The following is a 118,020-nucleotide window of genomic DNA, read 5'->3' as shown; positions in this document are numbered from 1 at the left end:
ATCAGGTCAAAATGTCATATTCCAAATTGTAATGCCTAATACACCCTGACCATAATTGGAAGGTTGTGACTTGAATGTCCCAGCACCAGCCTGAATAAATTTGTGTGCAAATTGGGGTTTGAATGCTGTTGCCCCAATTGAAATGAGGAAAAGTTGCACTTTTCCAGTAGTGCTCTGCCTTAAGTGACTTAATCAATTCATTTTGAAACCCTTGAAGCTGTTCAAGGTCCAGAATATTAATTAATTTACATTTCTGTGGAGCATGGCAAGTAGGAATACTGCACCTGATTTCAGAAATACAACTGTTTCCAGCCTAGATTGTTAGACCTCATTGTTTGCCTTCACCTCATTGGCACACTTGTTTAATTAATAAGGCTTACATTATCAAATTGTACTGTGCATTACCATAGTGAAGAACTATCTTAATTTGTATGTATTGAAATTATTTGTGGATTTTTGGTTATGTTAAAGTCTTAAAGGTGGCAAATATGGTTATGTAGCTTTAAGAAAACAAGGAGTGAACTGAAGTTATAGCTCTGACATGTTAGGTTCCAAATCTAGCTTAACAGTAAAACTACAAAGCTGAATATCTAGAACAATGATCTGAGGATGAAGCTTATGGGATATGAACTAAGGTTAGATTGTTGTGGGAAAGGGTGCGCTCTTGTTGGTCAAGGATTGCACATATTGGGTTAAAGTTGTTAGTTGTGTTGATCCAGGTGCATATACTTGGGATAAATGTCTAAAGCTATTTGCAAAATGAGTATAAAAGTGTTCCTTCACTTCATTTGCCAAGTGTTAACATTTGTCACAGGACAATTGCTAGGGGGTATTTATCAGGAGAGAATTTTGAGTAGGGCACATGGTAGGACGTGTGCAGGACTTGCCAGTTGACACATTTAGTATGGGCTGCGAGGTTGCTCAAAGAACCCGGTATTGGAGGTAAATGGATCCAGTATAGACAGATTTTCCAGAGCTGAAGTAATTGCCTTTGTTGCTAAGTGTGCTTTTACTTAATTGCTCTGTTTAATAACCTTTGCTCTAGAGTCGCCAGGTATCTTTCTGATACCATCACAAGGTTCAAAGCCAAGTACTGATCAATAACCCAATACACCAGTTAGTAAGTTTCAAATCAAAACACATTTTTTTTTTTCCTCTCTAAATTTAGAGTGCCCAATTCATTTTTTTCCAATTAAGGGGCAATTCAGTGTGACCAATCCACCTACCCTGCACATCTTTGGGTTGTGGGGGCGAAACCCACGCAAACACAGGGAGAATGTGCAAACTCCACACGGACAGTGACCCAGAGCTGGGATCGAACCAGGGACCTTGGCGCCGTGAGGCAAGAGTGCTATCCACTGAGCCACAGTGCTGCCCAAAACACTTATTATACACACAGTCAATCACTACTCATGCATAAAACTCTAGTTGTAGTGATAGTCTAGTAAGTAAAGGCCTATACTTGGCTTTCAAATGGCCCACCAGGTCAGAGGAACAATGGCCGTTGTCCGGTTCTGAGTCTGCAGGCTTAAAGCTGGTATGGAATAGTAGCTAGGAGCGTCTATCTCGTAGCGTGCGTTGACTGGAGACTTACTTGGTTGGTGTAGCTGCTAGGCAGGTCTCTCCTTGCTGAGAGTCACGGTCAAGAGTTCTTTGAGAACTGCCAAGAGAGCGAACTGAACTTGGGGACTCTAGTCCCCAGGGGTTTCGTGCCCTTTTGGGTGGACCCTGGACTTGGTCCCAATTAATTGGACCATGTCCCAATCGTTTCTATCGATTTCTCCAATACTGGAGCTGTTCCCTGATTGTTGGGCGGGCCCTATGTGTCCATTGGCCTGCCTTTGTCCTGGCTCGCGCTGGGGAGTCTGGTTTGGTCCCGATTGATTCAATGTTTCTAATTGTTCCTGGGGATTGCTCATTAGTATGTAGATGGCTATTGATTTCGGTACTGTCTGGGTTCTGCAAATCTTAATACACAGGAAACCTTGCACCTGCTTGTTTTCTTGTAGCTGGCCAGTTTTCCCTGTATTCTTTGCGGGTATCCATTTTGGAATCGGGAAGTGGCCACCCCAGGTGGCTACACCTTGAGAGTAAATTGAAAATGTATAAGCAATTAGATGTCAGTTTAAGTCTACCTTGAACAAATTGGTAGTCAAGTGCAGCCTGTTATTTTGAGAAAGCTGCAGTTGTTTCCACTAGAAGTAGAGGACACTCAGCAAGCAGCTGTGAAGTCTGCAGCTTCAGCAGTTAAGGTGAGCTGTAGCTTGGAAGTCTGAAAGCCCCAAAGATACTTTTATACAAGTTAGAGTTAAGTTGCCTAAGCTAAAATCTTGGAGGTCGTGAGTCAAGTCACAAAGTTCAAGGAATTTTTACCCATACTTACTATGAAGTATTGAAAATACTTACAAAGATGCAGTAGCTGGCAACATGCATAGTTCCATAGAGGAACACCCCCATAGTCCCTTGATCCATGGAAGACAACAACATTTGTTTCACTTGTGTATCATGCAATTTTCTGAGTTGTTAAATGTTAAGTATCAATCTGAGTGAGACAGACACTGACCCAATGGCTGTCTAGGAGAGCAATGACCTCGATCTCCAGGCAAGGCCCGAGGGCAGGTGGGCAATCAATCAAAAGGAACAGGATACCAGGCCAGAAATTTATTTTGGGTGGCACAGTGGCTAGCAGTGCCATGGACCCAAGACCAATTTGAACATTGGGTGACTGGAGTTCGCACGTTCTCCCAGTGTTGCGTTGGTTTCTTCCACAATGCAACAGTGTGCTGATTAGGAGGATTGGCTATGCTGAAAAATTGCCTTAGTGTCCAGAGATGCAAGTTAAGTGGGGTTATGGATGGGGTGGAGGACTGGCCTAGGTAAAGTGCTCCTTCGGAGAGCTGGCGCAGACTCGATAGGCCGAACGGCGGCCACCTGCACTGTAGGGATTCTATGAATCTTCATTGTCCCATAAACCTGTTTAGTTTGCATTCTAAATTGATCCTTCAGCAAGGGTTTTACTCTGAGGCTTGCTATGGAATCCAAATTCCTACACCATCCTTTCCTGCTTTGTGTGGGGAGAAACGGGGAGGTGCGTTGGTAAAGAGGAAGAGTACAGAATAAAGTGGGTGTGATGTTCAGCATTTTTTTGGACAGCAGGTTGTGTGTGAATCGTGCTTGTAAAGGGATGAGTGGAACCTCAACTTTGCTTGGATAAATGTTCCCACCCTCAGGAGAACAAATGGCTGGAGGTTAAGGCATCTCGCTGAGAACCAAAGGAGCAGGACTGTACTGAAAGTATTAATTTACCTAAAATTCTGGAATAATCCTTGAATGCAAAACCTTCAAAGGTAACACAGCCAACATACCAGATGTAAATTAGGTTATTCAAATGATTTGCATCCTGGAGGGAATTGAATTCCACAATCTGGAGAGAGTTCAGTGAAGATACATGTGTTGAAATGCTAATTTTTGGGCAATCTTTATATTGACAAAACAGTCAATCCTTTTGGGAGGGGACATTCCCTACACTTGTCTCTTCATGAACATCCGCATGGTGAGATGATGCAAGAACGTCTATGACCTGTCTCATGTTTGTCATTGTCAAGGTAACAGAGCATACCTGATCCGTGTAAGGTGTTTACTGAGAGGACGATTCGTCTTGCATATTAAGATAGCTCCTGTTTGTCTGCATAGAGATTTTTTTTGTTTTGCTTTATGAAGTTAATAACCTGCAATTCAGACCAGCGAGGGTTGGCCACCAACATGTTTATGGCCCTGCCACAATGAGGGATGTAATTGGTTATCAACTTGCTTTCTTATTTGGTGTGCATATAACTTAATCAGGAGCCATGCCTTGTTTGTTCAATTAATTAATCATGTGTGTACTCTTCACATTGGTGTATCCTGCCTACTTTCATTTACTCTTGACTGAATTCAGTTGGGCTCAATGGAGAGAAAAGGGTTGAAAGGAAAAATGCTCATCTTGGGGATCATTTTAAGGAAGTAATTACTTCACAACACATCTGCTTAGTAACCTTTCACAACTATTTGTGGACAAATGGTTTTCATTTAATATTCAAGCATTCAGCTTTACTTAGTAAAACCCCACTAATATTTTGGTTTTTCCAAATCATTTGGTAGTACAGAACTTGAGTATTGCTAAACAAATCTGAAGCTTTTCATTTTGCGCTTGGGGCAAAGTTCAAAGTGAGCAACAGTTTACACTACATGAGAAAAGGGAAAGGATTGGTTAGGAAGTCAACTCTGGGTCGATGCATTGCCATGGAGAATGCACCAGGGAGCAGTTGTTCCCCCATGCAATGGCTTAACATGTTCTTTCTGCTTGCAGAAGACAGCCTTGCGTATGAATATATGCAGCCTCGAGCAAGAGTAAGTGAGCCACATTTCCAGCCAAATTATCCTCTTAAATTGTGTAGTTCTTGACACAGTTCGGATTGTTCAGCAAATACTGTCCAAACACTGAATCTCATATGTTCTGAGTTTTGCAAGCATAGGCTTGTTGAGTACGGTCAGTACCCAGCCCATCACAACTGCCAAAGGGACATCATGTTTGTTGCAATTCATCACTTGGGGCAAATGTCCTACGTACCTAGCATCACACTGGTACTGATATTCATTTACCGCATTACTCATTTGTTTAAAAAAAATAAATTTAGAGTACCTAATTTTTTCCAATTATGGGGCCTCACAGCGCCAAGGTCCCAGGTTCGATCCTGGCTCTGTCACTGTCCGTGTGGAGTTTGCATATTCTCTGTATTTGTGTGGGTTTCGCCCCACAACCCAAAGATGTGCAGGCCAGATGGATTGGCCATGCTAAATTGCCCCTTAATTGGAAAAAATTGATTGGGTACTCTAAATTTATTTTTTTTAAATCTTTGGATTGTGGGGGTGAGACCCATGCAGATACGGAGTGAAGGTGCAAACTCCACATGGACAGTAACCCGGGGCTAGGATGGAACCCGGCTCCTTGGTGCCATGAGGCAGCAGTGCTAATCGCTGCACCACCATACCGCCCCCGCATTACTCATGTAGGTAGAACGTCTTTTGGTTTGATGGCAACGTCCTGTTAATGGAAAATTTCATAGATGTGATTTTGCAATTATTTTAGATTTGTGAATACCTTTGCCCTTGCAACAATATAGTAAGTTGCCATTTTCTTGGGATAATTACTGACCTGGTGATGTGTGACCTAGAAGCAATACCTATAAGAAGGTGGTTAAGAAAGAAGCTGTATGCCTTGGAAAACTGCAGGCACGAAGAGTTCCAGGCAGAGGAGCTGAAGGGCGAAGGCAATCGGTGCACAGATGCAATCCCAAACAGAAAACAGTGACAGCAAGTTGAAAGTAGCAAATTTTTGTTAGGAGAAGCAAATCATTAGTGTCAACCAAGTCTCCAATGAGAGCTATTTGACTTGAGGGGAGTGCAGCCACTGAACCACAATTGCCACTAACAGATATGTAGCCATAAACCAGACAGTAGTGGAAAATAAAGTGGACTGCCAAATTGTGGAAGGGAATTGGAGAGAATAGAATAGAGGTGAATAAGCATTACAAGTAGTACTACACTCGTATGCTTCACCCGACGCCTGTCTATATATTGACATTTGTGTATTTTATGTTTGTCCTATATGTATTTTCATGTATGGAATGATCTGTGAGCTGCACACAAAACAATACTTTTCACTGTACCTCGGTACACTTACAATAAAGCAATCCAATCCAAAATGGTTTAACAAACACGTGGAAAGATAACTAATGTCTTATGACCACTAAACGATGATGGCTAATAAATGAATTCAGTGAATTCTCCTGGATCTACTCTAAATGCGACTATCTTGTACGTCTTACTACCAACTGGCGGATGTCTTGCGTCACATGATCGATCTCTATCACCACCAGCTGATTGAAGGTCACATTTCTAAATATGTACAGAACTGCACAGGCATATCATCACAAGTGAATGCGAAATAAAGGCTAGGATTCCTAAAATATCTAGAGAGCTTGTTGCTGAAGGAGTATGTTAGGAGACTTGGAAAGTGCTTCACTGTTGCTAAATTTGGTTATGAGCAACAAAATAGATCAACTAGTTGAAATGTGGGAGAGTAGATTTCCAATCAGGAAAATTAATCTTTACAAAACACTAGTTAGGCCTTGGTGTAGTATGTTCATCTCTGGGCACCACACTGTTGGAGGGATATTTAGGATTTTTGGTTAGGTATCAGGGATGAGGAATTTCAGTTACATAGACTGGAAAAGCTGGAGTTCTTGGTGAAGAAGAAATTTGATAGCAATATTCAAAGTTATGATAGATTTTGATAGAGTAAATAAGGAGCAATTGTTTTCAGTGTCTGTTGCAATTTGTTTGGCACAAATGTGTCTTTTTCTGAGAGGCAGGATATGATCAGTGTGCCACAGCAATCAGTGCTGTGGTCTCAACTCATTAGAATTTATATAAATGACTTGCATAAAGACTGAAGGAATGGTTGCTACATTTGCTGATGGCATAATGATGGATAGGAAAGCAAAAGTGAAGAGGACTTGGGGAGGCTACAAAGGGACGTGGATAGGTCAATAGAGCGAGCAAAAATCTGGCAAATGGAATAAATATAATGTGGGCAAATATGAAATTGTCCATTTATGGCAAAAAGAAAAAAACTTTTATCTTAATGGTGAGAGATTGCAATGCTTGAGGTGCAGCAGGGTCTGGATGTCCTAGTGCATGAATCAGAAAAGGCTGATATCCAGATACAGCAAGTCATTAGGAAAGCTAATAGAAGGTTATGCATGTGAGGAGAATTGATTACAGAAGTAGGGAGGTTATGCTTCAGTTGTACAGGACATTGGTGAGATCACATCTAGAATCGCGTGTCAAGTATTGGTCTCCTTATTTAAGGAAAGATGTAAGGCAGTTCAAAGAAGCTTTACTCAACTAATAACAGGAATGGTCAGGTAATAATCTTTATTGTCACAAGTAGGCTTACATTAACACTGCAATGAAGTTACCGTGAAAATACCCTAGTTGCCACATTCCAGTGCCTTTCGGGTACACAGGGAGAATTCAGAATGTCCAAATTATCTAACAGCATGACTTTCAGGACTTGTGGGAGGAAACTGGAGCACTCGGAGGAAACCCATGCAGACATGGGTAGAACGCACAGACAGTGACCCTAGCTGGAATAAAACCTGGGACGCTGGCGCTGTGAACCAACAGTGCTAACCACTGTGTTACCGCGCCACCCTTGTCTTATGAGGAAAGGTTGGGGAACTAGGTTTGTATCCACTAAGAGTAAGTGGCAACTTGATCAAAACCTTTAAGATCCTGGGGGGCCTTGGCAGCGTGGATATGGAGAGGATGTTTTGTCTTGGAGAATTTAGAGCTAGGTGTCACTGCTCAAAACTAAGGGGTCACTCATTTAAAACTGGTATTCAGGTGATTTTTTTTTACTCTGAGGGTTGTGAGTCTTTGAAATTCAAAAGGCAATTGAAGCAGAATCTTTGACTATTTTTAAGGCTGAGCTAGATAGATTATTGATTAACAAGGGGGCGAGAGGTCCTCGGGGATAAGCAGGAATGTGGAGTTGAGAGGTTACAGTCAGATTAACCATGATACGGAATGACGGAGCAGGCTCGAGTGCTCCAATTCATATGTTTGTATGTAATTCTTTACCTCGATATTGGACAGGAGAGTTACATTTAGGAGGCTTGAAATCTATTCAGCAGCGTTGCAGAAAACGCTGAACCTCAGCATTGTCAGCAGCTAAATCAGGTCATTCAAGAAGTCAATTCTGGAGTTATTGAAGGTGTGGATTAGGATTTCAGCAATTTAGGATAACAGGAAACAGCACAGGGTCAAACAGAAATTGAACTCAGAAGGGTTATTGGCCTCAAGGTAGCTGACTGGAACTGTATAGAACAGTTAGAGTTTTCTGATATTGAGCCAAAAGGAATTTTAGCTCAGCGAAGATTTTATGTTTAAGACCACATGTGTGGTCCATGAACTGAGGAATTTTAAGGACACAATTCAAGTCAGAATTATTCAGCTGTGGGAGCCTGGACTGTTTCTGCCTTGTCCCGGAGTCCCCAAGACTCTCTTGCCAGGTATAGATCGAGTAAAACTTGAATCAAAAACAGTTGGAGTGAAAACCATCTGAATTTTATGCTTAATTTTTGTCGAAAATTTGAAGTTGGCAGATGGCTATCCTCAGAAGAGAGGTGAGATCTTTATATACAATAAAATGACTGATACAATCTTTTTGCAGGTTGCAAATGGTGGTGTTAATACTGGCTCCAAGGGATAATTAGACCTATCCTTCAATTTAAATGAAAAAAAAATTAGAGTACCCAATTAATTTTTTCCAATTAAGGGGCAATTCAGCGTGGCCAGTCCACCTAGCCTGCACATCTTTGGGTTGTGGGGGTGAAACCCACGCAGACACGGGGAGAATGTGCAAACTCCACACGGACAGTGACCCAGAGCCGGGATCGAACCTGGGACCTCAGCGCTGTGAGGCAGCAGTGCTAACCACTGCACCACCATGCTGCCCTTGTAATAGTCCATAATAGTCTGCAGTGCTGCTGTTGGACAACAGCAACATCTGTAATTAGTTATGCACTAAATAGTCAGAGGAACAATAAAGATTGTTAATCCTGTTTCTGGATGTATTGCTGAATTGTGCCTGTGGTCCTAAAATATCATTATTAGAAATTACTGAGTTTAGTGTGAAACATTAAATCAAATTTTGTAAATATGTGGTTCTTTACAAAAAATAACTGCTAAATGTCACAGAATCATTATTGTTTTTCAATATTCAAGTCTAGAATAGATGTAACATGTTAAAGGATGCTCTTAAAACAATATAACTTACATTAGTAAAGTGCCTTTCGTCTCAGGATGACCCAAAGCACTTTGAGCCAATGAGTATTTTTGAAGAGTAGTCACTGATGTAATGCAGGAATCAAATTGTGCATCGCAAGCTCCCACAAATAGCAATGTGATCATAACCAGATGCTTTGTTTGTTGGATATCAAAGAATTTACAGTGCAGAAGAAGGCCATTCTGCCTATCGAGCCCACCGACCCCTGAAAGAGCACTCTACCTAAGCCCCGACCTCCACCCTATCCTCGTAACCCAGCAAACCCACCTAACATTTGAACACTACAGGGCAATTTAGCATGACCAATCCACCTAACCTGCACATCTTTGGACTGTGGGAGGAAACCGGAGCACCCGCAGGAAACCCGCTCAGACACAGGGAGTGTTAAGTAATGGGTTAAGAGACATTCCAATTAGTTGTCTCATTTATGTTAAGCATCCAATAATTGACACTGATATGTAAAGGGGCTTCAGGTGGCCCTTGTGTCAGGTGATGTGATGTTAGAGTTTTTGCAAAGTCACTTGAAGTAAAGAGCACCCAATTATTTTTTTCCAATTCAGGGGCAATTTAGCATGGCCAATCCACCTACCCTGCATATCTTTGGGATGTGGGGGTGAAACCCACGCAAACACGGGGAGAATGTGCAAACTCCACACGAACAGTGACCCAGGGCCGGGATTCGAACCCAGGTCCTCAGCGCTGGAGGCAGTCATGCTCATCACTGTGCCACCGTGCTGCCCAGTAGTTAGGAATTTAAAAGACGACAATCGGCATCAACCTGCACAGAGTTAGTAAAGCCAAAGGGGAAGAAAGGCAAATGAATTTTATTATTTCGGCAACTGTCACAGTGCCACTTTCAGTGATCTTCTTTGCACCGGATGTTCTTTTACTGAGAAATCAATGTTTCTGGGGGTGACGATGAGCTGACTATATATTTTTAAAATATTTTTATTCTCCTTTTTCACATTTCTTTCACATTTACACCCACCAACAATAAACAATAATCAGCACAATATGTCAATCCCTATAACAATAACAACGATCCCATCTCCTCCCACCCAACCCTCCAACATCAGCCCGCATGTTTACATAAACAAATGACAAAAGGAATCCGGAATTACCCATAGTCACCTTTAATACACACACTCTTCCCCCACCTCCCACCCATTCCTCTCCCACTATGTTCGATGTTATCCAGTTCTTGAAAGTGCATCATGAATAATGCCCATGACTTGTAGAACCCCTCCATCCTTCCCCTCAGTTCAAACTTAACCTTCTCAAGAGTCAAGAATTCCAACAGGTCCCCCCGCCACGCCAGGGCACAAGGTGGAGAGGCCGCTCTCCATCCCAACACGATCTGCCTTCAGGCGATCAATGAGGAGCAGGCTACAACATCTGCCTCCGTACCCGTTTCCAACCCTGGCTGGTCCGACACCCCGAATATGGCCTCCCGAGGACCCGGGTCCAGTTTCACGTGCACCGCCTTGGAAATTACCCTAAAAACCGCCTTCCAGTAATCCTCTAGCTTTGGACAGGACCAAAACATATGAAGGTGATTATCGACCCCCCCACCCCGCAACGCTCACACACATCTTTTACTCCTTCAAAGAATTGGCTCATCCTCGCCCTCGTGAGGTGTGCTCTGTATACCACCTTCAGCTACATCAGCCACAACCTCGCACATGAGGTGGAGGCATTTACTCTCTGGAGCACCTCACACCAGACCCCCTCCTCTATAACCTCTCCCAATTCTTCCTCACACTTTGCTTTGATCCCTTCCAATGGTGCCTTATCCTCGTCCAAAATAGCTCCGTACACCGCTGACGCTGCCCCCTTCTCCAGCCCCCTTGTCGTCAGCACCTCCTCCAGCAATGTGGAGACCCGTTCCTCCGGGAAGCTCTGTATCTCCTTACTGGCAAAATCTCGAGCCTGCATGTATCTAAATATTTCTCCCTGCTCCAACCCATACTTCGCTTCCAGCTCCTTCCAATCCTCAAATCGACCCCTAAGAAACAATCTTTTAGCGGTTTAATTCCCTTCTCTTCCCATTTTCCAGAAGCTTCCATCCCACCTCGTCTGGCTCAAATCTGTGGTTCCCCCGAATCGGCATTTCCCTTGACCTTGCCCCCAACCCGAAGTGTTGGCAAAACTGCCTCCAGATTTTCAATGACGCTATTATTACCGGACTCCCTGAGTATTTCCCTGGGGCCATCGGGAGGGGCCCTGTTGCTAGTGCTTTCAGCCCTGACCCCTGCACAAACTCTCCTCCATTCTGACCCTGGGAATCAACCCCTCTGATCCAGCTCCGCACCTTCTCCACATTCGCCGCCCAGTTGTAGTACATCAGATTTGGAAGACCCAACCCCCTCCTGCCTTCCCTTCTGTAGCAGCACCATTCTCACTCTGGCCACCTTCCCTACCCATATGAACGAGGTAATCCTTCCCTCAATCGCGCTGAAAAAAATCCTTTGGCAAGAAAATCGGTAGGCATTGAAAAATAAACAGAAATTGCGGCATACACATTCATGTTAACCACCTGTACCCGACCCGCCAGTGACAGAGGGAGACCATCCCACCTTGCCAGATCGGCTTTCATTCTCCCCACCAAACTAGAGATGTTGTACCTCGCGAGCCTTCCCACTCCCAGGCAACTTACATCCCCAGATACCTAAGTGAGTCCCTGCCCTACGGAACGGCAGCCCCCCCCCCCCCCCCCCCCCCAACCCTGCCCCCCATCCCCGGCCGAGACATCACAAAATACTCACTCTTGTCTAGGTTCAGCTTGTACCCCGAGAAAGACCCAAATACCCGCAGTAGCTCCAATATTCCCCCTATCGACACACTCGGTTCCGACACATGTAACAGCAAGTCGTCGGCATATAAGGACGCCCTATGCTCTATCCCCCCCCCCGCACTATTCCTTTCCATGCTGCTGAACTTCTTAATACGATGGCCAACGGCTCAATCGCAAGTGCAAACAGCAGGGGGGACATAGGACATCCCTGCCTCATCCCACGGTGGAGAGAAAAGTATCTTGAGCTGATGTTGTTGTGCGGACACTCGCCTTCGGCTCCTTGTATAGTAGCTTTACCCAGTTCACAAATCTTGGTCCAATCCCAAACCGCTCAAGAACTGCCGTCAAATACCCCCATTCTACCCGGTCAAACGCCTTCTCGGCATCCAATGCCACAACCACCTCTGTTTCCTTCCCTTCCACCGGTGCCATAACGACGTTCAAAACCCTCCTAATGTTCGAAAAAAGCTGCCTCCCTCTTACGACCCCTGTCTGATCCTCGCCTATCACCTTCGGGAGGCACTCTACCCGCCAGTACCTTCACCAATACTTTTGCATCCACATTCAGAAGTGATATGGGCCTATACGACCCACACTCCGTCGGACCCTTATCTTTTTTTAGCAACAGTGAAATCGATGCCTGCCCCAAGGTTTCCGGCAGCACCCTCGTCCCTATCACCTCTTCAAACATCCCCGCCATCAGGGGTGCCAGCTTAGCCTTGAATTTTAAAAATAATATTCCACCGGAAACCCGAGCTGACTATATTTTGAGCAGAATGGTACATTTTTAAAACATGAAATTTAAAGTCTGCATACCAGACAATGTTTTCAAACAGTATCGACAACCAATGATTGATCCCATTTCAATTTTTGTGTCTTAATTACCGCCTTATTAACAGGCGATTGCAGTAATAATGACATAGAACATAGAACAGTACAGCACAGAACAGGCCCTTCGGCCCTCAATGTTGTGCCGAGCCATGATCACCCTACTCAAACCCACGCATCCACCCTATACCCGTAACCCAACAACCCCCCCCCTTAACCTTACTTTTATTAGGACACTACGGGCAATTTAGCATGGCCAATCCACCTAACCCGCACATCTTTGGACATTTATAGCATTGCTTCATTGATTTTGGCTCCCATAAAATTCTATTGCCCAAAACTTACTTTATTTTATCCATTTGTTCCTTTGGTTGACCTGTTATTCTGTTAACTTGTCCTGCTTTTTTATTTATGCGTATATAATGTTTCTCCCTCTACTGCCTTCGTGTTTTACTGTTTTTCTGAGCCAACTTCCATCTTTTTTTGGAATTAAACCGATAAAACAAAATGTTATGACTGAACTGGGAAGATCCTCAATAATTTCACCTTTGGCGTCTTTAACTCAAATCACAAGTAAGTGGCTTATTTAACTGAACAAACGGAGGACTATATATAGGACAGGGAACTAATCCAGAACAACAGAAACGAATACTGCAAATTAGAGGAAAGGACTGATCCAGACATGACAGAACTCAACTAATACTCTCTCAGTTGCTCTTGATTAGGTAACAATAAACAAGGCAAATTTCAATGGGCATAGTAATAAATGGTGAATTTAAAAATGCCCCGTTAAGATCAAATTATTTTTTTTATTCTTTAAAAAATTTTTATTCAAGGCATTTTCACATACATAAAAAGAATTAGAAGAACAAATAAAAAAAATAATAAATAACCAACAAGCCCCCCCACCCCCGCTTCGTTGATGACAACCCATCTTTATATCCCGGCTTCCCCATTTTAACCCCCTTGCCTCTAGCACGAGATAATAACAAACATCCATGAATTCGGCTGATGTCATTTTATAGGATAATCCTCAAAACACAATATAGGTTGTTTATGTGTGCATACAAACCAGAGGTTTGTGTTTGTGGCCTGCTCTCTAAGAATGGAGCTGGGATATGAAGGGTGTGTGGATTGGAGGACTGGGGCTGTTGACGCTGGGACTGAATCGGTGGTGTTCTACGACCCTGGAATCAGCGTCGGTCTCCTGCAATTCCGGATCCATTAATGGGCTAGCACCGGAGCCATGGGCAACTAAAGCTCTCCCGATGAAGAGTGGTGCCCCAATTTGCCGGGGTTCGGGATTGGCATTCGAGAGGTTGACAAGCTGCAGCTGCATATAAGCGCTTTACTCCCCACACACACCAGTTAAATGCACTGAATTTTTTGCTTTTAATTAAAAATGTTTTGGAGTGAAAAAAAAAACCCCACATGGCTAAAGTGTATATATTTTTTGAAAAAGTATATTTCATTTTAAAAACTAAGCTTTTTAATCAGCCAGCAGAAATTGCTTCTCTCCAGTTTACATTTCTCTTTCCTTTAATAGCTTAAAAACATTGATCAAATCACCCCTTAACTTTTTTAATTCCAGGAAATACAAGCCCACTTTGTATAATCTCTCTTCTTCATTTAACCCCTGGATCCAGGAATTATTCTTGTAAATCTGTCCTGTATAGCCTCCAAGGCCAATAAATCCTTGCTCAGGAGTGACGCCCAGAACTGCTCACATTACTCTCGGTGTGATCTAACCAGCGCTTTGTATAACTGAAGCATGACGTTTACTCCCTTGTATTCTAATGATCTACATACCTGGGCATGTAAGTTTCTTTGGACTTCCACCCTATTGTCCCACCACCATCCCCTCTTCTTGTACTTTACCCATAGCCCAAATTCTCTTCAGTTGCTTGTCTTATGAAAGCCTTGACTGAACTTAACTCCATCACATTCCCAGTTGGTGCATTTTAGATCCCAGCTACTTCCTCTGGAACAAACGTGTTTCCTCATGTCAACGTAGATTCTTTTCTCATTCACTTTCACACTGTTGCCCTCCGTTTCTCAAGCCCTCTGCCAGTCGAAGCAGTTTCCCCTCAGGATTTTGAAAGACTCGACCAAATCTCCTCGTGACCTTATCTGAATGAAACGACCCCAGCTTCTCTGATCTATCCATGTAATGATGTCCCTCATCTCTGGAATATCCTTCCAGGTCTCTCTGTTCCAGCAGCCTCTTTAGAACTTCACCATTTAGTTCATATTGTCTCCTTATTCTTCCTAACAAATGTTCTTTCGCCCTTCCCTGTGTTAAATTTAATCTGCCATGTGTCTGCCCATTTCACCAACCTGTCTATACTGTTTTGTGAACTGAACAAGCCTGAACAAATCAGTCAAAACTTGAGAACTCGAACGATATCTTGATTCATCTGTATTTTCCACTTAATAGTTCTACATAGTTCACCTACAACTAACCTCATTTAAAATATAGTTTGAATGCAGCATTCCAGTACAAAGCTCAAATCGAGCATTAAAAAACTGGCTAAAGAATTCAATGAAAGGAACGTCAGTTGTCCTAATTATTAGCTCCAAGAATATATAAACAAACCAACGCATTTCGACAATGCCACAACACTGGGGAAATTAAGCTGAAGCTATTTTACAAAATGCTGCGTTCCAATGCAGGTTTCTGCTTGATAGAGGAAGTGAATTCAAGTGGTGAAATCTTCCATTACGTTATTCCAAATTCCTCATTTTAACTTCACAACTCTACTTTTTCATTTTTCAAAATTTTCTTCAAAATAAAATGTATCTTGAAAAAAGTCAATTTGGTTTACAAAATACCATATTCGATTTTGTTTAAATAAATAATTAGACAACAATGTGACAATTCTTGCCAAAATGAAGAAAGTTTAACTTTACGTTTGGACTTGCAGATAAAATGCTTGTTGAACGGACCTTGGAGGGCAGACATTTTGGGTCAGCAGCAGGTCCTGTCCCAACTGGCTACGTGCTGTGCAAATTCAGTCAGAAGTAAAGTGTAGGTGGACTTTGTTGGGTCACTTCATTTCTCCAAACATTTATAGCTACAGCTGCAGCTTTGGCCCTGTGCAGTAAGTGAGCCTAAGGAAGGGAAGTTGCAGTGCAGATTAAATTTGAAGTATGAAGAAATTTAAAAGAGGAAGTATTCTCACAGACTTTAGAAAGTTCCAGCTGAATGGCATTCTTTGCAAGTGTGCTAAGGAATGGGGTGGTGTGGGGGCTTTGTGACAGGCAAGATCAAAAGTGAAAGGTAAACCAATGCAGTGAAACAGAATTTAGGGATAGGCGGTGTTATATTACTTTGTTGCAGCAAAGCGAAAAGGTACGGAAGTACCCACACTCAGGATTCTTGTAAAATACGATGAGGGGTTTATTAAGGGTGTTGCTCATACAATCAAGATGATGATATGCTCAAAGCCTGTGCAAACACTCTGCTGTTGTCACTACACATCATGAGGCACATAACCAGCAAGAATGTATTCCCAGATACATAACACCCCTCCCTCTTCACTTCATTAGTGCAACAATATCAATTAATGTTTATACAACAGCTTTCCTGATACATGCAATTCAATAATAATAATAATCGCTTATTGTCACAAGTAGGCAATTGTCAATGAAATTACTGTGAAACACCCCTAGTCACCACATTCCGGCGCCTGTTCGGGGAGGCCGATACGGGAATTGAACCTGCGCTGCTGGCATTGTTCTGCACTGCAAGCCAGCTATTTCGCCCACTGTGCTAAACCAGCCCCTGTGGTCTCTGTGGTGGACGTCTATTCCTTTTGAAAGAATTCAGCGTTATTGAACTCAGCTACTTGCGACGTCAGAAGTGTTCCCATTCTTTTCTGTCGATGGTACCTCTTGAGTAGTTATTTCAGTATCTGTCACTATAGGCATAAAGGTCCTCAGAACTGAACCTGTCACTGTCTCTGGTCTCCATTCCAAAGTATAGCCCTCCAGGTCTTCGAAAGTTAGAACCTCTTGCGAAGTTTCTGCAAACTCACTTTGGGCAGCAAATAATTGATCAGCATGTCATTGCCAAACTCTTTCATCGTCCATCTGTAGGGTGCATTAGACCTGTCTTTGCTCAGAACATAGCATGTACCAATTTCTCGTTAATGGTGTAGTTCTAACTAATACTCTCCCTCTCTGGTTAAATACTCAGCTTTCAGAGATTTTCTCCCTCCTAACAATTGTACTTGATGTTGTCATTTGACAATCTCTGAAGTATCAGGTGGAGTTAACAAATCAAACTGTGTTCGTAGGTTCCTCTTGAACAACAACATTGCCAGTGAACTTTGCGTGGTAGCACGTACAGTGTTTTGATAAGATGTTAGAAATATGTTTACTCTTCTTGATAATGCTCCCTGGTCCTTCGATAATTTGATAGAATACTTTAATGATTGCACAAAACAAACTGGACCCGGGCCCTTGGGAGGCCATATTCAGGGTGTCGGACCAGCCAGGGTTGGAAAAGGGTGCGGAGGCAGATGTTGTAGCCTTCGCCTCATTGATTGCCCGAAGGCAGATCATGCTGGGATGGAGATCAACCTCTCCGCCCTGGCATGGCGGGGGGACCTGCTGGAATTCTTGACTCGTGAGAAGGTCAAATTTGAACTGAGGGGAAGGATGGAGGGGTTCTACAATTCATGGGCGATATTCATTATATACTTTTGAGAATTGGAGTACATCGAACATTGGGGAGGGGGATTGGGAGGGATGGGGGGGAGGGGGACTGTATGTGTTAATGGTGACTGTGGGTGATTCCTGATTCCTTTTTGTTATTTGTTTATGTTAACATGCGGGCTAATGTTTGGGGGTTGGTGGGAGGATGGGAATGTTGTTATTGATATGGGGATTGACATTACATTCGTTACGGATTATTGTTTATTGTTGGGTGTAAATTTGGGAGAAAATATGAAAAAGGAGGAGAATAAAAATATATTTTTTTTAAATGATTGCACAACACATTTTTTTTTACTAACTTGTGGGATGTGGGATGCGGGCGTCGCTGGCTGGACCAGCATTTATTGCCCATCCCTGAGGACATTTAAGAGTCAACCACATTGCTGTGGGTCTGGAGTCATGTTTAGACCAGACCGGGTAAGGACGGCGGAATTTCTTCCCGAAAGAACATTAGTGAGTCAGATGGTTTTTTATGACAGTTTTTAAAAATACATTTAGAGTACCCAATTCATTTTTTCCAATGAAGGGGCAATTTAGTGTGGCCAATCCACCTACCCTGCACATCTTTGGGTTGTGGGGGCGAAACCCACGTAAACACGGGGAGAATGTGTAAACCCCACACGGACAGTGACTCAGAGCCGGGATCGAACCTGGGACCTCGGTGCCGTGAGGCAGCAGGGCTAACCCACTGCGCCACCGTGCTGCCCTTGTTTTTTATGACAGTTGACAATGGTCATCATTCGACTTTTAGTTCCATATTTTAATTGAATTCAAATTTGACCAATCCATTATTTGCTGGATTATATTGAGCTGACTTGATATGGTGTGTACTGTTCCTTTTCAAGTAGTCCACAAACTCCTTTGAAGTAAACTGCATACCATTATCACTGACAATCTGCTCCGGTGTTCCGAATCTTGTGAATACTTAATCTAGTTTCTCAATAGTCTGCTCAGTCATTGTTGACTTCATTATCACAACTTCTGCCAATTTCAAATGCGCCCCCACAATCACCATGTGACCTTCCAGTAGACTAACGGATGTAATGGTTGTAATAGCGGAGTGTTCCTTAGCTTTGCACAAGATTGGCATTGCCCAAGTTTCTCTTCAATTTGAGCATCTAATCCGGGCCACCAAAATAACTGCGTGCCAATTCCTTCATCCTTACCACACCAGGATGTCCCTCATGCAGTTGATTAAGGACTCTACGCTGTAAGCACAGAGGAATCGCACAGATTCCCCACAATGAGCTTCATTCTGTACTGTTAACTCTAGTCTTTGTGTGATGTAAGGCTTGAGGTCTGGATTTTTCTTTTTTATGAATGTCTGACAGTGTTTCTTTTTGGACCAAGTCCATCACCTTCCCCATTGATGTGCCATCAATGATCACAAGATGAGTGGTGAACGTAACTGAGGCTTTAATACACTAAACAGAAAGCCTCCTGGCCTCTGATCCCGAACTGGGTCAGAGGCGGAGACCAGCCACTTTTATACTGAGCCCGAGGGGAGGCGGAGCCATCGGGCAGTGGTTTACCACATTACGTGTAACACAGTAGCCGTTTACCACCATACACATATTATGTACTACAGTGGTTTACCACATTCACCCACTGTTTAAAAAAAAAGAGTCCAGCGGGGGTGAAGTGGACTTAAAGATCAAGTCTGTCGGGGGCCTTGACCTTCCGCCATGATTGCCTCAGTCCCGGCTGTGGTGTGGACACCGGTGTCAAGATCTTCACGTCCCGGAGCGTGTTGTCCTCTTCTTCACCCAGTAGTTGAGTCGGTGGAGGGGGGGGGAGGGGGGGGGGGGGGGGGGGGGGAGGGTGTGTGGGCGGGGATGGTGGTGACGGCTGCCGGTGGGCTTGTTGGTGCCAGATCTTGAAGTAGTTGGGTAGAGGTGGAGGAAGGCGGTGTAGGGTCGGGGGTGGTGGTGATGGTCGCTGGGGAACCTGCAGATACCACATCCCGGAGGGAGACTGTGCCTTGTCGCCCGTCGTGATGTGCCACGTGGGCATATTGTGGATTGGCATGGAGGAGCAGGACCTTCTCGACAAGGAGATCTGATTTATGACTCCTCGCATGCTTCCGGAGAAGGACGGGCTCTGGGACTGTCAGCCAGGACGGGAGCGAGACCCCGGAGGTGGACTTCCTGGGGAAGGCAAACATACGTTCGTGAGGGGTCTCATTGGTGGCAGTGCACAGGAGCGACCGGATGGAGTGGAGCGCATCGGGGAGGACTTCCTGCCAGCGGGAGACTGGGAGACTTCTAGGCCATAGGGACAGGAGGCTGGCCTTCCAGACCGTTGAGTTCTCCCTCTCCACCTGTCCGTTGCCCCGGGGGTTGTAGCTGGTCGTCCTGCTGGAGGCGATGCCCATGCTAAGCAGGAACTGATGCAACTCGTCGCTCATGAAGGAGGAACCCCGATCGCTATGGATGTAGGTGAGGAACCCAATAAAGTGAAAAGACTGTGCAGGGCCTTGGTGACGGTGGCAGAGGTCATGTCACGGCATGGGATGGCAAAGGGGAATCTTGAATATTTGTCAACAATGTTGAGGAAGTACACGTTATGGTCAGTGGAGGGGAGGGGCTCTTTGAAGTCGATGCTGAGGCGCTCAAAGGAGCGAGAGGCCTTTACCAGATGCGCTCTGTCTGGCCGATAGAAGTGCGGCTTGCACTCCGCGCAGACCTGGCAGTCCCTGGTCACGGTCCTGACCTCCTCGATGGAGTAAGGCAGGTTGCGAGTCTTGATAAAGTGAAAAAAAAACGGGTGACCCTCGGGTGACAGAGGTCATTGTGGGGGGCCCGAAGTCGGTCTACTTGTGCGCTGGCACATGTACCTCTGGATAGGGCATCTGGGGGCTCATTGAGCTTCCCAGGTTGATACAAGATATCGTAGTTGTAGGTGGAGAGCTCGATCCTCCACCTCAGAATCTTGTCATTCTTGACCTTGCCCCGCTGTGTGTTATTGAACATGAAGGCAACTGACCGTTGGTCAGTGAGGAGAGTGAATTACCTGCCAGCCAGATAATGCCTCCAATGTCGCAGAGCTTGGGCTTCCTTTTCGACAGAGGAGTGTTGAATTTCAGAGGCATGGAGGGTACGGGAGAAGAAAGCCACGGGCTGCCCGCCTGGTTCAGGGTAGCGGCCAGAGCAAAGTCCGACGCATTGCTCGCCACCTGGAACGGAATGGACTTGTTCACAGCGTGCATCGCAGCTTTGGCAATATCTGCCTTGATGCGGTTAAAGGCCAGGCAGGCCTCATCCATCAGGGGAAAAATGGTGGATTTGATAAGTGGGCAGGCCTTGTCCGCATAATTGGGGACCCACTGGGCATAGTAGGAGAAGAACCCCAGGCATCTCTTCAGGGCCTTGGGGCAGTGGGGGAGGGGGTGTTCCAGGAGGGGGCGCATGCAGTCAGGGTCGGGCCCTAGGACTCCATGTTCCACGACGTAGCCAAGGATGGCTAGGCGGGTTGTGTGGAAAATGCATTTTTCCTTATTATAGGTGAGGTTCAGGAGTTTAGCAGTGTGGAGGAAGTGCCGGAGGTTTTCGTCATGGTCTTGCTAGTCATGGCCGCAGATGGTGACATTATCTAAGTATGGGACCGTGGCCCGCAGCCTGTGCTGGTCAACCATTCGGTTCATTTCTCGTTGGAAGACCGAGACCCAATTGGTGACGCCGAAGGGGACCCTGAGGAAGTGGTAGAGGCGGCCATCTGCCTCGAAGGCAGTGTATTGGTGGTCCTCCGGGTGGATAGGGAGCTGGTGGTACGTGGACTTCAAGTCAACTGTGGAGAAGACTTGATACTGCGCAATCTGGTTGACCATGTCAGATCTGCGGGGGAGGGGGTACGCATCGAGCTGCGTGTACCGGTTGATGGTCTGACTGTAGTCGATGACCATCTGGTGCTTCTCCCCAGTCTTGACGACCACCACTTGGGCTCTCCAGGGGCTGGTACTAGCCTCAATGATCCCCTCTCGCAGGATTGGCTGGACCCGAGACCTGATAAAGACCCTGTCCTGGGCACTGTATCGTCTGCTCCTAGTAGCGACGGGCTTACAATCCGGGGTGAGATTTGCGAAGAGCGAGGGTGGGGCAACCTTAAGGGTCGAGAGGCTACAGACGGTGAGGGAGGGGGCAGGGGTCCACCGAACTTTAATGTAAGGCTTTGGAGGTGGCACTGGAAGCCGAGCCCCAGTAATAGGGCAGCGCAGAGATGGGAAAGGACGTAGAGTTTGAAGTTAGCGTACGCTACACCTTGTACAGTAAGGGTCGCGACACAGTACCCCCGGATTTCTACTGCATGGGATCCAGAAGCCAGGGCGATTTTCTGGGTCGGGGGTAAAATTGGGAGGGCGCAGCGCCTTACCGTATCTGGGTGTACGAAGCTGTCTGTGCTCCCGGAGTCGAAAAGACAGGGCGTTTTGTGCCCGTTGATTCGGATGGTCATCGTAGACTTCGTGAGGTGATGAGGCTGGGACTGGTTGAGCGTGATGGAGACGAGCTTCGGTAGGCCGGTCGGAGTTAGCGGCGGCTAGCGTATGGTCGGGTGAGCCGAGGTTCCGGGAGGCTGCGGAGTGGTCCCAAGATGGCGGCCCCCATGAGTTGCGCGTGGCGGGAGGCATCGGCGATGGCGTACAAGTTGGCGGCCCCCATGGGTCACGCATGGCGGGTGGAGAACACAATTGCATTAAAGATGGCGGCCCCCATGGGTCGCACGCGGTGGCCAAAATTGAAGATGGCGGCGCCCATGGGTCGCACATGATGGGTGACGCGGCAGCTGGGGGCGGCCCCAACAGGCAGCAGGCAGTGCTGCTAGGCCTAGAAGTTTTAGGGGGAGATCGGGCCTGGCAGGCTTTTGCAAAGTGGCCCTTCCTCCCACACCCGTTACAAGTTGCGTTCCATGTAGGGCAGCATTGTCTGTGGTGATTACCCTGGCCTCAAAAGTAGCACCTCAGGCTTCTGGCGTTGGCATTCAGCTGTGCGTCACAGGCTTGCGTCACACCTGGGACAGATGATGGCGGCGCCAAAGAGGTCCATGAGGGTGCCGCGCAGTCGGAGGTGTAGGCCTCCATGTTCTGGGAGGCCACCTCCAGCGAGTTTGAGAGTTGCACTGTCTCTGGGAGGCCGAGTGTACCCCCTTCTAGTAATCGCTGGCGGATGTAGGTTGATTTCATGCCTGCGACATAAATGTCCCTGATCAGCAGTTCCGTGTGCTGGGTAGCAGATATCGCCTGGCAATCACAATTCCGGCACAGTACCCTCAAAGCACGTGGAAATTCTGCAAATGATTCCCCAGGGCGTTGTCGTCTCATGGCAAGGAAGTGCCTAGCATACACCTCATTAACGGACTTCACATATTGTCCCTTCAGCAGCATTATTGCCTCTGCATACGAGGGGGCGTTCCTGATGAGAAGAAAGACTCTTGGGCTCACCCGTGCGTGGAGGATCTGCTTCTTCTGGAGGTCTGTGAAGTCTTCGGTGAAGGTTCCGAGGTACACTTTGAAGCAGCTTAGCCAGTGCTCGAATATTTCCCTGGTGTCGGCTGCCTCTGGGTTCAGCTCCAGGTGATCAGGCTTGAGTGATGACTTCATCTTAGAAGTTTAGTGTGTTAAATTGATATGCCATCAATAAACGACAAGTGATGAACGTAAATGAGTCTTTAATACATTAAATAGCAAGCCTCCTGGCCTCTGATCCCGAACTGGGTTGGAGGCGGAGACTAGCCACCTTTATACATGAGCCCGAGGGGAAGAGCCACAGGCGGAGCCAGCCGGACAAGCCCAGGCATGTAACAACACAATACAATGCAATACAGTGGTTTACCACAGGTCCCTGGCGCTGTGAAGCAACAGTACTAACCACTGTGCTACCATGCCTTGGATGAAATTCTGGCAAAAATACAAGGACAGTTCAATTTATGAATTTTAGTGATGTGCCGCAGTCTACTCCATTACTGCACTGATGAAAACTGTTTCCAGCATTATTCACTTTACAGTATTTTTTATCACTGAAGTATAGTACTAAAATAAAATCTGTATTTTCTCTTTTGTTCATAACTCACAATAAAAAGAAGCCTACAAAATCCTCAACAATAATTATTGTTTAGCAAAATCAAAGTTTTAGGAATCATGCAAGTCAAGAATGGATGAAAAGAAATGAAAAAAGAATCATGCATGAGATGAAACTATTATACCTTTTACTGACATAATATGGATGAAACAGGCACCCATGAATCACTCTTCCATGGATATGCATGCTGCATGTTTAACCATATTAGGACAAAAGTTGATTTTCAAACATGTATGCATGTGGGAGTGCATTTTAAAGAAAACTAATGAAGTCATGTAGTGCTTTACATCACAGTTTATACTGATGGGGCTCCCCTTATTGCTCAGTAGTAAATGAACAACCAACTGTTCTCATGAGCTGCTCTCTTAAAGCGAAGAGAGCACTAACATACTATTTTACATGTACCTTTCAAGATGGCATGTAAAGGAATCTGACATTAAGCCAGACCTTCATGTAGTGCTGCATCCACAATGTTACTCAATTTCTGCTGAAGTAAATAGGTAAAGTCGCTATAGTCCCAGATAGCCATTGGCTGCTTTCCCCTTTGAGGGAGGAGGAGCTGACAGGTTGTGATTTAACCTGAGGACCACCACACCTCAGACGAGGGGCAAGGTTGGGAAGGTGGGGCTTCATGAATAACCTCAGCCGGTACAGGACTTGAACCCACGCTGTTGGCCTTACCTCTGCATCACGAACTAGCTGTCCAGCCAATTGAGCTAAACCTTATCTCTGGTGTTCAACCATGACACATTTGCCGATTACTAATATGAATTTTACAATCTGTGACAGTCCAAAATTCAAAATCTGTACACAAAGATGGTGAGCTGGACAAATAGTTACAGTGAAATTCTACTGATCTACTTCCACGTTGGCAACAATGACCAATGCCCTCATTGGGATGCCAACAAGTTTGCCAAACGAGCATCATCACCCCCAAACCAGAAAGGAGGGTCAAATAGCGCTGACTGGGAAATTTTGACTCTCAATGCCTGCATGGCGGAGAGCAGGTAACTGAGCAAATTACAAGTCCCCAAGGACAATGCGACTCAGGGAAGGGCTGTGGGATGCGGTGACATGACTAGTCAAGTGCAATGTCAAAAGTTGAGGTAAAGGGTGTCTGATGATATGCATAATGTAATTTTGTACATAATGTTATGCATGACCTCCGACCATTAGGTTGCGTTGAAAACCCATCACGTCACTGTGTGATCGAGGAGTTCGGAGGTGGTTGTGCTGGGAGATAGACACATTTGCAGTAGTTACACGAGAGTTGTTTAGTGTCAGTTGGTTGTTAGTTAATTTATCCTAGTTATCGTACCACGCAGTTTGTTCTATAATAAATTATTTTAGCTACATGTTCTGCAGATTACCATTCACTTCGGCCAGTCTACACAACATGACATGGTACCAGGATGGTTGAGTTAACCAGAACTTGAAGATTCTGTGCAAGAAAATTTGAACCACGAAAGATAACTCCACAGGATAAGAACTGAAGCGAATCTTTGCGACTAACCTTGCAAGCTACTGGCATCTTGTGTTCAATGCACAGTAAAACTTCAAAGCCTAGAATGGAAGGTATCAAGGCTCCTCCACAGCTTCAGTTTGCCGGTAATGTAGATGAAAATTAGAGGGTGTTTAAGCAACAATTTAAACTTTATATTGCAGCCCTTGGTCTGCAGGCACAGCCCGATGAGTGGTGTATCGCATTGCTGCTCACTGTAGCAGGTCCCCAAGCAATTGAGATAGATAGAGAAATACAGCACAGAACAGGCCCTTCGGCCCACGATGTTGTGCCGAACTTTTGTCCTAGGTTAATCATAGAATTTTGGACACTAAGGGCAATTTTTCATGGCCAATCCACCCAACCTGCACATCTTTGGACTGTGGGAGGAAACCGGAGCACCCGGAGGAAACCCACGCACACACGGGGAGGATGTGCAGACTCAACACAGACAGTGACCCAAGTCGAAATCGAACTTGGGACCCTGGAGCTGTGAAGCAATTGTGCTATCCACAATGCTACCGTGCTGTCCGTAAGAAGAAGTTAATCTACACTCCATTATTCTACCCTAATCCATGTACCTATCCAATAGCCGCTTGAAGGTCCCTAACGCTTCCGACTCAACTACTTCCACAGGCAGTGCATTCCATGCCCCCACTACTCTCTGGGTAAAGAACCTACCTCTGGCATCCCCTTTATATCTTCCACCATTTATCTTAAGTTTATGTCCCCTTGTACTGGTGTTTCCACCCAGGGAAAAAGTCTCTGACTGTCTACTCTATCTATTCCCCTGATCATCTTATAAACCTCTATCAAGTCGCCCCTCATCTTTCTCCGTTCTAATGAGAAAGGGCCTAGCACCCTCAACCTTTCCTCATATGACCTACTCTCCATTCCAGGCAAAATCCTGGTAAATCTCCTTTGCACCTTTTCCAAAGCTTCCACATCCTTCCTAAAATGAGGCGACCAGAACTGCACACAGTACTCCAAATGTGGCCTGACCAAGGTTTTGTACAGCTGCATCACACCTCACGGCTCTTAAATTCAATCCCTCTGCTAATGAACGCTAGCACACCATAGGCCTTCTTCACAGCTCTATCCACTTGAGTGGCAACTTTCAAAGATCTATGAACATAGACCCCAAGGTCTCTCTGCTCCTCCACATTGCCATGAACCCTACCATTAATCCTGTATTCCGCATTCATATTTGTCCTTCCAAAATGGACAACCTCACAGTTGTCAGGGTTAAACTCCATCTGCCACTTCTCAGCCCAGCTCTGCATCCTATCTATGTCTCTTTGAAGCCGACAACAGCCCTCCTCACTATCCACAACTCCACCAATCTTCGTATCATCTGCAAATTTACTGACCCACCCTTCAACTCCCTCATCCAAGTCGTGAATGAAAATCACAAACAGCAGAGGACCCAGAACTGATCCCTGCGGTACGCCACTGATAACTGGGCTCCAGGTTGAATATTTGCCATCCACCACCACTCTCTGTCTTCTATTCGTTAGCCAGTTTGTTATCCAACTGGCCAAATTTCCCACTATCCCATGCCTCCTTACTTTCTGCACAGGCCTACAATGGGGAACCTTATCAAATGCCTTACTAAAATCCATGTACACTACATCCACTGCTTTACCTTCATCCACATGCTTGGTCACCTCCTCAAAGAAGTCAATAAGACTTGTAAGGCAAGACCTACCCCTCACAAATCCGTGCTGACTATCCCTAATCAAGCAGTGTCTTTCCAGATGCTCAGAAATCCTATCCCTCAGTACCCTTTCCATTACTTTGCCTACCACCGAAGTAAGACTAACTGGCCTGTAATTCCCAGGGTTATCCCTATTCCCTTTTTTGAACAGGGGCACGACATTCGCCACTCTCCAATCCTCTGGTACCACCTCTATTGACAGCGAGGACGAAAAATCATTGCCAATGGCTCTGCAATTTCATTTCTTGCTTCCCATAGAATCCTTGGATATATCCCGTCAGGCCCGGGGAACTTGTCTATCCTCAAGATTTTCAAAATGCGCAACACATCTTCCTTCCTGACAAGTATCTCCTCGAGCTTATCAGTCTGTTTCACACTGTCCTCTCTAACAATATGGCCCCTCTCGTTTGTAAATACTGAAGAAAAATACTTGTTCAAGACCTCTCCTATCTCTTCAGACTCAATACACAATCTCCCGCTACTGTCCTTGATCGGACCTACCCTCGCTCTAGTCCAGGGGTGGGCAAACTACGGCCCGCGGGCCGCATGCGGCCCGCCAAAGGTATTTCTGCGGCCCACCAAGTCATTAAAAAAAAAATTTAACATTTTTTTTTTTTTTTTTAATTTTTTTTAAGGTTAATGGGGGGGGGGCTGTTGGGTTACTTACTGGTATAGGGTGGATACGTTGACTTGAGTAGGGTGATCATTGCTCGGCACAACATCGAGGGCCGAAGGGCCTGTTCTGTACTGTACTGTTCTATGTTCTATATGATGCGCCCAGAATCATAACCGGGTGAAGTAATTATTTTACTTAATATACTATGCGGCCCTTTGTGAATTGTGAATTTCTGAATGTGGCCCTTGCACGGAAAAGTTTGCCCACCCCTGCTCTAGTCATTCTCATATTTCTCACATATGTGTAAAAGACCTTGGGGTTTTCCTTGATCCTACCTGCCAAAGGTTTTTCATGCCCTCTCTTAGCTCTCCTAATCCCTTTCTTCAGTTCCCTCCTGGCTATCTTGTATCCCTCCAGCGCCCTGTCTGAACCTTGTTTCTTCAGCCTTACATAAGTCTCCTTCTTCCTCTTAACAAGACATTCAACCTCTCTTGTCAACCATGGTTCCCTCATCTCTTCCCTGCCTGACAGGGACATACATATCAAAGACACGCAGTACCTGTTCCTTGAACAAGTTCCACATTTCACTTGTGTCCTTCCCTGACAGCCTATGTTCCCAACTTCTGCACTTCAATTCTTGTCTGACAGCAATTTACCCTTCCCCAATTGTAAACCTTGCCATGTTGCACGCACCTATCCCTCTCCATAGCTAAAGTGAAATTCACAGAATTGTGGTCACTACCTCCAAAATGCTCCCCCCACTAACAAATCTATCACCTGCCCTGGTTCATTACCAAGTACTAAATCCAATATGGCCTCCCCTCTGGTCGGACAATCTACATACTGTGTTAGAAAAGCTTCCTGGACACACTGCACAAACACTACCCCATCCAAACTATTTGATCTAAAGAGTTTCCACTCAATGTTTGGGAAGTTGAAGTCACCCATGACTACTACCCTGTGACTTCTGCACCTTTCCAAAATCTGTTTCCCAATCTGTTCCTCCACATCTCTGCTGCTATTGGGGGGCCTATAGAAAACTCCCAACAAGGTGACTGCTCCTTTCCTATTTCTGACTTCAACCCATATTACCTCAGTAGGCAGATCCCCCTCGAACTGCCTTTCTGCAGCTGTTATACTATCTCTAATTAACAATGCCACCCCCCCCCCCCCCCCACCTCTTTTACCATCCTCCCTAATCTTGTTGAAACATCTATAACCAGGGACCTCCAACAACCATTTCTGCCCCTCTTCTATCCAAGTTTCCGTGATGGCCACCACATCGTAGTCCCAAGTACCGATCCATGCCTTAAGTTCACCCACCTTATTCCTGATGCTTCTTGCATTAAAGTATACACACTTCAACCCATCTCCTTACCTGCAGGTACTCTCCTTTGTCAGTGTTACCTTCCCCACTGCATCACTAAGTGCTTTGGCGTCCTGAATATCGGCTTCCTTAGTTGCTGGACTACAAATCCGGTTCCCATTCCCCTGCCAAATTAGTTTAAACCCTCCCGAAGAGTACTAGAAAACCTCCCCCCCAGGATATTGATGCCCCTCTGGTTCAGATGCAACCCATCCTGCTTGTACAGGTCCCACCTTCCCCAGAATGTGCTCCAATTATCCAAATACCTGAAGCCCTCCCTCCTACACCATTCCTGCAGCCACGTGTTCAACTGCACTCTCTCCCTATTCCTAGCCTTGCTATCACGTGGCACCGGCAACAAACCAGAGATGACAACTCTGTCTGTCCTGGCCTTTAACTTCCAGCCTAATTCCCTAAACTTGTTTATTACCTCCACACCCTTTTTCCTACCTACGTCGTTGGTACCAATGTGCACCACGACTTCTGGCTGCTCACCCTCCCCCTTCAGGATCCTGAAGACACGATCCGAGACATCCCTGGCCCTGGCACCCGGGAGGCAACATACCTTTCGGGAGTCTCGCTCGCGACCACAGAATCTCCTATCTATTCCCCTAACCATTGAATCTCCTATTACTATTGCTTTTCTATGCTCCCCCTTCCCCTCTGAGCCCCAGATCCAGACTCCGTGCCAGAGACCTGGCCGCTGGGGCCTTCCCCCGGTAGGTCATCCCCCCCAACAGCATCTAAAACGGTATACTTGTTTTGAAGGGGAACGGCCACGAGGGATCCCTGCACTGTCTGCCTGTTAGTTTTCTTTCCCCTGACTGTAACCCAGCTACTCTTGTCCAGTACCTTGGGTGTGGCTACCTCCCTGTAACTCTTCTCGATAACCCCCTCTGCCTCCCGGATGATCCGAAGTTCATCCAGCTCCAGCTCCAGTTCCTTAACACGGTCTCTGAGGAGCTGGAGTTGGGTGCACTTCCCGTAGGTATAGTCAGCAGGGACACCAGTGGTATCCCTCACCACCCACATCCTACAGGAGGAGCATGCAACTGCCCTAGCCTCCATCGCCTCTTACTTTACAGAATTAGCTGCCCCGTGGACCAACTGGACCTCCGCCCTCCGACTCTGCTCCCAGTCAGCTGTACTCTAAACTCCTGGCTCCCTTCACGCTCTTTGATAAATATAGGAAATGAAATGTGGCATACTTTTCAATTGAAGATGAGGCTGACGGCAAAAGCTTTGAAGAAATGCTTAAAAGATTTGATCAGCTTTGCTCCCCTAGAAAAAAACAAACTTTTGAGCGCTATAAATTCCGTACCCGCACCCAGAACATGGGAGAGGCATTAGATAGCTTCCTCATTGAATTGTGATTGAAAGCTCAGTTGTGTAACTTCAATGATACGAGACCCGATAGTTTTTGGAATCTCCAATAATAAAGCGTGCAAGCGGCTACTATGGGAAACAGACCTGAAACTTGAAATTGCCGTTCAAATATGTCACGCTAGTGAGCTCGACACGTTGAATTTCTGTAGTTTTGGCAAAGAAGGCAGAAAAGGCGGCAGACACCATGAGTGTGGTGAAGCGGCAGCACGTTGGCACAGTTGTTAACACTGCTGCCTATGGCGCTGAGGATCCCGGTCCTGGGTCACTGTCCGTGTGGAGTTTGCACGTTCTCCCCCTGTCTGCATGGGTTTCACCCCACAACCCAAAGATGTAGGTAGATCAGAGGAGGTGGATTGGCCATGCTAAATTGGCGCTTAATTAGAAAATTAATTGGGTGGACTTCCGGTGGCGGGGATGAGTGAGTAAGCCGTGCATTCGGTGGCTCTCACTCCGGCTGGAGTTGTGGAACTGGTTCCCCGGTTTTGCGGGACTGCGGAGCGCTGGAAAGACGGCCACGGAGGGGCTGAGTAACGGGCAGAGCTGCATGGAACCGCTGGAGAGCAGGAAGCAGCGAAAACGGGAGAGAAAAGGACAAAGGCAAGGTGCAGTGGAAGCTGACCCGGGAGCAAACCGGACCTACGGACCTCGGACCTGGTGATCCAGTTAGCGCTGGAAAATATACTGCAGGTGATTAAGAGCAGTTTTGAAGAGTTGAAGCGGGATAACTTGGACCCACATCAGAAGGCAGTGGATCAATTGAACCAGAGATTGGATGCCCAGGACAAAAAAGTTAAGAAGCTGGGGGAAGCGGGTGGAGGAGCAGGCGGACACGCAGACGGTTGCTGCGCTCAAAGTCGACGGGTTGAAGGAGAGACAGAGGAGACTGCTGAACAGAGTAGAGGGGCTGGAAAATAGAGCCCGCAGACAAAATCTGAAGATCATCGGCCTCCCGGATGGGGCTGAGGGAGCAGATGCCACAGCTTTTGTGGCTGACCTGTTGCTGCAGCTGATGGGGGCTGACGCCTTTCCGCGACCTCCGGAGCTGGAGGGGGCAGATAGAATACAGGCGAGGCAGATGCGTCCGGGGGGTTTCCCCGTCCGATGGTGATCAGGTTCCACAGGTTCACGGATAAGGAGCGGGTGCTGCAGCGGGCAAAGAGCAGCACCTGGAATAACAGTGTTCTTCGCATTTATCAGGACCTAAGCCTGGAGGTGGCCAGGCGTCGAGCAGCCTTTAAACAAGTTAAGGAGGTTTTGTTTAAAAAGCACGTGAAGTTTGGTCTGCTCTTCGCGGCTCGTCTTTGGGTCACGCATCAGGGCCAACACCACTACTTCTCTGATCCTGAAGAAGCGATGGACATCGCGAGGGATCAGGCGCTGGTCCCGCAAAAAGGACCCACGGGCTCAAGCTAGAGTCCAAGAGTTATTGTCTAGGGGGATGCCTACTGTGCCTGGACTGACGGTCGACTGTTTACTGCTTTAAAGGTGCCTTGTGTTGTATTTTTGGCAGATTTTGCCTATGGGGTGTGCGGGGGGGGGGGGGGGGGGGGGGGGGGGGATCCCCCTCTCGCTTTCTTTTACCTTTTGTCGTGTTCTTTTTGTTTGTTGGAACCTTTACTGTAACATATAAAGGTGGCCGGGAAGCAATGGGGATTAAAGTTATTGGTTGTGGGTTTTTCTGTTTGTTTTGGGGTGGGTGTCATACAGGTACTGTGTACTGCGTTGTTACTTTATTAATGCTCAGAAAGGGACGTGTGTTAATACTTATCTGCTTACACAGCTGGAACTGTATTACACCTGGAGCAGCCTCACTTTGCTGTTTGATGTCCCCCATCTCGTTTGATCTTTCCCATTTTAGTGAGACTGCTCCAGTCGGTCAGATCGGGGGGTGGTGTGTTGATGAGTGGGGGGATGAGGTCGGGGAAACAATGGGAGTGAGACAAGTGGGCGCCGGAGGGATGAGTCATCGGGCTAGCAGATTGGCTAGTCAAGGGAGTCACGTGGGGGGTGTGTATGCAGTCTGTAGTTGGCAGGGGTGAGGTTCTTGGGAGATGTTGCTAGGGGGGAAGTTATTCTGCTCACGTGGGGCGGGGGTCTGAAGTAGGTATTGGAGAGGAGGTCGGGGGTGGAAACTGCCAAGAGGCGAACCAAGAGAGGCGTGGCACGTGGGCCGGGGCGGGCCCAAGTAGGGTTATGATTGACCAGCGCGGGGGGGGGGGGGGGGGGGGGGGGGGGGGAGGTGTGCCCCCCAACCAGGCTGATCACCTGGAATATCAGAGGACTAAACGGGCCAGTCAAAACGGCACATGTGTTTGCGCACTTGCAGGGCTCTAAAGGCGGATGTAATTATGCTGCAGGAGACACATTTGAAAGTGTCTGACCAGACTAGGCTAAGGAAGGGCTGGATCAGCCAGGTCTTCCACTCGGGCTTGGACTCTAAGTCCAGGGGGGTAGCAATTATGATCAATAAGCGGGTTCAATTTGAGGCGAAGGGCGTAGTTGTAGATGGTGGGGGCAGATTCCTTATGGTAAGGGGCAAGCTGGAGGGGACGAGAGTGGTGCTGGTGAATCTATATGCTCTGAATTGGGATGACTCTGACTTTATTCAAAGAGTGCTGGGGAAAAACCCAGACCTAGACTCACGTAAGTTGATAATGGGGGGGGGGTCTTCAATACGGTCCACGACCCGGGTCTAGACCGGTCATGTCCCAGAATGGGTAGGCTCCCAGCAATGGCAACGGAGCTGAAAGGGTGCATGGAGCAAATGGGGGCAGTAGATCCATGGAGAGCCAGACAGCCGACGGGAAAGGGATATTCGTTTTACTCACATGTCCACGGAGTATACTCTCGGATTGATTTCTTTATCATGAGCAGGGACTGTGTAAGGGAGGTAGAAAATACGGAATACTCGGCGATCACTATTTCGGACCATGCCCCACATTGGGTGGACCTGCAGGTCTGCGGGGAGAATTATCAACGCCCGCAATGAAGGTTAGACGTAGGATTGCTGTCGGAGGAGGGGATATGTGAGAGATTGCGGAAGTGTATTCAAAATTAACTGCAGATTAACGATACGGGGGAGGTTTCAGCAGCGACCCTGTGGGAGGAGCTGAAGGCAGTAGTGAGGGGGGAGCTGATCTCAATTCGGGCTCACAGGGATAGGGGGGGACAGAGCAGAAATGGATAGATTGGGTAAGGTGATCCACCGGATAGACAAGGAACATGCGGGGTCCCCGGGGGAAGACCTACTCAGGGAGAGACGGAGACTGCAGGCGGAACTGGGAGTGCTATCCACGAGTAGAGCCGTGGAGCAACTTAGGAAGGCGAGGGGAGTGTTGTATGAGCATGGGGAGAAGGCTAGCAGATTGCTAGCGCAGTAACTCAGGAGGAAGGATGCGGCCAGGGAAATAAGTAGGGTGGTGAACGGGCAGGGGAACAGAGTGGAGGACCCGCTAGGACTGAATAAGGTGTTTCAGGACTTTTATAGTAAGCTCTACACTTCAGAACCCCCGGAGGAGCCGGAGGAGATGAAACGGTTCCTGGACGGGCTAACCTTCCCAAAAGTGGGCAGAGGACTACTGGATGGGCTGGGGGCCCACTTTAGAGTGGAGGAGGTACTGGGGGGCCTAAAAGCCATGCAGTCGGGTAAAGCCCCGGGACCGGATGGATACCCGGTAGAGTTCTACAAAATGTTCTCGGAGATTGTGGGGCCGGTGGTTTTTAATGAGATGAGGGACAGAGGGACCCTACCTCCGACGATGTCGCAGGCCACCATCTCGCTGATATTAAAGCGGGACAAGGACCCAGAATCCTACGGGTCATACAGGCCAATCTTCCTGATTAATGTAGACGCCAAGCTCCTGGCCAAGATCCTGGCGATTAGAATTGAGGACTGTGTACCGGAGGTGATTGGGGACGACCAAACAGGGTTTGTTAAGGGCAGACAGCTGACAGCCAACTTGAGAAGATTGCTTAATGTGATTATGATGTCCCCGACGGGCAAGGAGGTGGAGGTAGTGGTGGCAATGGACGCTGAGAAGGCCTTTGACAGGGTGGAGTGGGACTATTTGTGGGTGGTACTCGGACGGTTTGGGTTCGGGGAGGTACTGGTTAATTGGGTCAGACTATTGTACCAGGCCCCAAAACCTAGCCTAAGGACGAACAGGACGACATCAGATTTTTTCAGACTACATCGCGGGACCAGACAGGGATGCCCACTCTCCCCGTTGCTGTTCTCGCTGGCCATAGAACCGTTGGCGATTGCTCTGAGAGCTGCAAAGGGGTGGAAGGGAATGACTAGGTGAAAGGAGTGGAGAACAAGGTCTCTCTCTGTGTGGACGACCTTCTCCTGTACGTGTCGGACCCACTGGCCGGGATGAACAATATACTGGAAACACTGAGAAGGTTTGGCCGGTTCTCAGGGTACAAATTAAATATGACCAAGAGTGAGATGTTTGTGGTGCAGGCAAGGGGTCAGGAGAATAGGCTGAAGGAGCTGCCATTTAGGCTGGATGGGCAAAGTTTCCGATACTTGGGGATACACGTGGCACGAGACTGGGGCAGGTTACACAAGTTAAATTTGACTCGAGTGGCGGAACAAATGAAGAGGGAGTTTCGGAGATGGGATGCACTCCCGCTATCACTTGCGGGGAGGTGTAGATGGTAAAGATGACAATCCTCCCAAGATTTCTGCTCATTTTTCAGTGCCTCCCAATCTTCATCCCGCAGTCCTTCTTCAAAAGGACCTGCAAAATTATTATGCGCTTTATTTGGGCGGTAAAATCCCCGCGGGTGAGGAAGGCGATGCTGGTAAGGAACCGCAGCGAGGGGGGACCAGCGTTGCCGAATCTGATGAACTATTACTGGGCGGCTAACATAGCCATGATAAGGAAATGGATGGTGGGTACGGGGTCTATTTGGGAGCGGGTGGAGGTGGCTTCGTGCAGGGGCACCAGCTTGACAGCCCTGGTCACGGCTCCCCTACCGCTTTTGCCAGCCAGATACTCCACCAGCCCGGTAGTGGGGGCGGCCCTGTGGTTATGGGGCCAGTGGAGGAAGCATGTAGGGGAGGTGGGTGCGTCGGTCTGGGCTCCAATATGTGATAACCATCGATTCGCCCCCGGGAACATGGATGCTGGGTTTCGAACATGGCGGTGGGTGGGTGTGAGGAGGGTGGGCGATATGTTCCTGGAGGGGAGCTTTGCGAGCTTGAGGGCGTTGGAGGAGAAATTTGGGCTGGTAAGGGGAAATGACTTTAGGTACTTACAGGTGCGGGACTTTATACACAGACAGGTCCCATCCTTCCCACGCCTCCCGCCAATAGGGATCCAAGACAGAATAGTCTCGAGAGGAGAAGGAGGAGAGGGTAGAGTCTCAGATATCTACAAAGTGCTCATGAAGGGGGAAGAGTCCCAGACGGAGGAACTGAAGCTCAAATGGGAGGAGGAACTCGGTGGGGAGATGGAGGACGGGGTATGGGCGGAAGCCCTGAGTAGGTTAAATTCAACCGCAACATGTGCCAGGCTCAGCCTGATTCAGTTTAAGGTCGTTCACCGGGCCCACATGATGGTGGCTTGGATGAGCAAATTCTTTGGGGTAGAGGACAAGTGTGCTAGATGCATGGGAGGACCAGCGAACCACGTACACATGTTTTGGGCATGCCCTAAGTTTAGGGGGTACTGGGAGGGATTTGCGGGTGTCATGTCCCGGGTACTGAAAACAAGGGTGGTGATGAGTCCAGGGGTGGCAATTTTCGAGGTTTCGGAAGACCTGGGAGTCCAGGAGGAGAAAGAGGCTGATGTTCTGACCTTTGCTTCCCTGATAGCCCAGCGACGAATACTGCTTGCATGGAGGGACTCAAACCCCCCGAAGACCGAACTATGGCTTTTGGACATGTCGAGTTTCCTGGGTCTGGAAAAAAATCAAGTTCGCCTTGAGGGGATCTGTACTGGGGTTCGCCCGAAGGTGGCAACCATTCATCGACTTCTTTGCGGGAGATTGAATGTCAGCAGGGGAGGGGGGGGAGGGGGGGAGAGGCGGGGAGATTAGAGTAGAGTAGGAGGGATAAATAGGCGGGTAGTGTTTATGGGAGAGGAGTGGTTATGTGCACTATGGTTTGGTTGGTGTTGGTTTTCCTTTGTTGTTTGCATATTTCTGTAATCTGTAACTGTTTACAATGCCAAAAAATACCTCAATAAAATTGTTTGTTAAAACAAAAAGAAAATTAATTGGGTACTCTAAATTTATTTATTAAAAAAAAATTAGTGTGGTGAAGCAGCTAAAAGGAAACGTGCTCCCAGTGCGAGTGGTAATTTCGAGCGGCCGACCGGTGCTACATTTTGTGTCCGCAACGTGGCAAACGGCATATGCCACAGGCAATGCCCTGCTTATGGAAAAACATGTGCCATCTGTAATGGCAGGAATCATTTGGCAGCATAATATCATACAAAAAAAAGGCTGAAAGAAAGAGTATCGGTGCCATTGCTGAGGTGTGCCTAGAGAACACATTCTATGTAGACGTGATAACCAGCAAAGACGAGGAGACTCAAACAGAAGTATATTTGTTCCAATCTGCAGCAATACTGAATTGAAGGCAGATAATTATACAGATAAATGGACGGTGCCATTAAAAATAAATGGCACAGTAATAACGGTCAAGCTTGACACTGGTGCAATGGCCAGCCTCATCAACCTGTCAGATGTAAAACATTCAGCCAAAAATAGTTACCAGGGCGGTACTACGGAGAGATTATAATGGGAACAAAATCTCGTCGTTAGGCGCATGTGAGCTTGATATCGAAGTTAAAATCAAAAGGAACAAACTGAAATTTTCTGTGGTGGTGGCGGACCATGAATCCTTTATTGGAGTTGAGGTGTGTGAGGATTTTCTGCTCATCCGACGAGTTTATAGTGCGGACAGTGCTGCGACAGGATCTCATCACTAGGTGGCATTGTAAACCCATCATGTCACTTTGTGATCTAGGGGTTGGGAGGTGGTCGTGCTGGGAGATAGACGTATTTACAGTAGTTGCATGAGAGTTGTTTAGTGTTAGTTATTTGTTAGTTAATTTATCCTAGTTATCTTACCACGCAGTTTGTTCTACAATAAATTATTTTACAGTACATGTTCTATAGATTATCATTCACTTCAACCAGTCTACAGAACATGACAGGGTGAGAGTAGACGCTGGTTACAGCTGTGACAGAGGGTAAGCGACAGCTCAGCTGAGATTGAGATTTTCTTGTTGCTGGTGTTACCAGTGTCTCTCCCCACCTCCCAACCCCCAATCCGACCACAATTATTGCACAATGGCAGCAGTAAGATTTGATGGGGCAGGATTTGTATTTATGTATCTCTGTTTGTACAGCCAACTAGTAAACCTAGAATCCACTTGCACCTGCTGCTGGATTTCCATGCGGTCACTTCCTTCAAGTATCCCAGAATATGTCCAGCCAGAGTTGGCAACACTCGCCAACAATCGTTGTTCAAATGCCCTGGGGACCTTGCTTGTTGTTTGACCTTTACATTACTGATTCTGCCCTGTATAAAAGTTATGGTCCCTTGTTAGAGCTGATGGCTTCTAGGTATTTTCAAGTTTATAAATACATAATTCATCATGCAACAGTGGTGATCTAATTTGTCTCCTCGCAAGATACCTAGTACCCAAATGTTTGTAAGGGTCAAAATATACCAATATTTCCGTCCTATTAAAGTAGCATGTTGTGTATAATGCAAGTAACTATTTAGGAAGTGTAGGTCTTAATGTGTGTGACAAGAATAATTTAAGTGTTCAGGGATTATTTGCAATGTGAAAGGATCTCCTAGTTCTGCTTTTTTCCCTACTTCCACCTTCATTTCAGTATACTTCCAGATTTGAGGGTGTATCCACAGAAACTGCCAGATTTGCTGCAACCTCAGAGTAGCTGGATGCATAGCACATAGCCACAACAGAGATGACCCCCCACCCCCAGCTCTGGACTCTAATGAGCCAACTCCAGCAACTGATGCAGGCCATTAATGCTTCATTATTACTTTCCCCAGGAGATGCATATATTTTCCCCCAATGCTAGAGCACATCAACTGGGATTGTCTGGAGCAGATTTCTGCCAAGGTTACAATAATGTATGCGATGGGAAACACATATTTCATTAAATATTTGGTAATTTAATTAAATGAGCTGCAACGTCTCGTGATTCCGGCCCTGGCAGAAGCCCCCCGGCCCGCGGCACAACTATCAGCAAACATGGCAATGTACACCTTCCGTACACCCTCTCTCTCCCTCGGCAGCCGCCATGCCGGTTTCACAATTTTTAAAAGCACAAGTGAATCACACCATTGGGAACTTGGCCCATCGGAGGCGGAGAATTGCGGAGGCCCTGGAGAATACCGGGTCAGGCCCGCTAATGATATGAAAAATGAAATGAAATGAAAATCGCTTATTGTCACAAGTAGGCTTCAAATGAAGTTACTGTGAAAAGCCTCTAGTCGCCACATTCCGGCGCCTGTTCGGGGAAGCTGGTACGGGAATTGAACCCACGCTGCTGGAATGCCTTGGTCTGCTTTAAAAGCCATTGAGCCCTGTGCTAAACCAGCCCCTGGTTGCAAATGGTGTCTACTGTAGGTGCATTCCGGAACGCATTGACGCTGCTGTTGAGGTGCTGGAGCATTGCAATTTGGCGTCAAATCGGCACCTGCTACGATTTTGGCATCGGAAACGATTCTCCGCCCAATCGCCTTTCCTGATTTTGGTGTCGGCTAACGGAGAATCCCGCCCACAAGCTTCCATGGAGCTTTCTAAAGACGAGCAGATCATTCTCCTGATGTCCTGACCAACATTCATTCCCCAACCGTAGCAGAACTGTTTATTTGGTCATTCACCTTATTGCTGTTTGTGGCACCTTGCTGCGTGCAAACTGCTTGTGTCTTTGTCGAAGAAATTAATTGGACTTTAAAGCATTTAGGAATATTCTGAGGATGTCAAAACCAAATGTAAAATCAAGCTATTTCCTCCTGAACATAAGTGTCAGGGAGATTTATATGATCTGAAATCAGGTCCGGAACCTTCCCAATGGCAGCCACTAACATTTAGCTCACAGTAAGAAAAGAGTGGGGACTGCTGATGATTGGGCTGAGATGCAGAGAGGCCAATCTGCTAAATACTGGAAGCAAGCTACAACAATGGAAACAGATGGATGTTACTGGGATGATTAAAATGGTCCAGATAAAGAATAACTCAAATCTGTAAATGCCATAATTTCTTGAATCACGCCTGTCGTGTATTACAAGGGTAAACCAAGCATTGGGGTGTATTTCTAGAGTGGTATAATTGAAAAGTAAAGAAACGATGCAAAGTTTGTATCAAATCTTGGTTAGAGTAAACTTGGGACATGGTGTACAGACACAGCTCCAGAGTTTCAGGTTCGATTCCCGGCTTGGGTCACTGTCTGTGCGGAGTCTGCACGTTCTCCCTGTGTCTGTGTGGGTTTCTTCCGAGTGCTCCGGTTTCCTCCCACAAGTCCCGAAAGACGTGCTTGTTAGGTGAATTGGACATTCTAAATTCTCCCTCCGTGTACCTGAACAGGCGCCGGAGTGTGGCAACGAGGGGCTTTTCACAGTAACTTCATTGTAGTGTTAATGTAAGCCTACTTGTGACAATAAAGATTATTATTACAACCCTGGTCGCCATATTATGAAACTGATGTCGGGGCACTGAAAAGGACACAAAACTATTACAAGGATATACCACAGTAAGATGTCTTACAACACCAGGTTGAAGTGAACTCACCTGATGAAGGAGCTAAGCTCTGAAAGCTAGTGATTTCAAGTAAACCTGTTGGACTTTAATCTGGTGTTGTAAGACTTCTTACTGTGCCCATAGCAGTCCAACGGCAGCATCTCCACATCAAGGATATACCAGAACTGCGAGGTTACACCGATCAGAAAAGGCTGATCTAATAGAAGTCTTTAAAATTTATGAAAGGATTGGATAAGTGCAAGCATGGAGAAAATGTTCAACAAAATACTGTGCATGCTGGAATCTGAAACAAACAGAAAATGCTGGGAAAACTCAACAGGTCTGAAATGAAAATGACTTATTGTCACGAGTAGGCTTCAATGAAGTTACTGTGAAAAGCCCCTAGTCGCCACATTCCGGCGTCTGTCTGGGGAGGCTGGTACGGGAATCGAACCGTGCTGCTGGCCTGCTTGGTCTGCTTTAAAAGCCAGCGATTTAGCCCTGTGAGCTGCAGCATCTGTGGAGAGAGAAGAGTTAACATGTCGAGTCCTTTTGGCCAATCTTGATCAGAACTGGAATCAGAACGAGAGAGTATTTCTACTTATGAGAACGATCAACACTGAAGTGCACCAATACAAAATAGTCACCAAAAAAAATCAGACAGGAGATTCAGAAAAGAAAACTCTCCCCCCCACCACCCACCAAGAGATGAGAACATGGAACTTCCTACCACGGGGCGTTTGAGGTGAATAGAATAGGTACCTTTATGGGGAAGCTGGATAGGCTGGAAGTGGGTGAAAGGAACAAAGCTACACTCAGTTTAGATGCGAAAGGATAGAAAGAGGCTAAAGTGAAACATAAATGCCACGCCGGACTATTTGGGCTGAATAGCTTGTTTTGGTCCTGCACATTCAGGATAGCGTACAGAATCAGACAAAAATACAGTCATTAAGTGTTGCCAACTCCTGTTGATTAGCTGCCTCAAAAGATATTAAACTATTTGCAAAACATTGGACTGAATGATAACGCAGTCAACTGTTAAGATTTTATTTTAAATATGCATTATTTAAACATGCACAGCGTCCCCGAGCCCATGACAGTCCAGAAGAATTCTGCACAGTTGATGACTGCACTGAGGAATCAGTAAAGGAAATGGACACCCTTTCATCCACCTACACTGATGACACAGCTTCGTATTTCCTCTCTTTGATCTCTCTCTCTCTCTCTCTCTCGCTCTTCCTGTTCTTTCAGTGGCCGTTTGGGTGTCAATGAATTGCGAGGGCTGAACTTGTGATGCATTTTGAACGAAGTGTAACCACAGGAAGCCCATATGCCACACTTGTAACAGCGGAGGGAGGAGGAAGATGCACACTTTTCAGTGACTCAGTGAGAGAGGGAAAGAGCTGAAAAGAGTGAGTTGCCACAGAGAGAGAGAGAAAGAGTTCGCGCTCCTTCTCCCCTCGAGTCTCACCGAAGATCATGTTCATGTCCAAGGCTGTCAGCCGCCTGAGCCGCAAGCGGCCGCCCTCAGGTAAGGTGCAGGCGCGGCGACACACCGCCTCTCAGCTCAGCTCATCTCCGCTCAACAGTTGGGACTGGGGCCGTTTCTCTCACTGCTGGATCTCCCCTCCTCTCCTACACCCCCCCCCCCCTCACTCCCTCCCCTCTCCCCCCCTCCCCCTCTCCCCCCTCCCCCTCCTCTCCTCTCCCCCCCTCCCCTCTCCCCCCCTCTCACACCCTCCGACCCGAACACCCCTCCCCTCACACCCTCTCCTACCGCTCCTCACCTCCTCTCACCCCCTCCCCTACACCCCCTCCCTCCTCCTCAACCCCCTCCCCTACACCCCCCCCCTCCTCTCACCCCCTCCCCTCCTCAACCCCTCCCCTCCTCACACCCTCCCCCTTACACCGTTCCCGTCCTCTCACCCCCTCCCCTCCTCTCACACCCTCCCCTACACCGTTCCCGTCCTCTCACCCCCTCCCTCCTCTCCCCCCCCTCCCCTCCTCTCACCCCCTCCCCTACCACCGTTCCCGTCCTCTCACCCCTCCCCTCCTCTCACTCACTCCCCTCCTCCCTCCCTTCTCATTCCCTCCCTCCCCTCCTCACCCTCTCATTCCCTCCCTCCCCTCCTCACCCTCTCTTCCCCATCATCTTTCCCTCTCCTCACCCCCTTTCTCCCCCTCCCCTCACCCCCATCTCACCCCTCCCCTCACCCCCCCCATCTCACCATCCCTCCTCACCCTCTCTCCCCCCTCCTCCTCCCGCCCCCTCACCCCCTCTCCTCACTCCCCTCCCACCCTCTCCCCTCCCTCCACCCCACCATACCATCCCCCACGCAAACGTTTTATTTTTGCCGAGTTGCCGCTTTTTGTGGGAATCCTGGGCGGAAAGTTGGGCTAAACGCCGGTCCCGGGCTGTCAGATCCACTTTTGAGCCAAAATGCGGAACTAGAAGCCGGAAAGTGCAAAATAGAAACTCGCCGACTCCTCAAGTTTCTCTCAGTTTTTAACGGTCCCAACTGCTTTTGTTTTAAATTATTCACCCCCCCCCCCCCCCCCTCACCGCTGCCAAAGAGCTGTGGCTGTTTTCTAAATGTTTTTTTTAGTTGGTGTGAGTCCAAGAAAGAGCTTTCTCAAACCAATGAATGAGGAATTGGTTACAGGGGGGAAGGACTTGCTACCGCTTTTCTTACTAATCTTCTTCTCGATCTGAGAGCTCTGAACTTATTTAGAACGACTGGTTTTTTTTCAGAACAAAAATGCAGAGTAAAGGTAGGGGAGGCATGATGTATTTGTATGTGTAGTTATTCTCTACCTACCTGACATTTCTTCTCATCAGATTTAATTTGCCCTGCTTTGGAGGCCACTTGGCTCAAGATAGATTCACAAGACATATAGAACAGCCATTTTGTACATGGCTAATTGGTGAAGTCAAGACATCCGCGACAAGTGTGTTGAAACAGTGTCCATTACAAGATTTGGGTGCTATTTGGGATTCAAACCCCGGCAGGTGGCACGGTAGCACAGTGGTTAGCACTGATGCTTCACAGCGCCAGGGTCCCAAGTTCGAGTCTCAGCTTGGGTCACTGTTTGTACGGAGTCTTCACGTTCTCCCTGTGTCTGCGTGGGTTTCCTCCTGGTGCTCCTGATTCCTCCCACAAGTCCCGAAAGATGTGCTGTTAGGTGAATTGGACATTCTGAATTCTCTCCCTCTGTGTACCCGAACTGATGCCGGAATGTGGTGACTCAGAGCTTTTCACAGTAACTTAATTGCAGTGTTAATGTAAGCCTACTTGTGACAATAAAGATTATTATTAATACCATCTTCATCACACTGGTGATATGGAATAGGGAATTAGTCAGAGCTCCCTTCCCCTTAACCTGGGTTGTTCATCCATTATGATTATGCATCTTCCGAAGACCATCAGTACCCATTCTTCAGTTGGAATGTAATGAATTGAGAAGGTATAGGTCTATGCTTGTTGTACACAGATTCCACACATACCGTTTAACATGCAGGTTCGGTTAATTGTCACATTCCTGCCTCCCATGTGCTACCTGCAATCCTCATGCTTGCAAAAAACATTTCAGCGACAAAATAATATTGTTGTACTCCAGCTGGGCGATATCTTACATTTATTGCTGGTTTTAATTCGATTATCAATTGGGTCTGCCTTATATGCACCTAAAATGTAATATTTCCCTGACTAATCACCAGATGCAGCCCTGTGACATTCAGTGAGATATAATTGATTAGAATCTTCAGCTTTCTCTCTAATTCATGTTGCCAATGGCACAATAAGTACTTTTTTCCAGTTGACCACTGTAATCAGTGAAAAATATTGCAGGTAGTACAGATGGCTATAGCAGCATAAAGGCAGCATGATGTTACTTTTCACTCATGCACACCATGCACTTGAGATTAGAAATGCACTTCATAACCCAGGCGAGTGTGGAATGAAAAGAAAAGTCTCTGAAATTGTTTACCCCTTTGTATTGAACAAATATTTTAGTTCTTTAACCATGGTGCTAAACTACAATTTGTTTCAGCAAGATAAAGTGAAATTTCATACGATTTTAAACACCACAAAAATCACCAAAATAGAAAATTCAAGGGAGGTGTCTGCGGATGCTTTGAGATTATTATTGAGATTGTTGAAAAACAGTAAAATATATGATGGTTTACTGTGGATAGACATAATGTAGTCAACCAATGAATTAGAGCAGGATGTCAGCATAACTTAATTATTACACCCAGTTATTAATAAATTAAGCAATGCAGGCTAAAAGTTGGGAGTAAAACCTTTGCACTACCAATTGGGAGTAAAACCTTTGCACTACCAATTTCCTACTATTCGTAAAATAATTTTGGTTATGATGCTTAGATTCCCAACTCTCTAGTTTCAATGTATTTGAAAGGAAAGTTGTATCTTTGAGAAAAGGAGAACAAGATATCATGGATTCACTATTTTTGAACACTTTGAACACTGACCATGCAGAAACTTACTGAGGTATAATAAGATTTGTAATGCTTATTGATCAGTTCTCAGTACATCCCATGCTTTCGCTGTAAGGTTCTGGTTCAAAAATAGTTTATTTCTAGGTTAACTTAAATTTCTGAATATTGACAGTGTCACAATATTACTGCTACTTTAATGTAGTGGTCTAGGTGTATTTTTGATTTTTAAGGTAGCATTCACAAGAACTTTCTTTGCAAATTTTAAGGTCATTTTTCATTATTGGTACCAGGTGTGTTTAATGGACCAAGTAGAGTAATATTTTAGCAGGTATAATCTGAATTTCAGTATAGAAAGAATAAATGTACCCAAGTAATCCTTAAATTCACTAAACCTACAGGATATAGTGATTAAGATGGTGTACTCTTAAAACTAAATGCTATCAGGACCTTTTCTATTTTACTTTTAAATTATGCATTTACAAATCCAAACTTCTGCTTTGCAAAGCGAATTCCTGTCCATGCAAAAGTCAGGAACTAGCAGCGCATACTGGAGAACATTGCTATTTGTAAAGCCAACATATTTAATCAGTGAAGCAATAATCCCACAAATGGATCAAATCACAAGCAGAATGTTTGGTGTGATGCTTCCATTATTTAGCGTTCTCTTTATTTGTGAGGGTTGAAAGTTTAACTTTAACGCTAAATTATTTTCCATTGTGACTCAGTTGTCATGGTCATATCCTTAATTTTTAAAATAATTACTAATATCATATCAATACTTAGTTGTGACAGCATTAAAGAAACATTTACAAGGGCAGCATGTGGCGCAGTGGTTAGCACTGGGACTGCGGCGCTGAGGACCCGGGTTCGAATCCCGGCCCTGGGTTACTGTCCGTGTGGAATTTGCACATTCTCTCCATGTCTGCGTGGGTTTCACCCCCACAACCCGAAGATGTGCAGGTTAGGTGGATTGGCCACGCTAAAATTGCCCCTAAATTGGAGAATAAATAATTGGGTATTCTAAATTTTTTTTAAAAGAAAGAAATGTTTACAAAATGAAACTGTTACACAATTACAAAAATAAATGTAACTGATGGAAAACATTGGTTGCCGCTTTCCACATTTGTGCCATAAGCATTATTAGATGATTCCAACAATCTAACGTAACCTTATTTAGATAGTGCTCGTTTCCTAATGTATTGTGTCGCTAGCATGTATTTTTTTAAATGTAAATTTTTTTTAGAGTAGCCAATTATTTTTTTCCAATTAAGGGGCAATTTATTGTAGCCAATCTACATAACCTGCACATCTTTGGGCTGTGGGAGGGAAACCCACCGGAAACCCACCCAAACACGGGGAGAATATGCAAACTCCACACTGATAGGGACCCAGGTCCGGGATCGAACCTGGGACCTCGGCGCTGTGAGGCAGCAGTGTTAGCCACTGAACCAGCGTGCTGCCCATGTGTCGCTAGCATTTTAAATGTTCTTTTTCAAAGTATTTTTACAAAAATCGTCTCAAAAATAAACAAAAGAGGAGGAAAGCCAGCTATAGGTATCAAAGTACAAGAGGTATAGCATAAAAACAGCAGTAATTGCAAGAATGGGTACAAATAAGACCAGATGAATTTAGGAGCAAAATCCGCAACATATTCCCTTCATGGATATAGGATCAGTCTGAACCAAAACAGGATAAAGGCAACATCAAAGACCTATATCATACTCATAGCTACAAATCAAAATTAAAGAAGGAAGAAAACAATGTCCTGAGAACCCCAGAACTAAAGGGGAAATCGACGAACATTCCGTGCAGACTAAGCTCTTTATCAGGTTCAGGCCAGAGCAGATAGCCGTAATATAACTACAGGATGTCGAGGATAGGACCACCACCAAAAAGCATAAATTCTAGCTATACAGGCCCCAGTCTTCAACTGGATAACACACAAGCTGTCTGGGCCTGAAAAAGGAAAGGGCGCTAAACAAACAAAAGATTAGCTCTCACTGGATACGATGTCCTCGAACATCACAAAGGTAGAACTAATCCCAACAACCTAAACCCTCCGCCCTCCTTCCACTCCAACTCTGCTCATCTTCCCTCCACCCCCCGCAAGGTGCATTAGGATTGATGAGACCATCAATTCACGCGACACGTGGTTAGAAGCGAACAGTGGTTTTAATCATCTTACAACAGAGCCCGCCTGTAACGAGATGAACTCTAGATGAACTGGCAGGCAGGCTCACAACAGCAACCTTTATACTTCCAGTTAGGAGCAGGAGCCATGGGCGGAGCCAAGGGTGGAGCCCAGTACAAGCTCCTCATCTCCCCCTATGGGTAGAGCCGCGCAACTACACATGGTCTAGTACAAGGTACAGGCTCAACACATGTTGTACAATACAGTGTGGATTATTAGTGTTTATAATTCACCACATTCACCCCCTGTGAAAAAAATCAAGTCCGGCGCGGGCGATGGCTTACAAATTGAGTCTGTCCGGTGGTCGAGTTGTCCGTTGTGATCGGCAGAGCACTGGGGTTGCAGCCTCCTCTGGTGGCTGGACAATCACGGTTGGTTGGGGTACGATGGCGGACTCTGCGGTGTGATTCTGTCCGAGCTTCGTACGCATCTGGTTTGACTGGGGACTGGGGGCGCTGGAAGCTTGTGGGCGCGGGTGCGCGGAACATGTGTAGCGACCCGGTAGGTGCGGGGGCATGGGGCACGACGAGTTGGGTGGGGTGTAGTGTGAGGGGTACCTCGGCGGTGGTAGTGGTGGGATTCGATCCTGCCGGCGCTAGGTCCCGGAGGGATACAGGGTCCTGACGGCCGTCAGGGTACTCTATGAAGGTGTATTGGGGGTTTGCGTGTAATAGAAGCACTTTATCTATGAGTGGGTCAGTTTTGTGTGCCCTGACGTGCTTCCGGAGGAGTACCGGGCCCGGTGTCTTCAACCATACTGGGAGCGAAGCCCCCGTGGTAGTGCCCCTGGAAAAAACAAAGAGCCGCTCGTGAGGGGTCTGGTTGATGGCGGTACATAGGAGGGACCTAATAGTGTGGAGCGCGTCGGGGAGGAATTCCTGCCAATGGGAAACCGGGAGATTCCTGGACCGGAGGGTCAGTAGGACGGTCTTCCAGACCGTTGCATTCTCCCTCTCCACCTGCCCGTTCCCCCTGGGGTTATAGCTGGTAGTCCTGCTCGAGGCGATGCCCTTGTTGAGCAGGTACTGACGCAGCTCGTCGCTCATGAAGGACGAACCCCGGTCGCTGTGTACGTAGCTGGGGAAACAAAACAGGGTGAAGATACTATGCAGGGCCCTAATGACTGTGTGGGAGGTCATATCGGGGCACGGGATAGCAAAAGGGAAGCGGGAGAACTCGGCGATGACATTCAGGAAGTACACATTCCGATTATTCGAGGGAAGTGGCCCTTTGAAATCGATGGCGAGGCATTCAAAGGGCCGTGAAGCCTTGACCAGGTGGGCCCTGTCTATAGAAGTGCACTCCGCACAGATCGGGCAATCCCTGGTGATGGCTTTTACCTCCTTTTACAGTGTCTTACCAGATCTGGGTGTACGAAGCTATCGGTGCTCCCGGAGTCGAAGAGGCACGGTGTACTGTACCCGTTGATTTTAACGGTCATCATGGAGTTGCGGAGGTGTTTCGTACGCGACTGGTCCAATGTGACAGCGCTGAATTGTGGGTAGTCGGCGGCTCGATCAGCTGTGCTGGAGTGGCCCCGTGATGAATGTCCGCTGAGGTCGCAGTCTTCGATCTGGATGGCTGAGTTTGGAGAGGGTGGAGCCCAAGATGGCCGCCCCATGGATAGCACGTGGTAGGGGGTGAGGAAGATGGTGTCCAAGATGGCGGCCCCCATGAGTCGCACGTGGCCGGCCGCGTGGTGGGGGTTCGCCAAGATGGCGGCCCCCATGGTTCGCACGTGGTGGGTGGGGGCGGAGTTGGAGTACAGGCCGCGGCGTTACGGGGCCTGCGGGCCTGTGAATTTAGGGAGCGCGTGCTCTGGGGTGCAGGAGGTTTGAGGCTGGAGCTTTCTTTGCCAGACATACTCTGGCATAGTGTCCTTTGCGACCGCAGCTGCTGCAGGTCGCATTGCAGGCCGGGCAGTGCTGCCGCGGGTGCTGGGGCTGGCCACAAAAGTGGCAGGCTGGAGTAGCATAGTGGCTGGGTGGCTGCGCGGCGCAGGCCTGGGGTAATCGCTGGTCGGGGGCCCATGACGGGGTCGCGGAGTCCGCGGGGAACGAGGTGAGGCTGCGGAACGAGACCTCCATAGTAGTGGCGAGTTCTACAGTGTCTTCTAAGTTTTGGGCCCCCTTCTCAAGCAACCGCTGGCGCACGTAATTGGATCTGAGGCCTGCAACAAATACATCGCAGACAGCGAGTTCCCTATGTTCTGCAGCATTTACAGCTTGGTAATTACAGTCCCGGGATAAGGTTTTTAAGTCTCTGAGGAATTGTTCTAGCGATTCTGTGGGGCGCTGGTGTCGAGTAGTAAAAACGTGGCGTGCGTAGACCTCATTGACGGGCCTCACGTACATTCTGTCGAGTAGGGCCAGGGCCTCTGTATATGAGCAGGTACAATTAAGTTGAGTAGATATACGATGGCTCACCCTTGCGTGCAGTACGCTGAGTTTCTGCTCCTCTGTAGATTCTGTAGTGCTTGCTTGAGCCAGGTAGGCCTTAAAACATCGGAGCCAGTGTGAAAAGATTTCTTTCGCCTCTGCATCCTGTGGGTCGAGTTCCAGTCGATCAGGTTTGAGGGCTGATTCCATGGTCATTCCTTACTGTTTCTTAAGACGATTAAATTGATGAGACTATCAATTCACGCGACACATGGTTAGAAGCGAACAGTGGTTTTAATCGTCTTACAACAGAGACTGCCTGTAACGAGATGAACTCTAGATGAACTGGCAGGCAGGCTCACAACAGCAACCTTTATACTTCCGGTTAGGGGGAGGAGCCATGGGCGGAGCCATGGGCAGAGCCAAGGGTGGAGCCCAGTACAAGCTCCTCATCTCACCCTATGGGTAGAACTACACATGGTCTAGTACAAGGTACAGGCTCAACACATGTACAATACAGTGTGGATTATTAGTGTTTATAATTCACCACAAGGATAAAGATACTTTGCACAAATCATGAATTCAACATTCAGCTTAACATGATATAAACATATTAAAATCAGGATAACTAGAGGAGCAGGACATCACATCAGAATTATTCACTTCCCTCAAAGCAAATAAATTGACAACGTCAACAGACAGCAACAATATATTCAGGGAACGAACTCCAGGATAACAGCTGAGAAGCAAAGCCAGTTATCATAGAACATAGAACAGTACAGCACAGAACAGGCCCTTTGGTCCTCGATGTTGCGCCGAGCATTGTCCAAAACCAAGATCAAGCTATCCAACTCCCTGTCATTCTGGTGTGCTCCATGTGCTTATCCAATAACCGCTTGAAAGTTCCTAAAGTGTCCGACTCCACTATTGCAGCAGGCAGTCCATTCCACACCCTAACCAATCTCTGAGTAAAGAACCTACCTCGGACATCCCTCCTATATCTCCTACCCTGAACCTTATAGTTATGCCCCCTTGTAACAGCTACATCCACCCGAGGAAAGTCTCTGAACGTCCACTCTATCTATCCCCCTCATCATCTTATAAACCTAATATCAGGATAAAGACTTCTCCATTGGCGCACAAAGAAAGCAGAAATCAAAGATAAAGCAGGATCAAAGATGGTGAACACTCTTCAGGATCTTCCAATGATTCCAGTGATTGAAGCACGGAACCCCATTGCTTCCAACTTGCTGTTTCATCGAAACCCACGCGGCCCACAACCCAGGATCCAGCTTGGGGAGGGGGGCTGGTTTTGGGGATGAGATGATCCGGGAGACTCAGTCATCCCCAACCCCTGTCGACCGACATCAGGAAAAAGATAGGACCAGGGATCGCAGTCAATCCAACCCCAGGCCTCGGAGACAGGATTAAATGTGCTTCCATCGATCTACCAAGGACAGTGCTCTCTGTGACAAGAACCTCCTTGTGCGCCACCATAAAAGCACCTCGTAACTCTTGAAATCGGGCTTTGATGATCTTCACCTCAGTGCCGAGACATTCAGACGGATCCACGTCATCGCTAGTAGTCATGGTCCGTCGGCACACACCATACCGTCAGGGCAGAAAGCCATCCAAAAGGCCCCACTCCCACTCTTTCCAGCCTCCACTAATAACGAGGATTTAAACATTTTTCTCAACAAAGTAGTGTGCTGAAATATTGACCAACAAATCTTGGGACATAGTAAAAACTATGCATGCCAAGAAAAGACATAAAAGAAATGTACAAATGGATTTTAAAAGGGTTAAAAGATGAATAAAGCCAGAGCTCGTGAAAATGCAGCCGCTCCCATGCTCACATCACCTGTCCCCCACAAATTCATGATTTGTGCAAAGTATCTTTATCCTAATGCATCTTGCCGGGGGGGGGGGGGGGGGGGGGGGGTGTGGACGATGTGCTGGGTCAGAGTGGAAGGAGGGGGGAGGGTTTAGGTTGTTGGGATTAGTTCTAAACATTTTAATGAAATGCAGCGTGCGTTACTGCCAATGCCACTGATGCATTTTTAAATTTATAACGTGGATTTTTATCAAATTAATTTAATTTTTAAATTGGCCCATTTGCATCTTTGAGTGAAATCCCATTTTGTAATGAAATATCAAATTAGTTATTTCATGCAAAACATACAGAAATTAGACTTGGGAATCCACCATATTGCTTTGTCTTTTCGCAGAATTATCTGTTCCAGCCCTTGTGTTACCATTGGATAACTTTTTGCACTAATAGAGGGTGAATATATCTTCACTAATTTGTCTTTAGAAACATGTTCGCAATTTCACCACAACTGTAGTGACCCTTTAAGAAACTCAGCAGAATAAGGGTCACATGGCTAGGTGACCAATCGGGGCTCACCCCATGGGGCGAGAGTGTCCTTGATAGAGATATTTTGGTAGCTAGCTACAGCCATGCCGCTGCAATTCTTGTTAATAAATACCTTTTATGTTCACTAATGAAGTGTGTGAAAGTGCATTCTTTACATCAAGTGATGAGGATGGGATTATCCTGACACTGCCTCTGGCCCAACACCTGTGAGTACACTGTTTTGATCAAAGTACTGATAAGAAAGTACTCTCCAGAATGCCTCTCTTGGGAGAGCAGACCCATTTCAGATATTGCCAGATGGCCAAGATGCCTGGGTCAGAACCCATGAGGAAGGTGAACGAAATGTAGAAAAATACCTGCACTGACATTGTGGACTAGGTGGTGGTACGAGAGGCTCAGTGCATTGAAAAGGCGGAGAGACAGACACAGACAAAACCTGAATTGGCTGGCAGAGCCAAAAATTTAGAAAGAAAGATATCGAGGGAAAGAAAACAGGAAAATAACCCTGCAGTTCAAAAGGCATGGCTTAGGTTTTAAGAAACAAGGACCTTGTTTAAAGAATTACTTCTCTTCAGAAGATACATGTGCACTGTCACTTCAAAGAAAAATGGCTGATGGGAGTTCCTTGGCAGTAATCCCTGCACTATGAACTTCAATGAAGCAGAGAAGTTCTGAACCTTTTTAAAAAAGTTAACATGTTTTAAAAAATAACAGCCCTGACTGGACCAGGAGAGCACTGGGTCCCAAGTGTGGGAGAAATAAAAAAACCCAGCACCTTCAGAGAAAAAAGGATTGTCCAAACGGCGAGAGAAAAACTCCAGAGATCGCTGAAAGGTTTTTTTTTTAGTAAAAGGAGAAGTTTTAGAAGTTTTAAAAAAAGAGCAGCCAGGTTTGCGCCAAACCTCAAAGTGCAGGAAAAACAGAGAAAGCCGACAGCTGTGTGAGAGAAAAGATTACTACAGTTTTAAAGAGATAATATATTTAAAGTGGCAATTCACTTCAAGTGGCAACCACAAGAAACTAGGAACTATTGAACATAGAGGAATTAAAGCTCTCAAGGAGATATTAAAACAACAAGATGAAATGGCTGACAAACTTGAAAAGCTTCAAAAATTTACAAAACGAAATTGAGAATAGTCTGGAACTGAATTTGGTAAGCAGCATGCCTGCACGGAACAGCTCCATGCAAAACTATATTTGGAACTGCACGTATTGAAAGCCCCCAATAAAAACAACGTTTATGTTTAAACACATAAGCCTCGATCTCAATGAGCCATCACTACTGCAACATAATGAACTCATATTGAGTGTATAATATGAAACTTCAGTTGTGGATCAAGTTGGATCCCTCGAATTATTGTCTCTAAGACTGGACCCTTTTAATTCCAAGTGGATGTGGAGGGACAGATTCGTAAACACATTGAACACCTGAGAAGTAGAGAGACACTCCAGTCAGTGCTGCCATCAAATGGTCCTGTAAGCACCGAAGTACCTGCGCTACCTGTTGTTGACATAATTGATGTCTCTGTGGAAGTAGATAGCGATGAATTGCCTGTGCCAGAACGCATACCAGTTATTGCAGTTCATGTTAACATCGACAATGTAGAAGCATTTCAGACAACAGAATTACGCCGCTCTACAAAGAACAGAAAACACCCTGAAAGATTATTTATAATTGTCCAACTCATGTACATAATGTTTTGTTAGTAATCACGACTGAGTTAATTAGTTATTGAAGGTTGTATATAGGAGTTAAAGGGTGAGGGATGTGGTGATTGTTCCTTTCAGGGCCACACAGGAGAGTAAGATCAAATGGCCTGGGTGACCAATCAGGACTTAGTGGGGAAAATCACCCCATGGTGAGAAAGGCTCCTAGGTAGACACATTTTGGTAGCTGTGCAATTCTTGCTGTGCAATTCTTGTTAGTAAATATTGTAAGTGTTCACTAATACTGTGAAAGTGCATCTTTGCAACTAATGCAAATTAATAAATCTTTCATGAGGAAAGATTTATGAAAATGGATCAACTTTATTATTTGGCATTGTCTTTATGTCTCCATTTCGTCCATTATCTGAGAGCGTGGCATGGTTTGGGCATTGGGCTTTTCTGCAGCTGTTGTCAATGATAAAATATATCAGCTGTTGGAAATCTTGAATATCAGTGTTACTTTCCGGTATGTGGAGCCTGAAGGAGAAAATGTGGCCAAATATATTGAATTGGATAGTTAATAATATAGGTTGACTTGAAAACTGGAATTATGCCGCGTAGAATCCATGGGTGAAATTTAGTGTCCTGTAAGTGGCTGCCTGCTCTCAGGGGCAGGATTTCCACACCCAGGGCCTTGATCTTGGGGAAGGCCTGTCATTACCCAGTTAAGTGCCTGTCTGGCACTTAATTCAGTGGCCTTGCCCAAAGGTGGTGACATTGGCCTGTAGCTGGTGGGTGAAGTTCACGTTACTTTTATTAAATACTATCCTATGTCTCCTATACTGGTCAGTTAACCAAATCCCACCAGCTTTGATAGAATCCAAAAGTTTAGAATGGAAACTAGGACCGTCTTGTTATGTATTTTTCATATTTATTTCACTGATTGCTACACTTCTATTTTCAAATAATTGGTGATTCCTTTTATTCAGTTTTTTTTTAGCAAACATTAAAGCTTTTAAAAATATACTAGGCAGCAGCAATGCAACAAGATATAAATGCAATCAAGGAAGGGACTCATGAAATTGACACGGGTTATTACTGAGTCTATGGGGAGACCTGCAGAAATTGTACTTGGGTGGCAGCAACATGAAGGTTTAGATGAATTACAGTAATAGTTTCATGCAGTAGTACAGTACAACTTCTATGTTTCAAAACAGAATTATGCATTGGTGAGATGTTTGCCATCGGAGTTTATTTCACACACATAATGGGCAGCACGGTAGCATAGTGGTTAGCACAATCGCTTCACAGCTCCAGGGTCCCAGGTTCAATTCCGGCTTGGGTCACTGTCTGTGCGGAGTCTGCACATCCTCCCCGTGTGTGCGTGGGTTTCCTCCGGGTGCTCCGGTTTCCTCCCACATTCCAAAGATGTGCAGGTTAGGTGGATTGGCCATGATAACTTGCCCCTAGTGTCCAAAATTGCCCTTAGTGTTGGGTGGGGTTACTGGGTTATGGGGATAGGGTGGAGGTGTTAACCTTGGGTAGGGTGCTCTTTCCAGGAGCCGGTGCAGACTCGATGGGCCGAATGGCCTCCTTATGCACTGTAAATTCTATCTAATTCTATGTAAAAAAAGCAAGTCCATGAGTATCCACACCCTTTGTTACTATTTGAAGAGATCTCTAATTACATGTTGGGGTGGAAGATACAGTTGGCAAAAAACACTTCACGAAAGACTTAAACTTAAGTAACAAAAACAACTTTACCTCTAAAATGGGGAAGGATAGTGAAAGGAGGAAGGAAAATCCCATCACTTTAGACTTTCGTAATGCCCTTTTAGAAAAGAAAGACATACATTTCAGTGCGCCAAAAGGCTATAGTGTGCCTAAAAACTCTATTGTTTATAAAGATAACTAAAGCCCTTAAAAAGTTTTTACAACATTGGAGACTTTGATTGCAGCCTATTTTGTTTGGTATGTATTTTGTTGCCGTGTATCAAAGTATGATCTCCTTCTCTGATGGCAGAGTGAGTGATGCACTCCTAGGTGTGACAGTGAATGGTATTTATAAAAATGACAGAAATATAGATAGTTAGTTGATTTCAGTTAAAATACTATTGCTACCTTCCTTTGCCTCGGTCTTCCATTCAAAGTATTTTCCAACCCAACAACACTGCCCATTTCATCTGGAATCTTCCAATCCTGACTGAAGCAGAAACGGGTGTCTCCAGGTAAATCCAGTGAGTGGAGTAGATTGAGGGGAAGGAGAGGGCACTATCCTCCCCCCCCCCTCCTCTTTTTAATGGCAGTAGCTGCCATCAAGTGCAGATTAGTGAATGGCTGAGTGGATGATTCAATGAACGGGCTCATCGTGATGCATAGTTGTTACACAGAGCAGGTTTTAAACTGTCAAATATTTCCTGGCTAAGTCCTACATATCTGGTCGAAGATTGCACCCTAAACTCATGGTTGGATGCAATCGCAGGGAGTCCCAGGCAGTAAGGAATCAGCCCATCGGAAATTCAAATTCCCACCTATGTCTAGCATCAGGAATTCTGTGGGATCCTGACATGCATCATCCAATGTATGTCCCACCTCTGATGATCTGGAGACTGGAAGGTTTGGGCCATTTGTTTTAAGAGGGAAGGGAGGAAATGGCAATTTACTTTTACATAGTGTCTTTAACATAGCAAAACAAGTCAAGACATTTCATAGTTAAGGGGCATCAAAGAGCTTGCAGGTCAGCTGTTTTTGAAAGAACACCAGCAACTAATGGCAGCTGTCCCATTCTTCAATTTTGTTATGAAGGTGGATGGCCATCATTAGAGGCAGGTAATGTAGCTGCCACTGCTACTAAAATACTAAGACCATTCAACAGTTGAATAAAAGCAAAATACTGCAGATGCTGGAAATCTGAAATAAACCAGAAAATGCTGGAAACATTCAGCACCTCTGGCAGTATCTGTGGATAGAGAAATAGAATTAACATTTCACTGTAGCATAGTGGTTAGCACAGTTGCTTCACAGCTCCAGTGTCCCAGGTACGATTCCCCGCCGGTTCACTGTCTGTGCGGAGTCTGTACATTCTCCACGTGTCTGCGTGGGTTTCCTCCGGGTGCTCCGGTTTCCTCCCACAGTCCAACGGTGTGCAGGTTAGGTGGATTGGCCATGCTAAATTGCCCTTAGTGTCCAAAAAGGTTAGGTGGGGTTACTGGGTTACGGGATAGGGTGGAAGTGTGGTCTTAAATGGGTGCTCGTTCCAAGAATTGGTGCAGACTCGATGGGCCGAATGGCCTCTTTCGGCACTGTGAATTCTATGAAGAACAAAGGCCAGTGTTCTGATGAATGCAAAAATTAACAAGTGACATATAGTTCTGTAGGGGTTAGAGGTTGTGCTGAGTTAAAAATTGGGGGGGAGGGGCAGGTGAGGGAGGAAAATCAAGATGGAAGAAAGAATTCGCACTCTGAAGTTGTTGAACTCCATGTCGAGTTCAGAAGGCTGTAAAGTGTCTAATCGAATGCCGTGGGGCTCTAGTTTGTGGTGGACTTCACTGGAAACTTGCAGCAGGCCAAGAATAGACTTGTGGGCATGACAGCAAGATTGGCAAGTTGAAATGGCAAGCAACAGGGAGGTCATGCTTGTGGACTGAGTGAAGGTATTCTGCAAAGCGACCGCCCAGTCCATATTTAACTCTAATGTAGAGGAGACCGTATTGGGATCAGCTGGTACACTCGACCAAACTGAAGGACGTGCAAGTGAAATGCTGCTTCACTGGAAAGAAGTGTTTGGAGCATTGGATGGTGAGGAGGGAGGTGGTAACAGGGCAGGTGTTGCACCTTCTGCAATTGCATGGTAAGCTGCCATGGAAAGTGGATGAGGAGCTGGGAATGATAGTGAGTGGACTATGGTGTCAGAGGGAACAGTCCCTGTGGAATGCTGACAGGATGTTGAGGGGAAAATATGTTTTCTGGTAGCATTATGCTAAAGTTGGCAGAAATGGTGGAGGATGGTCCTTTGAATCCAGAGGCTGGTGGGGTGAAAAGGGAGAACAAGGAGGCCCCTATTATGGTTCTGTGGGAAGGGGAAGGTGTGAGGGCTGAGGTGCGGGAGATGAGTCGGTCACGGTTGAGTGACCTGAAAACCACAGTTGGGGGGGGGGGGGGGGGGGGAGAGAGAGAGAGAGAGAGAGAGAGAGAGAAGAGAAACGTCCCTTGGTTCCGGAAAAAGATAGACATGTCAGAAATGCTGGTATCTTGGGAACAGATGTAATGCAGGTGGAGAAACTGGGGAATGGGATGGAGTCCTTACAGGAACTAGGGCATGAGGAGCTGTAGTCGAGGTAGCTGTGGGATTTGGCAGGCTTATAAATAATATTGACAGTTTATCACCTAGCCCTGATTTTCTACTTGCTCCATCCCCTCTTAGTAAAATCCATCATATTTCTCCCTCTTTAGTTCTGAAGAAGAGGCAGGACTCGAAACGCTAACACTGTTTCTCTCTCCACGGATGCTGCCAGACATGCTGAGTTTTTTCAGTATTCTGTTTTTATTTTAGCAGTTGACCCTGTTTAAAGAGAGCATGATTAGCCTTTCCGGATCAAGGACTTCCTATACTCATATCCCAGTGTAGGCGACCAGATTCATTCAGTTGACTTATGCAAAGTTATGTAGTAATGCAGCTACAGTCAGTGTAACAGGGTTGACACAGGGAATGATACCTTTCACCACTTGGGATTTTCACAGTAACTTCATTGCAGTGTTAATGCAATCCTATTTGTGACATTATTGTTTAAGTTACCCGATAATAGTAAATCTGTATGTAAACCAAGATTCTTTTTAAAAAAGTTACTTTGGGGGTGGACTCAATGTCATGAAAAATGCAACAAAATATTTCTGTATGTATTCGGTTTATGTTAATATATTATGCACTACTGTGGCCTTTACCTTAAGCCGGTTAAAACCGTTTATTGAATATTGGCCCGAGAATTTCTTTGTCAATACATCATGTCCTAATATTAGATGTGCAATTTTGTTTCTTGAGGTATCTGTCCTTTGGTTTACTAATTTTAATTTAAAAAAAAACACAGAATAAAATGAGATAAACAGTACAATGTATTTTTATTTCATGCAAATACTGCAGTGTCTATATTATTCATGGTCTGCTGTCGAGGAAAGATAATGAGCTGACAACAGATTCCCACTGATTGAAATAAACATACAGAAGTAAATTTCATATGACTTATATAATCACATGATTTACAAAATAGTCAGTTCAAAATGATTTGAGTGAAAAATAATGTAAACATCTATGAATTTTCCAATGACCACAGTAAAATGTGGAATTACTGAGTAAAGTTTCCATCATCTTTTCTACTACCAATATTAAACAAATTTGTCGGTAGTTCGCTGGAATTTCCTCAGCTGTCTGCCTCTCCTCCAGCAAGATTCTATTTTTCAATTAATGTTGATAGATATGTAGTAGTGCCTCTTATGTCTTCCCTAACATCTTTCAATATTAATGGATGCAAACCATCTGGACCAGAGGTTTTATCCTGTCTAAGTTTGGCAATTATCTGCACAATTCTATTTTAAATGTTATTTTTTGTTCTCTAATTTCATGCCAACCTTGTTAGTCTCCCTGGTAAGTACGGAGGCAAAATAACTGTTCAATATTTCTGTTATTTCACTGTCCTCGCCAGTTACCTTGTGCAACCCTTAAGTGTGTCTATTTTTCCTGTTATTGATGTGACTGTAAAATACTTAATATACCTTGCAAACTTAATTTACCTTGCTAACTTAATTTACCTTGCTAACTTAATTTACCTTGCTAACTTAATTTTGTAGTTCGTCTTTGCTTTCCTAAACTCTTCACAATTAGTGTCGTCATGTAGTAAAATTTGAGAGGTTGGGATATAAAATCCTTTTAATTCAAGTATCTAGATATTGATTTTCAGCTTGTAATAATGGGTCCCAAGTTGTGCCTGGTCACAATTAAATAGCCAGTATTTATGAATGAAGTGGAGTTTAAGCCTGATGTTAAATGGTACGCAGTATGAAAAAAGTTTCTTATCCTTCGAAGCTCAGGATTCCTCAAATACAACCAACACAGGTGATGCCTCGGAAGTAATCTTGAACTGTATTCTCGAAGAATTACACGACGGAAGCAATGCTGAAACTGTGCCAATGAAGACTGATTTTCCAAATTTTATCCCTACTTCCGACTGTTCCCCATCTAATTAGGAAATAGTCTGAGTTAACTATTGTGGTGAATGTAATATATGTTAATATATATGTTAATTCACACTGTTGTAAGCGCAGTAGCGCTGTCCTACCACTAGGGGGAAGTAGCGCTGGGAGCACTTAGGAACTTGTACTGGGCTCCACCCTTGGTTCCGCCCATGACTCCTCCCCCTAGTGCAGCTGTACAAGTACCCGTGTCCAGAGTCAGCCTGGGTCACTACGAGTTCATCAACAGGTAACAGGCTGGCTCTGAAGTAAGTCGATTAAAGCCTAGATTCACATCGGAAACACGTGTCTGGTGAATTGATGGTTCCATCAATTTAATCGACTTAAGAACAGTAAAGATCGATTATGGAATCGGCCCTCAAGCCTGGACGCGTGGAACTCAACCCGCAGGATGCAGAGGCTAAAGAAATCTTCTCCCACTGGATCCGGTGCTTCAATGCCTACCTGGCAGAAGCGAGCACAGCCAAAACTACAGAGGATCAGAAGCTAAGTCTACTGCACGCTAGGGTGAGCCACAGAATCTCAACGCAACTAAACTCGGCCAGTTCATATACTGCGGCGCTAGCAGTTCTCAAAAAAATATATGTAAGGCCCATTAATGAAGTTTACGCTCACCATATATTCACGACTCGCCGTCAGCGGCCTACGGAATCATTCGCCGAATTCCTAAGAGAACTTAACAATTTGTCCAATGACTGTAATTACCAAGCGGTTACCGCGGCTGAACACAGGGAATTGGCGGTACGCGATGTTTTTGTAGCGGGCCTCAGGTCTAACTATGTGCTCCAACGACTGCTGGAAAAGGGGGCCCAGGACGTAGAAACAACTGTGGAAGCTGCGACCACGATGGAGGTCTCCTTCCGCAGCCTTAACTCATTCCCCGCGGACCCCGTGACCCAATCATGGGCCCCCGACCAGCGACTCCCCCAGGCCTGTGCTACACGGCCGCCCAGCCACCATGCTGCCCCAGACAGCCACTATGCCGCCCCAGCCAGCCACTATGCTGCTCCAGCCCGGCATTTCTGCGGCCAGAATCAGCACCCGCGGCAGCACTGCCCGGCCCGCAACGCGACCTGCAGCAGCTGCGGGCGAAAAGGGCATTACGCAAGAGTGTTCCTCGCTAAAAGGGCCCCAGCTTCCAACTCCCCAGCAACTCGCAGTAACCGCTCCCCTCACTCGCAGCCCCGCGGGGCCCTGAAACGCTGTGGCCTATGCCCGACTCCGCCCCCTCCAGCCACGTGCGATCCATGGGGGCCGCCATCTTGGAAAACCTCCACAATGACCTCTGCCACCCGGGGGTCACCCAGCTCGCCCACTACATTAGTGCCCGAAACCTGCCTTTCTCCAACGAGGAGGTAAAAGCGGTCACCAGGGACTGCCTGATCTGTGCGGAGTGCAAACCGCACTTCTATAGACCAGACAGGGCCCTCCTGGTCAAGGCCTCTAGGTCCTTTGAACGCCTCGCGATTGATTTCAAAGGGCCACTCCCCTCAACTAACAAGAACGTTTACTTCTTAAACTTCGTAGACGAGTTCTCCCGCTTTTCTTTTGCTATCCCGTGCCCCGACATGACCTCCCACACAGTCATTAGGGCCCTGCATAGCATCTTCACCCTGTTTGGTTTCCCCAGCTACGTACACAGCGACCGGGGTTCGTCCTTCATGAGCGACGAGCTGCGTCAGTAAGGACATTGCCTCGAGCAGGACTACCAGCTACAACCCCAGGGGGAACGGGCAGGTGGAAAGGGAGAACGCGACGGTCTGGAAGACCGTCCTACTGACCCTCCGGTCTAGAAAGCTCCAAGTCTCCAATTGGCAGGAAGTCCTCCCAGACGCGCTCCACGCTATTAGGTCCCTTTTGTGTACGGTGACCAACCAGACCCCTCACGAGTGGCTCTTCATTTTTTCCAGGGGCACTACCACGGGGGTCTAACTTCCGGCATGGCTGAGGACGTCGGGCCCCGTACTCCTGAGGAAACACGTCAGGGCGCACAAAACCGACCCCCTTGTTGAGAAGGTGCGCCTGCTCCACTCCAACCCCCAGTACACATTCGTCGAGTTCCCTGACGGCCGTCAGGACACTGTATTCCTCCGGGATCTGGCACCCGCTGGATCCAGCCCCCCTACCCCCACAGAAGGATCTCTCACCCTACACCCCATGCTGCCGCCCCCTTGCGCTCCCGAGCCCACGGGCTCGCTCCACCAGTTCCGCGCCCCCGCGCCGGCCAGCCCCCAGCACCCCCAGTCCCCGGTCGAACCAGGAGAGTATGAAGCTTGGATACAACCTTTCCTGGAGTCCCCCATCGTACCCCAGCACACCACACCCATCCAGCCACCGCAAGAGGCTGCAACCCCGGTGCTCTGCAGATCTCAGTGGACAATTCGACCGCCGGGCAGACTGACTTTATAGACTAGACCACCACCCCCGCCGGACTTGATTTTTTTGAAGGGGGTGAATGTGGTGAATGTAATATATGTTAATATATATGTTAATTCACACTGTTGTTGTAAGCGCAGTAGCGCTGTCCTACCACTAGGGGGAGTAGAGCTGGGAGCACTTAGGAACTTGTACTGGGCTCCACCCTTGGTTCCGCCCATGCACGTGAAAGGGCGACATATTCCCAGCCCTGCAGGGACCCTGCATAAAACTAGCAGTTTTGCTGCAGATACGGGCCCCGGCACTTCCGGGTCGGAGGCCGCGCATGTGGACGGCAGCGGCCTCCAGCGGCCGCGCCGTGCTCCATGGCGGGCTCGGACCTCGGACTCCCCCTAATGCAGCTGTATAAGTACCCGTGTCCAGAGTCAGCCTGGGTCACTACGGGTTCATCAACAGGTAACAGGCTGTCAAATGTCACATCCTTGTGGATAGAGCAGTTATACAAAGAATGTTACATACTCTCAGCAATAGTACAAACTATCATCAACAATTTGCATAGACATGCTAACCTATTCCCTTGGATACTAAGACAATTATGAGCAGACGTTAGTAATAATTCCCAGCATAGTTGTTCCATCCTACATATATGGTTAAACGATCAAAAGCAATTAGCAAGTTAAAACCTATATTAAATACATGGTTCTTGTTTAAAGTTAAGGGGCTGGATTCTCCGCACCCCGATGCCGAAATCATGGCCGGCGCCGTGCGGAGAATCCCTTTCCCTGCACGGAATCGGGACTGATTCGCCGATTCTGCTGGCACTCCGAGTCCGCCGCACAGCATATCACCTACCTGCGCCCATTACTGGAGACCTGCTCCGCCATGCCCCCGACCAGCCAAAGTCCCGACGGCGTGGACTATTCATGGTCCTGCCAGTCGGGAAAATAGTGTGGCGGCTGCGGACTCAGGCAGCGGGCAGGCCGATTGGAGGGCAGGGCAGGGTATATGCAGCCGAGCAATGTTTGGGCGGGTGGTTGTCTATTTTTATGGAGCATGGCGCGGCCGCTGGAGGCCGCTGCCGTCCGCATGAGCGGCCTCCGACTCGGAAGTGCCGGGGCCCGTATCTGCAGCAAAACTGCTAGTTTTATGCAGGGTCCCTGCAGGGCTGGGAATATGTGGCCCTTTCACGTCAGTTTTGCTGGCGTGAAAGTCCACAGTTTTTACGATGGCATGCGGACATAGTCCCAAAAACAGAGAATCCAGCCCCTGCCATCTACTAAGTTCAAGTCTTTCACATATTTCTTTAAAGCCGACAAAGAAGCTTCTGAGTAGCATAGAGTAATTAAAACAAATACAATTGCTTGAATTCAGACTATTGGCATTTGTAAAGTCATTTGTTTAATCGGATTCCTTGTTGCCTTACTGCTCACAGTTGCCTTACTGCTCACAGGTTAAATGTCTTAAATGTTAATTGTCTCAATTAGCTGAATTCAAACTGAACCATTTTTAACAATGGCCTAGGTACAATCCTAAAATGTTACTGCAAGCCAACAGAGAACCTCAAGAAATAGTATCAAAATCATGGAATGTTCTCCTTTATTGTCCGTATTATTACTGCATGCCTTTAATTTTTTTTTCTTTTTGCCTATATTTCATCAATTTGCTAGTTATCTTGTTTATTTGGAGAAACATTTCTGAGCTCCATTTTAAATATTTCCCACTGTACCATCTTGTTCAACAATTTATTTCCAGTTTACCTCTCCAGGTTCAATTTGCATACCTTCAACCTACCTATTACTTTGGTCTTTGTGTGACTTGCATCTTTCTCAATCATTATCTGAAACCATTTGTTATGATTGCTATTGCTTAGATGTTCCCCTACACTTATTACTCTCATCTGTTCTGGTTCATTTTTCTTCCTGGAACCAGCAATGTTTCCTCTCTGATTGGGCTTCATGACTATTGGGTAAGGAAGTAGAATGCATAGTAAAAACTTCATTTCCCTTCTGTTTGTCAGGTTACTGCAGGAGTGTTGAAATTTCTCATGATTATTTGATGTCTTTTGCTCATTTCATAGATTTATTGCACCATATTTATTCCACCATTTCCTTTCCAGTATAAGGTTGGGTCGAATACCCTATTGACAGATTCCTTCCCATCTTTGTCTTGGTCGATATGGATAGTGTTTCTATCTTTAGTTATGCCCTTTTTTCTTGTACTTTCATTATGCTATCACTAATTAATACAGCTACACCATTTATTTTCCTCTTGTCCCATCCTTCCTAAATACATTATACGCTGCAATATTTAACTGCTTGTCCTGTACTTTATGTAGCATTTCTACATCATCTGGCTCTTCACTATGAATTATTGCCTCAAGTCCCCTCATTTTGTTTTGCACATTGCTGTACAAGGGCACTTTAGTTTGTTTCTATTCGTTGTTGCTCTCATTTTTCACAATCATTTTATATTTATGTTCTGTATAAAAGTATCTATTTTCTGACCATCTATGTTACTCTTTATTCCTTTCCTTGGTATAACTTTTACTTTCCTCTTCTGTTTCTTTTATCTTCAGATGCAAGTTATTTTTGCTAGATACCTCCACTTGCCTTGGTAGTCCTATCCACAACCTTATTTGTCCTTTCGGCTATCTCATGGTCACAATTTCTTTCAGTTTACCTTTCCGTAGCTCAATTTTAGCTTTTTTGTTTCCAATCCACTGCTTCAGTCTTTATATCATTTTGCTCTCTAATTTCATGCTTTCATATCTTCTTAGTCTCCCTATCAAATTCTGAGCAAAGTAACTATTCATTACCATTTCAATTATTGCCTGTGTTTATCTTGCATATCTGTTAGTGGTCCTGTCCCTCTTCATGTATTATCGATTTATCTGTAGAATACTTAATTTCCTTGTATGTAACTTGCTAAATTAATTTCATAGCCCCTCTTGACTTCCTAATTGTGCTTTGACTTCCTGTTCAGATGCAACCCTTCCTGAGCCAGTATTCAACAGAAAATCAGTTTTTCCTTCTTGATTTCATTTCTCAGGCAAAGTCAAAAATAACTTTTGTGTTTTGGCAAATTCACGAATGCAGATTAGTTACGCAAAATATCCTGATACACTCATAAGTGAATCAGCTTTCTTGAATTCTTTGAGATTCCTTGAAGAATGTGCTTTACACTGTACAAAACTCAAATGATCAACTTCCTATCGTAAAACGAAAATGGCATTCCGTTGCTTTTAAATAACCAGCAACGGAGGTATTTCAAAGTTGGGACAAATAATCTGCCTTTGTCCCAGATTTAAAAAAAATACCCAGTCATCAAACCGGGCTGTAGATGAACAATTGATCAGAATTTAGCAATATTCAGGGACTAGGCTGATGATTCATGGCAGGACATTTACTTTGTAGGCTTGAAATTCTGCTAGCAGACAAAAAACTGGCCATTTTATATCAGTTTACAGTCCGCCAGGCAGTAATATTCAACAGTTTCTGTCTCAAACAGTCAATGTTTCATTTACTTTGGGTGAAATTATCCATCTCGTGACGCCGCAAGCGCGAACCGCGATCGGGAGGAGAATTAGGTATCCTGCCAAAATTGAGATCCGTGCCCGGCGCCAATTCGGGCGCAATGCTCTGGTCCCTCGTTGGTGGGGATAACGAGGTTTGCGCCCGTACCGGTGGCGGCATGCAAAACTGGCATTTGCATACAATTAAATGTAATTGGCAGATTGGACACAGTATGCTCTGCCCTTCTGTGATGCTCCACTCCTCTCTGGCAGAAGTCTCACGTGAATTACTACAGGTATTTACAAACGTGGACTGCGCGCCATGGCTGCTGAAGGAGAACGGAAAGTTACAGAAACACTGAAACACCATTGAAAACTGTTGGGCTATCCTGGATCAACGATATGGCTGGGTTCGTCAAACTGGAGAGGGTCAAGTTTGCCCTAAGGGGGTCAGTGCAAGGGTTCTTCCGGAGGTGGCAGCCGTTTCTAGACTTCCTGGCGGAGCATTAGGGGGTGGTCAACTTCAGCAGCAACCGGGGTGGTGGGGGGGGGGGGGGGGGGGGGGGGGGGGGGTGATGGGTGGGGGGGGGGGTTACTTGTTCGCTATGGGGGACGGGTGTGTGGTTTCATGGTTTCATGCTCATTATTTTTGTTAATTTATTGCTTTTGTATTGGGGGGGTTACTGTTTTTCTTTGTTTTGTTGGTTAAATTTGTTGAAAATCTGAATAAAAATTATTTAAAAAGAAAGAAAACTGTTGGGCTAGCTGGTGGATTGCTGCCTGGGTCAGGGTCAGTAGCGGGTAGTGATGCCAGGTTCGTGGACTTGGGGTGTCCCCCTCGGTATCTGGTAGCCTGGCTCAGACTGTCATTGCTGCAGTCTATCTTTTAAACGCAGCCCTTTGGTGCTACTGGGCACCTGGCTGCTCACACTGCTGAGTGCTGCCTGTGTCTTTTAAATTCTCAGAAGGCTTCTGGTCCTCTGGGAGCCCACCCAGGATACTCTGGACACCCCCACACCCAGCTGTATCATCAATGGCCAAACTCAATCAGGGCCCACCAGGTGTTGGCACTATGCAGAAGCGCTGCCCCATACAGAGGAAGCAGAGGATCAGCAGAGCTCACCCCAATCAGAACACCCCTACACTGCAGCCGACGGAACCCTCCCTGGTTCTCTGCCCCTCTCAGGGCAAAGAACTCATCAGTGACCCGCACCCCTCCGGATCACCAGCTGGCTCCTTCTGGGGAGGCTGGCAGCACTGACTGCCTCTGCCACCACCTCCTTGGCAGTGTTCAGGATGGAAGGCTTGAGTCTGCAGCCCATGCTGGGGAAGTGGGTGTCCCACCACTCCTCACTGACATGGAGCTGTGGGTCCAACTCGGACTCATAGATCATAGAATTTACCATGCAGAAGGAGGCCATTCGGCCCATCGAGTCTGCACCAGCCCTTGGAAAGAGCACCCGACCTAAGCCCTTACCTCCCCACCAACCGTTTTGGACACAAAGGGCAATTTAGCATGGTCAATCCACCTAACCTGCACATCTTTGGACTGTGGGAGGAAACCCGAGCACCCGGAGGAAACCCACGCAGGCACGGGGAGAATGTGCAGACTCCGCACAGACAGTGACCCAAGCTGGGAATCGAACCTGGGACCCTGGAGTGTGAAGCAACTGTGCTAACCACTGTGCTACCGTGTCGCCTGGGGAGTGGGGGAGGGGGGCAGATCTTCTCTGAGCTACCTTGGTGGTTGCAGTGAGTGTGTGGTAAGTGGAGCTCTTAAAAACAGCACCAGCTGCCAGACCCTTTGGCGCTAACTTCGTCCCCAGTAGTTAGAGCGCCCACTGGGCGGAGAATTGCTCAGAATTCGCGGCAGCAGAGTGGACTAGCATGTCATGAATTGCGCCACAAATAGCACCCCCAACAGGAACACGAACTGCATGCAAATCAGTCCTGTCGGCAACACATAGGGTGCAATATAATGGAAAAAAACCCCAGAGACCCATTGTGGGCCGGTTTAGCGTGGTAGGCCGGGAACAACCCGTGCAAACAGGATTCTGTGTATTAGGCCTCAGTGGGGACTTACCTTTGTTTCCTGCACTGAGGAGCTAGGCTCTCTTGATCCCCCAACATGATCCCTGAATCCCCTTTATGACACAACTTACCTCTTGGGAGGGGGAGGGGGGTCCTCCAACCTCCTCACTCTACCTCATAAGGGTAGCACCCCCACGGCCTGATCGCCGGTGCAGGCGAAATGCCAACCTTGTAACTGCCAGCCTACCACCCGAGCAGTGCCCCTGCCAGGCTTGCAGTGCTACCTTAGTGGCACCCAAGAGTTAGTGTCAGAGTGCCTGTGTAGCACCACCAGGGTACCAGGCTGGCAGTGCCAAGGTGCCCAACTGGCATCAGCAATGCCAATGTGCCACCCTGCCCAGAGGCTGACCACCACAGGGCCTCCAATTGCCTGGAGACCCTCTCAAGTGCCGTTCCATCTGGTCCACGTTTGTGGAGACCAGTGCTAAACGTCGCCCGGCTGGGATCTCCCATCCGGATAACAGATGATAGTTTAAGGATGAAAAGGTTTGTGGGGGAGGGGAAGAAGGTGGGAACAGTAGCCAAGGAGAAGGAGCTGTTTGCAATATCAGCTAACATGGGGGATTGTTGCTGGTTAGTAGTTAGAAACATAGAAAGTAGGAGCAGGAGGAGGCCATTCAGCCCATTGAGTCTGCTCTGCCATTCATTATGATCATGGTTGATCATTCAACTTGATGGTACCCTCCCCTCTATCTTTTGATCCCCCTCGCCCCAAGTGCTATGTCTAACAGCTTCTTGAAAACAAGTTTGAAAAGAATATGGTCAAGCAAACAAGAGGTGGACCTCATGAACAAAATTAGCCCAGAGGATACAAGAGGAGATGAGAGAGAGAGATGAGAGAAAAGCTTCAAGTTTGGGCTAAGGCAGAAGAGAGCCTGAGGAGAAGTTTGACTTGGCGGGCTGGTGGAAGGAGCACAGGCAGCTGCACTGATTATCACCAAGATTGAGGCAAACAAGTCCATGAACTCATTGTACTTGTCTGTTGGAGGCGAGGGTATGACGGAAGGATGTTTAAGAGGTGAATTTTTGTGGCAAAGTATAGTACTGGGGAACGTCATGTTTATATAAATGATATAAAAGGCACCAATTATTCATAAGGGGTTGTGTAAACACATTGTGGGTTCATTTATTTTAACCAGGCATGTGAGGACACATATACACATGAATAGAAAGCTTGAAGACTTCAGCAGCTGTGTCTGTGTTCTGCTCACAGGCCAAAATGAAACTGAGGTGGGATCACATGAAACTTTCCTTTTAATGATGGCACGCTGCTATCACCAAGTTTTGTTACAACATCCCCTATGTTTTAAAGATATTTCTGCTCCCTCCCCCCCCCCCCCCAATAAAAACACACTTCCAAAGTGTAACTATTTGCAATACATAAAATGTGTATAGGATTGATGAATCAAAGTCTTTAAAATATAGAGATGATGTGCTGGTACATCAAGAACTTTGTCTGGAGTTATCTTCAATTGATCTGTGGCATTGTCATTCTTCGTTGCATTTTGGATCTTGTCCCAGATGCAATAGGACCGTATGGCAGTTGAGGAACTGGAATGGATTTGATTTGTCTTTGGTTATTCCTTTGTGTGCAATGACTTCATAGGATCTTGGTTCCAAAACACCCTTGTTGACGATGAAGTCAATGCCACGGACATGAGGGGCGGGATTCTCTAATCGCTTCTTGTGGTGGCATGTTGCTACCCTCAAAGGCATATTACAACCGGCAAGGTTTTTATTGTTGCCCTTTGAATGAGAGATTAAACCGAGACCCCGACTTCTTGGTCGGGTATAAGTAAAATATCCCGTGAAAGAGCATGCGACTTCTGCTGTGTCCTAGCCAACATAACCTCAACCTTCAGTCAAGAACAAATAAAACCCTAGATTTATTGAACATGTCATTTATTGTTTGTACAACGTAGCCACACAAAAATGGTCTTCCTCATTAGCTGACATAACAAGTGATTGCACTTGAATTCACTGGCAGTGAAACATTTTGCAACATCCTGAGGGTGCAAATATTATGTGCATTAAGTAATAAATGCTTTTATTTTCTTGAAGCAAAATTGCCCAGGCAATGTTAAATAAATGCCAGCACTGAAGTTTGTGTGCTTGATGCGGCAAAGGCTGTAGCTAATAGTTGTTGATAAAATTTGATATGTGAATGGTACGATCACATCCCTCTGCATCTCCCCAGTCCCGAGCTTCTCACCATTTTAGGAAATACTTAGATCTGTTTTTCTTAAATCCAAGTGGATGACTTCGTAGCTCTCCATGTTGAACTCCACCTCCCGTTTTACCCACTCAACTTAGTCCATTGATGCACATTTGCAACTTCCTGCTTCCATTTAAACATTTATTAGGCCGCCTAACTCCAAATGGGTCATTGTTTTAACAGAGAATCAAATATTTAGGCCTGTGATTTCTTTATGGCAATATCAATTTGTTGCTTTCGTGACTGAGCACAGCAGTAATCAGGAAATGCTGCAAAGAAAAATAGAATCACTGAGGGTTCAAGTAGAGACCTATTCCTTGAATCTATCCATCACAATCCAAAAGTGACAGATAAGAGATGCATTAAAAAAAATTAATTTATGGAATGTAGGCATTGCTGGCTAGGCCAGCATTTATTGCCCATCCCTAGCTGCCCTTTAGATGGTGAAGGTGACCTGCCTTCTTGAACCACTGCAGTCCCTGAGGCATAGGTACAGCCCAGTGCTGTTAGGGAGGGAGTTCCAGGATTTGACCCAGTGACAGTGAAGGAATGGCGTACCCACATTATACTGCAACTGCCATGCATTTGCCCACTAGCTCTACTTGTCCAAATTATACTGAAGCATCTCTGCATCTTCCTCACAACTCATCCTCCCATCCAACTTTGTGTCATCTGAACATTTTGAGATATTACATTCAGTTCCCTCATCTAAAACATTGATATATATTGTGACGAGCTCGGGTCGCAGCACTGATCCTTACGGGTTCTCACTCGTCACTGCCTACCGTTTGGAAAAGGACCTTTTTATTTCTACTCCCTTTCCTGTCTACCAACCAGTTTCCCATCCATCTACATACACTACCCCAATACCACGGGTTTTAATTTTGCACGCTAATCTCTTACGTGGGACTTTGTCAAAAGCCTCATGAAAGTCCAAATAGACAAATCCACTGGCTCCTCCTCATTAAGCCTACTAGCTCCATCCTCAAAGAGTTCCAGTAGATTTGTCAAGCATAATTTTACTTTTGTAAATTAATGCCGATGCTGTCCAATTCTGCCACTGTTTTCCAAGTGCTTTGCTGTTAAATCTTTTCTAATGAACTCTAGAATTTCCCCCTCTACTGATGTCAGGCTGATTGGTCTATAATTCCATTTACTCTCTACTTCCATTTTTAAATAGTGGAGTTACATTATCTACTCTCCAATCTATAGAAACTATTCCATAGTCCATAGAATCTTGGAAGATGACCACCAATGCATCCACTATTTCTAGGGCCACTTCGTAAGCACTCTGAGATGAAAATTATCCGGCCCTGCGGATTTAGCGGCTTTCAATCCTATCAATTTCCCTAACACCATTCTCCTACTAATGCTGATTTATTTCAGATCTTCCATCTCACTAAACCCTGTGTTTTCCAACATTTCTGGTATGTTATCTGTGACCTCCTTTGTGAAGACAGAACCAAAGTATGTATTTAATAGGTCAGCCATTTGTTTGTTCTCATTATAAATTCCCCTGTACCTGACTGTAAGGGACCTATATTTGTCTTCACAATTTTTTTTTTCTTCACATACATATAGAAACCGTTACAGTCTGTTTTTATGTTCCGTGCAAGCTTACTCTCGTACTCTATTTTCTCCTTCTTAATCAACCCATGGTCCTCATTGCTGAATTGTAAATTGCTCCCAATACTCAGATCTGTTATTTTTCCTGGCCAATGTGTATGCCTCTTTCTTGGATCTAATATTATCTCTAATTTCCGTTCCGCCATGGTTTGGCCACTTTTCCGCTCTTACTTTTGCACCAGATAGCAACAAGTAATTGTTGCAGTTCACCCTTGTGCTCTTTGAATGTTTGCCATTGCCTATCCCTTAAAGTAACATTTCCCAATCCATCACAGAATCTTATTAAAGATTCATGAGCTTAGTCTCAGAATCAACTATGTCCCTCTCCATTTTGATTAAGAATTCTATCATTATGGCTGCTCATTCCCAAGGGGCCTTGCAAAACTAGATTGCCGATTTATTCCTTTCTCATTACACAATACCCAGTCTAGGAAGGTCTGTTCTCTAGTTGGTTCCTCATCATATTGGTCCAGAAAACCGCCCCGTATACACTCAAGGAATTCTTACTCTAAGGCATTGTTACTAATTTGATTCTCCCAATCTATATGCAGTTTAAGTCATCCATAATTATAGATGTCCCTTTACTGCATGCACCTCTAATTTCCTGTTTAACGCCATTCCCAACATCACAACTACAGTTTTGGGGTCTATTTACAATCCCCACTAAGCTTTGCCCATACTGATTCCACATCGGAACCAATATTTCTCCTCGCTATTGCACAGAATCCCAGAGAAGTAAGAGGATCCATGGGCATGGGAGAGTTTGTAGATTGAAGAATAGTGCAGCAAGTCCTCAAAGGAGTTTGCAGATGAGGACAAAGAATTGAAATTTGATCCAATGGGGGACAACAAGCGGATATAGAACGATACTTGCAGTGGTGATGTGGGTTGTGAAGTTTAAATGACTTGGAGTCAGAGTGTAGATTAGGAGATTGACATAGTAAACTTTGGTGGAATTAAGTCTGGAGATGACATCGGTGAGGATAAGAGTTGTCAGCAAATTGGGGCTATGTTGTATTCCATAAAGCCAGTTGGGGTGAAGGGTAGAATGGAAACTAATTATCACATTAATTTTTTTTACAGCTGCATACAAGCACCCGTCTTCTAACCAACATCAGTTTTAGTCCATATCTATTTTACAGGGGCTCAAATAAATCCCCAGTTAATGCCTACCGCCTGCGTAAACAGCTAATATACAATCAATAGATTCCCTTCTCTTTAAGACTCAATGTTACTATGCACAAATAAAATTTCAAAAATTAAATCAAACCTCCATAACCTGTACGAAGCTCCCTGTTGAGAGACTCCCCTCCTTTGAAGACCCCAACAATATATTTGCCAGAGAAAAAGCAAATGCCATGTACAATCAAACAGTCGATGCATCCACACATTAAATTTTAGAGATTCCCTTTCCAGCGTTAGATTCAAATCAGCATGGTCAATCCTCAACCTTTTCTAACTTCACTTTTCATGGCATGCACTCTATTCCACAATGAATGGTGTCGATAACATTCAGTAGGTATACAATCTTCAGTACACCCATTGTACAGAATCTCACTTAAAATATTTGACGAATGGAATGCCACACAAACCAGTGTTTCAGTAGCCAGAGTATTTTCAACAGCTTCCCAAAAGAATGGACAACATTTTTTATTTTCACCCATAAGTGTTGTGAAACCAGCTGCGCTAGAATACCCATCAGGAAGATTAGCATCTGAAGCATCACTAAAAATGACCAGATTCACATGTAAATTTAAGACACATTTCTCCAGATTTTATGTTTTGATTGTTTCATTTGCCCTTAAAATGTTTTTTACAGGACATCAAAGCCAGCATCTGATTGAGTTTTAATGTCCAACCAGATCAACTGACCAGTCAAGCTCCACAATTGCTGTCTCTTCTTAAAAATAAGATGACCCTTTTGTTCTAACCTAGTAGCATTAAACAGGATGAGGATGATGTGCTGAATGGGATTGTTGATTAAATATATTCCAGATGTACTCTGCGTAATGTCTAAACCAATATATTTAGAAGCTCTACAGGCCTGACTCCCAATTTTAAATTCTACTCTCATCTTAAAATTTCTCATTTGGTAGCAGCACCCCATAAGAAATTATGAATATGCATCATGAAGACGCCTGAAAGTTTTCTTTTAGGATACAAAGAAGGATCTGCTTTTCGGTCAACACAAGACAGTCCTCACTAGAAAAAACAATACCCTGGAGATACCATTCAAGGCATAGATGCATCTGTTCAGTTCTCCATTTTCCTCCTGCATCAGTGTCACAAAGAAAGAAACATAATGCCAATTAACCGAGACTCTCCTGAATATTGTAGCCATAAGAGTTAAAAGGATTTTCAAGATTACTTTTTCAGCTGTGGAGGAATCCACACTAACATCTGTGTTATCCAGTTGCCCATGAAGACCCCAGCAATTAGTCTGATATTAGCCTTACAAGCTCCATCTGCAAGAATTTTTCAGTACAAATCCACCTGTGACAAAACTAGTTGGTCCTTACCTGGTACCTCACTGAATTCCAAACTTCCTCCAATTATCTAACCCCCTTTTTTTTACCTCTTATTAATTTATCACCACGCCTCTTGGTAGCTACCAAGACTTCACGTTCATGAAGACTTCCCGCTTCTATTTCCGAGTGGAGACTGATCTGTGGCCTTTGTGTCATTGTGTAATCTGTTCAGACTATAGCTTTGACTTGTACTTTTATGTCAGGACCGCTGAGAGAGAGAGATCACCCTCTTGCATTATTGGAAGGTCTTTCTCCGGTACCTGACAATTTTCTTATACAAGAGTCACTTTTGGACCTACCAACAGCACTAGCTCTGTGCTTCAGGCCAGATTCTGGCTACCAAGGTGAGAGCTTGAGTTTGGCAAAAAAGTCACCAAATTGTAGGATTTTCACTCCGGGGTGGTGTTTTTGGTGTGCAGGTGTGCACATGTGTGGGGTTGGATAGTGGTTGTGGTGTAGCATGAAGTTGGGCCATCAACCCCAAGAGCAGATGCTAGGAGATCATGGAAGCAGGCAAGTGCTAAGGCAGGCTGGTTAGAAGGCCTGCCCTGATTCTGTGAGACCTGGTCCTAGATTCTTTAAATAAAAAGCGGATTTTAGGCTTTCCAGCTCTGACCCTTTCATCCATCCATGCCCCCATCCTCCCATGCCAACCCATAGCCCCACCTATCCAATGGCACCCCATGTTCTCACGGCAACACACTGGGGCCGTGGAGAGACATGTGGAGATTAAAATACATAAACTTCAAAAAATATAGCAAATATGGCAAAGAAGCAACAGCAATATGAGGGGAAACTCTTTTCAACATAGTGAATGGTTAGGATCAGGAATTCACTTCTTGTGTGGTGGACGCATATTCAGTTGAGGCCTTCAAAACAATCTTTCTTATTTGAAAAAAGTACAGGGAAAAATGGGGGAGTAGGACTAGGTGAGTTGCTCATGCAGAGAGCCAGCATGGACATGATGGGCTGAATGCCCTCCTTCTGTGGTGTAACCATTCTGATTCCAAAAAGTGGCATCCATGGAGGGGCAGAATGGAGGGTAAGGGCAAGATATTCACGGAAGCAGTGGATAGTGGTTTTGTCGCTCAGCTAGTAATCCAGAGACCCAGAGTTTTCACGAGGCAAAATGGTTCAGACACCTCCAACATCCGGGACCCTGGCACTGTCAGGCATCAGTGCTAACCCACTGGTGCCATCTTGCCGCCCATTTATTTCCTTACTTGATTTCTCATTCAGGATTAAGCAGGCTCTATGCAATATCTGTCTCCTATTTGACCATGAAGTTCAAATCCGATTTCCTAAACACCAACAACATGATCACTGAGGGTAATCATGCCCTGACAATTTACACTTGCTTTTTAACCACCTTTCACAACGGCAACTAGGATTGTAGCTTTCTGTCTGAATTGTTTTCATAGCTTCTCACCTTTAGATAATCATTCTTTGCCATCATGTTACATTTTCAGAATGCCAATTGGTGAAGGATAGAACTGGAGCTAATTACACACATTCCTATTCCATTAAAAAGTTATTGCAACCATAGACTTCCGAACCCAACAGTCACAGCTTTAGTCTGTGTCTATTTTTATAGGGGCTCAAGTGAATCCCCAGTTAATGCCAACCGCCTGCATACAATGAAACACATTTAATATACAGTTAACAGCCAGAAATGTGCGAGCTTGCAAAAGTGGGAATCAGTATTGTTGTTGGTGTTTAGGAAATCGGATTTGAACCTCATGGTCAAATAGGACACAGATATTGCATAGAGCCTGCTTAATCCTGAATGAGAAATCAAGTAAGGAAATAAATGGGTGGCAAGGTGGCACCAGTGGGTTAGCACTGCTGCCTGAAAGTGCCAGGGTCCTGGGTTCATTTCCGACTTCGGGTGATTGTGTGGAGTTTGCACGTTCTCCCCGTGTCTGCGTGGGTTTCGTCCGAGTGCTCCGGTTTCCTCCCACAGTTCAAAGATGTTCATGTTAGGAGGATTGGCCATGCTAAATTGCCCCTAAGTGTCTAAAGGTTAGGTGATGTTATGGGGTTACGGGGCTAGCGTTGGGATTGGGCCTAGGTAGGGTGCACCTTTAGAGGGTCGGTGCAGACTTGATGGGCCGAATGGCTTCCTTCAGCACTGTAGGAATTCTGTAAAATCTGTGTCAAAATCAATAGTTTTGGTACTGGATTATTATATCCATGTCCAAACCTATCTGCAGCTGTCATGCACACACGCAATCCCACTTTCCAGTAGAGGTTACTTGATAATGATCAGTTCTTCGTCCCGCTTCACTAGATTTCTGGTGCGGCATGCTATCGGGATTCTCCATTTCGCTGGCTGGTCAATGGGGTTTCCCATTGCGGAGCAGCATCAGGCCATCGGGAAAACCCCGGGCTGCCGACAAAACGGTGAATCCCGACAGCGGAGAATTCAGCCCCAGAACTATGAAACCTGCCGCAACAGGTTTTATTGGGGCAGCATGGTAGCACATGTGGCTAGCACTGTGGCTTCACAACGCCAGGGTCCCAGGTTCGATTCCCCGCTGGGTCACTGTCTGTGCGGAGTCTGCACGTTCTCCCCGTGTCTGCGTGGGTTTCCTCCGGGTACTCCGGTTTCCTCCCACAGTCCAAAGACGTACAGGTTAGGTGGATTGGCCATGCTAAATTGTCCTTAGTGTCCAAAAAAAGGTGAAGAGGGGTTAGTGGGTTATGGGGATAGGGTGGAAGTGAGGGCTTAAGTGGTTCGGTGCAGACTTGATGGGCCGAATGGCCTCCTTCTGCACTGTATGTTCTATGTTTCTATGTAACTTTTCCTTTCTTAGCACAGGAAATTGTAGTTGTTCCCCCATTCATCAGTTAATTCAGCACTAACTAAGACTGAACTTGAATCCTTCAGGTTTGTGAAGTTCAGTATCATGTAACTGATGCATTTACCCACCTGCTGGACCACCAGAACTCCTGACAACAGCATTCATAGAATCCCTACAGTGCAGAAGGAGGCCATTCAGCACAGCCAGTCCGCACCAATTATTTGAAAGACCATCCTATGCAGGCCTAATCCCTGTTCTGCCCCTGTAACCCCACCCAACCTTTGGACACTTAGGGGCAATTTAGCATGGCCAATCCATCTAACCTGCACATCTTTGGACAGTGGGAGGAAATCAGAGCACCCAGAGGAAACCCACACAGATATGGAGTGTGCAAACTTCACACAAACAGACCCCGAGGTCAGAATCGAACCCTGGTCCCTGGCAATAATCTAACAACACACTACCTGAAGAATTTATTGTAACCTCGATCTCGCTGTTAAACTTTATTTAATGATTTGTGTCACTGATTCTGTATCCAGAAGTATCTAGAAACAAGGGGCTGTTTAGCACACTGGGCTAAATCGCTGGCTTTGAAAGCAGACCGATTCAGCCTCCCCGAACAGGCGCCGGAATGTGGCGACTAGGGGCTTTTCACAGTAACTTTATTGAAGCCTACTCGTGACAATAAGTGATTTTCATTTCATTTCATTTCATCCTGTTTCCTTATTTAGCCTATCAAAGTGCTTCATTTAAAATTTTTTTTTAGAGTATCCAATTCATTTTTTCCAATTAATTTGAAATTTAGCGCAGCCACTCCACCTACCCTTCACATCTTTGGGTTGTGGGGGTGAAACCCATGCAGACAGGGGAGAATGTGCAAACTCCACACGGACAGTGACCCAGAGCGGGGATCAAACCTTGGAGGCAACGGGGCTAACCCACTGTGTCACCCGTGCTGCCCCTCAAAATGCTTCATTATATGTTTTTTCAAAAAAAAATTCTATTAAATCCTAATCCTGCCTGCTCCACTGGAAACTATCTCAGTATCTCAAGTCTCTTCTCACAAGTATAGTTTCTCGAGTATCTTCCAGGCAATACTGTGTTGTACACTTGCTATGGCGTAAGGTGTCCAAACTATATTGTGGTTACACCAATACTGTTAAATTCTGGGCTCCTGCAACTCTTTCACTGCAGCAGGGGAATCCCTGCTGAATTTCACTCCACTCGTGTTCTGATAATGCCTTTGGCTATTAGTCAATGATTTGGGGGTGCAAACCCTCATCCACTGCTATTTAATCTGAGTAACAGTGCGTTGTAAGAGGTACTGGACTCTGGTTGTATGAATATCACAACTGGGCTCTGGGTCTATTTGATAAAAGGGAGCTGGTTTCCAAACTACTGAACATTTAGAGTCGGTCTTTAGCAGGACTCCATTTGAACCTTCTTCCCTCAGGCTTCAGTTACATGTGAGCTGGCATCATCTGACATTACTGATGATTCACTCTAGCTATTCGCATAACAGCTTTTTGCTCTTTGCACCACATTGGGTAAGCAACGGCTCATTCTGCCAGTGCGAATGGATGTTAAAAGCTGCTGTTACACTGGTAATTGGTCAGGTCAGAGTGTGGAGATGGTTAACTGTGTCCTGGCTCCTCCCATTCACTGCTTCTAAATCTGCCTCTCTTTTCCTGGCAGGAGAATTACAGGCTAAATGTTTCAAGAGTTTTCAATTCTGTCAATTCTGGGATAGGGAGCCAGGTTTAGAGGTGTCACCCTGAGGGTTGACTCCAGCACCTCCTAGAATCCGACGTTAACAAGCAGCTGTATAAAAACAGCTACAAATTCCATGTCATCGGATGAACAGTTTCCCCCAATGTCCTGACTAATCCGTTTTCCTTAACCAATCAAACTAGAAACTACTAACTTGGCCATTCACTTCATCTTTGATTGTGGCTCTTGCTACTGCTTTTGCCGCTAAAACAGTAACTAAATAAATTAATTGAATGTGAAGGACTTTGAGATGTATAAATGTAAAGTCAAATGAGGTCCTTCATAAATATTCCCTTTTTTCTTTCACTTAATCTCAACAAAATTAATTTGGGTTGCAAGAAGATTTTTGTGCCCTTGTGATTTAGGGACAAGGGACGCCATTGTCAATGTAGCTAGCTGAATAACACATGAAACTTGAATAATTTTCCAGAATAGCAATAACAACTTAATTGTGTTATCATCCTGGACCAAGTTGGTAGTAAGATCCGGTTAAGGATCAAGGGGCTGGTTTAGCTCACTCAGCTAAATCGTTGGCTTTTCAAGCAGACCAAGCAGGCCAGCAGCACGGTTCGATTCCCGTACCAGCCTCCCCGGACAGGCGCCGGAATGTGGCGACTAGGGGCTTTTCACAGTAACTTCATTGAACCCTACTCGTGACAATAAGCGATTTTCATTTTTTCAATAACATTTTTTTAAAAATAGACAAAGTTTAAGCATCAAGACACTTGAGACAATAATAGGGCTGGTTTAGTTCAGTGGGCTAGACAGCTTGTTTGTGATGCAGAACAAGGCCAGCAGCGTGGGTTCAATTCCCGTACAGCTTACCCGAACAGGCGCCGGAATGTGGTGACTAGGGGCTTTTCACAGTAACTGTATACTTGTGACAATAAACAGTTATTATTATTGTTAATAATAATGGGTGGGACTTACCGATTGTTCATGCCAGCGGGAAATTCCGGTCCTACGCCGGCGCATGGGTTTCCCGGCGACGAGTGCTGTCACCAGGAAATCCCATTGACAATGGAGGGGTCGGTAGATCTCACTGGCTGGCCACCTCCGTCGCCGGAAAACATGCAGCGGGGTGGTCGGTAAATCCCGACAATAGTTTCCACAGGCTTTGAGCAAACAAAAATAAACTTTGCAAAATATGAAAGAAATTTACAATATCTATATGATACTTTGACATGCAGGATTAATCTGAAGTACACGTGAATTAAAAGGCAACTGTGGTTGAACACAGTGCAGTGCACAATAAATTGCAAGTCCGACTAAGACAGATTCCACAGATTTCTCAAAAACCCAGCCAGACAAGTCAGCCAATCTCATTGAAATTCTGTCTCTCTCTCATGAGGGATTCCAGTCTTCACCTTCAAAGATCTTGTCTTGGAATTCTCACCAAAAAGTTGCTCCAACTTGGATGGCATCACTGCAGACATCATTTGGATGACATCTCCTTGCAAGTTTCAACCTTGTGTCCTAAGGTTCTATTCCCCTGGATTGGTGAGAATACACCCATGCACCAACTTGCAAGCATAACAACCTGTATCACAAACCTTCCGTTACCTACTTCGATCATCAAGGCTTCTCCCAAGCCCTCTTTGATCACTAGGGTTTCTCCTAAGCCCTCGCCACTTAACGTCTGCCAACCATAGCCCATTATTTGCTTAGAGCCTCTTTTACTGCTCCTCCTAACTTAACTGGGACCTCTCACTGTCCCCTGTCTGTGACTCCTTCCAATTATGGTACCCCGTTACTGGTCCCATGACTGGGGTTTCACACCATTTTTGTTTTAGCGTCTCATGCAGGTGCCCTGAGAGCACAAAATGCTGTGCAACCTGCTCCTGATCCACGCGTGCTCTCAAGGTTGGTCAGGATTTGGAGTTTCATATCGTCTCCAGTTCAGTTTCTCGTCAAAGGATGTGGACGTTGCTGCCTGGACATCCATTTATTTCCCATCCCAATCTACCCTCCATTATGGAAGGCATTTGAGAGTCAATGGCCGCGATCTTCCCAAAAGGGAATAAAGTTCCCTAGCGAGCGCGTTTAGCCACGTGTCTTGTGGCACTCACAGTGTCGAGAAACACGTGGCTATTCACCGCTACTCATGTGGAAGAAGGCACCTACGGTAAATGGAAAATGAGCGGCTGAGGTCACATATAGCCCCGTTTTTAACTCCGGGGAGCTCCGCGTGCCGGAACTGCCTGTTGTAGCAAGAGATTTGGATGACCACCCCCCAGCCCGAACGCAACATGGGAGGGTCCCCTGGCCCTCCCCAATACCCATAGTGGGCAACCACAGCCCAATCACGTGTGCGCAAAAAATGCCATCTTGGCAGTGCCAGGATGGCACCCAGGTGCCACTGCCAAGGTGCCAGTCTGGTCCTGCCAGGGTACCCAGGTGGCACCAGCAGTGCCAAGGCACCATCCTGCCCATAGGGCATGCAGCTGGGAGCCTCTGATCCCCTTGGAGACCCCCGTTTGTGGGGACAGTAACAAACGGCGCTCGTCCGAGGTCCCCGGGGCAAAGTGATTGAATCCCAAAGCCTCTGTTATCTTGAAAATCTGCACATTAGAGTAAGGCTTACTGCCTCATTCGAATATGCAGATTTGTCAAAACGTGATCCTGCCATTGGCATTGCAACGTCTCGTGAGAGTGCGTTGAATCTTGCGAGGCATTGTGAACCGTGCGGACCCCGGGAGTCTTTCACCGGCCATATTGCGCTGCAGCACGAAGCTTTTCCGGCGCAACAGGGCCAGAAGATCGTGCCCAACCACTTGGATTGGATTTGATTTATTGTCACGTGTACCAAGGTAGAGTGAAAAGTATTGTGCTGCATAAAGTCCAGACAGATCATTCCACACATGATAAAACATAGGACACGCATAAATACGCAATGTAAATACATAGACGCAGACATCGGGTGAAGCATACGGATTGTAGTACTACTCAGTAGAGACGATGTGTGCAGAGATCAGTTCAGTCCGTAAGAGGGTAATTCAGGAGTCTGGTAACAGTTTTTGAACCTGTTAGTGTGTGTTCTCAGGTTTTTGTATCTCCTGCCCGATGGAAGAGGTTGGAAGAGAGAATAACCCAGGTGGGAGGGGTTATGCTGCCCGCTTTCCCAACTTTGTTGTAGATCTGGAGTCACATGTAGGCCAGACCACGTAAGGGTGGCGGATTTCCTTCTCTATAGGACATTAATGAGCCAGGTGGGATTTTATGACACGGTTTCATGATCATCACCAGAAATCCAGATTTTTATGGAATTCAAATGTCACCAACTGCCATGGTGGGTCTTTGGATTACTAGTCCAGTGCCAGTACCACTACGCCACTCACTCCCCTTAGTGGGAGAGTCACCTATGGTAATGCCGTTAAATGTCATGGGGTAAAACAATAGAATCTCTCATGTTGAAAATGGTCATTGCCTGTCACTTGTGTGGCACGAGTGTTTTGTGCCACTTGATAGCCCGAGGCAGGATAGTGCCAAAGTCTTTCTGCATTTGGACGAGGACTGCTTCAGTATCTGAGCAGTTGCAAATGGTGAACATCATGCAATCATTAGTGATAACGTAATAGGCCCAACCATCTTCAGCTGCTTCATCAATGCCCTTCCTTCCACCAAAAGGTCAGAATTAGGATGTAAAACATCCCAATACTGACCTTTTGGTGGAAGGAAGGGCATTGATGAAGCAGCTGAAGATGGTTGGGCCTGTTACATTATCCTGCGGAACTCTTACAGTGATGTCCTTGAACTGAAATGGTGATCTCCAACAAGCACAACCATCTTCCTTTGTGCTAGGTATGGCTCCAAACAGTGGAGGGTCGCCCCCCCCCCCCCCCCCCGATTCCCACTGACCCACTGACCAGTTTTGCTAGGGTTCCTTGATGCCACGCTCGGTCAACTGCTGCCCTGATGTCAAGGGCAGTCAATCTCACCTCACCTTCGGAGTTCATCTCTTTTGTCCATGTCTGAACCAAGGTTGTAATGAGATTAGGAGCTGAGTTATCCTGGCAGAACCCAAGCTGAGCATAAGTGAGGAGGTTATTGCTAAACAAGTGGTGCTTGATATCACTGTTGTTGACCCCTTCCATCACTTGACTGATGATTGAGAGTGGACTGATGGGGAGTGAATTGGCTGGATTGGATTTGTCCTGATTTTTTGTGTACAATTTTACACATTGCCGGGTAGATGCAGAGCTGCAGCTGTACTGGAACAATTTGGCTCGGGGTGTGGGATATTCTGGAGCGCAGGCTTTCAGCAGGAATATAATCAAAGCGTATCACCTTTTCAGTACCCAGTACCTTCAGCTATTTCTTGATATCACGTGGAGTGAATTGAATTGGCCGAAGACTGGCATCTGTGATCCTGCGACCTCCGGCAGAAGCCGAGATGGCTCATCCATTCGGCATTTTTGGCTGAAGGTTGTTGCAGATGCTTCAGCCTTATCTTTTGCACTGATGTTCTGGGGTTTTCCATCATGGAGGATATGGATATTTGTGGAGCCTACTCCTCCAGTGAGTTGTTTAATGGCTTACCAGCATTCACGACTGGAAGTGGCAGGATTGCAGAGCCTCGATTTGATCCGCTGGTTGTGGGATTGTTTAGCCCTGTCTACTGCATGATGCTTACCCTGTTTGGTGCTTCCTTTAGCATGTCCTTCTACACTCTTCATTGAACCAGGGTTGATCCTGGCTTGGTGGTTAATGGTAGAGTGAGGAATATGCTGGGCCATGAGGTTACAGATTGTGGTTGTATACAATTCTGCTGATGCTGATGACCCACAGTGCCTCATAGTTGCCCAGCTTGAGTTGCTAGATGTATTCAAAATCTATCTCATTCAGCATGGTGGAAGTGCCACACAACACGATGGAGGGTGTCTTCAATGTGAAGATGCATCTGTGGCAGGGAGGCTGGTGAGGATGAGTCAAATATGTTTTCCCCTCTTGTTCGTTCCCTCACCACGTGCCATAGACCCAATCTAGCAGTTATGTCCTTTAGAACTTGGCCAGCTTGGTCAGTAGTGGTGTTACCAAGCCATTCATGGTGATGGACATTGAAGTCTCCCACCCAGAGTACATTCTGCACCCTTGCCACCCTCAGTGTTTCGTCCAAATGGTGTTCAACATAAAGGAGTACTGATCCATTATCTGTAGGCGGCAGGGTTGGGGGGGGGGGGGGGGGGGGTTGGGGGCTGTTTTAGTCAGCAGAAGATTTCTTTGCCCATGTTTGACCTGATGCCATGAGACTTCATGGCATCCGGAGTTGATTTTGCGGACTCCCGGGGAAGCTCCCTCATGACTGTATACCTCTGTGCCGCCACCTTTGCTGGGCCTGCTCTGTTGATAGGACAGGAGGTATCCAGGGATGGTGATGGTGGTGTCTGGGACATTATCTGTAAGGTATGATTCTGTGAGTATAACTATGTCAGGATCTTGCTTGACTAATTCTGCAAATTTTGACACAAGTCCCCAAAGTCAGGAGGACTTTACAGAGTCGACAGGGCAGAGTTTGCTGTTGTCGTTGTTTGCTAAAATTGCTTAATTAGTCATTTGTCATTTTTTCATAGTTATATTGGATTGCACAGCTTGGTTAGGACTGATGAAAGCTGATGAAATATGATCTGTAAGGTATAATATTATTTGGATGATTTATATATTTGTAATTGGTGTAGGTATAAACAAGAGCTGTCTAAATGTTGCATAGTGGTGTTAGCTTTGGATGACTGCCAGTTTAACCTGGTAGCTAATGTGACTGAATTTCATCCATTCTGTCCACAGCATTACACTTCCAATGCTGCGCCTTGAATGTTGTTACTCTGCCTGCCATTCACAATTATTGCCATACAATTTGTATTAAAAAAAACTTATCTGCATATATGCAAATGACAAGCATGTGTATAAATGTGAAAACAAAATTAGATAGATTCCTGGCATAGAAAAGCAAATTGTGTAAGTGTGACATTTTGTTCCTGACTTCCCGAGGGGTGAATTTCCATTTTCCAAGAACTGCGAAGGAAAACTTTATTTTAAAGAAAAGCAAATACATTCCTGAAGTTACACAGAAACCTACATAGAAAATAGAAGCAGGAGGAGGCCATTCAGTTGACCTGTAACCTCAGCTAATTTGACCAATTTAAGTTCTGCTAAAATTGACTATGTTACAGAAATATTAATTGTAAAGTACTGTGCCTTTTTTGTTACAGAAATACATGATAATGACGTGCGTGCAAGTTGTAGCCAGCAGAAGGCAACAGGAACCTCAATGTGGGCCATTTCATTAGAAAACCTCCTGGAAGACCCTGAAGGAGTAAAGCATTTTAGGGTTCGTCCGCTAAAGTTTGTTAAATTGATTTGTTAAAGTTACTTTTGTAGGGGGTGGCATGTGGCGCAGTGGTTAGCACTGGGACTGCAGCGCTGAGGACCTGGGTTCAAATCCCGGCCCTGGGTCACCGTCTGTGTGGAGTTTGCACATTTTCCCCATGTCTGCGTGGGTTTCACCCCCACAACCCAAAGATGTGCAGGATGGGTGGATTGGCCACGCTAAATTTCCCCTTAATTGGAAAAAAGAATAATTGGGCACTCTAAATTTTAGAAAAAACTTTTGTGGCTGCAGTGAAATTCTGAGAATTGTTCCATTTGGTGAAGGTTCATAACGGGACCGCCCCCTTGTAAATTGATTTTGTTTCTTCTCTTTCTTCTTTTCTGTTCTCACGTATTCATTTATTCTTCTGTTTTTCTGTCTTTATCTTTTCCTTGTCCTGATTTACATTCAGAGGGGAGTTTCTGAACTGTTCAATCCCAGAATTGTGAATTGAACTGAAAATAATGCCATTATTTCTGCTCATTCACATGTACTTTGTGGAAATCATGGAAAGCTTTAGTAACCCCACTTCAATTTATCTGGAAAAAATGTTTAATTAAACATCAAACATTCATTGGCCGCCAGCGCGATCTCCCAGTTATCCGAAACCTACGGTATTTTGCATGGTTCGCCTGCTCTGCCGCTGGGAGTCGCCTTCGGCGAGACTGGAAGATCCCATTGGTGTGAAGGGCTAGAAAATCGCATCCTCAGAATGGAAACCTGTAATACCATGAAATATTGAGCAAATATTTCATGCTGTTTCTCAACTTTTGTTTTAATTTATTCACTCTTGGGATGCGGGCATCACAAACAGCGGCAGCATTCATTGCCCATCCTTACTTGCTTCGTGCAGCTCCTTGTTACAGTTTCAGAAGGCAGACGAGAGTCAATCTTGTTGGAGTGGGATTGGTGTCACTTAGAATTCAGAACAAGTAAGGATGGTATGTTTCCTTCTCTGAACAACATGAATGAACCAGTTGAGTTATTAAGGATAATCTGGATATTTTCGTGGTCACTTTTAATGATAGCAGTCTTTTTTTTAACTGAATGCAATTTCCCAAACTGCTATGGGGGGGAATTTCAACCAGTGAAATTATTCATCCAGGCATCTGGATTACATAGAATTTACAGTGCAGAAGGAGGCCATTCGGCCCATCGAGTCTGCACCGGCTCTTGGAAAGAGCACCCTACCCAAGGTCAACACCTCCACCCTATCCCCATAACCCAGTAACCCCACCTAACACTAAGGGCAATTTTGGACACTAAGGGCAATTTATCATGGCCAATCCACCTAACCTGTACATCTTTGGACTGTGGGAGGAAACCGGAGCACCCGGAGGAAACCCACGCACACACGGGGAGGATGTGCAGACTCCGCACAGACAGTGACCCAAGCCGGAATCAAACCTGGGACCCTGGAGCTGTGAAGCAATTATGCTATCCAAAATGCTACCGTGCTGCCCAATTGGACAACCGTGGATTGTTGGCCTACTAGTAACTTTTTAAAAAAAATAATTTTTATAGAAATGTTTACAAAATATAAACATCTTGACTCTATTAACAAACAAACGCGGTAACACCCCAAGAACAATACCCCCCCAACTTCAAGAGCAACTTCAAACAAAAGGAAAAAGAAAAAGAAAACAAGATCACCCAAACAACAAAAGGGAAAGAGATAGCACCCGTCACATCCCACATACCCATGTACACAGTTCTCCCTCCCCCCAATCCAAACCTCCCCCCCCCCCCCCCCCCCCCCCCCCCCCCCCCCCCCCCCGGGTTGCTGCTGCTGTCGGCCTATTTCCCTACCGTTCTGCCAGGAAGTCCAAGAAAGGCTGCCACCACGTGATAAACCCTTGTACTGATCCCCTCAGGGCAAATTTCACCCTCTCCAATTTAATGAACCCCGCCATATCCGAGATCCAGGCCTCCATGCTTGGGGGCCTCGCATCCTTCCATTGGAGCAAGATCCTCCCGCCGGGCTACTAGGGACGCAAAGGCCAGAACACCGGCCTCTATCGCCTCCTGCACTCCCGGCTCCACTGCCACCCCAAAAATTGCGAGTCCCCAGCCTGGCTCCCACCACCCTCGACACCGTCCTTGCTACCCCCTTCCAAAACTCCCCCAACGCTGGGCATGCCCAAAACAAATGGGCGTGATTTGCTGGGCTCCCCGAGCACCTAGCACACCTGTCCTCGCCCCCGAAAAACCTACTCATCCTCGTCCCAGTCATGTGGGCCCTATGCAGCACCTTGAACTGTATGAGGCTAAGCCTTGCACAGGAAGAGGAGGAATTCACTCTCTCCAGGGCATCCGCCCACGTCCCCTCCTCAATCTCCTCACCCAGCTCCTCTTCCCATTTACCCTTCAGTTCCTCCACCGAGGCCTCGTCTACCTCCTGCATTACCCGGTATATGTCCGCAATCCTCCCTCCTCCAACCCACACCCCGAGAGCACCCTGTCCCGTACCCCACGTGGGGGCAACAGGGGGAACCCCTCCACCTGCCGCCTGCCTAACCTGCATGTACCGAAACATGTTCCCCGGGGGGAGCCCAAACTTCCCCTCTAACTCCCCCAAGCTCGCGAACCTCCCCTCCACAAACAGGTCCCTCAACCTCCTAACCCCTGCCCTGTGTCAGCCCAGAAATCCGCCATCGATGTTCCCTGGGACAAACTGATGGTTCCCCCGTATCGGGGCCTCCATCGAGCCCCCCATTTCTCCCCTGTGCCATCTCCATTGCCCCCAAATTGTGAGGGTAGCCGCCACCACCGGGCTCGTGGTATACCTCGTTGGAGGGAGCGGCAACGGCGCCGTTACTAGCGCCTCCAAGCTCGTGCCCACACAAGACGGCGCCTCCATCCTCTTCCATGCTGCCCCCTCCTCGTCCATTACCCACTTACGCACCATCGCTGCGTTGGCAGCCCAATAGTACCCACAGAGGTTGGGCAACGCCAGCCCCCCCCTATCCCTACCACGTTCCAGGAACGCTCTTCTAACCCTCGGAGTCCCATGCGCCCACACAAATCCCGTGATACTCCTGTTGACCCTCGTAAAAAAGGCCTTCGGGATAAGGATGGGAAGGCACTGGAACAGGAACAAAAACCTCGGGAGCACCGTCGTCTTAACGGACTGCACCCTCCCCACCAGTGACAGCGGTAACATATCCCACCTCTTAAACTCCTCCTCCATCTGCTCCACCAACCTTGTGAGGTTGAGCTTGTGCAGGGCCCCCCAGCTCCCCGCCAACTGGACCCCTAGGTACCTGAAGCTCTTCCCTGCCTGCTTCAATGGGAGCCTACCAATCCCCTCCTCTTGATCCCCCGGATGTACCACAAACACCTCACTCTTGCCCAAGTTCAACTTATACCCCGACAAACCCCCGAATTCACTAAGAATCCTCATCACCTCCGGCATCCCCCCCCCCCACCGGGTCTGCCACATTCAGCAACAGGTCGTCCGCGTACAGCGACACTCGATGCTCCTCCCCACCCCGCACCAGGCCCCTCCAGTTCCCTGACTCCCTCAATGCCATGGCCAGGGGCTCAGTTGCCAACGCGAAGAGCAAGGGGGACAGGGGGCACCCCTGTCTCGTCCCCCGGTACAGCCGAAAGTACTCCGACCTCCTCCTATTTGTGGCTACACTCGCCATCGGGGCCTCGTAGAGCAGCCTCACCCACCGGATAAACCCCTCCCCAAACCCAAACCTCTCCAACACCTCCCACAAATACTCCCACTCAACCCTATCAAAGGCCTTCTCCGCATCTAATGCCACCACTATCTCCGCCTCCCCTTCCACAGCCGGCATCATAATAACGTTGAGGAGCCTTCGTACGTTTGTATTCAGCTGCCTTCCCTTCACAAACCCTGTCTGGTCCTCCTGAATGATCCCGGGCACGCAATCCTCTATTCTAGTGGCTAGGACCTTTGCCATCAGCTTAGCATCGGCGTTCAGCAGCGAAATCGGCCTGTATGATCCGCACTGCAGAGGGTCCTTGTCCCGCTTCAGGATCAAGGAAATCAGCGCCCGTGACATAGTTGGGGGCAAAGCCCCCCCCTCCCTTGCCTCGTTAAAGGTCTGGACCAACAGGGGGCCCAACAGGTCCAAATACCTTTTATAAAATTCCGCTGGAAACCCGTCCGGCCCCGGCGCCTTCCCCGACTGCATGCTCCCTATCCCTTTGACCACCTCCTCCAGCTCGATCGGCGCCCCTAGTCCCTCTACCTGCTCCTCCTCTACCCTCGGGAATCGCAGCTTGTCCAAGAAGCGCCCCATTCCACCCCCCCTCCACCAGGGGCTCTGACCGGTACAGTTCCCCATAGAAGTCTCTGAAGACCCCATTAACATCTACTCCCCTCCGCACCACCTTCCCAGCCTTATCCGTCACTCCCCCAATCTACCTGTCCGCGTCCCGCTTTCGGAGCTGGTGTGCCAGCATCCTGCTCGCCTTCTCCCCATATTCATACACGGCCCCCTGTGCTTTCCTCCACTGAGCTTCCGCCTTTCTGGTAGTCAATAGGTCAAATCTGGCCTGAAGGCTACGCCTCTCCCGCAGCAATCCCTCCTCTGGGGCCTCCGCATATCTCCTATCCACCTGCACCATCTCCCCTATCAGTCTCTCCCTCTCCCTCTGTTCCCCCCTCTCCCTATGGGTTCGAATGGAGATCAATTCCCCCCTCGTCACCGCCTTCAATGCCTCCCAGACCGTCCCCACTCGAACCTCCCCGTTATCATTGGCCTCAAGGTACCTCTCGATACACCACCGAACCCTCCCAGCCACCTCCTCATCTGCCAGCAACCCCACCTCCATGCGCCAGAGCGGACGTTGGTCCCTCTGTTCCCCCAGCCCGAGGTCCATCCAGTGCGGGGCATGATCTGAAATGGCAATAGCGGAGTATTCCACATCCTCCACCCTCGACACCAACCCCCTGCTCAGGACAAAAAAATCAATCCTCGAGTAAGCCTTATGTACGTGGGAGAAAAACGAGTATTCCCTGGCCCTTGGCCTCGCAAACCTCCAGGGGTCCACTCCCCCCATCTGGTCCATGAAGCCCCTCAGCACCTTAGACGTCGCCGGCCTCCTACCTGTCCGGGACTTGGATCGATCCAATGGGGGATCCAGTACTGTGTTGAAGTCCCCCCCCATGATCAGGCCCCCCACCTCCAGGTCCGGAATGCGGCCCAACATACGACGCATAAACCCCGCATTGTCCCAATTTGGGGCGTACACATTCACCAACACCACCCGCTCCCCCTGCAGCTTGCCACTCACCATCACATATCTCCCGCCACTGTCAGCCACCACATTTAACGCCTCAAATGATACCTTCTTCCCCACCAGGATCGCCACCCCCCTACTCTTCTCATCCAGCCCTGAGTGAAATACTTGGCCCACCCATCCCTTCCTCAGCCGAACCTGGTCCGCCACTCTCAGGTGTGTCTCCTGGAGCATGGCCACATCCGCCTTCAGTCCCTTCAGGTGCGCAAATACCCGGGCCCGTTTGACCGTCCCATTTAGCCCCCTCACATTCCAGGTTATCAGCCGGATCCGAGGGCTCCCTGCCCCCCTCCCCTGCCGATTAGCCATACCCCATCCCTTGCCCACCCCCGGCCAGCGTCCCCCGCTCTGCCAGTTTCCCACGGCGGCAACTCCCCCCCTCCAGCACCCCCTACATCCTCCAGCTCCTTCCTGACCGTTTCAGCAGCAACCCGGTACCACCCCCCCTCCCTTCCCCCCCAGGCTAGGACCCCTCCTAGCCGCGCCCCTCCCTCCACAGCACTCCCGTGAGCCAGCTAACTTCTGCTGACCCCGGTGACTCCCGCCCTACCTTCGGCTCCTCCCCACGTGGGACTGCCCCTCCTCCATTGTGCCCGTCAACGGGTCGCCCCTCCCCCCGCTCTTGCGCGGGAAAGGAAAACAGCCAGCAACGACCCGCGCTTCTCAGCCCCGGCCCCGCCCCCACCATCTCCCAGCGCGGGAAACCCGCAGAAAGCCCGCGCTTTCGCCCTGCCGGGCCCCGCCTCCTCCAGGGCCACTCCCATTGTCAGTCCCCCCCACCTGCTCCCCGAACTCCCCGTTTACCCCTCTGCCCGAACCCGTCCACCCGATCCCTGCTTAAAAACCCATATAGAAAAAACAGTACGACATCACCCCACCCACCCTAAGGCCAACCCACTTCTTACACTAAACCAAGCAAATGCAAATACAGTAAATACAGTATAATACAACATCCCCCATCCCAGACCCTCAGTTTGAGTCCAATTTCTTGGCTTGCACAAAGGCCCACGCCTCCTCCGGGGACTCAAAATAATGGTACCGATCCTTATAGGCGACCCACAGACGTGCCGGCTGCAACATGCCGAACTTCACACTCCGTCTGTGGAACACCGCCTTCGTCCGGTTAAACCTGGCCCTTCGCCTCGCCATCTCCGCACTCCAGTCCTGGAAGATCCGCACCTCCGTGTTCTCCCACTTGCTGCTACGCTCCTTCTTGGCCCACCGGAGCACACACTCACGATCCACGAACCGATGAAACCTCACCAACACCGCCCGCGGCGGCTCGTTCGGCTTGGGCCTCCTAGCCAGAATTCTGTGGGCCCCCTCCAACTCCAGGGGCCCCTGGAAGGACCCAGCCCCCATCAGCGAGTTTAACATAATCACCACATAGGCCGCTAGGTCCGACCCCTCCAGCCCCTCCGTGAGGCCCAGGATCCGCAAATTCTTCCTCCTCGACCGGTTATCCAGCTCCTCGAACCGCTCCTGCCATCTTTTATGGAGCGCCTCATGCATCTCCACCTTCCCCGCCACGGCCACGACCTCGTCCGCCCTTTCGGAGGCCTGCTGCTGCAGCTCCTGGATCGCAGCCCCCTGGGCTGTCTGGATCTCCATCAGTTCCCTGTTAGTTACCTTCAGGGACTTCAGCAGCTCCAACTTCAGCTCCTGGAAGCAGCGCAGCAGAGTTGCCTGCTGCTCCTGGACCCACTTCCTCAGCTCCTCGAGGTCTCCGCCGGCCGCCATTTTATCTTCCTGCCCCCGTTTTTCCAGAGGTGCTTTCTTCGGCTTTTTCTCTGCCCTGCTCCTGGTCCGGACCATGGGACCGTTGGGGTCGACTGCTGCCCTCTTCCCCCGTTGGGGTTTGCCGCTACAGCTCCGTTGGGGGCCCTGAAAAGAGCCCCAAAATCCGATCTCTGCGGGAGCCGCCGAATGTGCGGCTTAACTGCTCATCGCCGCCACCGGAAGTCTCGCCTACTAGTAACTTAACCACTACATCACTCTATACTCTAGTTATTACTGAAAGTGAGGAATAGTTTTTAGGAAGTGACATCAGCTGACAGCAGGATGAAGCCATAGAGATTGCCCAAATTGAAAATATGTGCTGTTGAGATAAATCCATTTTTTTAAGGGAACTAAAGTGCGTATTTCCTCTACTGTTTTTATCTGCACAGGTGTAGTGTACAAGGAATTGGAGTACCATAATATAAAACACTGTGGTAATGCATACTTTAGCTCTGATTTGACTAAGAGCAGGATTTTCCCCATGGACTTTGGGACCCTTGATAAAATGGGGATCAGAGACACACACTCTGTGGGGAACAGTCACCTGTTTATGCTTTTCCCTGAATTTGCCAATTAAAGATAGAGGGCAAGTGGGTGGGCCCTCAAAGCTGGTGGACAAATAAGAGGCCCTCCAGCTTGGCAGGAGCAGCAAGCTGTCTTTTCCGATAAGTGAGAGAAGGGACCCGAAAGGAAGGTGCATTCTCCCCAATATTTTTAACTTTCACAGGGAGGTGTTAGGAGTGTCAGGATTTATAAATGGCTATATTTTGAACTGTCTGTTTAATTCCACGACAGAAGGGAATTGGGGGTCTAGAGGTTAGTTAATTAGCATTTCTACCTGGGTACAAGGTCCATGTGAGTCATGTTGCCATGGAGGTGGACTTCGGCAAGGGAAAAGCCCATAGAATGCCATTGTAGTATTTGGTTACAAGGTTTCTAAGATATCCCTGAAACTCACTGAAACAAGTCAATCAGTAACTATCTGAGAGGCAGCGAGTAGTAGGTATAGGCAGCTAATCCATGCACCTGAAACAGCGAAAACATTGATCCTCTTTCTTGCCATGCAGACCGTTGGTGGGAACTTCTTTTCAGATAGAAGAGACTAAGTTTATGAGCATTTAAAGGAGGCTGAAAGATTCACCTTGCTTGCACTAAAGGGAAAAAAATCTGCCTACATATAAGTATAAATTGCCTACAAAATACTGTTGACCCAATGTTACTTTTAGTTTGTTTATTGCAGTAAATGTCTTAAAACTTCACATCTTGTCAAGATCTTTTCAGTGGTCACTGGAAATTCTAATACATTAAAAGTTATTGGTCTGCGTGGAGATTGCAACAATGTTAGGTGGAATTTTCAAGTCTGTTCACAGAATGCTGGCTGAGGCGAGTTGCAGACAAGTAACCCTGTCTATCATCACTCCCCAAGGACAATGCCCCAGGCAGGGGATGGTGTTGGGAAACCTGCACAATGGCTGGCAGTGCGAATGTAGGTGCCTGCCCATCTCCATACCATCCCCTGTGAGGGCTTAAACATTTAGCCCGAAATTTTCTTTGTTCAGATGAGTTTTAGTCACACTTTGTTTTGAGGATCAGAGGTGCATTTGTTTCAACGCTATCACCAGAATTTGTTGATGCGTGATTTTCCCTTTTTTTTAAGTTTGTGCTATAAACAGAGTCCTTTGTGGCTGCACTTTATAACAGTGTTGGATCCCTGTAGGGTATAATTTTGTAAACTGATGATAGAAAATGCACTTGTTTCTCAGATTCTGAAATATTCATATTCAGAGTGTAATGGATTTTTGTTGAACATGGTTAATTGGAGTCTTGCTATGGACGAATGATCCTTTGGACCCAAGGGGACCTCAGTTTCTAGGCCACCACTGGATTTCTGTAAGGGTTCTCCTTATTTTAAGGGGATTTCCTTCCAGTTGGAGTGAGAAGCCAGCTACATGATTATGCTAGTATGAGCAAGACGGGTTTCATACACCACCAGAGCTTGTGGTGAATGAGCTGACATGATGGGATCTTTTATAGAGTGAGCCACTCCCTGCAGAAATTTCTTTTTATATCCTGTTGATGAGGCAGCCAGTCCACAAAGATTAATTTCTAAATGTACGCCTCGCAGAAATGAAAATGTAGGGCTATTTCTGAGCTCCAGCGTGGCAAATATATTGAGGTGAGCAATATCTACAGTACTTTGACAATACTGATTTCATCTTCGCATTTGGTTCTACTTAGGGCCTAGGTTGCTCTGGTTCTCTTACAATCACTTTATTTAGATATTGATTGGGTATAGGATTTATCTTTGGATATTTATATAGTGGATACCTTTATTGGCCGTATACTGTCCCAAGATGTGAATATGCCTTTGTTTAAAAAATAAATTTAGAGTACCCAATTATTATTATTTTTTGAATGCTGAGGCAATTTAGCATGGCCAATGCGCCTACCCTGCACATCTTTGGGTTGTGGGGGTGAAACCCACTCAAACACAGGAAGAATGTGCAAATTCCACACGGACAGTGACCCGGGGCCGGGATCGAACCCAGGTCCTCAGGTACTGCCATGAGGTAGGGGTACTAACCACTGCGCCACCGTGCCATCCAATGTGAATATGCCAGATCTATGCAGGCACAGTTAAATTATGATTAGGTATTTATGTCATTGGGATGAGGATCACAAAGGGACATTAAAAAGCAAGTTTTGAACACTTAGACTATTGGATCTCAATGTTCACCCTCCCTTGATGTGTGGGAGATAATTGGGAATAAATGATCAAATGTAAAAAATGCGATCCTCACACATGCTTGATGTTATTTTCATGACAGTGGATATCATTGATTCTGAACAATTTCATTCACATATTTAAATTGGGCTCTCACAGTCCAATTTGATTTAAAGGTCACTGCTATTGCATAGCTTTCCCCAAGGGTAACCTCAGGTCACATGAGCATTTCATGTAATCCACTGATGTCATGATCAGGACATCAATTAACCCTTGTTCATAGGATCCATGCAGTGCAGGAGGAGGCTATATGGCCCATCGAGTTGGCACTGACCCTCTGAAAGATCACTCTACCTAGGCCCAGTCCCCTGTCCTATTAACGTAACCCTAAACATTGATCATGGCCAATCCACCTAACCTGCACATCTTTAGACTGTGGGAGGAAACCGGTGCACCCAGAGAAAACCCGCGCAGACACAGGGAGAACATGCAGACTCCGCACAGACATGTCAGCCGAGCTCGGAATTGAACCTGGGTCCCTGGCGTTGTGAGGCAGCAGTGTTAACCACTGTGCCACCATGTCATCCTTTAGAAGGTGTCCCAGCCCACTTTTTAAATGTGAGGGGGTTTTAAAGGGATATCATACAAAAGAAAGCAGGCTTTTCTCAGCATACGCGTAATCTCACAGCAGTTAAATTGACAAAATAGGAATTTAATGCTAAAATGTAGTCCAATTACCTAGTCATTCAAATTAAGTGACTTTGAATCAAAAATAGTTGATTCAAGTGTGGCACGTGGCGCAGTGGTTAGCACTGGGACTTTGGTTCAGAGGACCCGGGTTCGAATCCTGGCCCTGGGTCACTGTCCGTGTGGAATTTGCACATTCTCCCCGTTTCTGTATGGGTTTCACCCCCATGACCCAAAGATGTGCAGTCTAGATGGATTGGCCATGCTAAATTGCCCCTTAATTGGGAAAAAAAAATTAAAAGAGTTGATTCTTATCGGGAAACTTTGTGGAGTTCTAGATACATTTATTTCTCTAACATTTTGAGTACGTTTTTAAGACTGCGTCCCTGGAGTGGAGTTTCACTCAACAAGTGAGTAATTGCCCTAGTGTCCAAAAAGGTTAAGTGGGGTTACTGGATTACGGGTGTGGGCTTTAGTGGGGTGCTAATTCCAAGGACTGGTGCAGACACGATGGGCCGAATGGCCTGATTTTGCACTGTAAATTCTATGATCTATGAAGTATGTGGATTGGAGAATTGGATCAAGAGTATTATTCCTGTTAGTGATTTTCATAAGCATGCAGTTAATAGCACAGTAAATTGGATATACTGGTGTTGCACCCAATTTCCCACTGTTGTGAAGTTTAATGGGCAAATTCTTAAACCTAATCCTTGGTGAGTTTTTTTATAAGCTCTGAGCAATGTGAGAATTATTATTTGTTTTTGTTTTCTTCATAGGATTTTCTGAGGCGTGAATTTAGTGAGGAAAATGTCTTGTTCTGGTTGGCATGTGAGGAGTTCAAGAACATTCAAGACACCCAGCTGGTAAATACTTGTGACTTGTGTTGTAGAACATAGAACGTATAGTGCAGCAGGAGCCATTCGGCCCATCGAATCTGCACCGATCCACTTAAGCCCTCACTTCCACCCCATCCCTGATACCTAATAACCCCTCCTAACCTTTTTGGTCACTAAGGGCAATTTAAGGGCAATTATTCTTGATGGTAACCATGCATTTCTATGTACAAACAATTCCGTCTCCATTATTGTAAAACCATGGAGGGAGATGCCTGTCCTCTTGTCCGTCCTACTACCAAGTGCCTGCCTCCCGTCCGTCCCTCCTGCTGGAGGGAGGTCATAACTGTCCCTACATGTATTGGTCAGTGACTATGTACAGTGGTGCTATTATATACAAATATATACATTAGTACAACCATGTACAATTAAACACAGATATGCTATATGCATATCACCACAACTTGGCTATGGTGACGGATTAGTGGATTATTTCTGTTGTTGCTGTTTTCTGAAGGTGTAATTCTATATAATGTCTGCATTCTGATATTGCTGTAATATTGCTGATATTGTGATATTGCTGTATTTATGGCTATAGAATGTGTAACAGAATAAGTTACATGAATAACATAGAGCTGGCCGCGTGTTTTGTATTTCTGGAATAAAGTGGATTGTTTCAATAATGTTTCAGTAACATGGATATGGAAATTGTTATTGTTACAATACCTCAAAGGTTCCAAAAAGCTCAGGGATCAATTTTACGGGGTGAAACAGGGAGGAAGGGGGGGGGGGGGTGTATTCTTTAGCCCCCTTGGAAGGAATGTCGGTGCTGTAATCAGCAATAAAATGATGTTGGGGCCTTTAGCTGGTGAGGGTTGGAGTAGGAGGAAGTCCTGTCCCCAAGAGCTTGTGACCAAGCTGGCAGCTCTAGCAGTCACAGAACTCAGGAGTGAGCAACAGCAAGGAGGCCCACAAGGAAGATTGATGGTGTCCAGAGTGAGGAATGTCCTGAGCTGAGGGCAGGAAGGAATTAGGCAACCTAGGTAGTGGACTAGGAGGATGAGGGTATGGCCTCTGAAGACTAGCTTGGAAGGGAGATGGATTTGACATTTTGTGGAGGACTGGGAACAGCAGATGTGCTCCTGATGTGCATAGGTCACTTCCTCAAGGGACGTACACCCGCCTCTCCCCGCTTCCTTTTAACCAATTGTGTTTTAAAAAATGGCCTCTCCTCTGCCATCTGTTTGCCCACGTCAACCATATTATGGCATGGGAAATATAATGTACGGATAATTGGCTTGTTAACAGCTGCCTGTTAACTATCATTTTAAAAATGATGGGTGGACTGCTAATTTCGACACCCACACGTACTGTATTATGGGGGACAGCTCATGGCTGGATGTGAAGACAGTGGGCTATCCACCAGACATCTTTACATGCCCCCCACACCTCATTAAAAACACACCTGGCAGGGGAGCCATAAAAACCATCCCTCAATCTATTTTTTTTTAGGATAATACTGCTTGGTATTATTCTCCACATAATTCACACATGAGTCATATGGCTGAGTGTATTAGTTTAATCTAGGAAACATATTAAGAACAAAGAACAAAGAAAATTACAGCACAGGAACAGGCCCTTCGGCCCTCCCAGCCTGCGCCGATCTAGATCCTCTATCTAAAACTATCGCCTATTTTCTAAGGCTCTGCATCCATCTGCTCCCTGCCGATTCATGTATCTGTCTAGATACATCTTAAATGACGCTATCATGCCCGCCTCTACCACCTCCGCCGGCAATGCGTTCCAGGCACCCACCACCCTCTGCGTAAAGAACTTTCCACGCACATCTCCCTTAAACTTTCTCCCTCTCACCTTGAAATCATGACCCCCTTGTAATTGACACCCCCACTCTTGGAAAAAGCTTGTTGCTATCCACCCTGTCCATACCTCTCATAATTTTGTAGACCTCTATCAGGTCCCCCCTCAACTTCTGTCTTTCCAATGAAAACAATCCTAATCTACTCAACCTCTCTTCATAGCTAGCACCCGCCATACAAGGCAACATCCTGGTGAACCTCCTCTGCACCCTCTCTAAAGCATCCACATCCTTCTGGTAATGTGGCGACCAGAACTGCACACAGTATTCCAAATGTGGCCTAACCAAAGTCCTATACAACTGTAACATGACCTGCTGACTCTTGTACTCAATACCCTGTCCGATGAAGGCAAGCTTGCTGTATGCCTTCTTGACCACTCTATCGACCTGCATTGCCACCTTCAGGGTACAATGGACCTGAACTCCCAGAGCTTTCTGTACATCAATTTTCCCCAGCACTCTTCCATTGACCGTATAGTCCGCTCTTGAATTGGATCTTCCAAAATGCATCACCTCGCATTTGCGCGGATTGAACTCCATCTGCCATTTCTCCACCCAACTTTCCAATCTATCTATATTCTGCTGTATTCTCTGACAGTCCCCCTCGCTATCTGCAACTCCACCAATCTTAGTATCATCTGCAAACTTGCTAATCAGACCACCTATACTTTTGTCCAGATCATTTATGTATATCACAAACAACAGTGGTCCGAGCACGGATCCCTGTGGAACACCACTAGTCACCCTTCTCCAGTTTGAGACACTCCCGTCCACCACTACTTTCTGTCTCCTATTGCCCAGCCAGTTCTTTATCCATCTAGCTCATACACCCTGAACCCCATGCGACTTCACTTTTTCCATCAACCTGCCATGGGAAATTTTATCAAACACCTGAAGTCCATGTGTATGACATCTACAGCCCTTCCCTCATCAATTAACTTTGTCACTTCCTCAAATAATTCTATTAGGTTTGTAAGACATGACCTTCCCTGCACAAAACCATGCTGCTTATCACTGATAAGTCTATTTTCTTCCAAATGTGAATAGATCCTATCCCTCGGTATCTTCTCCAACAGTTTGCCTACCACTGACATCAAACTCACAGGTCTATAATTCCCTGGATTATCCCTGCTACCCTTCTTAAACAAAGGGATAACATTAGCAATTTGCCAGTCCTCCGGGACTTTGCCCGTGCTCAAGGATGCTGCAAAGATATCTGTTAAGGCCCCAGCTATTTTGTCCCTCGCTTCCCTCAGTAACCCGGGATAGATTCCATCCGGACCTAGGGACATGTCCACCTTAATGCCTTTTAGAATACCCAAAACTTCCCCCTTCCTTATGCCAACTTGACCTAGAATATTTAAACATCCATCCCTAACCTCAACATCCGTCATGTCCCTCTCCTTGGTGAATGCCGATGCAAAGTACTCATTAAGAATCTCACCCATTTCCTCTGACTCCATTCATAAATTCCCTCTTTTGTCTTTGAGTGGGCCAATCCTTTCTGTAGTTCCCCTCTTGCTCCTTATATACGAATGAAAGGCTTTGGGATTTTCCTTAACCCTGTTAGCCAAAGATATTTCATGACCCCTTTTAGCCCTCTTTATTGCGCGTTTGAGATTTGTCCTATTTTCCCGATATTCCTCCAAAGCTTCATCAGTTTTAAGTTGCCTAGATCTTATGTATGCTTCCTTTTTCATTTTAGCTAGTCTCACAATTCCACCCGTCATCCATGGTTCCCTAATCTTGCCATTTCTATTCCTCGTTTTCACAGGGACATGTCTGTACTGCACTTTAATCAACCTTTCCTTAAAAGACTCCCACATTTCAAATGTGGATTTACCCTTAAACAGCTGCTCCCAATCCACATTCCCTCGCTCCTGACGAATCTTGTTATGCTTGGCCTTTCCCCAATTTAGCACCCTTACACCATTCAGGATTTCCTCACACTGCTAGTTGTTCATCACCAACGTTTCCTCCCCCCCGGTACTCCCTGACAAAGAGATCCTTGCTGTGCTGCTATTGAGTCACTGCAATGCATGAAAGCAGCTTGTCTGCCTCGTTTCTTACTGTACTGGTTCACCGTCATCTGGTATCTCTTGCCACCAGCCCAGATAGAATCCGGAACTCCCTCTGAGAATTCCACAAGAGTCGTGAAGTAGTGCACTATATTGGCACATTAATGCGAATGCTGAGATATCCCTTATTCTAGCTGAAGAATTTTCATCAATGTCCGATCATAAATTTCATTCTTGAGCAAGCAATTCTCTTTTCATACCTCAAAAGCCCAAGATTTGTTTCTGGGTTTGCTAATGGTATATTTTGAATTTTTAAAATTTATTGCAGCTTAGATTTTGCCCTTGAGCACGGCTATGCATTTTGTAAGGTCAGCTTCCCAGTAGGCAAGATCTAACACAGCAAGATAAATGTCTTATTGTATAAAGACCGAGGCTTGCCAAATTTTGAATTGCAGGAGATTCACAGAAACCATTTAAAAAAGCCTGAGGGTGGTCACACAGCACGTAACTGCTTGCACTTTGGCACTATATTGACTCAGTCAAGGATGCCATAGAGTTACTGAGATAAAAGCTAGAGGAATTTGCACGGGTAATGTGGGGCATATTGTGTTGAGGATTAAGGCACAATATGAAAGTAAACAACAAAGAAAGTTTGATGTAGACATTGAATGACAAACGTAAAGCAAACTCTAAATTGCCTGCATAATTATCAAATCAAACTTGTTGAAGCAGGCCAACAGAAGACTAAGTTGTTATTTCATGAATCACAAGCTGAGTATGGGTAAGGAGGTTGATTTGGATTATTTTATTCCAGAATTACCAATCAGAGTTTGAAATAATTTCTTAAATAACACCAGTGTTCACCCCCCACTCTATTGCCCAGGATTCTACATCATGTGTTGATCATTTTATTTGAAGAACTTCATGACATCAATTCTTAATTGGTATTTTACTATTTTTAACCCATATCCCCTTGAGTTTTTCTCACAATTTAGTTTGGGTTAACATTTTCCATGCTATTCACTCACAAACCTCCTCCGGGTGCCTTCTCAATGATCTCCTTTCAAAGACTAAAATGCCCATGTTTTTCTAGTTTGGCTTCATAAATCAGACATGTGATTCAAGGATTAAAAGCAGACTAGCATTTGTATAGAACTTTTCATGACTATCTGCAACTAATTTAGCACTTTTGAATTGTTTTAATGTAGGAAATGTGGCAGCCAATTTGCAGACAACCAGCTCCTATAAACAGCTCTGTGATAATCTGTTTATCGTGATGTTGATTGAGGGGTAAATATTGACCAGGACACCAGGGAAGGCTCCCCTGTTCTTCTTTTGAAAGAGTGCCATGGGATCTTTTATATGCAGCTGCCCAGTAGCTGGGTCCCAGTTTCACATCTCATCAGAAAGACAGCACCCCTGACAATTCAGGAGTCCTTCACTATGGCACTGGAGAGCATCAGTCTTGAATTTTGTGCTTGAGTCCTGGGGTCCACCTTGAGATGTTTTTTGAAAATTGGGACCGTTCAACTTTGACTCTCTTACACGTGTCAGTGCCTCACATGTTTTATGGGTGGTACAGTGACACGGTGTTTACCACTGCTGCCTCACAGCACCAGCGAACTGTGTTCAACTCCGGCCATGGATGGCTGTCTGTCTGTGTCGGGTTTGCACTTTCTCCCTGTGTTTGCGTGGATATCTGTGTGTTTGCGTGGATATCCTCTGGGTGATCCGGTTTCCTCCCACAGTCCAAAGATGTGCAGGTTAGGTGGATTGGCCATGGTAAATTGCCCCTTAGTGTCCAAAGATGTGTAGGTTAGATGGGGCTTTGGCGTTACGGGGATGGAGTGGGCTGAGGGAAGCTGCTCTTTCAGAGGTTCGGTGCAGACTTGATGGGCTGAATGGCCTCCTTCTGCTCTGTAGGATTTCTATGATTTTATCCCTTGGATATCTACGTGGTAGTGTGGCCCCTTTAAGGGGTGATACTTCATGGGCGACATGATAGGCCCTCAGCCCTTGAGGACGCAGTGTGCGAACGTTCACCTATCATGTGTTTGGGCGTGGATCTGACTGTTGGGGTTTCGTCGTAGTTAGCCTGGGAGTCATAGGAACAAGGCCTGTGTAGTAATTGTACTGTTCTGTGTACATAATTCTTCTTAGTTAAATAAATCGCTGTTGTGACTAAACACTGCCTCGTCGCTTGCCTTGCAATACAACAGTCTATTACTAAAGATTTATTTGTTTTTGAGTCCCTTTATATGTAGGATTATATATTTATATCTATCACTAATTCTATTTAGGTTATTTTAGTCTGGTGAATCTGTTGTTCATGTAAGTAAATGATATACTACCCTGATAAATACTTCAAGGAAATCACTGTTTATTAACTTTTTACAAAATTATTCCATCATGGGATGTGGCCAGCACTTTTTGCCCATCCCAAATTGCCCTTGAACTGAGTGGCTTGCTAGGCTATTTCCGAGGGCAGTTCAGAGTCAACCACATCCTGTGGATCTGCAGTCACATGTAGGCCAGAACGAGTATGGATGGCAGATTTCCTTCCTGAAAATACATGAGTGAACCAGATGGGTTTTTATGACCATTGATGATAATTTCAAGATCACCGTTTCTGAAACTAACTTTCAATTCAAGATTTATTGATTGTATTTTAAATTCACCCGCTGCTGAGACGAGATTTGAACTTGTGTCCCCAGAGCATTAGCCTGGGCCTCTGAATTACTAGACCAGTGACATAATCACTGTGTCCCCCATCTCCCTTCATCACCTGTGCCAATCCTTAGTTTCAGCCCTGTTTATATATTGTAACTTCTTGTCAGTTCTCTGATTATTTCTTAAGTGTTATGCTTTGTAACGGTGTCTATATTTCCTCAAGGTCCCTCTTTGCATCTCTGGCCACTTTCAGTTTGTTTCTGCTGAAGCTATTTGTCTATGTGAACCCCTTCAATTTCTCCTTATTATTCCTCCTCCCACCCCCCCCCCCCTCCAAAACTTTCTGCACCTCCTATCACGTTAAACTCAATAAATTCATAGATATTGACCTGAAGTGGTCTCACAATTTTCACTTTGTGGGTTATCGGAGTCATATACCATACAATCAGGTCCAAATGTGCACTATCTCTTGTGGCTTCCCTGACGCATTGTCCTGATGCCTTCAACTATTACTGACTCATACTCCCAATTGTTTATTGGGTATTAACATTTGGATCATTGATGATGGCATTAAAATAATCTCCTATTTTCATAGACCTGTACCTTTATAATTAAACAATTTTCTTCCCTCTGATTAAAGTACATAAAATAATTGATGGCTACCATTGGTTCATGCGGAAAGTAAGCTCATGATGCTCGCTAAAATATATTTGCTAAAATTATATAAAATGAATGATGATATTATGCTATATATTGCACTTGTAGCAATCTTAATGTATTAATTAATTAATTTTAAAAAATAGAGTACTCAATTCATTTTTTGCAATTAAGGGGCAATTTTAGCGTGACCAATCCCCCTACCCTTTTAAAAAAAATTTAGCGTACCCAATTATTTTTTCCAATTAAGGGGCAATTTAGTGTGGCCAATCCACCTATCCTGCACATCTTTTTTGGGTTGTGGGGGCGAAACCCACGCAGACACGGGGAGAATGTGCAAACTCCACACGGACAGTGACCCAGGGCCGGGATTCGAACCCGGGTCCTCAGCGCCGTAGGCAACAATGCTAACCACTGTGCCACCGTGCTGCCCTACCAATCCCCCTACCCTGCGCATCTTTGAGTTGTGGGGGCGAAACCCATGCAGACAAGAGGAGAATGTGCAAACTCCACACGGACAATGACCCAGAATCGGGATTCAAACCCAGGTCCGCAGCACCATAGGCAGCAGTGCTAATCACTGTGCTACGTGCCACCCCTTCAATTTGAGGCAGCAGTGCTAACCACTGCACCAACATGCTGCCCAATGTATTAATTTATAGCTAACATTCTAAATGTTCATTGTGTCAAATTAATTTAGAGTTAATACTTGTGTATTAATTCCTTGAATACTCTTTATTGTGATGATTAAGCTTCATGGCAAAGCACGGCAGATCTACAAAACCTTTCTGTGCAGTAAGGCTGCAACGCAAGTGAATGTGGAGGGACAATCTCGTATCAGTGAGAGCATGTTGGCGCATCCACATCCCTTCATGTTTCAGAAACTGCAAGAACAGGTAAACTATTTCATGCTCATTTTTCTGGATAGCTAAATTTTTCAAGCATTTATTGCATAATGTTATATTTACCGTCAAACAATTTAATTGCAATGATGAGGTTAAAGAGAAAATCAACTTATTTTCAATCTCTGGCTCTTTGTTCTGTTGGTTGCCATATACTTGTATTAACAGTGGATATATGGCTATTAATTATAACATGGATATTTAATAGAATGTTTATGTTTGCTAGAATACTAATAGAATCTTGGGTGTGAGCTCCTATTGGAAATGAGCCTATACAGGGTGCCTGGGTGGGACTGACAGGTTGCCCGTGGAAGTGACAAGAGACCAGGCTAGTAGTGCCAAGCTGCCTGGATGCCAGTGGGAGTATGGGGCTATCACCCTGCCCAGAGCCCGACCACCCGTAGGTCTCCAATGGCCTGGGAGATGCCCCCAGTTGCCATTACGCCTGGTCACGTTTGTGTGGACCAGTGCTAAATGGCACCATGCGAGGTCTCCCAGACGAGGCCGTTACTTCCCGGGCCTTTGGAGGACCCGGTGTAGACATATTTAAATGAGCATAATGGCTCATTTAAATAAGTTAATCTGGATACAGATCGCAATGTCTCAGGAGATTTCATTAGATCTTGTGAGGTGTTCCAAATATTGTGAATCCCCTGAGATACCTCTCTTGGTGTGCTTGGTCCAGCTCAAAAGTTGATATAGTCTGCTGCTCAGGTATATTTTTATTTGTGACCTCACGGATGCACTTGTGGGTTGTAGCTTGCAAATTGGCACACAAAAGGGCGGCACGGTAGCACAGTGGTTAGCACTGTTTCTTCACAGCGTCAGGGGCCCGGGTTCAATTCCTGGCTTGGGTCACTGTCTGTGTTGAGTTGGCACGTTCTCCCCGTGGTCTGTGTGGGTTTCCTCCGGGTGCTCCGGTTTCCTCCCACAGTCCAAAGATATGCAGGTTTAGTGGATTGGCTGTGGTAAATTGTTCCTTTGTGTCCAGGCATGTGTAGGTTAGGTTAAGGGGTTATTGGGATAGGATGGGGAAGTGGACTTGGCTGAAGTGCTCTTTCAGAGGGTCTGTGAAGACTCAATGGGTTGAATAGCCTCCTTCTGCACTGTAGGGACTCTATAAGCATCTTTCCCTTTAGTAAATCACATAGCTCCACAGGAGAGAGAGTTGGTGGTGTTGGGTGACCTCATTGTTTGATGCTTCATATTTTTTATCTTTCAGATATTTACTCTCATGAAATATGACAGTTACAATCGTTTTCTGAAATCTGATTTATGCCAACAAGTCAAGCGATTGGAAGAAAGTGGAAAAAATACCCTGGACACTGATGAAAGTGTCCCAAAAAGGGCATCCAGGATTTATAATCGATAACCAAGCATGTGGACTACCTTCATAACCACTGTGTGCTTCCCTAGCTTTACTTGCTAAAGGACCCTAATGACGCCTATCTGGTTAAACGTTGACTATTGAAGAAAGGGCTGTGTTTGTATACTTTGTATCTGATGGTACTGAGTATTCTCAGGTAGGGTGCATGTCAACACAACCATAGACCCAGAGCTGTGGACAATGGCACCTAAATTTCAGCATCAGGGTGGATGGGCAGACGTTTTGAATGTTACCTCGGCCGCACTGATGTGGAAAGCAGCAGTATTATATTGTGATTATGATGTCCTGGCAATAGCCCAAGTCAGCCATCTGCCTTGTACAGCTATCATCATCTGTTGCTGGAATTTGTGTTCAAGTTCCTGCAGATGAAGACAATAGTTTCAATCATTGCTTTAGACTACTGAATATTCTGATTAAGAACTATTTAAAAAAACAGTCGGCATTCAGAAAAAGCAGTTAGAATTTCACTTGTGAACATTTCGCAATCAATTAATTTTATTCAGTCTGCAGGCTCACTTTCAAACTGGCAACATAGTGGATTATCATCCCAAACCATAATAGAAACTACCGGTATCTTTCTGTTTAATGACTTTGATGCTTGTACCTTTGTTACAATGTGTCCCAATGTGCCTGTTATAACAAGATCTACGCTGTGTTCAATTTTTACCAAATACAAACTAAAAACTTTGTAATCTGAGTAAGTTTATAATTGATAGACTTAGAAGGGAGAGTTGAGTTTTCTAATGAGGATGAACCTTATTTCAGATGAATCAATGTGAAGATTACATTTAATATCTTTACTTATCTAAGGAAGTCAATGTAGTAAAATTGTGCAGTGCAATATTAACATTCAAAATTCCTGCAAAAAATGTGATAAAGCTTTATTAAAATACACACCAAAGAATTTCATATGAATGTGTTGAATGTTCATATTCAATTGCCATATGCTACAATTTTATCCCACTTGTATTTAATAACTTCCAAGGGCTTTTATTCACTTAATTGTCTGCAAATAAACAGACACCCACTGTACTGAATGAAGTGCTCATAACTTATCTTTACTTTAAATTTGTTTTGTATTGGATAAGTTTTATAAGACCAATTGATTGCATCAAAGGCTAATGCAAGATTTATATAGCCATAAAATTAGAACAAATGCCTTTACTGTGTAATTGCGCCATCACTTATCCCTGACAGCACTGTACTGCACTTACTAATATGTGCTACTTATTAAAAATCACAAATGGTAGAAATCCAAAAATGTTATGGAAAAAGTTTATATGACGAGAAGGCGTAAAATGCATGATGCAATTTGGATGAAATGATCATTTCCGTCATTCATGTTACATCTCCATTTGATGTAGCTGTTAGGATATTGTAGCCTTGGCCTATGAAAACAAACCATCAAAAGTACATGACGGGATACCTGAACAAACTACATTTTACATATTTAAAAAATGGGAAAACAAGGTCCACAGTTAACAATCTTGAATCCTTAAAATATGAGCAAGACAATATTACTGTCTGTCGACATGATAGCTGTCGTACCAATCTCAACAAAGAGCAGTAAACTCAGGTCACTTTTATATTTGTGTTCTCTAGTAGTGTTGATAGTAGTGGCTGTGTGTGCATGAACAGTTCATCTCCACTTCTAACATGCATTGATAGTTATCACTTGGCTGAGCTTTTATTTACGTTTTTTTCTCCTTTTTGCTCCATTGAGCTTAGACAATGTTTTACTAAATGAATTGTAGCATGCCAACTTAACTGATGAATTGCAGTGTGCCCCAATCTTAATGGCATAGCAAAGTTAATCAGGTTTTGCTTTGCCATCCTTGAACTATTCATGTTGACTGGTTCTCTTAGGTTTATCTGCTTATATCTCATCACAAAAGATCTATTTTGGGAGCAATCTCAACTACTCCCATTACATGGTCAATTCAGCACATTTGAGCCTTTGTCAGCATTGTCTCTAAGTCAGTTGTGTTTGTCTGTGCAAATATCTTGTTGCTGATTATCTTGTTTTGTCGTTCAATGTCAATGTGTTATTGAGGGGCACTGTTCACTGGACTTAGATATAACTCTTGGGACTAACGGGATCAAAAGATGTGGGAGGAAAGTGTGAACAGGTTACTGAGTTGGATGATCAGACATGGTCATATTGAATGGCAGAGCAGTCCATTCCAATGGCGGAATGGACTGCTCCTATTTTCTATGCTTTCTGTAACAGGCCTGACACTCTGAAATGAGACAATAATGATTACTTTTAAGATCTTTCAAATGTGTACCATGTAATGTTGTATAAAACAACAGTATATTTGTACATTTATGGTTTACTATATCAGAGAGGCACAAGGATGATAAATGTCTTGTATTTCCATGATGCATTTGGTTTGTGGTAAGCTTTGAGTTCTTATTATTTTAAAGAACTGAACTCAACAATGTTTTGGTGCTTAAAGTCAGTGTGAGCAGGAGTGCATGACCAGTGGTATGATCTATTTATTCTGTTGAAATCCAGTTGTAAATTTTTTAAAAAAATTATTTTTATTCAAATTTTTGTCAAAAACAAAATATTTGCATAACCGTACGCAACAATTAACAGAACAAAATAAATGTTCACCATATATACAAAGAAAAGACCAATACAATATAACGATCCCCCCCCCCTCCCTCCCTGCACCCCCGCCCCGGGATGCTGCTGCTGCTGACCTTTACTGCTCTCCTCGAAAGTCAAGGAACGGATGTCACCTCCGAGAGAACCCCGCCATGGACCCTCTCAAGGCAAACTTTATTTTCTGGAGACTGAGAAACCCAGCCATGTCACTAACCCAGGTCTCTGCACTCGGGGGCTTCGAGTCCCTCCACATTGAAAGGATCCGTCTCCGGGCTACCAGGGAGGCAAAGGCCAGAACGTCAGCCTCTTTCGCTTCCTGAACTCCCGGATCGTCTGACATGCCAAAGATCGCTATCTCTGGACTCGGCGCCACCCGCGTGACTAAGATCTTGGACATTGCCTTAGCAAATCCCTGCCAGTATCCCTTAAGAGCCGGGCATGCCCAGAACTTATGGACATGATTTGCAGGGCTTCCCGCACACCTCACACATTTATCCTAAACCCCAAAGAGCTTGCTCATCCTGGTTGCCGTCACCTTAAACTGGATTAAGCTAAGCCTGGCACATGATGAAGAGGAATTGACCATATTTAGGGCCTCCGCCCACAGGCCCGCATCCAGCTCCCCACCTAGCTCCTCCTTCCATTTGCCCTTAAGCTCATCTACTGGGGCTTCCTCCGCCTCCCGAAGTTCCCGGTAGATGTCCGAAACCTTCCCTTCCCCTACCCAGGTGCCGGAGACCACCCTATCCTTCCCCCTGCGTGGGGGTAGTAGCGGGAATGATACCACCTACTTTTTCAGAAAGGCATGTACCTGAACGTATCTGAAAGCGTTTCCAGGGGTCAAACTGAATTTCTCCTCTAGCACTTTCAGGCTGGGAAAGGTCCCCTATCCTTTTAATGCCTGCCCTATGCCAGCTTTGAAACCCTCTGTCTATCTTGCCCGGGACAAATCTGTGATTATTACGTACCGGGGTCCAGACTGAGGCTCCCTCCACCCGACTGTGCCTTCTCCACTGACCCCAGATCTTTAATGCCGCCACCACCACCGGACTAAAGGAGTAGCGGGCTGGTGAGAATGGCAGAGGTGCCGTTACAAGTGCCCCGAGGCTGATACCTTTACATGAGGCCGCCTCTAACCACTCCCACTTCGACCCCTCCCCCAATACCCATTTCCTAATCATGGCTATGTTAGCCGCCCAATAGTAGCTGCAAAAGTTCGGCAGCACGTGCTCAACCCCCCACCCCCCCCGACTGCGCTCTAGGTACAGTCTCTTTCCTCGCAGGGTCTTATTTGCCCATACGAATCCCGGGATGATCTTGTTCACCAGCTTAAAGAAGGACTTAAGGATGAAGATGGGAAGGCACTGGAAGACCTGCTGGAGGGACTGGGGGCCCCGATAGAGCTGGAGGAGATGGTAAAAGGTTTAGGGAACATGCAGTCGGGCAAAGCCCTGGGGCTGGACGGCTACTCTGTAGAATTCTACAAGAAATTTTTGGAACTGCTGTGCCCACTCCTACTAAGGACCTTTAATGAGTCCAAAGAGAACAGAAATCTGGGAGGATCGCCATCTTAACGGTCTGCACCCTCCCCGCTAGAGATAGCGGGAGCATGTCCCACCTTTTGAAGTCCTCCTCCATCTGCTCTACCAGCCGAGATAGATTAAGCTTGTGGAGGGCATCCCACTTTCGAGCCACCTGTATCCCTAGGTACTGAAAGCTCTTCTCGACCAACGTCAGCGGAAGATCTCCCAGTCCCTATTCCTGCCCCTTAGCCTGGATCACGAACATCTCACTTTTCTTCTTGTTTAGTTTGTACCCCGAGAAATTGCCAAAGTCCCTCAGAATCTGCATGACCTCCCCATCCCCTCTAGTGGGTCTGAAATGTCCAGGAGTAGGTCATCCGCATAAAGAGAGACCCGATGCTCCTCCCCCCTCCAAACCAACCCCTGCCAGTTCTTTGAAGTCCGCAGCGCTATAGCCAGCAGCTCTATCGCAAGGGCGAATAATAACGGGGAGAGGGGGCACCCCTGCCTCATCCCCAGGTGGAGCGTAAAGTATTCCGACCTCACCCTGTTCGTGCACACACTTGCCACGGGGACCTGGTAGAGTAGCTGGACCCAACCTGTGAACCTCTCCCCGAATCCGAACCTTCTTAGCGCTTCCCACAGGTACTCCCATTCCACCCGGTCACAGGCTTTCTCCGCGTCCATTGCCACCACCACTTCTGCCTCCCATACCTCTGAGGGCATCATGATAATGTTTAGGGGCCTCCGTACATTGGAGTTCAATTGCCTGCCCTTGACGAAGTCTGGCTGACCCTCCTCATCACCCCCGGGACACAGTCCTCAATCCTAGCAGCTAAGATCTTGGCCAGCAGTTTGACATCTACGTTCAGGAACGATATCGGTCTATAAGGTCCACACTGTAGCGGATCTTTCTCTCGTTTGAGGATGAGTGAAATTTAAGCCTGTGATATTGTTGGGGGGAGGGTCCCTCTCTCTTTGGCCTCATTAAAGGTCCTTAGTAGGAGTGGGCACAGCAGTTCAGAAAAATTTCTTGTAGAATTCTACAGGGTAGCCGGCCGGCCCCGGGGCTTTGCCCGACTTCATGTTCCCTAAACCCTTTACCATCTCCTCCAGCTCTATCGGGGCCCCCAGTCCCTCCACCAGATCCTCTTCCACCTTTGGGAACCTCAGTTGGTCCATAAATTGCTTCATCCCCTGCCCCCCCCGATGGGGGCTCTGACTCATACAATATACCGTAAAACACCCGAAAGACTTTGTTCACCCCCTCTGGGTCTATGACTGTGTTGCCCTTCTTATCCCGTACTTCCCCAATTTCCCTGGCCACCTCTCTCTTGCGAAGTTGGTATGCCAGCATTCGACTCGCTATCTCCCCGTATTCGTAGACAGCCCCGTTGGCCTTCCTGAGCTGTGCTAGCACTTCCCAGCGGTCACAGTTGTAAATTTTATTGGTAGTACAGGTGTGTTTTAAAAAAATAAATTTAGAGTACCCAATTCATTTTTTTCCAATTAAGGGGCAATTTAGCGTGGCCAATCCACCTACCCTGCACATTCGTAGTATGGGTGTGTTAATTTGTTCTTTTTGATCTGATGAAGAAAAGCTGAGGTTTTTTCTGCAGTGTTGAGCTCCTTTAATGACGTTGCTAGTCAATCTGCTCTTAGGCCTCTCTGAAAACCAATTTTTAACAGACTGCTAAGAGTGATCCTTTCATCCTTTGTTATTCCATCCCCCTTTCCTGTTAGGATGTGCCGATCATGTACTTAATACTCCCTGCTTGAAATCAGGAACTTCATCTGTGGGGAATTGTGTGTGCAAATACACAGAGCACTACATGTAATACCGGGTCAGTACCTTAATGCACTAGGCTACTAAACTGCTTTGAACTTCCTTTACAAAAACATGTTTAAGACGATGGTGACCATTTTTATTTGTTGCAGACCATGGTGTATTATTAATATGGTGAATGACAGAGTTTGGGGGAGACCTTTGAGACTAATTGTATGGTGTTCAAAATCTTAGAAATATTTGAATTTAGGAGGTTAAGAATTATTTTTTGGAAAAATTCCATATGTTTATTGATGTGTTTACATTAAAAGATTTGTCAGTAGTGTGACTAGTTTTTGCATTTGTATATTTGGGGCAGCACGGTAGCATGGTGGTTAGCATAAATGCTTCACAGCTCCAGGGTCCCAGGTTCGATTCCCGGCTGGGTCACTGTCTGTGCGGAGTCTGCACGTCCTCCCCGTGTGTGCGTGGGTTTCCTCCGGGTGCTCCGGTTTCCTCCCACAGTCCAAAGATGTGCGGGTTAGGTGGATTGGCCATGCTAAATTGCCCGTAGTGTCCTAAAAAGTAAGGTTAAGGGGGGGTTGTTGGGTTACGGGTATAGGGTGGATACGTGGGTTTGAGTAGGGTGATCATTGCTCGGCACAACATTGAGGGCCGAAGGGCCTGTTCTGTGCTGTACTGTTCTATGTTCTATGTTCTATAAGCCTTGTTCATGTTACGTTTGAATATTAAAATTCAATGTTGCCTTGCTGGTAAAGATTTCCCCAGTGGTGTTAATTTTCTTCCCCATTTGGATACATTTTCCAACAGGCCCAATCAGGGAATGCGCCTCAGAAATTCTTTCTGCCTAGAGTTGTTAATAAACTGACTTGGTAGATTTGACAAGAGTCATCTGGACTCAAAATGTTAGCTCTCTTCTCTCCACAGATGCTGTCAGACTTCTAGTATGTTCTGCTTTTGTTTCAGATTCCAGCATCTGCAGTAATTTGCCTTTATTTTGACTTAGTGGATGCATAGTTGTAATAATAATCTTTATTAGTGTCACAAGTAAGGGCAGCACGGTGGTGCAGTGGTTAGCACTACTGCCTATGGCACTGAGGACTGGGTTCGACCCCTGGCACTGGGTCACTGTTCGTGTGGAGTTTCCACATTCTCCCCGTGTCTGCGTGGGTTTCACCCCCACAACCCAAAGATGTGCTGGGCAGGTGGATTGGCCACACTAAATTGCCCCTTAATTGGAAAAAAAATAATAATTGGGTGCTCTAAATTTAAAAAAAAAATTAGTGTCACAAGTAGGCTTACATTAATACTGCAATGAAGTTACTGTGAAAACTGTTAGATTTAAATAGAATACACCAACACCTGATTTTTTTCAACGGATTCCAACTTGGGTCTAGTTTTGCCGCTTTGAACTAAACAGTAAAGAGTGTGGAGTAAGTAATGTGGGTTTAATTTTCTTCATGGTTTCCTTTATTCATTCCTGCCTCAGATAGTCCCTGTTGAGATTAGGAATTCATTGTTTGAAAACTAAAGACTTTTTTTTTAAAACTCAGAAATTTAAGAATGGTTTAAGTATTGGGATGATGTTCAGTGTGATTTCTACCAGATTGACAAAGCAAATTGTGTCTTTGAACTTTAGAAGTCTCTTGCGACAACTGACAAATAGTGGGAAATTCGCATTCATAAGGTTTTTCTTGCTTTTCATAAATCTGTCAAAGCTAGTTGAAATATTTCTCCCCATTTGTTCCAGTCTTAATGGTTGCAGTGAAGCTAAACATGATTGATTAAAAATCTCCCATCTTCACTCCCAGAGTCTGCAGACAGTGTTGTTTTTGGAGTTCTTGTCTGGGTCTCTGTTAAGCACCAGGGAAAATGTATCAACTATGCAGAGGTGGAAGGAAACTTTGAGCCTAAGCCAAAATCCTGTCTTTCACTGGACTGGAGCTGCAGAATGGACTGTTTGTGCCTGCTGTCTGAGCTTGTACAATCATGCAAAGCTTACATTTCAAGCCCAAACTGACATTTTATTTAAGCAGTGTTCAAATTTCATTTTTGCATGCGTTGTTGTATTTTTTTAATATAAAACCATTATTAATAGGCAGTGATAAACATTTCCGACACCACCAATGTTGCTGTATCATATTCCTTCTCCCATTTGCAATAATTGAATGTTTTATCCATTACTGTTTCTCGGAAATTTTATATACATATTTTGGGATGGGTGCAATAGGAATTTAACTGTTTAATGGAAACAAAAAGTGAACCCTGCAGATTCTTAAGTATATTGGATAGTGTAATCTGTTAAGAAAATATAGTAGTAATTGTAACTTATTAAATAAACTTGATTTGGCAAAGATCAGTGTTAGAGGGTCCTTCGGCAAGCAAGACTATATCTTCAAACTTTTTTAAGATAACTGTTTCTAATTAGGTTTTTGAACAAATTATATTTACAATTATTATATCTTCAAATTTAATAATTTGAAAGAAAGATATATCTATGGGCATGATGAAGTGTTGCTGCCAACAGGGAATCGGGGGTGGGATTCTCTGAAGCCTCGTGCCGAAATCGCATTTGGCGCGGGGGCAGATGATTGATGTTCACGCGGGAATCATGCCTGGCGCCGCTCCCCGATTCTCCGGTCCCCGGGGCCGATTATTGGGACCTTCTTTCCTCGTCCAGGTCGGCCGGCTGAGTCCGCCGTCCCATTCGGCGCGGCAGCTTGAGGCCGCTGTCGTAAGCGTGTGCAGACTCGGAACCGGAAGTGCGGGGGCCCGTATCCGCAGCTGAAGCTGCGAGAAGCACTCCAGGGCCCTGCCAACCCCTGCAGGTAGCTGAATAGCTGCTAATACTTTTAAGGAATCTCCAGAGTAAACCTCTTGCCTTTTTAGGCTGGCATGGGGACATCGCCCCATTTTTGGGTAATCCAGCCCAAGGAGTATTTCCTACTAGTGGTGGGAAAACTGCCATTCAATGGCACTTAAAATTGACAGTTCCATACTATTTCAAAGGAGAGCACTATTTGTCTTTACAGGCGCGATCCAATGGCCATGATGCACCTGAAAAGCAGGCTGTCGCAGCTAGGAGATCCGGCTCGCAAAGCCTTGCGAGATCCAACGCAATGTTGAGAGACGTTGGAATGTAAATCACACCCATTGTGAGCGGAATCACTTTTTGGACAATCTGCCGATTAAAAAAAATATAAATGTAGAGTCCCGAATTATTTTTTCTTTCCAATTAAGGGACCATTTAGTGTGGCCAATTCACCTACCCTGCACATCTTTGGGTTGTGGGGGTGAAACCCACGCAAACGTGGAGAATGTGCAAATCCTACACGGACATTGACCCAGGGCTGGGATTGAACCCGGGTCCTCAATGCCGTGAGGCAGCAGTGCTAACCACTTTGTCACTGAAACGTCCGTGACAATCTGCACCTTAAACCGAGACAGCTAGTCTCACTCTAATGTGCAGATTCCCAAGGGACCTGAGGCTTTGGGATTCACCCCCTTTGCCTCAGACATCTCCGGTGAGTGCCGTTTGGTACTGGTCTCCATAAACAGGTACCAGACAGAAGGGCACTCATGGGAGTCTCTCAGGGAATTGGAGGCCCCCAGCTGCAAGCCCTTTGGGCAGAGCGATGCCCTGGCAGTGCTGATTTTACCTGATACCCTGGCAGTGCCACCTGGATGCCAGCCTGGCATTGTTAGGGTGCATGGTGGCACTGCCAGCTGGCATGGGCACTGCCAGGTTGGCATTGCCAAGGTTTCCACACTGTGCACGTGTGATCATGTCAGGGTGCTCTCCATGGGTATTGGAGAGCATAGTGCGTTCAAGTCCGTCGAGGGCCTCGGAGATCAGGATGCTACACTGGGTAGTTCAAGCGAGTGGTAGTTCAAGCGAGTGGAGCTATGTACGGCGTCAGCCAAGTGTTCTCCGCTGAGGCTCCTTATATAACACGAGTCATATTGTGTAATACTGCACCGGGAAACACGTGGCTAAATCCGCTCCCTATGGGACTTCATTCCCAATCAGTTGAATCGCGCCCGACAGCTCTGCAGGGGTGCATGAACTCTGAAATTCTTCCTCTCTTGAGCAGGTGTCCTATTATCCACAGTTTTTTTTAAAGAGGCTGTTTCTTTGTTCTGAAGAGTTTCCTAGAAAGGCCAGGTGCAGGTGCAACATTCAAACGGAGCACCTACTCATTCTAGAAATCTCTTCAGAACAAAGAAACAGCCTCGTTTTTAAAAAAGACTGACAAGCAAAAGGCTAAAAGACAATGGACCATGAAATTGAATGCAAACTATGCAGTTCAAAGCTTTTAGGTTTTTAAGCATTCCCGGAGGCTTGAAAAAGTTAAAGGGGAATGAAATGGACTGCGAAAGATGCACTTCAAATATTCCGAACACATTAAAGGGAAGACTTTCACAGTCTTCTGACAGGTCATTGATATTGACATGCTGGGAGAGGCATCAAAGTTTTTCAAGTCTATAAGAGGGAAGACTTTTACCTTCTGACAGATCTTTGAACTTGACATGCTGGGAGAGATATAAAAGGATTCCAATACATCAGAGGGTAAATTTTAAATTACAACTTGACATGCTGAAAAACAGTTTAGTTGTGGTGGGGCGGGGAGGGGAGGGCGGGGAAGAAAGAGGCTGGAGCATTCCAGTAGACCACTGAATGAATATAAATGGGAATTAGCATGCTCTTGTCTGCTCTGAGTGAGAACCTTGATTGGGGCCAGTGGAGCAGGTGTGAGACTCGCAATGGGTTTGATGCCCAGCAAGAATCCTGTTTTGACCCTTGCAGCAGGCCATTGCTATTCCCGCCGGAGGCTAGCAGCCCTGGAGAACCCCCCCCCCCCCATATAGTCTTTTGTCACATCTAGAAATATCTCAACAATGAAATATTTTTAAATGCACCCAGCAACGTCCCACAAGCAACAATAGGATGAATATCGACTAGCCAACTGCAAGCATCCTTGGAAAAATTCAACCCCAAAGAAATGACTGATCAGTTAATCTGTTTTACTGTAATTGGTTGAGAGAACATTGGAGGCCTGGACATCCGGGGAATCTTGTGCTAATTTTTGAATAGCCCCCACCCCCCTTGCATCTTTAACATCAAATGATGTAATCACTTGCATTTTTCTAATGTTAATATTTTCATGCTTGTCTTCCTTCTGATTCTAAACTGTGATTATTTTTTCCAGGTCAACATGCTTCATGCAGAAAGATATTCAATTATCCTGTGCTATTGCCTCATAAGTTGTTTTGTGCTCCTCTATTTTGTGGGAACATTCTGCCTGCCTGAATGAAACAGAAAACTAGTCATGTTTCCAAATACCTCAGCAGAACAAGACTGAGCACGTTACAGACTCACTTGGCTTAATAGGATGTGAATCATTTCTCTTGGCACAGCATTAACCTCATTTCAGATTACTTTGGTGGGACAGGAAATGAGACATTTTTCTGATTACCTTGACAGACCACTGGCTGTGTTTTAGATTCCATCTGTATATAAATCTCTGGTGGAGCGCCACATCAATCCCAACATCTGTCAATAAAGACTTGCAACATCTCCCCCTTTCACAACGAGTAACAAGGTGGAACTCCATATTAGCCTCGTCTTGATTTTTTAATACTTTCCAGTGTCTAGTTTAATACTGTGATGTGATTTTAAAATATTTGCTACAGTAACCATTTCATATCACTGTGTGAGATTTGCATTGCACATGGAAATTACTGGCAAGGTTATTTTGACAGGTATGCCATTGAGAATATAAGCATGTGTAAATAAAGTAGTGGCAGCTAGACAATCATAAGGGCTACCCTAAAAGAGTTGAACTGGATTTCAACCTTACGGGTGCGATTCAGTAGACTCAAGTTAAAGTTGGCACGTTTAGCGGGGTTCTTCTTGGCAACTGCAGCTCCGAGAAACTCCCCGCTATTCAACGGACACTTTTCCTTTTTTGTTAGCCCTAGCCGAAGCCGCACTGACAGGCTTCAGGCTGCCCAGGTGGCACTGCTAAGGCGGCACCCTGTCCTGTGTGACCACCCGGGACTCTCTAATGGCGTGGGAGATCCCCCCCCCCCCACCCCCCCCCCCCCCCCCCCCATAGGTGCCGTTACGACTTATCCACATTTGTGTGGGCCAGTACTAAATGGCACCTTGGTGAGGACTCGCAGACACGGCCAGTGAGTCCCGGGTGAATCTGGCGTCTGGGTATTTAAATTAGCCGTACAGGCGTGATCCAGCTCGTGTCGGGTGGAGCGAGTCGGGTGACCCATGATTGGTCTGGCGCGCAGCTCGATTTGTGGCTCGCACGCGATTCCCCCGTTGCACCCAGATTTGCGCGGGCGCAATGAGGCCGCTGAATCACACCCTATATTTGGACTTGGCTGCACTAACTAACTCGTCAGGTTATAACTGGATTGCTACTATGTAGTTTGGTTGTTCCACTCTGCTGCCTGTGGAAATTTACCATAAATTGGGAAGCTAAGTGGAATTATTCAAATGCACACTTTCAATAGGCAGAACCAAATGACTTATGAGACGAGCTTGGCTTTTGCTGAATGGCAGAAAAAGGTGGAATTTATAATGCTTTATTAGTGAAGCAAATTAGTGAAGCAATGTATAAAGATTGACTTGAATTTGATTGAATTTTTCCAGGAGGGGATTGGGTATGTAGATGAGAATTGTACAGTTCATGTAACTTGTATGGATATCAGCAAAGCCTATGACAAGGTCCTACATCGAAGACTATAAAGATGGTCAAAGCATATGGATAACTTGGCAAGTTGAATTCAAAAATGGCTTAGTAGTAGGAGACACAGGCGGAGTTGGAAGGCTGTTGTATGACTGGAGGCCAGTGTCCAGTGACTTACCACAGGGATTAGTGCTAGATCCCTTATTGTTTCTGATATATACAAAATGATAAAGATGAGAATGTGGGGAGGATGATAAGTAAGTCTGTGGATGGCACAATGATTGGCAGGGTGGTTAATAGTGAGGAAAAAGATCTTGGGTGGAATTCTACCCCCCCACGCCGGGTGGGAGAATCGCCGGGGCGCCCAGCGAGTC

The 118,020-nt window shown here is 46.1% G+C and overlaps 1 protein-coding gene across 2 annotated transcripts; it reads left to right on the top strand.

Moving 5' to 3' along the window:
• Positions 1 to 40,868: 40,868 nt before the first annotated feature.
• On the top strand, positions 40,869 to 106,277 carry LOC119979555 (regulator of G-protein signaling 10-like). Of its 2 annotated transcripts, none has more exons than XM_038821961.1 (5): positions 40,869 to 41,156; positions 84,048 to 84,166; positions 95,450 to 95,536; positions 103,480 to 103,623; positions 104,852 to 106,277. In XM_038821961.1, exons 1-5 carry the CDS (start codon positions 41,105 to 41,107, stop codon positions 104,999 to 105,001), a joined length of 552 nt encoding a protein of 183 aa, XP_038677889.1. In that variant the 5' UTR covers positions 40,869 to 41,104; the 3' UTR covers positions 105,002 to 106,277. The 2 variants fall into 2 exon arrangements, with proteins under 2 accessions (XP_038677889.1, XP_038677890.1); XM_038821962.1 differs by lacking the exon at positions 40,869 to 41,156 and adding an exon at positions 42,370 to 42,397.
• Positions 106,278 to 118,020: the final 11,743 nt, after the last annotated feature.

Source organism: Scyliorhinus canicula, chromosome 16, assembly GCF_902713615.1.
Source record: "Scyliorhinus canicula chromosome 16, sScyCan1.1, whole genome shotgun sequence".
NCBI lineage: Eukaryota > Metazoa > Chordata > Chondrichthyes > Carcharhiniformes > Scyliorhinidae > Scyliorhinus > Scyliorhinus canicula.
The sequence above is the reverse complement of the archived record's forward strand: the minus strand, read 5'-3'. Positions and strand labels throughout refer to the sequence as shown.

What these genes read in the sequence shown, in the direction of transcription:
- LOC119979555 (XM_038821961.1), top strand. Translation starts at nt 41,105, where the DNA reads ATGTTCATGTCCAAGGCTGTCAGCCGCCTGAGCCGCAAGCGGCCGCCC. An exon ending in AAGGAGTAAAGCATTTTAGG is followed by an intron (nt 84,167 to 95,449) that starts GTTCGTCCGCTA and finishes TTTTCTTCATAG; the next exon opens with GATTTTCTGAGGCGTGAATT. An exon ending in TTCAGAAACTGCAAGAACAG is followed by an intron (nt 103,624 to 104,851) that starts GTAAACTATTTC and finishes TTTATCTTTCAG; the next exon opens with ATATTTACTCTCATGAAATA.